Genomic DNA, 144,179 nt, shown 5'->3' with positions numbered 1-144,179 from the left:
GGGGCTAGTGAAGATATTGCGGGGCCGTTGCTGATATTTTTGTGGGTGAGGTCCTGGAAGACTGGAGGGTAGTGAATGTCCTTATTCAAGAAAGACTACAAAGATAAACCTGGGAACCATAGACTAGTAAGCCTAACATCTGTGGTGGTAAGTTACTTGAGAAGATTCTGAAGGATAAGATATACATGCATTTGGAAAGACAGGGTTTGACTAGGAGTAGTCAGCATGGCTTTGTGCATGTGAGATCATGCCTCACAATTTGTTAGCGTTCTTTGATGAAGTGATCAGGAAGGTTGATGAGGGCAGGATGGTAGACGTTGTCAATATGGATTTCAGTAAGGCCTTTGATAAGGTTCCACATGGTAGGCTGCTCTGGAAGGTTAGTTCATATGGAATCCAAGAAGAGCTGGCAAACTGGATACACAGTTGGCTTGATGGTAGGAAGCAGAGGGTAATAGTGGAAGGATCTTGCTGCACAGGAGGCCTGTGACGAGTGGAGCATGTAAAAGTGAGGACTGCAGATGCTGGAGATCGGGGTCGAGAGTATGGCATTGGAAAAGCACGGCAGGTCAGGCAGCATCCGAGGAGCAGGAGACTCGGCGTGTCAAGCATAAGCCCTTTGTCAGGGATCAATGAAGAGATCAATCAGCTGTGCTTTTCCAGCACCACACTCTTCGACTAGTGGAGTGCCTCAGAGTTGTTGCTGGGCCCATTGCTGTTTGTTATCTATATCAATGATTTGGATGAGAATGTACAAGGCATGATTAGTAATTTTGCTCGTTACACTAAAATAGGAGGTATCGTGGATAGTGAGGAAGGTTATCAGAAATTGCAGCAGGACCTTGATCAGCTGGGGAAGTGGGCCAAGAAATGGCAAATGGAGTTTAATATAGACAAGTGTGAGGTCTTGCATTTTGGAAAGTCAAATCAAGGTCAGAGTTTCTTGGTAAATGGTAGGGCCTTAAGGAGTGTAGTGGAACAGAGGGACCCTGGGGTTCAGGTGCACAGTTCTCTGAAAGTAGAGTCACAGGTAGACAGGGCAGTGAAGGAGGCTTTTGGCACACTGGCCTTCATCAGATAGGGCATTGAGTATAGAAGTTGGGAAGTTATGTTGCAGTTGTACAGGACGTTGGTGAGGCTGCACTTGGGACTATTGTGTTCAGTTTTGGTCACCTTGTTTTAGGAAAGATTGTATTAAGCTGGAAAGAGTGCAGAAGAAATTTACAAGGATATTGCCAGGACTCAAAGGTCTAACTTATAGGGAGAGGTTGGACAAACTACGACTTTTTTCTTTAGAGTCTAGGAGACCGAGAGGAGATCTTATATAGGTGTATAAGATCATGAGAGGTGTGGATAGGGTGAATGCGCTCAGTCTTTATCTCAGGATTAGGGAATTAAGGATGCGAGGGCATCAGTTTAATGTAAGAGGGAAGGAATGAATGGGAACAGAAGGTGGTATGGATATTGAACGAGCTGCCAGCAGAAGTGGTTGAGGCGAATACATTAACAACATTTTAAAGGCATTTGGACAAATACAAGGATAGGAAAGGATTAGAAGGACATGGGTCAAGTGCAGGGAAATGGGGTTAGCATGGATGGATATTTTGTTCGATACGGACCAGTTTGGGTGGAAGGGCCTTTCTCCTTGCTGTAGGACTCCATGATTCTACAAACCTATCATTCAGACCCAGACCCTCACTCAAACACAAATCCCTCACTCAGAGCTGAGCCCTTCATTCAGACCCAAGACCCCCACTCCACCAGGAAACGTCACTCGATCGGAGACAGTGGATCCGACCTGACAAACCTCACTCCAATCCAACATCCTTTACTCAGACCCAAGACCCTTAGTCAGACCCGAGACGTGTGCTCAGTTAGTGTAGGGGGAGCAGAAGAAGACAAGAGGTGAGGTAATTCGATGCTGAGGGCATGGTATCTGTGGTAAAACAGGTTGCTAGGCAGCCAGGCTCTTGTTAAAGTCCAGTGATGCTGTAACAAGAACAGAGCAATGTCAAAGAGCAATCACTTAAAGTTCCAGCACAACAACAGGCCTTTTGGCAAAACCATCATGTCACTGTTTTTCTGTCTTAATTTACTCTAATCCCACTCTGGCCTTCACACTTCAACATACTCTTTTCCCAACAATTACCCTTCTTCACTTCCCCATTAAACTCACTCAACCATTCCCATCTCACTCATACTCCTGCTGCCCGACCAACCACCCCTGTTCCTGCTCCCCACTCCCTTGTTTCTACCCACTCTACCCTATCCCACTAACCACTGCCCACACCCACTCTCCCGACTCACCAACCCCACTTACCCCACGCCTCGCACCCACACCCAGTTTTCCTGCTCCCCATCCACTGTCCTCTCTCTCTCTCAGTGTCTGTTCCCCTTCCCATTCTCTACTGTTTCCTACCCTCCCTTTCCACTCTCTCACCCATTCTCATATGCTTCCTGCTCTCACACCCACTGTTTCACGTACTCTCTCTGATAAATTATCCATTCTCCACTGCTCTCTATACACCCTCCCCACACCCTTCCCACACCTACTCCGTCCACTCCACCTCCCCACTCCTCCACTCCACTCTCTTCTATCGCCCTGTCAATCCATTCTATCGCCCGCACTCTCTGCTCTATTGCCTGATCTCTTCTTGCTCCATCACCCACTGTCTACTTTGTCACCCTGTTCTATCACCATTTCTGTCTGCTCCATCACCCTCTCTCTCTTCACACCATCACCCTCTCTCTCTCTATTCCATCATTCTCTCTCTCTCTCTCTCTTTCTGCTCTATCACCCACTCCTCTCCCTGTCCACTCCATCACCCTCTCTCTGCTCCATCAATTACTGGCTATGCCCACTTCAGTCGTGCAACACAATATACCAGGTCAGCATCTTGTACGATTCAGTTTCTACGATCAATTGCGCCCAATTTCGCTCCTTAGGTTTGAAATAATACATTAAAGTGGATTACAAGTACAGAAGGGCCTGATGACACGTTAAAGAAGTGAAGGCAACTTGGAGTCTGAGAGGATAAAGACTGCTGCAAATTGAAGAATTGAGCTGCCTGAGAGGACGGGAGCAAGGAAACATAAACAACATTGCCACAAATGCTTTATAGGCAGAAGCAGAGAGAGGGAAGTGTAGAGATAGGAATACAATTGACCATTGTAGAGGGCAGTGTGCAGATAGGTATATAACAGACCATTGGAGAGGCCATTGTACACACTGTCATTTAACTGACCATTGGAGAGGGCAGGGTACAGAAAGGTATATAAATGACCATTGGAGAGGGCAGTGTAAGACAGGAATATAACTGACCATTAGGGAGGACAGTGTATAGACAAAAATATAACTGACCATCGAATAGGGCAGTGTACATACAGGTATATAACTGACCATTGGAGAGGGAAGTGTACTAACACAGATTTATAAATGACCATTGAGAGGACAGTGTACAGAAAGGAATATAACTGACCATTGGGGAGGACAGTGTACAGGCAGGTATATAACTGACCATTAGAAAGGACAGTGTACAGACAGGAATATAAATGACCATTGAGAGGACAGTGTACAGGCAGGTATATAAATGACCATTGGAGAGGGCAGTGTACAGAAAGAAATATAACTGACCATTGGAGAGGACAGTGTACAGACAGGTATATAACTGACCAGTGAAGAGGGCAGTGTACAGAAAGGAATATAAATGACATTTGGGGAGGGCAGTGTAGAGACAGGAATGAAACTGACCATTGGGTAGAACAGTGTACAGACAGGTATATAAATGACCATTGTGAGGACAGTGTACAGAGAGGTACATAACTGACCAATTGGAGAGGGCAGTGTATAGACAGGTATATACTGACCATTGGAGAGGGCAGTGAACAGATAGGCATATAACTGACATTTGGGGAGGGCAGTGTACAGACAGGAATATAATTGACCATTGGGGAGGACAGTGTGCACACAGGTATATAAATGACCAATAAGAGGGCATTGTACAGACAGGTATATAACTGACCGTTGGGGAGGTCAGTGTACAGACAGATATATAACTGACTATTGGGGAGGACAGTGTACAGACAGGTATATAACTGACCATTGGAGAGGGCAGTGTATAGATAGGTATATAACTGACCATTGGAGAGGACAGTGTACAGACAGGTATATAACTGACCATAGGAGACAGCAGTGTATAGATAGGTATATAACTGATCATTGGAGAGGACAGTGTACAGACAGGTATATAACTGACCATTGGAGAGGGCAGTGGACAGACAGGAGTGTAACTGACCATTGGGGAAGACAGTGGGGACACAAGTATATAACTGACCATTGGTGAGGGCAGTATACAGACAGGAATATAACTGACCATTGGAGAGGGCAGTGTACAGACAGGTATATAACCCACCATTGGAGATAGCAGTGTACAGAAAATTATGGACCTGACCATTGGGGAGAACAGTATACAGACATGTCTATAACTGACCATTGGCAAGAACAGTGTACAGACAGATATATGACTGACCACTGGAGAGGACAGTGTATCAACAGGTATATAACTGACCACTAGAGAGGACAGTGTACAGAAAGGAATATAACTGACATTTGGGGAGGGGAGTGTACAGACAGGAGTGTAACTGACCATTGGGAAAGACAGTGGAGACACAAGTATATGACTGACCATTGGTGAGGGCAGTGTACAGACAGGAATATAACTGACCATTGGAGAGGACAGTGCACAGACAGGTATCTAAGTGAGCATTGGGGAGGACAGTGTACAGACAGGTATATAACTGACCATTGGGGAGAACAGTGTGCATACAGGAATATAACTGACCATTGGAGAGGGCAGTGTATAGACAGTTGGAAAACTCACCACTGGGGTGGGCAGCGTATGGACAGGAATATAACTGACCATTGGACAGGGCAGCGTACAAACAGCTATATAACTGGCCACTAGAGACGGCAGTGTACAGACAGGAATATAACTGACCATTGGAGAGGGCAGTGGACAGACAGGCATATAACGGACCATTCGGCAGGACAGTGTACAGATAGGTATATAACTGACCATTGGGGAGGACAGTGTGTAGACAGGAATATAACTGACCATTGGAGAGCGCTGCGTACAGACAGGTATATAACTGACCATTGGAGAGGACAGTGTGTAGACAGGAATATAACTGACCATTGGAGAGCGCTGCGTACAGACAGGTATATAAATGATCATTGAGAGGACAGTGTACAGACAGTACATAACTGACCACTGGGATGGTGAGTGAACAGACAGGAATATAACTGACCATTGGAGAGGGCAGTGTACAGACAGGAATAAAACTGACCATTGGGGAGGACAGTGTACAGACAGGTATATAACTGACCACTAGAGACGGCGTGGACAGACAGGAATATAACTGACCATTGGAGAGGACAGTGTATAGACAGGTATATAACTGACCATTGGAGTGGGCATTGTACAGAAAGGAATATAGCAGACCATTGGAGACGGCAGTGTATAGACAGTTGTAAAACTCACCACTGGGGAGGGCAGGGTATGGACAGGAATATAACTGACCATTGGACAGGGCAGCGTACAAACAGCTATATAACTGACCACTAGAGACAGCAGTGGACAGACAGGAATATAACTGACCATTGAGTGGGCATTGTATCGACAGGTATATAACTGACCATTGGACAGGACAGTGGACAGACAGGTATATAAATGATCATTGAGAGGACAGTGTACAGATAGGTATAAAACTGACCATTGGAGAGGACATTGTAAAGACAGGTACATAACTGACCACTGGGATGGGGAGTGTACAGACAGGAATGTAACTGACTATTAGGGAGGACAGTGTACAGACATGAATATAACTGACCATTGGAGAGGACAGTGTATAAACGGGAATATAACTGACTAATGGGAAGGACAGTGTACAGACTGGTATATAACTGACCATTGGAGATAGCAGTGTACAGACACATATAAAACTGACCATTGGAGAGGGCAGTGTACAGGCAGGAATATAGCTGACCATTGGAGAGGGCAGTGTACAGACAGGTATATAACTGACCATTGGAGAGGGCAGTGTATAGACAGGAATATAACTGACCATTGGAGAGGGCAGTGTACAGGCAGGCATATAACTGACCATTTGGCAGGACAGTGTACAGATAGGTATATAACTGACCATTGGGGAGGACAGTGTATAGACAGGAATATAACTGCCATTGGAGAGGGCAGTGTACAGACAGGAATATAACTGACCATTGGAGAGCGCTGCGTACAGACAGGTATATAAATGATCATTGAGAGGACAGTGTACAGACAGTACATAACTGACCACTGGGATGGTGAGTGAACAGACAGGAATATAACTGACCATTGGAGAGGGCAGTGTACAGACAGGAATAAAACTGACCATTGGGGAGGACAGTGTACAGACAGGTATATAACTGACCATTGGGGAAGGCAGTGTACAGATAGGTATACAACTGACCAGTGGGCAGGACAGTGTACAGACAGGAATATAACTTACCACTGCGGAGGGCAGTGTACACACAGGAATATAAGACCATTGGAGAGGGCAGTGTACAGACAGGTATATAACTGACCATTGGAGAGGGCAGTGTATAGACAGGTATATAACTGACCATTGGAGAGGGCAGTGTATAGACAGGTATATAACTGACCATTGGAGAGGGCAGTGTACAGACAGGTATATAACTGACCATTGGAGAGGGCAGTGTATAGACAGGTATATAACTGACCATTGGAGAGGGCAGTGTACAGACAGCTATATAACTGACCATTGGAGAGGGCAGTGTACAGACAGGTATATAACTGACCATTGGAGAGGGCAGTGTACAGACAGGTATATAACTGACCATTGGAGAGGGCAGTGTGCAGACATGAATATAACTGACCAGTGGGGAGGACAGTGTACAGACTGGTATATAACTGACCATTCGGGAGGACAGTGTACAGACAGGCCTATAACTGACCATTGGAGAGGGCAGTGTATCAACAGGTATATAACTGACCACTAGAGAGGGCAGTGTACAGAAAGGAATATAACTGACCATTGGAGAGGGCTGTGTATCAACAGGTATATAACTGACCACTAGAGAGGGCAGTGTACAGAAAGGAATATAACTGACATTTGGGGAGGGCAGTGTACAGACAGGAGTGTAACTGACCATTGGGGAAGACAGTGGAGACACAAGTATATGACTGACCTTTGGTGAGGGCAGTGTACAGACAGGAATATAACTGACCATTAGAAAGTGCAGTGAACAGACAGGAATATAACTGACCATTGGAGAGGACAGTGCACAGACAGGTATCTAAGTGAGCATTGGGGAGGACAGTGTACAGACAGGTATATAACTGACCACTAGAGACGGCAGTGGACAGACAGGAATATAACTGACCATTGAAGTAGGCAGTGTATCGACAGGTATATAACTGACCATTGGACAGGGCAGTGGACAGACAGGAATATAACTGACCATTGGAGAGGACTGTGTATCAACAGGTATATAACTGACCACTAGAGAGGGCAGTGTACAGAAAGGAATATAATGACATTTGGGGAGGGCAGTGGACAGACAGGAATATAACTGACCATTGGACAGGGCAGCGTACAAACAGCTATATAACTGACCACTAGAGACGGCAGTGGACAGACAGGAATATAACTGACCATTGGAGTGGGCAGTGTATCGACAGGTATATAACTGACCATTGGACAGGGCAGTGGACAGACAGGAATATAACTGACCATTGGAGACGACAGTGTACAGACAGGTATATAACTGACCATTGGAGACGGCAGTGTATAGACAGTTGTAAAACTCACCACTGGGGAGGGCAGCGTATGGACAGGAATATAACTGACCATTGGACAGGGCAGCGTACAAACAGCTATATAACTGACCACTAGAGACGGCAGTGGACAGACAGGAATATAACTGACCATTGGAGTGGGCAGTGTATCAACAGGTATATAACTGACCATTGGACAGGACAGTGGACAGACAGGTAGATAAATGATTATTGAGAGGACAGTGTACAGATAGGTATAAAACTGACCATTGGAGAGGACATTGTAAAGACAGGTACATAACTGACCACTGGGATGGGGAGTGTACAGACAGGAATGTTACTGACTATTAGGGAGGACAGTGTACAGACAGGAATATAACTGACCATTGGAGAGGACAGTGTATAAACGGGAATATAACTGACTAATGGGGAGACAGTGTACAGACTGGTATATAACTGACCATTGGAGATAGCAGTGTACAGACACATATAAAACTGACCATTGGAGAGGGCAGTGTACAGGCAGGAATATAGCTGCCTGTTATATAGCAGTGTACGGGAATATAACTGACTAATGGGGAGACAGTGTACAGACTGGTATATAACTGACCATTGGAGATAGCAGTGTACAGACAGGTATATAACTGACCATTGGAGAGGGCAGTGTATAGATAGGTATATAACTGACCATTGGACAGGACAGTGGACAGACAGGTACATAACTGACCACTGGGATGGGGAGTGTACAGACAGGAATGTAACTGACTATTAGGGAGGACAGTGTACAGACAGGAATACAACTGACCATTGGAGAGGGCAGTGTACAGACGGGAATATAACTGACCATTGGAGATAGCAGTGTACAGACACATATAAAACTGACCATTGGAGAGGGCAGTGTACAGGCAGGAATATAGCTGACCATTGGAGATAGCAGTGTACAGACAGGTCTATAACTGACCATTGGCAAGAACAGTGTACAGACAGCTATATAACTGACCATCGCAGAGGGCAGTGTACAGACAGGTATATAACTGACCATTGGAGAGGGCAGTGTGCAGACATGAATATAACTGACCAGTGGGGAGGACAGTGTACAGACAGGAATATAACTGACCATTCGGGAGGACAGTGTACAGACAGGCATATAACTGACCATTGGAGAGGGCAGTGTACGGACAGGAATATAATTGACCATTGGAGAGGGCAGTGTACAGACAGGTATCTAACTGACCATTGGAGAGGGCAGTGTACAGACAGGTATATAACTGACCATTGGAGAGGGCTGTGTATCAACAGGTATATAACTGACCACTAGAGAGGGCAGTGTACAGAAAGGAATATAACTGACACTTGGGGAGGGCAGTGTGCAGACATGAATATAACTGACACTTGGGGAGGGCAGTGTGCAGACATGAATATAACTGACCATTCGGGAGGACAGTGTACAGACAGGCATATAACTGACCATTGGAGAGGGCAGTGTACGGACAGGAATATAATTGACCATTGGAGAGGGCAGTGTACAGACAGGTATCTAACTGACCATTGGAGAGGGCAGTGTACAGACAGGAAGATAACTGACCATTGGAGAGGGCTGTGTATCAACAGGTATATAACTGACCACTAGAGAGGGCAGTGTACAGAAAGGAATATAACTGACATTTGGGGAGGGCAGTGTACAGACAGGAGTGTAACTGACCATTGGGGAAGACAGTGGAGACACAAGTATATGACTGACCTTTGGTGAGGGCAGTGTACAGACAGGAATATAACTGACCATTAGAAAGTGCAGTGAACAGACAGGAATATAACTGACCATTGGAGAGGACAGTGCACAGACAGGTATCTAAGTGAGCATTGGGGAGGACAGTGTACAGACAGGTATATAACTGACCATTGGACAGGGCAGTGGACAGACAGGAATATAACTGACCATTGGACAGGGCAGCGTACAAACAGCTATATAACTGGCCACTAGAGACGGCAGTGGACAGACAGGAATATAACTTACCACTGCGGAGGGCAGTGTACAGACAGGCATATAACAGACCATTGGAGAGTGCAGTGTACAGACAGGTATACAACTGACCATTGGGGAGAACAGTGTACAGACAGGTGTACAACTGACCTTTGGAGAGGGCAGTGTACAGACAGGTATACAACTGACCATTGGGGAGAACAGTGTACAGACAGGTATACAACTGACCATTGGAGGGGTCAGTGTATAGATAGGATTATAACTGACCTTTGGGGAGGACAGTGTACAGACAGGAATATAATTGACCATTGGAGAGGATAGTGTACAGACACGTATATAACTGACCATTGGAGAGGGCAGCGTATAAACAGGTATATTGCTGATCACTGGGGAGGACAATGTACAGACAGGTAATTAACTGACTACCACAGATAGCAGTGTACAGACAGGTATATAACTGACCATTGGGAAGGGCAGTGTACAGACAGGCATATAACTGATCATTGGAGTGGACAGTGTACAGACAAGAATATAACTGACCATTGGAGAGGGCAGTGTACAGACAGATATATAGCTGATCATTGGAGATAGCAGTGTACAGACAGGTATATAACAGACCACTGGGGAGGACAATGTACAGACAGGTATATAACTGACCATTGGAGAGGGCAGTGTACAGGCAGGTATATAATTGACCATTGGAGAGGGCAGTGTATAGATAGTCATATAACTGAACTTTGGGTAGGACAGTGTACAGACAGGTGTATAACTGACTATTGGAGATAGCTGTGTGCAGACAGGTATATAACTGACCACTGGGGAGGGCTGTGTTCAGACAGGTATATAACTGACCACTAGAGGGGGCAGTGTACGGACAGGAATATAACTGACCATTGGAGAGGGCAAGGTATAGACAGGTATACAACTGATCATTGGGGCGGACAGCGTACAAACAGGTATATAACTGACCATTGGAGACGGCAGTGTACAGACAGGTATATAACTGACCATTGTAGAGGGCTCTGTATAGACACGTGTAAAACTGACCATTGGGGTGGCAGCGTACGTACACAAATATAACTGACCGTTGGACAGGGCAGTGGACAGACAGGTACATAACTGAACATTCGGAAGGACAGTGTACAGAAAGGTATATAACTGACCATTTGAGTGGACAGTGTACAGACAAGAATATAACTGACCATTGGAGAGGGCAGTGTACAGACAGGTATATAACTGACCATTGGAGAGGGCAGTGCACAGACAGCTATATAACTGACCACTGGAGAGGTCAGTGTACGGATAGGTATATAACTGACCATTGAGAGGATAGTGTATAGACACGTGTAAAACTAACCATTGGGGAGGGCAGTGTACGTACACAAATATAACTGACCATTGGACAGGGCAGTGTAAAAACAGGAATATAAATGAACATTCAGGAGGACAGTGTACAGACAGGTATATAACTGACCATTGGAGAGGGCAGTGTACAGGCAGGTATATAAATGACCATTGGAGAGGGCACTGTATAGACAGGTGTAAAACCGACCATTGGGGAGGGCATCGTACAGACACAAATCGTACAGACTGTTGGACAGGGCAGTGTAACAGACAGGTATATAACTGAACATTGGGGAGGACAGTGTACAGCCAGGTATATAACTGACCTTTGGGGAGGACAGGGTACAGACAGATATATAACTGATCATTGGAGAGGGCAGTATACAGACAAGAATATAACTGACCATTGGAGAGGCCAGTGTACAAACAGGTATATTACTGACCATTGGAGATAGCAGTGCGCAGACAGGTATATAACTGACCGTTGGAGAGGCCAGTGTACAAACAGGTATATTACTGACCATTGGAGATAGCAGTGCGCAGACAGGTATATAACTGATCATTGGGGAGGACAATGTACAGACAGGTATATAACTGACCATTGGATAGGGCAGTGTACAGACAGGTATATAACTGACCATTGGAGAGGGCAGTGTACAGACAGGTATATAACAGACCATTGGGGAGGGCAGTGTACACACAGGTATATAACAGACCATTGGGGAGGGCAGTGTATAGACAGGTGTAAAACTGACCATTGGGGACGGCAGCATACGGACACGAATATAACTGACCATTGGATGGGTAGTGTACAGACAGGTATCTAACTGACCAATGGGGAGGATAGTGTACAGACAGGTATATAATTGACCATTGGAGAGGGCAGTGTACAGACAGGTATATAACTGACCATTGGAGAGGGCACTGTATAGACACGTGTAAAACTGACCATTGGGGAGGGCACTGTATAGACACGTGTAAAACTGACCATTGGGGAGGGCAGCGTACGTACACAAATATAACTGACCGTTGGACAGGGCAGTGTACAGACAGGTACATAACTGAACATTCAGGAGGACAGTGTACAGACAGGTATATAACTGACCATTGGAGTGGACAGTGTACAGACAAGAATACAACTGACCATTGGAGAGGCCAGTGTACAGACAGGTATATAACTGACCATTGGAGAGGCCAGTGTGCAGACAGGTGTATAACTGACCACTGGGGAGGACAGTGCACAGACAGCTATATAAGTGACCATTGAAGAGGGCGGTGTATAGATAGGGATATAACTGACCATTGGAAAGGGCAGTGTACAGACAAGTATATAACTGACCACTGGGGAGGGCAGCATACAGACAGGTTTATAACTGACCATTGGAGAGGCAGTGTATAGACACATGTAAAACTGACAATTGGGGATGGCACTGTATAGACACGTGTAAAACTGACCATTGGGAAGGGCAGCGTACAGACACAAATATAACTGACCGTTGGACAGGGCAGTGTACAGACAGGGAAATAACTGAACATTGGGAAGAACAGTGTACTGACAGGTATATAACTGACCACTGGGGAGGACAGTGTACAGATAGGTATATAACTGACCATTGAGAGGATAGTGTATAGAAACATGTAAAACTAACAATTGGGGAGGGCAGTGTACGTACACAAATATAACTGACCATTGGACAGGGCAGTGTAAAAACAGGAATATAACTGAACATTGGGGAGGACAGTGTACAGACAGGTATATAACTGACCATTGGAGAGGGCAGTGTATACATCGGTATATGATTGACAATTGGGGAGAACAGTGTACAGACAGGTATATAACTGACCATTGGGGAGGACAGTGTTTAGATAGGCATATAACTGACTATTGGAGAGGACAGTGCACAGACAGGAATATAACTGACCATTGGAGATAGCAGTGTGCAGACAGGTATATAACTGACCATTGAGAGGATAGTGTATAGAAACGTGTAAAACTAACAATTGGGGAGGGCAGTGTACGTACACAAATATAACTGACCATTGGACAGGGCAGTGTAAAAACAGGAATATAACTGAACATTGGGGAGGACAGTGTACAGACAGGTATATAACTGACCATTGGAGATAGCAGTGTGCAGACAGGTATATAACTGACCAGTGGAGAGGACAGTGTATAGATAGGCATATAACTGACCTTTGGGGAGGGCAGTGTACAGACAGGTATATAACTGACCATTGGAGATAGCAGTGTGCAGACAGGAATATAACTGACCATTGGAAAGGACAGTGTATAGATTGGTATATAACAGACCTTTGGGGAGGACAGTGTACAGACAAGAATATAACTGACCATTGGAGAGGGCAGCGTGCAGACAGGTACATAACTAACCATTGGGAAAGGCAGTGTACAGACAGCTATATAACTGACCACTGGGGAGTACAGTGTACAGACAGGTATATAACTGACCATTGGAGAGGGCACTGTATAGACACGTGTAAAACTGACCATTGGGGAGGGCAGCGTACGGACACAAATATAACTGACCATTGGACAGGGCAGTGTACAGACAGCTATATAACTGATCATTGTGGAGGACAGTGTACAGACAGGATTATTATTGACCATTGGAGAGGGCAATGTACAGATAGGTATATGACTGACACTTGGGGAGGACAGTGTGCAGACAGGTATATAACTGACCATTGGAAAAGACAGTGTACAGACAGGTATATAACTGACCATTGAGAGGATAGTGTACAGACAGTGATATAACTGACCAATGGGGAGAACAGTGTACAGACAGGTATATAACTGACCATTGGGCAGGACAGTGTACAGACAGGTATATAACTGACCATTGGGGAGGGCAGTGTACAGTCAGGAATATAACTGACCATTGGAGAGGACAGTGTACAGACAGGTATTTAACTGACCATTGGAGAGGGCAGTGTACTGACAGGTATATAACTGACCATTGGAGAGGGCACTGTATAGACACATGTAAAACTGACCATTGGGGAGGGCACTGTATAGACACATGTAAAACTGACCATTGGGGACGGCAGCGTACGTACACAAATATAACTGACCGTTGGACAGGGCAGTGTACAGACAGGTATATAACTGAACATTGGGGAGGACAGTGTATGGACAGGTATATAACTGACCATTGGAGAGGGCAGTTTACAGATAGGTATATGAGTGACACTTGGGGAGGACAGTGTACAGACAGGTATACAGGTATATAACTGACCATTGGAGAGGACAGTGTACAGACAAGAATATAACTGACAATTGGAGAGGGCAGAGTGCAGACAGGTATATAACTGACCATTGGGGAGGACAGTGTACATACAGGTATACAACTGACCATTGGACAGGGCAGTGTACATACAGGTATATAACTGACTACTAGAGAGGGCAGTGTATAGATAGGTATATAACTGACTATTGGGGAGGACAGTGTACAGACAGGTCTATAACTGACCATTGGAGAGGGCAGTGTACAGATTGGTATATAACTGACCTTTGGGGAGGACAGTGTACAGACAGGTATATAACTGACCATTGGAGAGACCAATGTACAGACAGGTATATAATTGACCATTGGAGTTAGCAGTGTCCAGACAGGTATATAACTGACCATTGGGGAGGGCAGTGTTCAGACAGGAATATAACTGACCATTGGGGAGCACAGTGTATAGACAGGAATATAACTGACTATTTAGAGGACAGTGTACAAACAGGTATATAACTGACTACTGGGGAGGGCAGTGTACAGACAGGTATATTACTGACCACTGGGGTGGGCAGTGTACAGACAGGAATATAACTGACCGTTGGGGAGTATAGTGTACTGACAGGTATATGACTATTGGAGAGGGCAGTGTTCAGACAGGTATATAACTGACCAGTGGGGAGGGCAGCGTACAGACAGGAATATAACTGACCATTGGGGAGGGCAGTGTACAGACAGGAATATAACTGACTTGTGGAGGACAGTGGACAGACAGGTATATAACTGACCATTGGGTAGGACAGTGTACAGATAGGTATATAACTGACCACTGTGGAGGTCAGTGTACAGACAGGAATATAACTGACCATTGGGGAGGACAGTGCACAGATAGGTTTATGACTGACCATTGGAGAGGGCAGTGTACAGACAGGAATATAACTGACCATTGGGGAGGACAATGTACAGATAGGTATATAACTGACCATTGGAGAGGGCAGTGTACAGGTAAATAACTGACCATTGGAAAGTGCAGTGTACAAATACGTTTTTTTGAGCAATTGGGGATGGGCAATAAATCTGAGTCTAGCTCGCAATGTCTTCACCTCGTTAATGAATAAAGAAAACTGACCATTGGAGAAGGCAGTGTACAAACAGGAATATGAAAAACTTAATCTAAGTTTAATATATTTTAACAGCATCACACTGTAACCTTTTGCTATAAATTCTGTGTCTTATGGTCCTGCTCTACAGCTACCTAATGAAAGAACACCATTTTGAAAGCTAGTGCTTCCAAATAAACCTGTTGGACTATAACCTGGTGTTGTGATTTTTAACTTTGTCCATTCCAGTCCAGCACCAGCTCCTCCAAATCAAAGGAGAACAGAATATAGAAATAGCTTAATCATTAACTTAATGATTATCCCAACTTAATGATGCTGTTCCAAATTCCTGCATCAATCTCCATAAACATCTCTTGGCACAAAAGGTAAAATCAAACACAGGGTCTTACAGGAGAGTGATGGGGGTTGAGGGGAGGGGAGGAGAGAGAGAGAGGGAGAGAGAGAGAGAGGGAGAGAGAGAGAGAGAGGGAGAGAGAGAGAGGGAGGGAGGGAGAGAGAGAGAGAGAGATGGCAGAGGGATTCAGTATGGAACACCTTCCATGTAGCTGTTTCTTTGACCAGCAGCCTCAAAACTGACTGACTGCTTTCTCTGAACAGTCAGACTGCTAAACCCAAACCAAACCAAACCAAACCAAGACATGCTGGGCTGGGAGAACTGGCCACTCCCCTTTCATTGTACAAGGGTTTCACCTTCAAATCCCAAAGCTTTTTCAAGTAGGTCAAGCCAGACATTTCGGAACCTGTTTCGTAAACCTCTTTTGAAGAAACCAAGGACAACACAAACATGTTAAATGAGCAGCATCATTGCACTTGTTACTACAACTCCAAGGTTGTTAATGGATGAATTAAAAGGTGCTCATACCTGATGTCTCCTGATTGCTCAGCTCCTCCTCAAGGACCTGCTGTCTCAGAATTTCAAAATTCATTGAAGCATCATCTTATCATCATCTAGCATCCCATGTACCAAGTGCCCATCTCCTGGCCAATACAGCTTAAACCTCACCCAGCGGCAACTGCAAATTTTCAACAGTTTTAAAGTTCAATTTATTGTCCATATGGAAATTCATTTCAGGTAAATTGTTTTTTCAGTAAAAAAAGAATAATAACAATAAAAGAAAGAAGATTACCCTATCACAGAGGTCTAATGTTAATTAAAATGTATTAAAAACAATTCCAGTGCATTAAGATGGCAGCAGTTCTATCATGAGTGCAAATTTTCATCCATTCATAAAATTCTTGTTAAACATTCTTCAGGAGTGGGCACAAATGGGTTCAGCAGCTAATTAGTCCTGTATCTTTCCCTCAATGCCTCCTACAGTGATATTGACTCAAGGGTGATTCTCTATTCATTATACTTGTAACTTCCATCAATATTCTTCAAGAGCAGATTTTATCAAAAAAGATCAGCTTAGCAAATACTGTTTGTGCCTGATTTAGTCATCTCTGTTCTCTCCCTTCCAAAGACAGCCATTTCAAGGAGTGAAACATCCAAAATAGATAGAACTCTGAAGGATAGTTGTAAACAAGAGTTTCCTGATTATACAATCTATGCAAAAGGGCTTTAAATTTCTGAGATAGTATAGTGAGTATGTCTCCTAGCCACCACATCTGTACACTGTTCTCTCCAATTCAACTTTTCACAACATTGACACTGAGATACTTGTAGTTAGTAACCATCTGTTATTAATCTTCATGTGTGTTATGGACCAGGCCAGACCACCTCAAAATACATCAAGGAAATAGCCCAGACCCTAACTAAGAATCGTTAACTAGAAAGTTGTTTCAAGCAGCTCCAAAGAGAATACATTGGCTCAGTGGTTAGCACTGCTGCCTCATAGTAGCAGGGACCACAGTTCAATCCCTGCATTGGGCGACTGTCTGTGTGGAGCTTGCCTTTCTCCCTGTGCTTGTGTGGGTTTCCTCCCATAATCCAAAAGATATGTAGGTTAGTTAAGTTGACCATGCAAAATTTCCCATGGTGCTAGGGGCATTAATCAGGGGTAAATATGGGGAATGGGTCTGGGAGGGTTTTTCTTCAGAGGATTGGTGTGGACTTGTTGGGGCAAACTGCCCTTTTCCATACTGTAGGTAATCTAATCTAAAAGATATTCCAGTAGTGATGCAGCTGGCCCAACCACTTAGCTTTAAACAAAACCGAATGTATTTACAAGATTACTGAATTAAACAATGTCATTCACTGATTATTTTCCTACATGCTATAACTAGTTCTTCCATCCAGTGTCTGTTCAATTTAAGATAATTGTTATAACACTGTTTTATAAATGTGTCCACCTATTTCCTATCTTTACTGATGACACCTGCAAGTACAATATCATCAGGATCATAATGTCACCATGTGTTGATTGACACAGAGGATGAAGAGCGAAGGTGAGACATACAGCCCTGATGAAACCCAGTCTTCATTAATGTTAGTTCTGAATAAATCCTGAAGACTAACCCCTGTTGAATCCTGTTGAGATGAAAATTACTGATCCTCATTAGAAGAATAGCATTGGCATCAAGGTTTTTCAATTGTCAATCAGCTGGAACGGTCACATAATATTAAAAGCTGATGAGAAATCAATGAAAGTCAAATGCTCACAGTTGACCAATCTAACTGTGTGCTATTAGATCAGACAGACAAAGGTCAAAGCAGTATTGTGCAATTATTTGTGCAATTAGTGGGCGGCACGGTGGCACAGTGGTTAGCACTGCTGCCTCACAGCACCTGAGACCCGGGTTCAATTCCCGCCTCAGGTGACTGACTGTGTGGAGTTTGCACGTTCTCCCCGTGTCTGCGTGGGTTTCCTCCCACAGTCCAAAGGTGTGCAGGTCAGGTGAATTGGCCATGCTAAATTGCCCATAGTGTTAGGTAAGGGGTAGATGTAGATGTAGGGGTACGGGTGGGTTACGCTTCGGCGGGGCGGTGTGGACTTGTTGGGCTGAAGGGCCTGTTTCCACACTGTAAGTAATCTAATCTAATCTATTTATTATAGGTTGATAGGCAAGCTATAATGACTTCTACATGGAGTGAAGATCTGAAAAAAAAAATCTCAGGTACTTACAACAAGCTTATACACAAGAATGTATAGTCTACAGTACCCTGTACAGTTCCAGACTAGGGACACAGTCTTCGAGTCTCTCAGTACTGTAGTATACTGTACAGCAGATCCCTTGGTAAATATAATCAATTATGTCTCAATAAAATTTTGCAAATTCTAGGCAGGATAGGTGCTTCCATCTCAGTGTTCTCTCTCCAGTCAATCAGCTGCATTGGCAGGGTCACACAGTCCATAGGCCTGACACAACACTTCCAAAACAAGCTCTCTGTCAGTCACTAACCAACAGTTAGTGCTGCTAGTTGGTAAGTGTGGGCTAAGGTAAATACTGGGCTTCAAGTGAGTAAGGTGAGCAAGATAAAAGGAAGGGAAGATTATTTTATCTTTCTTGGTGTAAAGGGTCAGAGGTGGCCGTTAGGGCAGTGGTGTACTCCTCCTGTCAGGTGTGGGAGAGCAGGGAACAGCCTAGTTTCCCCGACGACTGTGTCTGTAGGAGCTGTGTCCAGCTGCAGTTCCTCATAGATCATGTTATTCTGTTGGACACACTAAGGAGCATACAGGGGGCAGAGAGTGTGACAGACACTAGTTACAGAGAGATGGTCACATCACAGGTCCAGTCAGATAGATGAGTGACCACCAGGAGAGGCAGGCAGGTAGTGCATGAGTCACCCATGGCTATTCCCCTCTCTAACAGGCATACTGTTTTGGATACTGTAGGGAGGGATAATCTCTCAGGGGAGTATAACAGCAGCAGCCAGGCCTGTACTACCACAACTGGCTCTGCTGTAGAGCAGAGTTGGGTAAGATCCAAGTGAGCAATAATGGTAGGATACTTGCTCATTAGGGGCGTGAACAAACATTTCTGTGGCCACGTTCAAAACTCCAAAATGGTGTGTTGCCTCCCTGGTGCCAGGGTCAAGGATGTCTCTGAACAGTTGCACAAAATTCTTAAGGGGGAGGGGTGAGCAGTCAGAGGTTATTGTGCACATTGGTACCATTGACATAGGCAGAAAGAGGGATGAGGCCCTGCAGAGTGAGTACAGGGCGTTAGGAAAGAGGTTGAAAGGCAGGACCTTGAGGGTAGTAATCTTAGGGTCGGGCAAGGAATAGAAAGATAGGACAGATGAATATGTGGCTAAGGAGCTGGTGCCGGGGACAGGGTTTCGGGTTCTTGGATCATTGGGACCTCTCCTGGGGCAGGGTTGACCTGTTCAAGATGGATAAGTTGCACTCAAACTGAAGGGGTACCAATATCCTCACAGGGAGGTTCGCGAGTGCTACTCAAGAGTCTATAAACTAGAGTGGCAGGGGACTGGGAACCAGACTAGCAGGTCAGCAAGTGGAGGGATTGAGGGGAAGGTACATGTTAGGACCAGTAAATCAGAAAGGAAGGACAGGCAGAGACAGGTAAATTAATATGATGGTACTAATGGGCTGAAGTGTGTTTATTTCAACAAAAGAAGTATTACAGGTAAGGCTGATGAACTTAGAGTCTGGATAAGTACATGGCACTATGATGTTGTGGCTATTACAGAGACCTGGTCGAGACAGGGACAGTACTGGCTGCTCAATGTTCCAGTGTTTCATTGTTTTAGATGAAACAGAGAGGAAAACAAATGAGATGGAAAAGGACAGGTATATACCACAGGGCAAGAGTTATAGCTGGGGGAAAGGCAATTAAGATGAGATTAGGCAAGATTTAGGATGCATAGGATGGGGAAGGAAACTGCAGGGAATGGGTACAAGTGAAAAGTGAAGCTTATTCAAGGAACAGCCACTGCGGGTCCTTAATAAGTATGTATCTGTCAGGCAGGGAGGCAGTTGTTGAGTGCAGGAGCCATGGTTTAAGGAAATTGAATTTCTTGTCAAGAGGAAGAAGAAGGCTTATGTTAGGATGTGAAGGCTCAGTTAGGGGACTTGACAGTAACAGGTTAGCTAGGAAAGACCTAAAGAGCCAGAAGGGGACATGAGAAGTCATGGTGGATAGGATCAAGGAAAACCCTAAGGCTTTCTATAGGTATATCAGGAATAAATCAGAATGGTGTGCTGCTTCCCTGGTGCCAGTTTCGAGGATGTCTCAGAGAGGGTGCAGAATGTTGTCAAAGGGGAGAGGGGCCAGCAGGAGGTCATTGGAACAGGAAAAGGTTGAGATTCTGAAGGGAGATTACAGAGAATTAGGCAGGAATTTAAAAAGGAGGTCCTCAAGAGTAGTAGACTAGATTACCTACAGTGTGGAAACAGGCCCTTGAGCCCAACAAGTCCACACCGACCCTGCGAAGAGAAACCCACCCCCGCTATATTTACCCCTGACTAATCCACCTAACACTATTGGCAAGTTAGCATGGCCAGTCCACCTAATCTGCACATCTTTGGACTGTGGGAGGAAACCAGAGCACCCAGAGGAAACCCACGCAGACACAGGGAGAATGTGCAAACTCCACACAGACAGTTGCCCGAGGTGGGAATTGAACGTGGGTCTCTGGCACTGTGAGGCAGCAGTGCTAACCACTGAGCCACCATGCTGCCCCAGATAGTAAAACCTGGATTACTCCCCGTGCTACGAGTTAGTGAGGGCAGGAATAGAAAGATAGAGCAGATGAATGCATGGCTGAGGGGCTGGTGTACAGGAGAAGGATTCACATTTTTGGATCATTGGAAGCTGTTTTGGTATAGAATTGACCTGTACAAAAGGACGGATTGCACCTAAATTGGAAGGGGACTAAGACACTTGGCAGGGAGATTTGCTAGAGCAGCTTGGAAGGATTTAAACTAGTACGGTTGTGGGGTGGGACCCAGGGAGATAGTGAGGAAAGATTTCAATCTGAGACTGGTACAGTTGAGGACAAAGACGAGTCAAACAGTCAGGGCAGGCAGGAATAACGCAGAGAACAAGGTAGGACTGATCAATTAAACTGCTTTTCTTTCAATGCAAGAGGCCTAACAGGGAAGGCAGATGAACTCAGGGCATGGTTACGAACATGTGACTGGGATATCATAGCAATTACAGAAACATGGCTCAGGGATGGACAGGATTGGCAGCTTAATGTTCCAGGATACAAATGCTACAGGAAGGATAGAAAGGGAGGCAAGAGAGGAGGGGGAGTGGCATTTTTGATAACGGATAGCATTACAGCTGTACCGAGGGTGGGTATTCCTGGAAATATAGCCAGGGAAGCTTTTTGGGTGGAACTGAGAAGTAAGAAAGGGATGATCACCTTATTGGGATTGTATTATAGACCCCATAATAGTCAGAGAGAAATTGAGAAACAAATTTGTAAGGAGATCTCAGCTATGGTAGGGGATTTTAACTTTTCAAACAGAGACTGGGACTGTCACAGTGTTAAGGGTTTAGATGAAGAGGAATTTGTTAAGTGTGTACAAGAAAATTTTCTGATTCAGTATAACGATGTACCTACTAGAGAAGATGCAAAACTTGACCTACTCTTGGGAAATAAGGCAGGGCAGGTGACTTGGGGCCAGCAATCATAATTCTATTTGTTTTAAAATAGTGATGGAAAAGGATAGACCAGATCTAAAAGTTGAAATTCAAAATTGGAGGAAGGCTAGTTTTAACAATATTAGTCAAGAACTTTCAAAAGCTGATTGGGGGCAGATGTTCACAGGTAAAGGGATGGCTAGAAAATGGGAAGCCTTCAGAAATGAGATAATGAGAGTCCAGAGAAAGTATATTCCTGTCAGGGTGAAAGGGAAGGCTGGTAGGTATAGGGAATGCTGGATGACTAAAGAAATTGAGGGCTTGGTTAAGAAAAAGATGGAAGCATATGTAAGGTATAGACAGGATAGATCGAGTGAATCCTTAGAAGGAAGTAGGAATATACTTAAGAGGGAAATCAGGAGGGCAAAAAGGGGACATGAGATAACTTTGGAAAATAGAATTAAGGAGAATCCAAAGGGTTTTTACAAAATACATTAAAGACAGAAGGGTACCTAGGGAGAAAATAGGGCCCCTCAAAGATCAGCAAGACAGCCTTTGTGTGGAGCCGCAGAAAATGGGGGAGATACTAAATGATATTTTGCATCAGTATTTACCGTGGAAAAGGATATGTAAGATATAGACTGTAGGGAAATAGATGGTGAAACCTTGCAAAATGTCCATATTGCAGAGGAGGAAGTGTTGTATGTCTTGAAATGCATAAAGGTGGATAAATCCCTAGGACCTGATCAGGTGTACCCTAGAACACTGGGAAGCTAGAGAAGTGATTGCTGGGCCTCTTGCTGAGATATTTGTATCATCAATAGTCACAGGTGAGGTGCCAGAAGACTGGAGGTTGGCTAATGTGGTGCCACTGTTTAAGTGAGCCTGACATCGGTGGAGGGCAAGTTGTTGGAGGGAATCCTGAGGGACAGGATGTACATGTATTTGGAAAGGCAAGGACTGATTCGGGATAGTCAACATGGCTTTGTGCATGGGAAATCATATCTCACAAACTTGATTGAGTTTTTTGAAGAAGTAACAAAGAGGATTGATGAGGGCAGAGCAGTAGATATGATCTATATGGACTTCAGTAAGGTGTTTGACAAGGTTCCTCATGGGAGACTTGTGAGCAACGTTAGATCTCACGGAATGCAGGGAGAACTAGCCATTTGGATACAGAACTGGCTCAAAGGTAGACGACAGAGGGTGGTGGTGGAGGCCTGTTACCAGTGGAGTGCCACAAGGATCAGTGTTGGGTCCACTACTTTTCATCATAGAACAATACAGCACAGAACAGGCCCTTCGGCCCACGATGTTGTGCCGAACATTTGTCCTAGCTTAAGCACCCATCCATGTACCTATCCAATTGCCGCTTAAAGGTCACCAATGATTCTGACTCTGCCACTCCCACAGGCAGCGCATTCCATGCCCCCACCACTCTCTGGGTAAAGAACCCACCCCTGACATCCCCCAAATACCTTCCACCCTTCATCTTAAATTTATGTCCCCTTGTAACACTCTATTGTACCCGGGGAAAAAGTCTCTGACTGTCTACTCTATCTATTCCCCTGATCGTCTTATAAACCTCTATCAAGTCACCCCTCACCCTTCGCCGTTCCAATGAGAAAAGGCCGAGAACTCTCAACCTATCCTCGTACGACCTATTCTCCATTCCAGGCAACATCCTGGTAAATCTCCTCTGCACCATCTCCAAAGCTTCCACATCTTTCCTAAAGTGAGGCGACCAGAACTGCACACAGTACTCCAAATGTGGCCTAACCAAAGTCCTGTACAGCTGCAACATCACTTCACGACTCTTGAATTCAATCCCTCTGCTAATGAACGCTAATACACCATAGGCCTTCTTACAAGCTCTATCCACCTGAGTGGCAACTTTCAAAGATCTATGAACATAGACCCCAAGATCCCTCTGCTCCTCCACCTTACTAAGAACCCTACCGTTAACCCTGTATTCCGCATTCTTATTTGTCCTTCCAAAATGGACAACCTCACACTTGACAGGGTTGAACTCCATCTGCTACTCTTCAGCCCAGCTCTGCATCATATCTAAGTCCCTTTGCAGCCGACAACAGCCCTCCTCACTATCCACAACTCCACCAATCTTCGTATCGTCTGCAAATTTACTGACCCACCCTTCGACTCCCTCTTCCAAATCATTAATAAAAATTACAAACAGTGGAGGACCCAGAACTGATCCCTGCGGAACTCCACTTGTAACTGGGCTCCAGGCTGAATATTTACCATTTGCCACCACTCTCTGACTTCGACCGGTTAGCCAGTTCTCTATCCGACTGGTTAGCCAGTTCTCTATCCAACTGGCTAAATTTCCCTCTATCCCATGCCTCCTGACTTTCCACATAAGCCTACCAGGGGAACCTTATCAAATGCCTTACTAAAATCCATGTACCCTACATCCACTGCTCTACCCTTATCCACATGCTTGGTCACCTCCTCAAAGAATTCAATAAGACTTGCAAGGCACAAATCCGTGCTGGCTGTCCCTAATCAAGCAGTGTCTTTCCAGATACTCATAAATCCTATCCCTCAGTACCCTTTCCATTACTTTGCCTAACACCGAAGTAAGACTAACTGGCCTGTAATTCCCGGTGTTATCCCTATTCCCTTTTTTGAACAGGGGCACAACATTCGCCACTCTCCAGTCCCCTGGTACCACCCCCATTGACAGTGAAGACGAAAAGATCATTGCTAACGGCTCTGCAATTTCCTCTCTTGCTTCCCACATAATCCTAGGATATATCCCATCAAGCCCGGGGGACTTGTCTATCCTCAAGTTTTTCAAAATGCCCAACATATCTTCCTTCCTAACAAGTATCTCCTCTAGCTTACCAGTCCGTTTCATACCCTCCTCTTCAACAATACAGTTCCTCTCATTTGTAAATACTGAAGAAAAGTACTCATTCAAGACCTCTCCCATCTCTTCTGACTCAATACACAGTCTCCTTGATCGGACCTACCCTCGTTCTTGTCATTCTCATGTTTCTCACATACGCATAAAAGGCCTTGGGGTTATCCTTGATCCTACCCGCCAAAGATTTTTCATAGATAATACATTTATATAAATTATTTGGATGTGAGCATAAGAAGTAGTTAGTAAGTTTGCAGATGACACCAAAATTGGAGGTGTAGTGGACAGAGAAGGTTACCTCAGATTACAACAGGATCTTGATCAGATGGGCCAATGGGCTGAGAAGTGGCAGATGGAGTTTAATTCAGATAAATGCGAGGTGCTGCATTTTGGGAAAGTAAATCTTAGCAGGGCTTATACAATTAATGGTAAGGTCCTAGGGAGTGTTGCTGAACAAAGAGACCTTGGAGTGCAGGTTCATAGCTCCTTGAAAGTGGAGTCACAGGTAGATAGGATAGTGAAGAAGGTGTTTTGTATGCTTTCCTTTATCGGTCAGAGTATTGAGTACAGGAGTTGGGAGGTCATGTTGCAGCTTAATGTTCCAGGATACAAATGCTATAGGAAGGATAGAAAGGGAGGCAAGAGAGTAGGGGGAGTGGCATTTTTGATAAGGGACAGCATCACAGCTGTGCTGAGGGAGGATAATACCGGAAATACATCCAGGGAAGTTATTTGGGTGGAACTGAGGAATAAGAAAGGGATGATCACCTTATTGGGATTGTATTATAGACCCCCCAATAGTCAGAGGGAAATTGCAAAACAAACTTGTAAGGAGATCTCAGCTATGTGTAAGAATAATAGGGTGGTTATGGTCAGGGATTTTAACTTTCCAAACATAGACTGGGACTGCCATAGTGTTAAAGGTTTAGATGGAGAGGAATTTCTTAAGTGTGTATAAGACAATTTTCTGATTCAGTACGTGGATGTACCTACTAGAGAAGGTGCAAATCTTGACCTACTCTTGGGAAATAAGGTAGGGCAGGTGACTGAGGTGTCAGTGGGGGAGCATTTTGGGGCCAGTGACCATAATTCTATTAGATTTAGAATAGTGATGGAAAAGGATAGACCAGATCTAAAAGTTGAAGTTCTAAATTGGAGAAAGGCCAATTTTGACGGTAGAAGACAAGAACTTTCAAAAGCTGGTTGGGGGCAGATGTTCACAGGTAAAGGGATGGCTGGAAAATGGGAAGCCTTCAGAAATGGGATAACAAGAATCCAGAGAAAGTATATTCCTGTCAGGGTGAAAGGAAGGCTGGTAGCTAGAGGGAATGCTGGATGACTAAAGAAATTGAGGGTTTGGTTAAGAAAAAGAAGGAAACATATGTCAGGTATAGACAGGATAAATCGAGTGAATCCTTAGAAGAGTATAAAGGCAGTAGGAGTATACTTAAAAAGGAAATCAGGAGGGAAAAACAGGGACATGAGATAGCTTTGGCAAATAGAATTAAGGAGAATCCAAAGGGGTTTTACAAATATATTAAGGACAAAAGGGTAACTAGGGAGAGAATAGGGCCCCTCAAAGATCAGCAAGGCGGCCTTTGTGTGGAGCCACAGAAAATGGGGGAGATACTAAATGAATATTTGGCATCAGTATTTACCGTGGAAAAGGATTTGGAAGATATAGACTGCAGGGAAATAGATGGTGACATCTTGCAAAATGTCCAGATTACAGAGGATTACTGTCTTGAAACAGTTAAAGGTGGATAAATCCCCAGGACCTATCAGGTGTACCCGAGAACTCTGTGGGAAGCTAGAGAAGTGATTGCTGGGCCTCTTGCTGAGATATTTGTATCATCGATAGTCACAGGTGAGGTGCTGGAATACTGGAGGTTCGTAAACGTGGTGCCACTGTTTAAGAAGGACAAGCCAGGGAACTATAGACCAGTGAGCCTGACCTCGGTGGTGGGCAAGTTGTTGGAGGGAATCCTGAGGGACAGGATGTACATGTATTTGGAAAGGCAAGGACTGATTCGGGATAGTCAACACGGCTTTGTGTGCGGGAAATCATGTCTCACAAACTTGATTGAGTTTTTTGATGAAGTAACAAAGAAGAGTGGTAGATGTGATCTATATGGACTTCAGTAAGGTGTTCGACAAGGTTCCCCTTGGGAGACTGATTAGCAAGGCTAGATCTCATGGAATACAAGGAACTAGCTGTTTGGATACAGAACTGGCTCAAAGGTAGAAGACAGAGGGTGGTGGTGGAGGGTTGTTTTTCAGACTGGAGGCCTGTGACCAGTGGAGTGCCACAAGGATCAGTGCTGGGCCCTCTATTTTTTGTCATTTACATAAATGATTTGGATGCAAGCATAAGAGGTATAGTTAGTACGTTTGCAGATGACATCAAAAGTGGAGGTGTAGTGGACAGCAAAGCGGGTTACCTCAGATTACAACAGGACCTTGACCAGATGGGCCAATGGGCTGAGAAGTGGCAGATGGAGTTTAATTTAAATAAATGCAAGGTGCTGCATTTTGGGAAAACAAATCTTAGCAGGACTTATACACTTAATGGTAAGGTCCTAGGGACATTCCCCTGGAATGTGAGAGGCTGAGGGGGCGACCTTATAGAGGTTTACAAAATTATGAGGGGCATGGATAGGATAAATAGGCAAAGTCTTTTCCCTGGGGTCGGGGAGTTCAGAACTCGAGGGCATAGGTTTAGGGTGAGAGGGGAAAGATATAAAAGAGACCTCAGGGGCAACTTTTTCACACAGAGGGTGGTACGTGTATGGAATGAGCTGCCAGAGGAAGTGGTGGAGGCTGGTACAATTGCAACATTGAAAAGGCATTTGGATGGGTATATGGATAGGAAGGGTTTGTAGGGAAATGGGCCGGGTGCTGGCAGGTGGGACTAGATTGGGTTGGGATATCTGGTCGGCATGGACGGGTTGGACCGAAGGGTCTGTTTCCATGCTGTACATCTCTATGACTCTCTGACTCCATGCTGCATTTTGGGAAATATCTTAGCTGGACATATACACTTAATGGTAAGTCCGAGGGAGTGTTGCTGATCAAAGAGACCTTGGAGTGCAGGTTCATAGCTCCTTGAAAGTGGAGTCGCAGGTAGATAGGATAAAGAAGAATGTGTTTGGTATGCTTTCCTTTGTTGATCAGAGTATTGAGTGCAGGAGTTGGGAGGTCATGTTGCGGTTGTACAGGACATCGGTTAGGCTATTGTTGGAATATTGCATGCAATTCTGGTCTTCTTATTATTGGAAAGGTGTTGTGAAATTTGAAAGGGTTCAGAAAAGATTTACAAGGATGTTGCCAGGGTTGGAGGATTTGAGCTACAGGGAGAGGTTGACTAGGCTGGGGTGTTTTCCCTGGAGCGTTGGAGGCTGAGGGGTGACCTTTTAGAGGTTTATAAAATCATGAGGGGCAGGGATAGGATAAATAGATAAAGTCTTTTCCCTGGGGTGAGGGATTCCAGAAATAGAGGGCATGGTTTTGGGTGAGAGGAGAAAGATATAAAAGGGACCTAAGGGGTGGTACATGTATGGAAGGAGCTGCCAGAGGAAGTGGTGGAGGCTAGTACAATTGCAACTTTTAAAAGGCATCTGTATAGGTATGTGAATAGAAAGGGTTTGGAGGGATATGGACTAGGTGCTGGCAGTGGGACTAGACTGGGTTGAGATATCTGGTCTGCATGGACAAGTTGGACTAAAGCGTCTGTTTCTGTGCTATACATCTCTATGATTCTATGACTCTATAAAAGATTGACTTGAGCCAATCAAGGATAGGAGTGGGAAGTTGTGCGTGGAGTCAGAGGAGCGCTAAATGAATATTTTTTTGTCAGCATTCACACAAGAAAAACACAATGTGGTAGAGGAGAATACTGAGATACAGGCTACGAGGCTAGATGAGATTGAGGTGCATACTAGGAGGTGTTAGCAATTCCGGAAAATGTAAAAATAGGTAAGTCCCCTGGGCCAGATGGGATGTTTCCTAGGATTCTCTGGGAAGCCAGGGAGGAGATTGCCGAGCCTTTGGCTTTGATCTTCATGTCGTCATTGTCTACAGGAATAGTGTCAGAAGCCTGGAGGATAGCAAATGTTGTTCCCTTGTTCAAGACAACCCTGGTAATTAAGATCCGAGAACCTTACTTCAGTTGTGGTTAAAGTCATAGAGTTATAGGAATGTACAGCATGGAAACAGACCCTTCGGTCCAGCCCGTCCATGCCGACCAGATATCCCAACCCAATCTAGTCCCACCTGCCAGCACCCGGCCCATATCCCTCTAAACCCTTCCTATTCATATACCCATCCAAATGCCTTTTAAATGTTGCAATTGTACCAGCCTCCACCACATCCTCTGGCAGCTCATTCCATACACGTACCACCCACTGTGTGAAAAAGTTGCCCCTGAGGTCTCTTTTATATCTTTCCCCTCTCACCCTAAACCTATGCTGGAAAAGAACAAAGAACAAAGAAAATTTACATCCCAGGAACAAGCCCTTCGGCCCTCCAAGCCTGAGCCAATCCAAATCTACTGTCTAAACCTGTCTCCCAATTCCTAAGCATCTGTATCCGTCTGCTCCCACCTACTCATGCATCTGTCCAGACGCACCTTAAATGAATCTACCGTGCCTGACTCTCCTACCTCTGCTGGCAATGCATTCCAGGTACCTACCACCCTCTGTGTAAAGTACTTGCCGCGTACATCCCCCTTAAACTTTTCACCTCTCACCTTGAAAGCATGACCTCTCGTTATTGAAACCTTCACTTTGGGAAAAAGCTTATCTCTCTCTACCCTGTCTATACCCTCCATGATTTTGGAGACCTCAATCAGGTTCCCCCTCAATCTCCTTTTTTCTAATGAAAATAATCCTACACAACCTCTCTTCATAGCTAGCATCTTCCATACCAGGCAACATCCTCGTAAACCTTCTCTGCACCCTCTCCAAAGCATCTACATCTTTTGGTAATGTGGTGACCAGAGCTGTACACAGTATTCTAAATGTGCCGATGTCTTGTACAATTTTAACATGACCTGCCAGCCCTTATATTCAATACCCTGTCTGATGAAGGCAAGCATACCATATGCCTTCTTGACTACTCTGTCCACCTGTGCAGCCACCTTCAGGATACAATGGACCTGAACTCCCAGACATCTCTGCTCATCAACTTTTCCCAAGGCTCTTCCATTACTGTGTCATTCGCTCTAGAGTTAGACTTCCCAAAATGCATCACCTCACATTTGCCTGGGTTAAAATCCATCTGCCACTTCTCCGCCCAACTCTCCAGTCCATCTATATCTTCCTGTATTCTCTGACAATTCCCTGAGCTTTCTGCTACTCCACCAATTTTCATGTCATCTGCAAACTTGCTGATCATACCAACAGTGCCCTCTTCCAGATCATTTATGTATATTACAAACAACAGTGGCCCCAGTTCTGATCCCCAGGGAACACCACTGGTCACCTTTCTCCATTTTGAGAAACTCCCTTCAACTACTACTCTCTGTCTCCTGTTGCTCAACCAGTTCTTTATCCACCCAGCTAGAACACCCTGCACACCATGTGACTTCACTTTCTCCATTAGTTTACCATGGGGAACCTTATCAAACGCCTTACTATAGTCCATGTATATGACATCTACAGCCCTTCCTTCATCTATCAACTTGGCCACTTCCTCAAAGAATCCTATTAAGTTGGTAAGGCAAGATCTCTCCCGCATAAAACCATGTTGTCTATCACTGGTAAGTCCATTCTTTTCCAAATATAAATAGATTTTATCCCTCAGTACCCTCTCCAGCAACTTTCCCACCACTGATGTCAGGTCACTGGTCTATAGTTACCTGGAATATCCCTACTACCTTTCTTGTACAGGGGAACAACATGAGCAACCCTCCAGTCCTCTGGCACCTCACCTGTGTTTAAGGATGCTACAAAGCCATCTGTCAGGGCCCCAGCTATTTCCTCTCTTGCCTCCTTTAGCAATGTGAGATAGATCCCATCCGGTCCTGGGGATTTGTCCACCTTAATAACCTCTCGCCTACCCAACACATCTTCACTACTTATGTCAACATGATCCAGACTAATCAAACGTCTATCTCTAATCTCAACATTCATCATGTCCCTCTCCTCAGTGAACACTGATGCAAAGTAATCATTCAGAATCTCACCCATTTTCTCAGGTCCAACACGCAACCTTCCTTCATTATCCTTTAGTGGTCCAATTCTTTCTCTAGTTACCTGCTTGTTTCTTATATAAGAATAAAAAGCTTTGGGATTCTCCTTAATTCTGCTCGCTAAAGCTATTTCATGACCCCTTTTAGCCCGCTTGATTCCTCATTTAAGAGAGGTCCTACTCTCCTGATATTTCTCCAGAGCCAATTCTGTTCTTAGCTGCCTGGACCTTATGTATGCTTCCCTTTTCCTCTTGGCTAGTCGTACGATTTCTCCAGAGTCTAGATTAGAGTGGTGCTGGAAAAGCACAGCAGGTCAGGCAGCATCCGAGGAGCAGGAAAATCGACGTTTTGGACAAAACCCCTTCATCAGGAATAGAGGCAGGGAGCCTGCAGAGTGGAGAGATAAATGAGAGGGGGGTGGGGAGAAAGTAGCATTTAATACAATAGATGAATGGGGGGTGGGGGGGGATGGAGGTGATCGGTCAGAGAGGAGGTTGGGGGGAAAGTCGCAAAGAGTATAATAGGTGAATGGGGGTGGGGATGAAGGCGATAGGTCAGAGAGGAGGGTGGAGTGGATAGGTGGAAAGGAAGATCGGCAGGTAGGACAGGTCATGGGGACAGTGATGAGCTGGAAGGTTGGAGCTGGGGTGAGGTGGGGAAAGGGGAAATGAGGAACCTGGTGAAATCCACATTGATACCATGTGGTTGAAGTGTTCCGAGGGGGAAGATGAGGCGTTCTTCCTCCGGGCATCACGTGGTGAGAGAGTGGCAGTGGAGGAGGCCCAGGACCTGCATGTTCTCGGCAGAGTGGGAGGGGGAGTTGAAATGTTGGGCCACAGAGCGATAGGGTTAATTGGTGCGGGTGTCCTGGAGATATTCCCAGAAGCGCTCTGCTAGGAGGCATCCAGTCTCCCCAATGTGCAGGAGACTTATCGGGAGCAATGAATACAATAAATGACATTGGTGGATGTGCAGGTGAAATTTTGATGGATGTGGAAGGCTCTTTGGAGCCTTGGATGGAGGTGAGGGAGGAGGTGTGGGCACAGGTTTTGCAATTCCTGCGGTTGCAGGGGAGGGTGCCAGGAAGGGAGGGTGGGTTGTTGGGTGACGTGGACCTGACCAGGTAGTCATGGAGGGAATGGTCTTTGCTGAAAGCAGAAAGGGGTGGGGAGGGAAATATATCTCTAGTAGTGGGGTCCGTTTGGAGGTGGTGGAAATGTCGTCAGATAATGTGGTTTATGCGAAGATTGGTAGGGTGGAAGCACCAGGAGGGTTCTGTCCTTGTTATGGTTGGAGGGGTGGAGTTTGAGGGAGGAGGGGTGGGATGTGGATGAGATGCATTGGAGGGCATCTTTAACCACATGGGAATGGAAATTGCGGTCCCTAAAGAAGGAGGCCATCTGGTTGTTCTATGGTGGAACTGGTCCTCCTGGGAGCAGATATGGCGGAGGCAGAGGAATTGGGAATACGGGATGGCATTTTTGGAGGAGGTAGAGTGGGAAGAGATGTAATCCAGGTAGCTGTGGGAGTCGGTGGATTTGTAAAAAATGTCAGTGTCAAGTCGGTCATCATTAATGGAGATGGAGAGGTCCATGAAGGGGAGGGAGGTGTCAGAGATGGTCCATGTAAATTTAAGGTCGGGGTGGAATGTGTTGGTGAAGTTGATGAATTGCTCAACCTCCTTGTGGGAGCACAAGGTGGCGCCGATGCAGTCATCAATGTAGCGGAGGAAGAGGTAGGGAGTGGTGCCGGTGTAACTATGGAAGATGGACTGTTCTACATAGCCAACAAAGAGACAAGCATAGCTGAGGCCCATATGGGTGCCCATGGCTACCCCTTTGGTCTGGAGGAAGTGGGAGGATTCGAAGGAGAAATTGTTAAGGGTGAGGACCAGTTCAGCCAAACGAATGAGAGTGTCGGTGGAAGGCTACTGCTGGGGACGTAGGGAGAGGAAGAAACAGAGGGCTTGGAGGCCCTGGTCATGGCGGATGGATATCCATGGTGAAGATGAGGCACTGGGGGCCGGGGAAATGGAAGTCTTGGAGGAGGTGGAGGGCATGGGTGGTGTCTCAAACATATGTGGGGAGATCCTGGACTAGGGGGGATAGGACAGTATCGAGGTAGGTATAGATGAGTTCGGTGGAGCAGGAGCATGCTGAGACAATGGGCCGGCCAGGGTGGTCAGGCTTGTGGATCTTGGGAAGGAGGTAGAATCGGGTTCCCGAACTACGAGGTTAGAAGCTGTGGGTGGGAGATCTCCTGAGGTGATGAGGTTCTGTATGTTCTGGGAGATGACGGTTTGGTGATGGGGGGGTGGGATCATGGTTGAGGGGGCGGTAGGAGGAGGTGTCTTCAAGTTGGCGTCTAGCTTCAGCGGTGTAGAGGTCAGTGCGCCAGACTACCACTGCGCCCCCTTTATCTGCTGGCTTGATGGTGAGGTTGGGATTGGAGCAGAGGGAGTGGAGGGCTGTGCGTTGTGAGGGTGAGAGGTTGGAGTGGGGGAGGGAGGTAGACAGGTTGAGGTGGTTAATGTCTCGGTGGCAGTTGGAAATGAAGAGATCGACGGTCGGTAATAGGCCAGCACGGGGTGTCCAGGTGGATGCAGTGTGTTGGAGGTGAGTGAAGGAGTCCTCGGAAGGTGGGCGGGAGTCCTGATTGTAAAAGTAAGCTCAGAAGCGGAGGCGGCAGAAGAAGTGTTCGACATCACAACGCATATTAAATTAATTAATGCGTGGGTGGAGGGTGATAAAGGTGAGGCTTTTGCTAAAGACTGATCATTCGTCCCCAGTGAGGGGGATGTCGGGGGAAATGGTGAAAACTCGGCAAGGCTTCCAGCATCTGCAGTCCTTGTTTTTACCTGTATGATTTCTCCTGTCATCTACGGTTCAAGAATCTTGCCAGTCCTATCCTTTGCTTTCAACAGGACATGCCTTTCCTGCACTATCTTTAGGATGGCATGGTGGCTCAGTGGTTAGCCCTGCTGCCTCACAGTCCCAGGTTCAATTTCAGCCTCGGGCAACTAGCTGTGTGTAGTTTGATTTTTCTCCCCGTGTCTGCGTTGGTTTCCTCCCACAGTCCAAAGATGGGCAGGTCAGGTGAATTGGCCATGCAAGATTGCATGTTAGGTGCATTAGTCAGAGGGAAAATGGGTCTGGGTGGGTTACTCTTTGGAGGGTCGGTATGGACTGGTTGGGCCGAAGGGCCTGTTTCCACACTGTAGGGAATCTAAATCTATCTTTGAAAGCCTCCCATGTATCAAATGTGGACTTCCCTTCAAATAGCTGTGTCCAATCCACATTTCCCTGCTCCTGCCTAATTTTGATACAATTGGCCTTGGCTCAGTTTAGTACTCGCCCCTTAGGACCACTCTCATCTTTGTCTACGAGTATTTTAAAACGTACAGAATTGTGGGTCATTGTTCCCAAAGAAATCCCCCGCCACAAATTCTACCACCTGGCCTGGCTCATTCCCAGCACCAGGTCAAATATGGCCCCTTCCCTCATCAGACTATTGACATACTGCTCTAGAAAACTCTCCTGGAGGCTTCTTACAAATTCTGCCCCATTCAGACCTCTGACACTAAGTGTATCCCAGTCATTATTGGGAAAATTAAAATCTCCCATCACCACCACCCTCTTGCCTCTGCATCTTTCCATAATCTGTTTACCTACTTGCTCTTTACCTCACACTCACTGTTGGGAGGCCTGTAATACAGCCCCAACAATGTAACTGCACCCTTATTTCTCAGCTCCACCCATAATGCCTTATTACTCAAGCCCTCCATAGTGTCCTCCTTTAGCACAGCCGTGATATCATCCCTGACCAGCAATGCAACTTCACCTTCCCCCTCCTTTTTCTTCCCTCCCTGTCCTGTCCGAAGCGTCTATATCCTGGACCATTTAGTTGCCAATCATGCCCTTCATTCAACCAAGTCTCTTGATTGCAAGAATGTCATACTCCTAGGCACCAATCCAAGCCCTAAGTTCATCTGTCTTATCCACTATACTCCTTGCATTAAAGTATAAGCATTTCAGGCCACCAGTTCTTTTGCGTTCATCTGCTCTCTGCCTACTCTTCCCCTTATTAATACTAACTTCATGGTTCTTACTGTCTCCAGTCTCCACCTCACTGCCTACTTATCTTCTCTTCTGGTTCCCAGCCCCCTGCCACATTAGTTTAAAACCTCGCCAACTGCAGTAACAAAAACTCCCCAAGGACATTAGTTCCAGTCTGGTTCAGGTGCAACCGTCCAATTTGTAATAGTCCCACCTTCCCCAGAATTGGTGCCAATGTCCCACAAATCTGAACCCCTTCCTCCTCCATCATCCCTCCAGCCATGTGTTCATCCTATCTATTCTTTCATTTCTATCCTAGCTAGCATGTGCCACTGGTAGCAATCCTGAAATCACTATCTTTAAGGTCCTCCTTTTTAACTTCTCTCCTAGCTCCCTGAATTCTGCTTTCAGAACCTCATCTCATTTTTTATTTAGATCATTAGTGCCTATATGCACCAAGACAATCCCTTTTCAGAATGCTCCATAGCCAATCAGTGACATTCCTCACCCGAGCAACTGGGAGGCAACATACCATCCGGAAGTCTCTGTTTCTACCGTTTAAGATTAGATTCTCTACAGTGTGGAATCAGGTCCTTCGGCCCAACCAGTCCACACCAACTCTCTGAAGAGTAACCCACCCAGACCCATTTCCCTCTGACTAACGTACCTAACACTATGGGTAATTTAGCATGGCCAATTCGCCTGCCCTGCACATCTTTGGAGTGTGAGAGGAAACCGTAGCACCCGGAGGAAACCCACGCAGACGCAGGGAGAATGCGCAAACTCCAAATAGATAGTCACCCGAGGCTGGAATTGAACCTGGGACCCTGGTGCTGTGAGACAGCAGTGCTAACCACTGAGCCACTGTGCCACCCACCTATCTACTCCCCTTACAATAGAATCCCTTATGACTATGGCCCTACGAGACTTTATCCCACCCTTCTGAACAGCAGTGCCCACCACTGTGCCATGATCCTGGCAACTGATGCCCTCCCCTGGTGAGCCATCTCCCCTAACAGTACCAAAACAATATACCTGTTATAAGAGATAGATAGGATTTATAATCATCTAGAAAGGAATAAGTTGATTAGGGTTAGTCAACAAGATTTTGTGAAGGGGAGGTCGTTATTGAGTTCTTTAAAAAGGTGACCAAGTAGGTGGATGAGGATAAAGCAGTTGATGTGGTGTATATGGATTTCAGTAAGGCATTTGATAAGGTTCCCCACAGTAGGCTATTGCACAAAATACAGAGGCATGATTGAGGGTGATTTAGCAGTTTGGATCAGAAACTGGCCAACTGAAAGAAGACAGAGGGTGGTGGTTGATGGGAAATGTTCATTCTGGAGCTCAGTTACTAGTGGTGTATCGCAATGATCTGTTTTGGGGCCACTGCTGCTTATCATTTTTATAAACGACCTGGATGAGGGCATAGAAGAATGGGTTAGTAAATTTGCAGATGACAGTAAGGTTGGTAGAGTTGTGGATAGTTCCAAAGAATGTTGTAGGTTACAGAGGGGCATAGATAATCTGCAGAGCTGCGTTGAAATTTGGCAAATGGAGCTTAACGCAGAAAAGTGTGAGGTGATTCACTTTGAAAGGAACAACGGGAATGCAGACTACTGGGCTAATGGTAAGATTCTTGGTGGTATAAATGAGCAGAGGGATCTTTGTGTCCATGTACACAGATCCCTGAAAGTTGCCACCTTGGTTGATAAGGTTGTTAAGAAGGCATACGGTGTGTTAGCTTTTATTAGTGGAGGGATTGAGGTTTGGAACAACGAGGTCATGCTGCAGCTGTACAAAGCTCTGGTGCGGTCGCACTTGGAGTATTGTGTACAGTTCTGGTTTACATAGGAAGGATGATTAGGAAGGAGACCACATTATAGGAAGGATGTGGAAGCTTTGGAAAAGATTCAAAGTAAATTTAGTAGGATGTTGCCTGCTATGGAGGGAAGGTCTTGCAAGGAAAGGCTGAGGGACTTGAGGCTGTTTTCATTAGAGAGAAGAAGATTGAGAGACGACTTAATTGAGACATAAGATAATCAGAGGGTTAGATCGGGTGGACAGTGAGAGCCTTTTTCCTCGGATGGTGATGGCTAGCACAAGGGGACATAGCTTTAAATTGAGGGGTGATAGATATAGGACAGATGTCAGAGGTAGTGTCTTTACTCAGAGAGTAGTAGGGACATAGAATGCACTGCCTGCAACTATAGTAGACTCGCCAACTTAGGGCAATTAAATGGTCATTGGATAGACATATGGACGAAAATGAAATAGTGTAGGTTAGATGGGCTTTACATTGGTTTCTTGAGAAATCTAGCAGAGCATGAAACAGGCAGCCTGTCAAGTGCGAACTAAAAGCTAGTCACTTTCGTGGAAACTCACAGATCCAGTTATGGTGATACCCAAGACCAACTAGCTGATTTCCAAAACACCATATTTTGACTAGGCTCCTAGATTATAATGGTTAATCAGCTGACTGGAGTCTTTATGTGGGAAGTCTGGGGTAGTAAGATTGACCTAGCTTTGAGAAAGATGATAGATGATGAACGTTATATTTTGTATTGAACCATTCCGACAAGAGTAAAGTCATGGTTGGGTTGGGAGGGCGGGGTTGCTCATTCTGCTAAATGTGTGGATCAGGTGAATGCCATCAGCACAAGGTTCAAGTTCTATTCTGGCTGAGCTAGATTAGGGCTGCTGCTCTGTTGCCATACTGCAGGAAAAAACATCTCAGCACTTTTTTGTGGTTTGACAAATAATCACCAAAGAACTCAAGGCATGATTGGGTGAAATGTAACCAGGGGTTTGTCTGTGTAAAGAGATTGTAAGAAATGATTCCCCAAGGTCAGCACCTGCATAAGTATCACATTGCCACATTAATTGATGAGATAATGCCCAGGGTACAACCATATGCTCAGATGTAATGCTAATCTTCTGCATTTGATATTACAGTTCAGACTTGACTCAGTTCAACAAAACAACATGTAAATATTTCTGTTGTCCTCTGGCCTTTATCCTGAAGTTATCTTCAGGGTCTTCCTTGTTTATAGTTTATTGACATTACTAGGAATGTCAACATCCTGTATTTTTGCCTTCTATTAGGTCTGTCTCTTCCTCCATGTACACAATCACTCAAAGGTAGGAGCAGCAATAGGACACATAGCCCATCAAGTCTACTCTGCTGTTTCAGGTCATGACTGGTCATCTACATGAGATACTGCACTATCCCCCATTCCTTGATCCCATCAGTATCAAGTAAAAGCAAAACATTTTGGATGCTGGCGATCTGAAGTAAAAACAGGCAGTGCTAGAGAAACTTAGCAAGTCTGAAAGTGTCTGCACAGACAGAAACAAAGTTGACATTTCAAGTCCAGAACCTTGAACATTCATAGTGGACTCAAAACATTAACTCTGTTTTGTCTTTATTTGAGAAATCTACTGATTTCTGAATATATTCAACCCTGAGCATCGACTGCAATTTGGGTCAGACATTTCCAAAGATTCACTGTCCTCAGGGTGAAGAAATTCTTCCTCGTTTCAGGCCTAAATAGGTCACTTCTTATTCTGAGACTGTGTCCCTTGGTTCCAGAGTCACTAGTCAGGGGAACATCCTATCCTGAAGTGGCAGCCATTCCTGTGGGGACTCTGAGGTTTTTTTGATTATTTTTATTAAAAACCTTTTCCAAATCTTTTACAAAAACAACTACATTTATTAAAAAAAACAAATACAAAAGGATAGAGGTAGTATAACCGAGTCATATCACAATACTATTAATAATAGAACACCAGGACAAACATATCTACTTAAACTAAATTACAATCAAATTAAATAAAGGTTAAATTAAGTTTAGTTCAAGTTAAAGTAAATTGAATTACATCACATTACCTTATTCTATTTCACTCACCACACCTCCACTGAAGCTCCCATCCCTGGGAACACCAGTCATTGTACCTGTATTTTCACAGCTTCCCCCTCCCAGGGCCCCACAGGCCGCCCAATCCAACTTCCACGGCTATACCACGGCCCTGGTTAATATTGCCAAAAGTCTGTGTCTATATAATTTAGAAAGGGCTGTCACGTCTTCTGAAACCGCTCCGTTTTGTGGAGCACCATATTTGTAAGGTAGTCTTGGATGAGATGCTCCATCACCAGCCTGTACCATCCCAGAAGACCTAGGAGATTTTCCAACATCCAATTCATTAGAATGTTCTTCCTCACACAGTGCGTAAGAATGTTACTCAACCTCTTCCTGTGTTTCCCCTAGAGAGAGCAAGTTTGGCAACCCCGGGAGAAGAAATACCGGATTCACCTCAACTTCAATTCCCGGGATTTCCTTCAGCTCCCTTACTATGGCACTCCAGTATCTCTGGATCTTGTAACATGACCAAAAGCGGTGTATAAGAGTGTCTTACTTTTGGTTTTACTTTTGGGGCATCTGGGAAATACTCCTCTCTTGAATTAGCTAGCCTCTCTATCACCATATGAGCCCTGTGTAAAATCTTCAATTGCATGGTCTGCACTTCCATAAGACATAGGAGTGGAAGTAAGGCCATTCGGCCCATCGAGTCCACTCCGCCATTCAATCATGGCTGATGCGCATTTCAGCTCCACTTGCCAGCGTTCTCCCCGTAGCCCTTAATTCCTCTAGACAACAAGAACCTATCAATCTCGGCCTTGAAGACATTTAGCGTCCCGGCTTCCACTGCACTCCGTGGCAATGAATTCCACAGGCCCACCACTCTCTGGCTGAAGAAATGTCTCCGCATTTCCGTTCTGAAATGACCCCCTCTAATTCTAAGGCTGTGTCCACGGGTCCTAGTCTCCTCGCCTAACAGAAACAATTTTCTAGCATCCACCTTTTCAAAGCCATGTATTATTTTGTACGTCTCTATTAGATCTCCCCTTAATCTTCTAAACTCCAACGAATACAATCCCAGTATCCTCAGCCGTTCCTCATATGCTAGACCTGTCATTCCAGGGATCATCCGTGTGAATCTCCGCTGGACACGTTCCAGTGCCAGTATGTCCTTCCTGAGGTGTGGGGACCAAAACTGGACACAGTACTCCAAATGGGGCCTAACCAGAGCTTTATAAAGTCTTAGTAGTACATCTCTGCTTTTATATTCCAACCCTCTTGAGATAAGAGACAACATTGCATTCGCTTTCTTAATCACAGACTCAACCTGCATGTTTCCCTTTAGAGAATCCTCGACTAGCACTCCCAGATCCCTTTGTGCTTTGGCTTTATTAAGTTTCTCACCATTTAGAAAGTAGTCCATTCCTATATTCTTTTTGCCAAAGTGCAAGACCTCGCACTTGCTCACGTTAAATTCCATCAGCCATTTCCTGGACCACTCTCCCAACCTGTCTAGATCCTTCTGTAGCCTCCCCACTTCCTCAGTACTACCTGCCTGTCTACCTAACTTTGTATCATCGGCAAACTTCGCTAGAATGCCCCCGGTTCCCTCATAATGCGAACAGCTGTGGCCCCAGCACCGAACCCTGCGGGACACCGCTCGTCACCGGCTGCCATTCTGAAAAAGAACCTTTTATCCCAACTCTCTGCCTTCTGTTAGATAGCCAATCCTCAATCCATCCCAGCAGCTCACCTCGAACACCATGGGCCCTCACCTTGCTCAGCAGTCTCCCGTGTGGCACCTTATCAAAGGCCTTTTGAAAGTCCAGATAGACCACATCCACTGGGTTCCCCTGGTCTAACCTACTTGTTACCTCTTCAAAAAATTCCAACAGGTTTGTCAGGCATGACCTCCCTTTACTAAATCCATGTTGACTTGTTCTAATCAGACTCTGCTCTTCCAAGAATTTAGAAACCTCATCCTTAATGATGGATTCTAGAATTTTACCAACAACCGAGGTTAAGCTGATTGGCCTATAATTTTCCATCTTTTGCCTTGATCCTTTCTTGAACAAGGGGGTTACTACAGCCATCTTCCAATCATCCGGGACCTTTCCTGACTCCAGTGACTCTTGAAAGATCTCAACCAATGCCTCTGCTATTTCCTCAGCAACCTCTCTCAGAACTTCGTTACATATCAAGATTTTCTTTACATTTTCCAATATATCTTCCAATGTTTCTAATGAAATATCCTCTCCTAGTTCCCGATTCCAAGTCCCACAGAGTCTCTCCATATCTCCTAAGGTACCCCTTTCTATAAATGATGCAAAGTACTAACCGGAAGAGTCCCTGTGCACCGGAGCACTCTTTTCTCCATGTCTGACTTGTAAGGCTGAGCCAGGAGCATGGTCTTCCTCTGTATATAATCCCTTATTTGAAAGTACCGGAAAAGGTCCCTATTAGACAATCCATATTTCTGACTCAGTTGACTAAATGACATCAAGACCTCCCCCCGAATAAGTTTCCCAGACAGGAGATTCCCTTATTCTCCCATGCCTTAAAGCCGGAGTCCATTGCCCCAAGTTTAAATCCTGGGGCTTCTGCCAATGGGGTAAATGGCAAGGTCTTAAGGCAATTGCCCTCATTATCCTCCAGGCTTTCGTCACATTCAAAATGATTGGACCACTGCTCGGTCACGGATTTCACCTTATCCATGAATAATAGATTACCTAGGGGACATCTCGACTGTGAGGCTTCAATGTCAAGCCAAATCAACTCCGTATTCCCTCCCCCCACCACCGTACCCAGTCACCGACATATGCTAACAGGGCACTTATTTGATATCTCCAAGTCCAGAAGTTCCACCCACCCCACCCACCCTGCAGGAGTTACAATTGAGTAAATTTAATTAGAGGCACTTGCGAGACTAAATGAAAGACCCAAGCCAACCACTGAGCCTCCGCAACACTCATCTGAGTAGCAACAATGGGAGCATTCTCATGGGGTACAACAGGCGAGGAAGGATATTCATTTTGATCAGGGTATTCGGCCTAACCATGATAGCAGTAATCCCTCCCACCGCTGCAAATCCTGTTTTATCCTCTCTAGTAATTCCATATAGGTAGCTTTATGCAGCAGTGGAAAGCAGAGGTAATAAAAATTCCCAAATATAAAAAAACCTTTTGATGACCATCTAAATGGGAACTCCATTAATCCCCCCACTGGCATGGCTTCCAACTTTTGTGAAGTTGATTCTGTATCCCGAAGAACTGCCAAATAAATTTAATTATTTGTTATCAACTGGGGTACTGATTTCTCCAGATTGTCCAAAAACAAAAGGACATTGTCAGTGTATAGGGTGATCTTATGCTCCCCTAAACCCACCCTTGGCGTCACTGTTTCAGGATCCCTCCTGATTGCAATTGAGCCATTAGCCGAGGCTAAGGTAAATAACAGTGGTGACAGAGGACATCCCTGTCAACTACCTCTCCCAATATTAAAGTTATCCGACTTAGTGCCATTTGTGATGACTGCCGCCTTAGGATCGTTGTACAATAATGCCACCCACGTAGCAAAGGCTCCCCTGGATCACAGTGATCTAGAACCACTAACAGGTACGGCCATTCTATCTGGTCAAACGTCTTTTCTGTGTAGGGAGACCACCAAACCCGGGATTAATCTTTGCTGGAATATTTGCACCATGTTCAGTACCTTCCTGATATTGTTGGAGGAGCGACAGCCCTTGACAAAACCTGTCTGATCTTCTTTTATAATATTGGGCAATACCTTTTCCAACCTCAGGGCCAGCATCTTGGATAGAATTTTAAAGTCCACATTTAACAACGAAACTGGTCTATATGAAGCACATTCTTCGGGTTCTTTCCCTTTCTTTAAAATGAGGGAGATAGTAGCTTCCCTAAGAGAGGGCAGGAGACGATCCTGAGTATATGAATGACTGAACAGCTTCGAAAGTGGCTCCACCAACACATTTATGAATCCCTTATAAAACTCACTTGGGTGGCACGGTGGCTCAGTGGTTAGCACTGCTGCCTCACAGCACCAGAGACCTGGGTTCAATTCCCGCCTTGGGCGACTCTCTGGAGTTTGCACATTCTCCCCGTGTATGTGTGGGTTTGCTCCGGTTTCCTCCCACAGTCCAAAAATGTGCAAGTTAGGAGAATTAGCCAAGTTAAATCCCCTGTAGGGGAACGGGTCTGGGTGGGTTGCGGGTTGGTATGGACTTGTTGGGCTGAAGGGCCTGTTTCCACACTGTAAGTAATCTAATCTCTCGGGCCCCAGTGCTTTGTCACCCTGGAGATGCTTTATTGATTCCTGCACCTCTTGTATAATCAGAAGCGCATTTAACAGTGAGGCCTGTCCCACATTTATACCAGGGAGGTCCAGCTTCTCAAAAGAGAACTGCATTCTTGCTGCACCATCTTCGCCACCCTCCGACCGCTATAACTCTGCACAAGTATTCTTGCAATCTAGCATTGATCTTTCTCAACTCATGGGTAACTGTGCCAGCCCTCTCTCTGATAGATATAATGGATTGCAAAGCACTTTTCTTTCTAGCCAGATATCTACCTGGCTTATCTCCAAATTCAAATAATCTTAGTTTCGCAAAGGAGACCTTTTTTTTGTCACCTGTGTGTGCACTGAGTCAAGAGCAGTCCATGTTTGTCCTTAATTTGCTCAGTTACCAGGAATGGGAGGTCCCCTCTTACCAGTATAGCCACTCTTCTACTTTTAGAGCTAAAGGAGGAGAAGAATATCTTGTCATAATCCTCCTGCTGCAGTTTCAGATGTTCCTTATCAGTTAATTGTGTCTCCTGAACCAGAACGATGTCAACACTTTCCTTCTTAAGGCTTGAAAGCAGCTTCTTCCTTTAAAGGGGGAATGGCTCCCTTTTACATTCCAGGTGCACCACCTGAACAAATCACTAGCCATGGTCATCCAGGGCAGCCCTTGGTTTCCTAAGACGAGGAAGCTTATCTGAGCTGCAGTGAGCAAAAAAAAAATTAATACTCCTATGAAAACTACCAGAGCTAAAAAACTAACAACTACATTTAACTTAAACAAACACACAAATAAACCCCAATCCACTAGAGATCTCCCCCCTTGCCCATAGGGGGCAATCCTCCCAATCCTTGCAACCATCTTGGCTCCTTCCAACTGAGGGAGCTGAGGCCGCGCCCCAGTCTCAGGCAATTCACAGACAAAGAGAACATGTTATTTACATTCCTGAGAGTTAACAATGGACACCCACCCTCCACCCTCTCCACACCTTTTCTCCATACATCCTAACCACAGGTAAAGACACCCCCAATCCAGAAAAGAACAGCAAACAAAACCCAGATAATAACCAACCCACCGAAATGTTAAATAAATCAGCTTTTACACCAAGGTAGTACAGAATCTATAAAGCCAATAACCACAAAGAGAGTGGCAGAAAGGAAAAGGGGCAGAGTAAGTAAAGAAAAACTATACCATTGTCCATAATGGTGCCCCTGCTCCCCGCTCCCTCACTGACCCGAGTCCTTTATTTCAAGGAGGTCACAAAGTCCTTTGCTTTTTCTGCCGAATCAAAATTACAAACCATCCCTCCATAACACTGCCAGGTGCCTCAAGGAATATTGATTGTTTATTCCCTTAAACTCCTCTTGACTTCATCAAATGCCTTTCTTTTCTTAATTACGGCTCCAGAGAAGTCTTCAAAGAACATTATTCTTGAGTCTTTGTATGTCAAAGTCTGTGGATCCCATCCCAATTCTCTTGCTGTTTCGATCACAACTGTTTTTCTTTACAGAGCTGGAGTCACATTTGGACCAAGCCGGGCCATGAATCCAACCCAGACCTGTGCATTGCGAACCTGTGGGCCTGCTCCACCAATCCAGCCCAACTCTACCTCCAGCCCCAGGAACTTCGGGAGCCACTTCTGCAGGAATCCAATGAGATCCTCGCTTTCCTTGCACTCCGGGAAACCCACGAGCCATACGATTTTCCTCCTTTTTTATTTTCCGGGTTGTCCACTTGTTCTTGAAGGACCCGAACCTGGCCTTCCAGCATTCGGATCCATCCTCCCAGGTCCTCCGCCACGGTCTCTGATGCTGCGGTCCTTTGCTCGACCACTTCCACTCATCAGTCCAGTGTTTGGTCCCCCTGCTCATGCTTCTTTAGCATGGCAGAGATCAGCTCCAGCACTACCTCAATTTGTTTTTCTTTTTCTCTGAGTTTAACAAACTCTGAGAGTAAATGCTGCTGTCCGGTTGAATCCAAAGGGGCCACCATGGGAGTTTGAGCAATGGCTGCAGGCACCCCCGACCATAGAAGCAGAGTGCCCTGCCTGCTGTACTCGTTTCACCCCTTTTCCTTTATTCGCCTTCATCCTGATCTTAGAGCTGGTTTTAGAAGCTCGAGATATTCATCAACTGTATATCGTGAATTTTTTCCAGGGGTGGTTAGCGAGCAGGGAGTAAAGGTCCACCTTGTCTTGGCTATGACACAGAGCTCAGCACAGCAGATCTCCCAGACCACCGCCATCTTGGATCTCCCGACTCTAAGATATAATTGGAATGGATTCTGCAGTGTAGCTAGGATGATCACATTATTGAACTGCCTGTACAAGAGTTTGCAAAAAATAACAAAGAAAAGGAAACTTAAAGTTGAAATAGTCACTGAGGTAGATTGCCAAAGAAGATTTAGTTGAGGGGAGATCATTATTCTAAAGAAGATCCCATTGCAACTGTTGCTGAACTTTGAAATACGGAGAAAGTGAGGACTGCAGATGCTGGAGATCAGAGTCGACAAGTGTAGTGCTGAAAAAGCACAGCAGGTCAGGCAGCATCGAAGGAACAGGTGAATTGACATTTCAATCATAATCTCTTCATCAGGAATGAAGACTTTCCAGATAAAGGGCCTAATGAATGTTTTGACTGATTTCTGATGAAGGGCTTATGCTTGAAACGTCAATTCTCCTGCTCATTGGATGCTGCCTGAGCAGCTGTGCTTTTCCAGCACCACACTCCTGGACTGACACCACACTCAGATATGAGCTTTCTCCTACTTATGTTGAATAAAACAAAACCACAGTTACAAAAAGGATTATCATTTTGACCAATTTTTAAACTCAAGAATAAAGGTTAAAACAGTGCTATCTTAAATTCCAACACCAATAAGGAAAATGGAACTCCAGGTTGGCAATGAGGCATGATTCACATGAAGAGTTAGGCTCATCCTACATAATCCCAGCTTTGAAAGAACGCTAGCCTCCTTGTCATTTCAAAGGAACTGTTGTCATTCCCTCAGTCACAAATACTCAATCCTGGACCAACAGTTTTTTTATTCACTTGGTGGATATGGGCATTGGTAGCTGGACCAATTTATTGCACGTCCCTAGTTGCCTTTGAGAAGGTGGTGGTGAGCTATCTTCTTGAATCGCTGCATCCTTGAATTGTAAGTAGACCCACAGTGCCATTAGGGAGGGCATTCCAGGATTTTGACCCAGCCACAGTGAAGAAGCAACGATATATTTCCAAGTCAAGATGGTGAGTAGCATGAAAGGGAAGTTGAAGGTGATAGTGTTCCAATGGTAAGGTTCCAGGGAGTATTGCTGGACAAAGAGACCTTGGAGTGCAGGTTCATAGTTCCTTGAAAGTAGAATTGCAGGTAGATAGGATAGTGAAGAAGGCATTTGGTATGCTTTCCTTTATTGGTTAGAGTTTTAAAATGTGTTGCTGGAAAAGCGCAGCAGGTCATGCAGCATCCAGGAAGCAGGAGAATCGACGTTTTGGGCATAAGCCCTTCTTCAGGAATGAGGAGGGTGTGCCAAGCAGGCTACGATAAAAGGTAAGGAGGAGGGACTTGGTGGGGGGGGCGTCGGGAATGCAATAGGTGGAAGGAGGTTAAGGTGAGGGTGATAGGCCGGAGAGGGGGTGGGGGCGGAGAGGTCGGGAAGAAGATTGCAGGTCAAGAAGGCAGTGATGAATCTGAGGGTTGGGACTGAGAAAAGGTGGGGGCGAGGGGAAATGAGGAAGCTGGAGAAATCTGCATTCATCCCTTGTGGTTGGAGGGTTCCTAAGCGGAAGGTGAGGTGCTCTTCCTCCAGGCGTCGTGTTGTTATGGTCTGGCGATGGAGGAAGCCAGGGACCTGCATGTCCTTGGTGGAGTGGGAGGGGGAGTTAAAGTGTTCAGCCACGGGGTGGTTGGGTTGGTTGGTGCGGGTGCCCCAGAGGAGTTCTCTGAAATGTTCCCCAAGTCGGCGGCCTGTCTCCCCAATGTATAGGAAGCCACATCGGGTGCAGCGGATGCAGTAAATGGTGTGTGTGGAGATGCAGGTGAATTTTTGACGGATATAGAAGGATCCCTTGGGGTCTTGGAGGGACGTGAGGGGGGAGGTGTGGGCGCAAGTTTTGCATTTCTTACAGTTGCAGGGGAAGGTGCCGGAAGTGGAGGTTGGGTTGGTGGGGGGTGTGGATCTGACGAGGGAGTTGCAGAGGGAGTGGTCTTTCCGGAATGCTGATAGGGGTGGGAAGGAAATTTATCCTTGGTGGTGGGGTCCATTTGGAGGTGGCGGAAATGACGATGGATGATACGATGTATCTGGAGGTTGGTGGGGTGGTAGGTGAGGACCAGTGGGGTTCTGTCCTGGTGGCGATTGGAGGGGCAGGGTTCAAGGGCGGAGGAGCAGGAAGTGGAGGAGATGCGGTGGAGAGCATCGTTTACCACGTCTGAGGGGAAACTGTGGTCTTTGAAGGAGGCCATCTGGGTTGTTCGGTATTGGAATTGGTCCTCCTGGGAGCAGATGCGGCGAAGGCGATGGAATTGGAAATATGGGATGGCGTTTTTACAGGGGGCAGGGTGGGAGGAGGTGTAATCTAGGTAGCTGTGGGAGTCAGTCGGTTTATAGTAAACATCCGTGTTGTGACAGTCATCCAAGATAGAAATGGAGAGGTCTAGGAAGGGGGAGGGAGGAGTCTGAGACAGTCCAGGTAAATTTGAGGTCGGGGTGGAAGGTGTTAGTAAAGTGGATGAACTGTTCAACCTCCTCGTGGGAGCACAAGGTAGCGCCAATACAGTCATCGATGTAGCGGAGGAAAAGGTGGGGGGTGGTGCCAGTGTAGCTGCGGAAGATGGACTGTTCCACATATCCTACAAAGAGGCAGGCACAGCTGGGGCCCTTGCGGGTGCCCATGGCTACTCCTTTGGTTTGGAGGAAGTGGGAGGATTGGAAAGAGAAGTTGTTTAGAGTGAGGACCAGTTCAGTCAGCTGAAGGAGGGTGTCAGTGGAAGGGTACTGGTTGTTTCGGCGGGAAAGGAAGAAGCAGAAGGCTTGGAGGCCTTCGTGATGGGGGATGGAGGTGTACAGGGATTGGATGTCCATGGTGAAGATAAGGCATTGGGGGCCGGGGAAGCGAAAATCATGGAGGAGGTGGAGGGCGTGGGTGGTGTCCCGAACGTAGGTGGGGAGTTCTTGGACTAAGGGGGACAGGACCGTGTTAAGGTATGCAGAAATGAGTTCGGTGGGGCAGCAGCAGGCTGAGACAATGGGTCGGCCGGGGCAGTCAGGTTTGTGGATTTTGGGCAGGAGGTAGAAATGGGCGGTGCAGGGTTGTGGGACTATGAGGTCAGAGGCGGTGGATGGGAGATCCCCTGAGGTGATGAGGTTCTGGATGGTCTGGGAGATGATGGTTTGGTGGTGGGAGGTGGTGTCATGGTCAAGGGGGCAGTAGGAGGAGGTGTCCACGAGCTGGCGTTTAGCCTCAGCGGTGTAAAGGTTGGTGTGCCAAACTATCACCCATATTCCCAATTCCTTCGCCTTCGACGCATCTGCTCCCAGGAGGACCAATTCCAATATCGAACAACCCAGATGGCCTCCTTCTTCAAAGACTGCAATTTCCCCTCAGACGTGGTTGACTATGCTCTCCACTGCATCTCTTGCACTTCCCGCTCCTCCGCCCTTGAACCCCACCCCTCCAATCGCCACCAGGACAGAACCCCACTGGTCCTCACCTACCACCCCACCAACCTCCAGATACATCGTATCATCCTTCGTCATTTCCGCCACCTCCAAACAGACCCCACCACCAAGGATATATTTCCCTCCCCACCCCTATCAGCGTTCCGGAAAGACCACTCCCTCCGCAACTCCCTCGTCAGGTCCACACCCCCCACCAACCCAACCTCCACTCCCGGCACCTTTCCCTGCAACCACAAAAAATGCAAAACTTGTGCCCACACCTCCCCCCTCACTTCCCTCCAAGACCCCAAGGGATCCTTCTATATCCGTCAAAAATTCACCTGCACCTCCACACACATCATTTACTGTATCCGCTGCACCCGATGTGGCCTCCTATACATTGGGGAGACAGGCCGCCTACTTGCGGAACATTTCAGAGAACACCTCTGGGACACCCGCACCAACCAACCCAACCGCCCCATGGCTGAACACTTTAACTCCCCCTCCCACTCCGCCAAGGACATGCAGGTCCTTGGCCTCCACCATCGCCAGACCATAGCAACACGACGCCTGGAGGAAGAGCGCCTCATCTTCCGCCTAGGAACCCTCCAACCACAAGGGATGAATGCAGATTTCTCCAGCTTCCTCATTTTCCCTCCCCACACCTTCTCTCAGTCTCAACCCTCAGACTCAGCACCGCCTTCTTGACCTGCAATCTTCTTCCCGACCTCTCCGCCCCCACCCCCTCTCCGGCCTATCACCCTCACCTTAACCTCTTTCCACCTATCGCATTCCCAACGCCCCTCCCCCAAGTCCCTCCTTCCTACCTTTTATCTTAGCCTGCTTGGCACACCCTCCTCATTCCTGAAGAAGGGCTTATGCCCAAAACGTCAATTCTCCTGCTCCTTTGATGCTGCCCTGATCTGCTGCGCTTTTCCAGCAACGCATGTTTAAGCTCTGATCTCCAGCATCTGCAGTCCTCACTTTCTCCTCCTTTATTGGTTAGAGTATTGAGTACTCTAGAGTATAGAGTATGGAGTTGGAAGGTCATGTTGCAGCTGTACAGAACATTGGTTAGGCCACTTTTGGAATATTGCATACAATTCAGGTCTCCTTCCTATCAGAAGGATGTTGTGAAACTTGAACGGGTTCAGAAAGGATTTACAAGCATGTTGCCAGGGTTGGAGGATTTGAGCTATAGGGAGAGGCTGAACAGGCTGGGCTGTTTTCCCTGGAGCTTTGGAGACTGAGGGGTGACCTTATATGAGGGGCATGGATAGGTTAAATAAATAACTCTTTTCCCTGGGGTGGGGAATTCCAGAACTAGCAGGCATAGAGTGAGGGGAAAGAAATAAAAGGGACCTGAGGGACAACTTTTTCACACAGAGGGTGGGGCTTGTATGAAATGAGTTGCCGGAGGAAGTGGTGGAAGTTGGTATAATTGCAGTATTTAAAAGACATGCGGATGGGTATATGAATAGGAAGGGTTTAGAGGGACATGGGCCAAGTGCTGGCAAATGGGACAAGATTAGGTTAGCATATCTGGTCAGCATGGACAAGTTGGACTGAAGGGCCTGTTTCTGTGCTGTACATCTCTATAACTCTATAACTCTATATGTCTGCTGTCCTTTTCCTTCTAGGTTGAAGTGATCGTGGACTTGGAAGATGCTGTCTGAAGATCTTTAGTGAATTTCTGCAGTGCATCTTGTCGAAACAACACACTGCTGCATTGGTTGTTGGTGGTCCTTTGGCCCTCAATGCTGTGCCAACCTTTCATCCTACTCTGAGGTCAAACTAACCTATATACCCTTCATTTTACTATCATTCATCTGCCTTTCCAAGAATGCCTTCAACGTCCCTAATGTATCTGACTCTAATATCACCCTGGCAGTGCATTCCACACACCCACCACTCTGTGTAAAAAACCTACCTCTGACATCTCCTCTAAACCGTCTTCCAGTCACCTTAAAATTATGCCCTTTCATTACAGCCATTTGCGCCCTGGGGAAAAGTCTCTGGATATCTACTCATCACCTTGAGCACCTCTATCAAGTCACTTCTCATTCTTCTTTGCTCCAATGAGAAAAGCCCTAGTACACTCATCCTTTCTTCATAAGACACACCCTCCAGTCCAGGCAGCATCCTGGTAAATCTCCTCTGCACCCTCTCTAAAGCTTCCACATCCTTCCTATAATGAGGCAACCAGAACTGACACAATATTCCAACTGTGGTCTAACCAGGGCTTTATGGAGCTGCAGCATAACCTTGCAGCTCTTAAACTCAACTCCCCTGCTAATGAAAGCCAATGCACCATATGCCTTCTTAACAAGCCTATCAACTTGGGTGGCAACTTTGAGGGATCTATGGACGTGGACTCTAAGATCCCTCTGTTCCCCCACATTGCTAAGAATCCTGCCTTTAACTCTGTAAATCTGCATTCAAATTTGACCTTCCAAAATGAATCACTTCACTCTTTTCCAGGTTGAATTCCATCTGACACTTCTCAGCCCAGCTCTGCATCCTGTCAATGTCCCATTGCAACCTACAACAGCCCTCCACAGTATCCACAACCTTTGTATCATCAGCAAACTTACTAACCCACCCTTCCACTTCCTCAGCCAAGTCATTTATTAAAATTGTAAAGAGCAGAGGTCCCAGAACAGATCTTTGTGGAACACCACTGGAAGTGACTGAAATTTCTGGATGGTGGTGTCCATCAAGCAAACTGCTTTGTCCTGGATAGTAGAACCCCTTTAGGGTTGAAACAGCCCTTCAGCCCAACAAGTCCACACCGACCCCCCCCCCACCGCCCCCCAAACCCCTGTCCTATATTTACCCCTGACTAATGTACCTAAGCTACACATCCCTGAACACTATGGGCAATTTAGCACAACCAATTCACCTGACCTGCACATCTTTGGACTGTGGGAGGAAACCAGAACACCTCTGCGTGAGGAAACCCACGCAGACACAGGGAGAACATGCAAACTCCTGGGTTGGAATCGAACCCAGGTCCCTGGCACTGTGAGGCAGCAGTGCTAACCACTGTGCCACCCTGTGAAGCTCTTGAATGTTTCATCATTATGTGGAGGAATTGGGGTTGGACTGGGGTGGGCAAAGTTAAAAATCACACAATACCAGGTACCTGATGAAGGAGCAGTGCTCTGAAAGCTCGTGCTTCCAAATAAACCAGTTGGACTATAACCTGGTGTTCCTTCAACATTGGCAGCCATACCTTCAGCTGCTGAGGACCAATGATCTGGAATGCCCTCACTCACACTCTCTCTCTATCTGATCCCTCTTTAATTCACACTGCAAACTGATCTCAATGAGCAAGCATTTCACCTGTCCTAATATCTCCTTCTTTGTCACAATGTCAGTGAGTGACTGATAAATCTCCTGGGAAACATCTTGGAAAGATTACTATGTTAAATGCGCTGCACAAATGAGAGATTTTGTTGGTTTTGGAACCTTACTAGATATATTTTCTGGCACAAGGGCCGCTCTGAATCAAGTTCTGAACGGTGGGGTGGGAAAAACCAAAGAAATCAGCCCCAGGTGCCACCATTTTGCTGAATAGCTTTCCTCTGAGTGGACACAAAAGCAGAAACACATTTAGAGATAGGCATTTGCGTTAAACACAAAACGAGTTGAGTGACAGGAAGCAAGTCTGTTACTGAAAGGTTTCTGTCAGAGAGCTCGCTCTGTTTCTCAATGATTTTTTCAGTTCAGTCACCCAATGTCCCTATAGACTGATCACAGCATCAGTGCATCTGTCTCTGACCATGCGAAACTGCATTTTGGAGCTGCACAATTTTCAACTGCACCATCCAGACCCCAGGTAGAGTAATCCACTGTCACCAAGCGTGGCAATCGTTTTCAACAAGCAGGCATGTTCAGCTGAAGCAGAATTGGCGACGAGTGCATTCTGAGGGTCAACTTCAGGAGCAATTGCAAACCTTCCAACACAAACATTACATCCATCTCTTTCCTCCTACCTGCACCAAACATTCTTACTGTGTCTCCCATATACACAAGACTAGTTACAGCTCTCTGTTTTTCCAAGAGGAAAATGTAGAGTATGACACACCAAGTGTACATGAGATGCAATACATGTAGATGCTTGTGACAAAATGTGTCCAATACTGGAGCTGATCTCATAACATTGGACAAGCGATGAAAGTAACTCTTTCACATTCAATTATTGTTCCTTGACTGGGGTAATCAATAGATATCAATAATCTCTTGAACAATAAAAACAAGGTGAAAGAACGGTTCTACCCCAGCAGGCCTCTCCCATATCCCCTTAACCCCAGCAGCTCTGAGCTCCCCAGTAGGACACTGCCAGAAGCCTCTTGATGCCCAGCAGGACACTGACAGATGCCAAAATTCTTTCTCAACTGTGTGGCTGTGAGCATGGTCCTTGGAGGCCTGCACAGCCAGAAAGAAAATTAGAAGGAATACTACCATCAACCCAATGTTATCCAAAAGAATAATCCCAGCAGCCCATGTTCCTTAGCAGGACACTTCTAGCCACCCCGTGTTCTCCATCAGGATGATCCCATCAGCCCCTCGAGTTCCCAACGTGACATTCCCATCAGCCATGTTCCCAGTGATACATTCCTAGCAGCCCCATTTTCCTAGCAGGATATTCCCAGCAGGTCTATGTTCCCAGCAGAACATTCCCAGCATCCCCTTGTTCCCAGCAGGGCATTCCCAGCAGGTCTGTGTTCACAGTGGGATATGCCAACCAGGCCTGTGTTTGCAGTGGGATATTCCTAGCAGTCTTGTGTTCCTCTCCAGTTGACAGCTCCATTCCAATATATTCCAGATAGCACTGTCTCAGTGAGATCTCCATGAAACTGAACTTCCTCTTCTACAGGGGTTACAAAATTACTGGGCATCCAATTGTATTTTGTACCCGATTATTATGATGACCAATGACATGGATCCCTGACTCTTCCACTGTTTATAGCTTTTCACTATCTAAATAACTTTCAGATCTAATATCTTCAATTCAGAATCTATTACTGCAAACTTAAATCCATCTGTCAGTTTCACTAACTCAATTACGAACTTAAGAACAAGCCGAGGCCACTCAGCCTTTTCCAGCCTGCTCTACCATTCAATAACATCATGGTTGATTTGATTTTAACCTCAACTCTACATTCCTGCACATCTCCGGCAACCTTTCATCCCCTGGGGGTGGTCAAGAATCTATCTACCCCCGTCTTCAAAATATTTAAAGATTCTGCACCCATGGCCTTTTGAGAGAGAGAATTCCAAAAATTCACAGACCTCTGAGAAAAACTGTTTTTCCTCATCTTTGCATTAAATGAGCGACCTTTCTATTTTTAAACTAATGACCCTGGTTCTAGATTCTCCTACAAGAGGAAACGTCCTTTTCACATCCCCTCAAGTCCCCTCAAAATGTTAGGTTTCAAATAAGTCACCCCTAACTCTTCTAAACTCCAGAGGACAGAGGCTTAGCCTTTCCAACATTTCCTTATATAAAGTCTAATTTCAGATATAAACTGGCAAGTCCTTCTGAACTGCTTCCAATGCCTTCAATAAGTATGGTGACCTGTACTGTACACAGTCCCCTAGATGTGGTCTCACCAATACCCCTTCTTTTTTAAACTAAAGCATAACCTCCTATTCTAACATTCAATTCCTTTTGCAATAAACTATAGCACTGTATTAGCTTCAAAAATAGAAATTGCTAGCAAGCCTCAGCAGATCTGGCACCATCTGTGAAGAGACAGGAGAGTTAAGGTTTTGGGTCCTTCTTTAGATCTAGACATCTCTCTTCATGAAGGGGCAGCATTCCAAAAGCTTGTGATTGCAAATAAACCTGTTGGACTATAACCTAACGTCGTGTGACTTCTGACCTTGACCACCCCAGTCCAATACCAGCACCTCCACATTATAAACTATAACCCTAATCAGTGACACAACACTTGTGGTATCTTGCCAACCCGAAAACAATCAATTTATTCTTACTCTCTGCTTCCTGTTAGTAAACCAATCTTCGACCCATGCTAATATCTTATCGCAACACCATGAGTTTTCACTTTCTGCAATAACTTGTGAAAAGGCACCTATTTACAGCACCACCACCACATTACAGAACGCCCACGTTGTGACAGACACATGCATTACAGGACATGCGCATAATCAGAGGACACCCTGTGTTCTCACACGGTACCCACAGTATTAAAGGACAGCCTGCAATAAAATGCAGATTCAAACTTTACAAAGCATTTTAGTAAAATAGAATCCTCATCATCTTACACCAACAATAAATTTAAAGGTTGGACTTTAGATAGTTTGAATACCTGTGGTCCAGTCCCACAGTGTTTGGCTTGATAGGTGTACAGGCATTTGTGGTCAGGGCTCGTCGTGCTGGCGTAGACTCAGATGCTGCAAAACTCCACAGGATAGATTGCAGTCTCAACACAAAAGCCCAAGCGATCCGTGAGGTCTAATATCCAAAGGAATGGAGTTGAGTGTGCAGATTTCAGAATGGCAGCTCAAGTGAGTTGGTGCACAGCATGAGGCAATGTACTCTGACTGGCAGCTGACAGTAGTGTGCTAGCAGTTTACCCAGATAAGGAGGACTATTCAGCTGCATTGCAAATATTCATCACTCAAGCAGTCAGCTCCACACTGAGTATGCCTCCCACTCCGTAACTCTGTGTGGTGTATGAGCTAACTCAAAGTGTTCGATAGCTGGCATGATTTGAAACATACAGACACCACACAGACAGACAGACACAGTCACTCGAACTTTGGCAGGTCTGCAGGCAGAAACTGTCAGTTCTCAGGAACCCTTTGGATGTGAGCCAGGAAAATGTCAGAACATGAAAGGTGGTGAAAGCAGCTGTGTCTCAGTGGGTATCACTCCTGCTCTGAGGCACAGCCTTCTGGGTTCAAATCCCACTCCAGAAATTTGAGCACTAAATTCAGGTGGGCGGCACGGTGGCACAGTGGTTAGCACTGCTGCCTCATAGCGCCAGAGACCCGGGTTCAATTCTGTGTGGAGTTTGCACGTTCTCCCCGTGTCTGCGTGGGTTTCCTCCGGGTGCTCCGGTTTCCTCCCACACTCCAAAGATGTGCAGGTCAGGTGAATTGGCCATGCTAAATTGCCCGTAGTGTTAGGTAAGGGGTAGATATAGATGCAGGGGTATGGGTGGGTTACGCTTCGGCGGGGCGGTGTGGACTTGTTGGGCCGAAGGGCCTGTTTCCACATTGTAAGTAATCTAATCTAATCAGGTGGAATTGCAGTAGTGAGGGAGTGCAGCACAGTCAGAGGTGCTATCTTTAGGTTACAATGTTAAATTGAGACCACATCTACCTTGTCAGGCTGGTATTACAAAGGGTGAGATGAAGAGGAACAGAGGTATTTACTCAGTGTTCTGACCAATATTTATCCCTGAATGAGAAACTATACATCAGATGATCCAGTCATTATCACATAGTCATTTTGTGGGATTTTGCAGTGTACACATTGCTGCCACTGCATGTATATTACAACAGTGATGACACTGAAAAAGTATTTCACTGGCTGTGCAGCAACATGGGATGTCCTGAAATCCTGAAAGGTGCTTTATAAATCCAAGCCTTTTCTTTTTCCCTTTGTTATGCATATCATAAGCAAAAGCAATCCCCTGAACGGACGTCCTTACATTAGAAACTGTAAGTGAGGGAAAATTGCTGGACTGCACTCAGAACTGGCTAATCCAACATTGATTTCAACTCCCAAGAGTTCACTGATTTACATGTCACAGTGCCACACTGCTCAGCTAGCAGGGATCCCCCAAACCTTATCGTCTCAGGCATGATACCACCCCCATCTTCTTTCTGGGCCTTCATGTGTTATCTAAATTCCTCATTCAAATCAGGCTGACCTGTACCATCCTCTGTGCAAAAGCTGCTGAATTACTGCTTAGAAAGTGTGGCAGAGTGGCAGGGAACTTGGCTCCATCTCCCTGAAGTTAAACCCTGACTCTGAGTCAGTTTCATCTCATGCCAGCTGGTTTGTTTTATACAAACTGGGGATGTGGGCACCCCTGGCTGGGCCTACAGTTATAGCCCATCCCTAGTTACCCTTGGAACTGTGCTGGTGAGCTAGTCTACATCTACAATCTATTTGAGGTGGCAGGGAGTTCCAGGACTCAGCAATACTGAACTGTTATCAAACCCAGATGAAGTGCTTATGCCCAAAACGTCAATTCTCCTGCTCCTCAGATGCTGCCTGACCTGCTGTGCTTTACCGGTACCACGATTTTAGACTTGGAGGGTCTTGGAGGAGAACTTGCCGGTGCTGATGTTCCCATGTATCTGTTGTGCTTGTCCTTCTAAATGACAGTTGTTAGTTTGGAAGGTGCTGTCTAAGGAGACTTGGTGAATTTCTGCAGCACATTTTTCCAATGATGGACAGTGCTATTACTGAGTGTCAGTGGTGGAGGGAGCAGATGTTTATAGATGTTAGGTGTGCAAATCAAGTAAGGGGCTTTGTCCTGCATGGCGTTAAGCTTCTTCAGTGTTGCTGGAGTTGCTCTTATCCAGGCAAGTGTTCCATCATATATCTGACTTGCGCCTTGTAGATGGGGAATCAGGAGCTGAGCTACTTGCTGCAGGATTCCTAGCCTCTGACGTGCTCTTGGGAGTCACAATATTTATATCGCTAACCCAGTCTCAGTTCTGATCAATGGTAAACTCCAGGATGTTGATAGTGGGAGAAGTCAGTGACAGTAATACCACTGAATGGAAAGGGACAATGGTTAGCTTCCCCCTGATGGAAATAGTCATTGCATGGCATTAATGTGGTTCAAATGTTTCTTACATAGAAACATGCAAAATAGGTGCAGGGTAGGCCATTCAGCCCTTCGAGCCTGTTCCAACATTTAATACGGTCATGGCTGATCATGCCATCTCAGTATCCTAATCCTGCTCTCTCTCCAAACTCTTTGATCCCTTTAGCCACAAGGACCATGTCCAGCTCCCCCTTGAATATTTCTAATGAACTGGCCCCAACAGCTTCCTGTGGGAGAGAATTTCACAGGTGCACAACTCTCTGAGTGAAGAATTTCTTCCTCATCTCAGTCCTAAATGGCTTATTCTTAGACAGTGACCCCGAGTTCTGGACTTCCCCAACAGTGGGAACAGTCTTTCTACATCTAGCTCATCTAGTCCCATCAGGAGTTTATATATTTCTATGACTCCCATCATTCTTAACAATTCCAGCAAGTACAAGTCCAGTCATTCTAGACTTCCCTCACGTGGATCACATTGACATAAGTAGGGAGGATGTGTTGGGTAGGCTAGAGGTTATTATGGACAAATCCCAGGACAGGATGGAGTCTATCCCAGGTTGCTGAGGGAAGCGAGAGAGGAAATAGCTGGGCCCCTGACAGATATCTTTGTGGCATCCTTAAATACAGGTGAGGTGCCAGAGGATTCGAGGGTTGCTCATGTTGTTTCCCCCTGTACAAGAAAGGTAGTAGGGATATTTCGGGTAACTGCAGACCAGTGAGCCTTACGTCAGTGATGGGAAAGTTGCTGGAGAAGGTATTGAGGGTTAGGATCTATTTATATTTAGAAAAGAATGGGCTTATCAGTGATAGGCAACATGGTTTTATGCGGGGGGAGTTCATGCCTTGCCAACTTAATAGAGTTCTTCGAGTAAGTGACCGAGTTGATAGATGAAGGAAAGGCTGTTGATGTCATATACATGGGCATTAGTAAGGCATTTGATAAGGTTCCCCATTGTAGACTAATGGAGAAAGTGAAGTCACATGGTGTGCAGGGTGTTCTAGCTGGGTGGATAAAGAACTGGTTGAGCAAGAGGAGACAGAGAGTAGTAGTTCAAGGGAGTTTCTCAAAATGGAGAAAAGTGACCAGTGGTGTTCCACAGGGGTCAGTGTTGGGGCCACTGTTGTTTGTAATATACATAAATGATCTGGAAGAGGGCACTGTTGGTATGATCAGCAAGTTTACAGAAGACACGAAGATTGGTGGAGTAGCAGAAACCATAAGGAACTGTCAGAGAATACAGGAGGATATAGATAGACTGGAAAGTTGGGCGGAAAAATGGCAGATGGTTTTCAATCCAGACAAATATGAGGTGATGCACTTAGGCAAGACTAATTCTAGAGCAAATTATACAATGAACGGAAGAGCCTTGGGAAAAGTTGATGGGCAGAGAAATCTGGGAGTGCAGGTCCATTGTACCCTGAAGATTGCTGCACAGGTGAATAGAGTGGTCAAGAAGGGATATAGTATGCTTGCCTTCACTGGACGGGATATTGAGTATAAGAACTGGCAAGTCATGTTAAAATTGTACAAGGCATTGGTTCGGCCGCATTTTGAATACCGTGTGCATTTCTGGTTGCCACATTACCAAAAGGATGTGGACACTTTGGAGAGGGTGAAGAGAAGGTTTACGAGGATGTTGCCTGGAATGGAAGGTGCTAGCTATGAAGAGAGGTTGAGTAGGTTAGGTTTATTTTCATTAGAGGAAAGGAGATTGAGGGGGGACCTGATTGAGGTTTACAAAATCATGAAGGGTATAGACAGGGTGGATAGAGACAAGCTTTTTCCCAGGGTGAAGGATTCAATAACAAGAGGTCACACTTTCAAGGTGAGAGGTGGAAAGTTTAAGGGGGAATACACGCGGCAAGTACTTCACACAGAGGGTGCTGGGCGTTTGAAACGCGTTGCCAGCAGAGGTGGTAGAGGCAGGCACGGTAGATTCATTTAAGATGCGTCTGGACAATGCATGAGTAGGTGGGGAGCAGAGGGATACAGATGCTTAGGGATTGGGCGACAGATTTAGACAGTACATTTGGATCAGCTCAGGCTTGGAGGGCCAAAGGGCCTGCTCCTGGGCTGTAAATTTTCTTTGTTCTTTATTCTTACATGCCATCTTGCCATCCTGCTATACTTGCCACATGACAGTCCATTCCTGGTTGTTGTCCAGATCTTGCTGCATCTGGACACACACTCCTTCAGTATCTGAGGAGCCACGAATGCAATCATCAGCAAACATCCCCACTTCTGATCTTATGATGGTGGGAAGTTCATTAATGAAACAACTGAGAATAGCAGGGCAGGCGCCACCACCCTGAAAAAACATAGAACATAGAACGTTACAGCGCAGTACAGGCCCTTCGGCCCACGATGGTGCGCTGACCAGTGAAATTAATCTGATGCCCATCTAACCTACACCATTGCATTATTATTCACAGATATGTCCAATGCCCGTTTAAATACCCTTAACATTGGCGAGTCTACCACTGTTGCAAGCAGGCCATTCCACACCCCTACTACTTTCTGAGTAAAGAAACTACCCTTGATATCTACCCTAAATCTATCACCCCTCAATTTAAAGCTATGTCCCCTCGTGTTAACCTTCACCATCCAAGGAAAAAGGCTCTCACTGTCCACCCTATCTAACCCTCTGATTATCTTATACCTCTCGATTAAGTCACCTCTCAACCTTCTTCTCTCCAACAAAAACAGCCTGGGTTCCCTCAGCCTTTCTTCATAAGACCCTCCTTCCATACCAGGCAACATCCTAGTAAACCTCCTCTGAACCCTTTCCGAAACTTCCAAATGTTTCCTTTAATGCGGTGACCAGAACTGCACATAATACTCCAGGTGCAGCCTTACCAGTGTCTTGTACAGCTGAAGTATGGCCTCGTGGCGCCGAAACTCAATCCCTCTACAAATGAACACCAACACATCATATGCCTTTTTAACAATCCTATCAACCTGGGTGGCAACTTTCAGGGATTTATGCACCTGGACACTGAGATCTCTCTGTTCATCTACACTTCCAAGAATTTTGCTATTAGCCCAGTCCTGTTACTTCTTCCAAAGTGAACTACCTCACATTTTTTCGCATTAAACTCCATTTGGCACTCCTCAGCCCAGCTCTGCATTTTCTCTATGTCCCTCTGTAACCCCAACATCCTTTGGCACTATCCACAACTCTGCCTACCTTACAGTCATCAGCAAATTTACTAATGCATCCTACTACGCCCACCTCCAAAACATTTATAAAAATGACAAACAGCAGTGGACCCAAAACAGATCCTTGCATCACACCACTCGTAAATGAGTTCCAGGATGAACATATCCCATCAACCGCCACGCTCTGTCTTCTTTCAGCTAGCCAATTTATGATCCAAACCACTAAATCACTTTCAATCCCAAAACTCCTTATTTTGTGCAATAGCCTACCGTATGGAACCTTATCAAATGCCTTACTGAAGTCCATATACACCACATCAACCGCCTTACCTTCATCCACCTGTTTTGTCACCTTCTCGAAGGAAAAGGAGAGCGAGTTTCCCCTGCAATTTCACTAAATTCAAACTTCACTAGGTTTCCTTGGTGCTACACTCAGTCAACTGCAACTTTGATGTCAAGGGCTGTCACTATCCTCTCCGCTCTGGAGTTCAGTTCTTTCGTTCATGTTTGAACCAGGGCTGTAATGAAGCCAGGAAATAGTGGCCCTGGAGGAACCCAAACTAAGTTAGATGAGCAGTTTATTCAGAGCACTGTTGATGGCCCTTCCATCATTGTACTGGTGATCAAGAGTGGACTACTCAATCTCTTTCAAATTGAAAACCCCTACAACACTGTTCCATTGAATAGTCCTCGGATAAATATAGCATGGAGTTAGATAGAGAGTAAGGCTCCCTCTTCACTGTCCCCATCAAACACTCCCAGTACAGGTACAGCATGGAGTTCGACACAGTGTAAAACTTTCTCCACTAAACGCTCTCCGGGTAGGTACTACAGGATCAGACAGAGAGTAAAACGTACTCTACACTTTTAAATTGAAAGTAAAGCTTCCTTCCCCCCCAAACACTATACCCATCAAACATTTACAGAACAGGTACAGCATGGGACTGGATACAGGGTAAAACTCTCCCTTCAGTCCCCATCAAACACTCCCAGGACAGGCACCTTGTACAATTCCCAAAGCAGCAAAGTGACATCTCAGAATGAGATGGCTCTCTTCTTGTCGAATACTTAAGTCTGACATGCTGAGATGGAAAGATGCAAGACTGATTTTTTTTTCTCTCATGGAGTCAAGAATAAGGATGTAAACTATAAATAGCCAGTCCTCTAAGCACTATGGGAAAGATTGACCTGCTGCATGAGTCCGGAGTATTGGCTAAATCAGTTTCCGGGTGCTCCTGTCCGCACTTCACTTCATCCTTGACACCTTTTTTCAGACCTAGAATCATCGAGTCATCTGGACTCAAAACATTAGCTTGCTCTCTCTCCATGGATGCTGACTCGCTGTGATCTTCAGCATTTGTTGTTTTCAGTATAGATTCCAGCATCTGCAGTAATCCTACATTGCATGGGGTAGCTGTTTGTACAAAGTTTGAGGAGACTAGTTGCACTGAAGAAAGCCTCTGCTGGGTTCTAGCTGGATTTGATGCTGAGGGAGTAGAGAACGTGCAGCTTCCAGAAAAGGACTCAACTGCCTAGTCCTCCTGCTCAGAACTCTACATTCCAAGTGGCATAATCCCCACAGTGAAATCAACCTTGCATGTTGGGGGGGTAAAGACAAACTGCACCAGTGAACATATTTTGAAATGGCCTTGAAAGTCATTCAGTTCAACAGTGATTAGAAATGGGCAACAAATCAACCTATTAGTGATGTTCAGATTCCCACTGAAGAATAAAGGGAACAAAACACAAAGGTTGGGAAGGTAACTAGAAACGCTGGTTACACTGCATTTGGAATATTTTGCCAGGGAGATCTCTCTCCAATGGTCTGACTCAAAAAAGCCCCAGAAATCAAAACGTCCCTAGGTCAGAGAAACCAGCATCTGGGCTTATTAAGGGTAAGTCAGGTCGAAGAAAACCAGTTTACATTTTTTGAGGAAATCATCATGGTAGATGAAGATGTTATTTACACAAACTTTAAAAAGGTATTCAATAAGATTTTACATTAGACGCAGTTTGCAAAAAATGAAAGTGTATTAAAAAGGATGCAACAGAGAGAATTGTTAAGAGATAGGGGGCAGCAAGTACGGTATTTCAAATGGAGGGTGTGACCAGTGATAAGCCCCATAGGCACTTCACGATATTTGTCAATGACTTTGATCAAGTTATTTAACGAAGCTTATTGATGATTCTAAGTTGGGTGGCTAAGTAAATAGTGTAGATAAGAGCAGAAATTCAGAAAAGGAATATTGACAGATTCATTGATTGGGTTTAACTGTGACCGACGAAATGCAATGTGGGAAAATAAGAGGACATCTCCTCTGACTCCTTCTGGAACTGAGGAAGTGCAGAGATGTTTTTGGATCCGCATACAAGAATCATTTGAAATGGCCTAGAAAACCATTCATTAGAGATGGGCAACAAATCAACCTGCTAGTGACGTTCAGGTCCACATGGAACAATAAAGAGAAAAAAATAGAAAAGGGCGGAAAAGTCTGTTATAGCATTTGGAATCCTGTACTCAGTTCTGGACACTTCATCCAAGGTGGCATGTACTGTCTCTGAGGGAGTGCAACAAAAATTGATTTGAATTATACTATGTGGAAAGGGTTAAATTACAAGGCATAGACAAACTTGTATACCTGGAATAAAGACAATGCACAAATGATATACAGGTTGTTCTCCTATAATGCGTGTTTCATTAATGCGAATTCACTATAATGCAATTGACAAATTAAAGACACTGTTTCTAAAGTGTGAACTTTTAAAGCATGTGTTGGCTGTAACATGGTTACATCGCCAACATTTTAAGCACTGTTTCTCAAGTGCGATTTTTCTATAACACGGAGTTGCACAAGAACACAATCGTCACATTACAGAAGAATCATCTGTAACTGGTGTGATTAATTAAAGGACTTCAAGAAATCAGTAGAGAAAACCATTCCTTCTGCTGAGAGAATCCAGAACAAAGAATTCTACACCGACTTCAATCTGAAGTGTGAAGTAACGCATTGGGGAAGGGCAAACAAAGCTAGGAATACACAATAAATAGGAGGCTGTCAAGAGAGGTAAAGGAAATGAGACAGCTTGGAATGCATGTCTTGAAGTTGGCATCAGGTAGATAGGGTGGCAAAGAAACATATGAAATGTTTTGTGTTTTTTTGGAAAAGTTATGGAATATAAAAGCAGGGATGTAATACCAAAACTATATAAGACACTGCTTAAGCTGAAGTTGGGATTTTATCTACAGTTCTCGTCACATTACAGGAGGGACATAATTGCTTTAGAGAGAGTACACAGGACATTTACAAGAATGTTGTCAGAGCTGGAATATTGCAGCTGTGAGGAAAGATTGAATAGGTTAGAGTTGTTTTCTTAGAATAAAGGACTCTGACAGCAGACTTAATTAAAGTTTGCAGAATAATCAGACACCTAGATACACAGGAAAGACCCTAGCAAAGAAATCAATTACTAGGGGTCGAGATAGAAGGTAACTAGTAGTAGAATTACAGGGAACATAAGGAAAACATTTTCACTCAGAGGGAGCTGGGTAACTCAGTTTGCTGTGCAGTTTGGTGGGTGAGGTGGAACCCCTGCATTCATTTAGAAGGAATCTGGATCAGTAACCAAAGCACGATAACCTGCAAGGCTACAGAACAGATGCTGGAACATGTGTTTAGAATGGAAGGATATTTCATCCAACCAGCACAAACACAGAGGGCTGAATGAGCTCTTTCTGTGTTGTAATATTTATGTTGTTTCTATGGTTTTCTCATGTCTCTCCAAAGCATGTCCACCATCTACGAGGCACAAGGAGTGCAATGGAATATCCACTTGCCTTAGATGTTTGACATCGTCCACGACAAAGCAGCCCGCTTGACGAGCACTACGTACACGACCTTTAACATTCACTCCCTTCACCTCTGTTGCAGTAGTATGTCATGTTTACAGGATGCACACAGTAAACTCTCCAAAACTTCTTCAACAGAATGTTCCCAAGCTGCAAGATCTCTCACATAAAAGGACAAGTGCTGGAGATGCATGCCAATACCAACTCCTGCAGGTTCCCCTTTAAGTCACACAGATGGAGTTCAACCCTGCCAAGTGTGAGGTTGTCCATTTTGGACGAACAAATAAGAATGCGGAATACAGGGTTAATGGTAGGGTTCTTGGTCAGGTGGAGGAACAGAGGGATCTTGGGGTCTATGTACATAGATCTTTGAAGGTTGCCATCAGGTGGATAGAGTTTGTAAGAAGGCCTATGGAGTATTATCGTTCATTAGCAGAGGGATTGAATTCAAGAGTCGTGAAGTGATGTTGCAGCTGTACAGGACTTTGGTTAGGCCACATTTGGAGTACTGTGTGCAGTTCTGGTCGCCTCACTTTAGGAAAGATGTGGAAGCTTTGGAGAGGGTGCAGAGAAGATTTACCAGGATGTTGCCTGGAATGGAGAGTAGGTCGTACGAGGATAGGTTGAGAGTTCTCGGCCTTTTCTCGTTGGAACGGCGAAGGATGAGGGGTGACTTGATAGAGGTTTATAAGATGATCAGAGGAATAGATAGAGTAGACAGTCAGAAACTTTTTCCCCGGGTACAACAGAGTGTTACAAGGGGACATAAATTTAAGGTGAAGGGTGGAAGGTATAGGGGAGATGTCAGGGGTGGGTTCTTTACCCAGAGAGTGGTGGGGGCATGGAATGCGCTGCCCGAGGGAGTGGTAGAGTCAGATTCATTGGCGACCTTTAAGCGGCATTTGGATAGGTACATGGATGGGTGCTTAATCTAGGATAGAAGTTCGGCACAACATCGTGGGCCGAAGGGCCTGTTCTGTGCTGTATTGTTCTATGTTCTATGTTCTATCCTAATCTGTAAATATATCCCCTTTCCTTCACTATCACTGGAGTAAAATCCTGGAACTATCTCCCTAACAGCTCTGAACATTACATGTGCTGTAATAGTTCAATGAGGCAGCTAACCAACACCAGGGTATTAAGGATAGGTAAATGATGACCATTCGGGGATGATTTTTTGAGGCTGTTAGCCACATGGGGAATAGAATTCTGAACTCTTCTTCAAAAAGCTATTGAGGCTGGTGCTGTCAATAAAAAATTTCAAATCTTCAAAAAGACTTTACACTGAGGAGAAAGGAATACAAATTGTTAGAAAATATTAACCGCACAGAAACAGGTTGCTCAGTCAGTGCTCCATTAGTGTCCTCACATTCCTCCTCATTTTACCCTATTCTTGTTCTCCCTCACGTGTTTCTTTAGCCTTCCTTTAGATACTTCTGCCCTTGTCACCTCAACCTCATCCTGCACTAACAACTCAGTAATTTCTCCTGAATTGTCAACTGGATGTGTTTGTGATGATATAAATGACCATTTGTTTGGGTTTTCCCCTATTGTGGTAAAGTCTTCCCTACATCTATCCTACTGAGTTTTATAATGATCTTGAACAGGTAACCTCTCAGGTTTCAATAGAGAACAGCCCCAGCCTACTCAGTATTTCCTGAGTAACTTACAATCTTTCAGACTAATAATCATTCCAGCATATATTTTTGTTCACGTTTTCCATTTAAGTATTTTCCATTTTGTACACGTTATCCTTTTGCTTTGGAGACAGAGTTGTATTCACAGAGTCCATTGTGATGTGGAATGCAGTACTAGAAGATAGCTCTAACCACAATGTCCCAAAGGAACAGGTCTGGTGATGTTGGATGTCTTGGTGCAAGATTGAGAATCTACCTATTTTGAATGTATGCTGGAGAAATGCCACATCCCAACAAGGATCCCCAGACTCCTTGGTGTTATGCTATTCAGTTGGTAGTGTCACTGTTATGTCCCTGGTCACCAGTGGACTACCAGGAAAGAGTGTATACATTTAGAATACATTTAAAATATACATTATACATTTGGATTTAAGACACCATAACTCTCTTGAGTGAGGGTAGCCACGAGTAGGGGTGGACAGACAAAATCAGAATCTCCATGATGAGCAAGGAATTGGAAGTGCCTGCACCATTTTTGTGGTTTCATGCCTTCCACAGCAAGCCTTGTGATCTCAGAACAGTTATGTGAGAACCAGAAAATATATGTTAGTCCAGTCATTTTAGCTTTCAAGAGCTTTGATTAGCTGCATCAATGAGTTACAGCTCAGGTCAGCCTCAACCGTATCACCACACTGGCTCAGATTGTTTGATAAACTTTGGGAATGTGCCCAGATTAGCATAAATCCTTTCTTTAGCTAAGGGATCCATCCTGTATCTATAGATGCCTTTGCATGTTCTCCAAGAATATCATCACACCAGTCCTGGGTTTTGGCTTTAAATGCCAATTGAATTTATTATACAATTGGTGAATGCATGAATAAATAACAGCAATATAAAATGTATATAATGAGAACAAATGTCAAACCATACTAATTCCTCAAAAATGAAATAATAAATGTTATACAATATACATAATAAACTGTAATTTTTTAATTAAACCTTTGTTTACAGTTATTTCTTCCTTTGATATTTGCCATATACAGAAAATTCCCATCAAAACCTGAGCTTTGTGAAAGTTTAAGACCAAATTTGAATCCCACAGACCTCGCTACATTCTCACCACCTAAAGCACTTGTAGAAATTTGAATAACTCTCAGCTGAATTCAAAAGGAGCTGCCACTAACACAAGACCAAATAAGTTGCAAGTTTCAAGCACTGACAGTAATGTGACTGTCAGCAGTTACAAACATATACTCCAGTGACTCAGTGCAGCCTCAGATATCCATGCAGGACAATGCTGGCTAACCCGTGAAAGGACACCCCTGAGTTAGAAGATGCTTAATAAACCATGTGTTTAAAACACAATCCATTTAGACAGGGCTGAATAATAAATATTCCTGAACAATTTTTTCTTTTTTTTCTCTCTGGAGTCCTGTGCTCATTAAGCACTTTGCCATGTCAGGCATGAGGAATCACCATCAAACACAATGGAGATACAGCACAAGTTAGAAACAGAGTACACACCTCATTAAACACTGCCAGGGCAGGTACAGCACAGGGTTAGGTAGTATGAAGCTCCCTGTACTCTGCTCCCGTCAAACACTACTGAGGCAGCTCAAGCATGGGATAAATGTAGAGTAAAGCTCTTTTTACAATATCCTATCAACCACTCCAGAGCAATACAGTACAGGGTTAGGTACAGAGTAGAGCTCCTTCTAAACTGTCTCTCAAACACTTTGAGGGCAAGTACAGCAGAAGTTTAGAAGGGGTCACTATCCCCTTCAAACACTCCCAAGGTAAGTAGTATTCCATATTTCAGCTATCTGTTCAGAGACCAAAACTAATAGGAGTTCTAGCAACATTATAACAAGTTATGTCAGAATCTAGATTTGAATGTCTTGTATATTGTGTCTAAATTAAGGAAAAAGTATCAAGCTAAAACATGGCAAAAAATCTTAATGTTTGTTCACACTTAGTTGACAGTACAGGAATATAGCAAGGAAAGGGGGTCATTTTGCCCCTCAAGTCCGTTTTGCAATTCAGTGAGAGAATAGCACATTCTTAACCTAATTCTGCATACACCCCTCCCTACCTCTATACTTCTTCACAAATTCAGTTAACAAAGTTAATCTCAGATTTAAAATTAACAGTTGATCTTCCATTAATACAAGATAATCAGAGGGATTGATAGGGTGGACAGGGAGAGCCTTTTTCCAAGCATGGGGACAGCAAACACGAGGGGACTTTAAAGTGAGGGGCGATAGGTATAAGACAGATGTCAGAGGTAGTTTCTTTACTCAGAGAGTAGTAAGGGTATGGAATGCTTTGCCTGCAATCGGTAGTAGATTCGCCAAGTTTAAGTGCATTTAAGTTGGCATTGGACAGGCATATGGACGTACATGGAATAGTGTAGGTTGGATGGGCTTCAGATTAGTATGACAGGGTGGCACAACATCGAGGGCTGAAGGGCCTGTACTGCACTGTAATGTTCTATGTTCTATAGTCTCTATTCAGAGCAGAGTTGCAAATCTCTCCTATCCTGTGTGTGAAAATAATTCCCAATTTTCTCTCCTAAACTTTTTCCTCTAACCTGCACCTCCCCAAAATGAAGAGCACTGAAGGAAGGGGAGGAGATAGGGAATAGGTTCACTTTGCAACATAAGGCAAATAGGGCAGCTCTGTTCCAACTCTACCAATAATATTATCTGCAAATACCTTCTGACAACAAGCAAATAACAGAATTCAATGTGATTCATGTCCCCAGTCTCATCTCTCTTTCTGGTACACTGATTAGATTAGATTAGATTCCCTACAGTGTGGAAGCAGGCCCTTCGGCCCAACAAGTCCACACCGACCCTCTGAAAAGCAACCCACCCAGACTCACTCTCCTACATTTACCCCTGACTAATGCACCTAACACTATGAGCAATCTAGCATGACCAATTCACCTAACCTGCACATCTTTGGACCGCTGGAGGAAACCAGAGCACCCAGAGGAAACCCACGCAGACATGGGGAGAATGTGCAAACTCCACACAGACAGTTGCCCGAGACAGGAATTGAACCGGGTCCCTGGCGCTGTGAGGCAGCAGAGTTAACCACTGAGCCACTGTGCTGCCCTGATCATTTTCTTGGTGTCACTTTCTCATTCGCAGTCAAACTTCCTCCTCCCCCTAGTCTTCACATGGTTAGATTTTCAGTAATGGTTCCTCCATGATCTTCTCCTTCCTGTCTGTGCAATCTCCACCAGACTGTCAACCCTTGGGGAGCTACGTGATTCTCAAATTCTGACCTCTTGTGTATTCCCAATGATTGGTGACTGTGCCCTCAGTTGCCAGGGCCTTAAGGACTGCAATTTCCTCACGACACTTCTCCACCTCACTTTTCTCCTTTAAGACAATTCTTAAAATCTTCATCTTTGATCAAGCTTTTGGTCACCTGACTTAATATCTCCTTATGTGACTCAGTGGCAAACTTTATTTTATAACATTCGTCTGAGGCATCCTGGAACTACAATAAATGCAATACACTTTGTTCACTTTCCCCTCCTCATCTTCCATTTTAGAGAACACTGTCAATCAATTGCTAGTAGAAACACTTCATTATACTTTCCAAATTTTACCTCCTATAAGGACTCATTTCTATTTTTGCAATTCCTCCTCCATTGTCACCATCCTTCATTGTGACGATGTAATCTTCTACACAAGTGCTTCCAAGGTACTTTCCTTTTTACCCTTGACCAATGACAGCTTCCACTTATGTTAGTCAGGCCCCTTGACCATTTCCATCCCATTTCACAGAATTCTCATCTCAACCTCCATCCCACTCGTCTCACAGCCAGGACAGGGTTCCCTGTCCTTACCTACCATCACACACAACCTTGCAATCAATTTCATGAGCTTGATTATTTCTTTCCTCTCCAGCATGATCCCACCAGCAAACACAGCTCCCTACAACTTTCAACATTTCAAACAGACTGTTCCCTCTACAGTGGCCTCATCTAGTCCTTCTCCTACTCATTCAGATTTTATATAAAACACAGAAGATGCAGCATCTTCCCTTTCATCTCCTCCCCTCCAACTGTTAAAGAATCAGATAAAACGATTCTTTGATTTCAGCGCTCACTAGGTGGTTTCCACTACTGCGGCGAGACTGAATACAGGATTTCAGTTCAGTCTGCAAGCGCAGATTGAGCTTCTGGTCATCTGCCACTTTAATTCTCTGCTCCATACCAACTTCTGTCCTTCACTTCCTTACACAGTCCTTTTTTCAAAATTCTTTCATGGAACGTAGTGGCAAGGCCAGCAATCATTGTTCATTCCTAATTGCCTTTGAATTGAGTGACTTGTTAGGGACAATTCAAAGGGTAGTTAACAGTCAATCTCATTGCTCTGGGTCTGGATGTGGTGCATAATGATCATATTAGTTCTGCTTATAGGCATTTCTATTTGTCCCATCACTATTTCTTTATGTCCTACACCATCCGTTTTGTTATTTAATCTCTCCTCCCTTTCATCCCAAAACAAACTTTCCCTTTTATCCTTTCCACACCTTTGACCTTTCCCTGCCTCTGTACTTGCTTAAAATCAGTTTCATTTCGGGTTGTTTCGGATTCTGAGGACAGGCACGGAACTGAAGCGCTGACTCAGTTTCCTCCTCCACAGATGCTGCCAGAACTGCTGCATATTTCCAACATTTCCTATTTTCATAATGGAATACTGAGGGTAAGCTGAAACTTGATGGCAGCAAGATCCTCAAAAAGCTTTTAGACTCCTAAAACCTAGAGACCTCAGGAATCCCACCTATGTCCACCAACAGCCAAATTTTTTTTTACCAGGAATAAACAGCAGTACTGAATGTCCTAATGTCATCAAATCAGCACTCCAGATCTCCAGGCCATCCCCAAAACATTTTGACTGGATGGCTGACAGCTGCTTGCCTCCTGCTGTAATTCTCCCATATGTTAAAGAGGCAGGTATCTCCCCTGGTGCTTTCAAGAAAGATATGGTCACATTTCAAACAGGTAGGGACCAATAACCGAGTTCAGTTGTAAATGTTTAATACTGGCCAAGATATGTTCCTGGGATTGGAGACTGGCACCCTGAGCGAGTACAAACTGACCAAATGGTTTTACACATTGCAGAAATATCAGTAGCCATCATAATCCCATGTGCTAGATCACTCCAATAACATTCATTTGAAAATATTGATACTCTCCCTGCTTGCATTTCATCAAAGAGCCTTTCCTGTAGCAACACCGCATCCTCCATCAGTCGGGGGAGGAAATAAGAATGTTCCAATCAGCCCTCCTCTTCGCCCTCATAATAGCGGTCCTGGCAGCGAGACGAGCTCAAGCACTGATATCCATGGAGTAAAGGCTGCGAATCTGAACACAAAGTGTCACTGTACACTGGTGTCATCTTCATTCCCCAACCCCACTCTCCATTTAACGTTCCAGACCATGCAGTTTGACCACAATTGCACTCTGGACACCCTTACAGACAGTCGCAAGTGATGCTGTGTTTGGATGACCTCTGTCTCATGCTAAATATTTGGAACAATGACTTTTCCAAATGATCTAATCTCCACAAACGAATCACCCCTCCATGTTCCCCAACTTCACTATACTGAATGACTTGGGCAGATGTAACAATGTGCCTATTGAGATGGAACCGATATGGAATAATATGTCACTGGCATATCAGAAGAGGTTTTACATTGCCACTGATAGTAATTTCATTAGCTCACCACATCATATCTCAGGGCTAGTCAATCCTCTCTGATCGATGAGTGTTGCATTAATATTTTGATAGACTTCTCTGCGTTGACAATGCTTTGTGATAAATGGCAAATCAACAGAACAATCCCTGGAGACTGACAGTGACAGGACAGAACCCCAGTCGCTGAACAAATTACTGCATAGACCCATGGACAAGGACTGGGAGAAGGCACAGACATTGATGGAGTCAACACAGACCCTTGGAGACTTACGGGGTTTGGGGCGGGGGGCGGGGGGGACACAAACAACGGGAGACTGACAACACAGATTGAGAGTCTGCCAGTGTGACAGAATGGCACCTAGGATTTGTTATGAAGACAGAAATGACTGCAGTAGCAAGATTGGGCTTTGTACCTATAGTCTGCAGGATAGACTGTGGTCACTGAAAAGTTAAGGCTTAAATGCTTGTATTGAATGTTCATTGGGAGATAATTGAGGTCAAGTGGAAGATGATTTGTGTGTTATGAGATAAAAGATTGATGCAAAATAGCTGCAGCTGTTTCATGGGAGGTGATTTACTCTGAAATACACTGATTTGGATATGTATAGAGATGAGCAGGATGCATAGTTTGCTGTATATTCACAAGCTCTACTCTCAGATTGTTCCATATGCTTGCCATGTACAGCTTTTACTGTGTACGCAGTTTGTCAAGCTGTGAGCGGAGGGCAAAGTCTAGGTGATTTCTCATTATCATTGAGGCTCCTCTGTGGGATGACAGTGAGGGGCACTGAACTGGAGCATGAGATAAAATAATAACGTGTGAAAGTTCCTCAGGGTGGAACAACTGGCTTTGCCAGGGATGGTCCATGTTACAATTTCTCATATTTTCCTTTCATTTTAGAATATAGAGGCATTAACGAAAGTACAAATGGGATTTGCAAGGATGATACTAGAACTGACGAGATACTAATAAGGTAAGCCTGAACATTTCTTGTCGAAAGAAACAGAACTGAAGATGGCCAGGTACAGATTATTAACGGTATGAAGCAGTCAGACAGGGTTAGCATAAGACAAATGCGTCCATTTGACAAGTGCAAATTATGGATCAAAATTACAAGACAGTCACTAATAAATCCAATAGGGAATATGGGAGAAAATTCTTTACCCAATGAATGGTGAATATTTGCTGGCCCAAACAGAGTGGTTTAAGCTAATATGTATCAACATTTAAAGGGAAGCTGCAACAGCACATGAGGAAGAAAGCAACAGAATTTGTTGAAAGGGGTCAACTGGGAGTGACAGGAGGCTTGTGCAGGCCTTCACCACAGCATAGATTAATGGAGCAAGTTGCCCATTTCTGTACTATACTTTCCATTAAGGATGAGACCTGGAATATTCAGGTCAATAATCTAGAATGAGCCACAGCTGAAGTTGCATTGCCCGCTGTTTAATTGGGAACCACTTTCCAAGATTGAAGGTGATCTGCCATTTAGTTGCCTAGTGTCATAGGAGCTCCATGAATGTGGTAAGAGAAGGGCACCCAGGGATGGGAAATTCCTTCCCTAAATCCAAAATGCCAATTCAAACAAAGTCAGATTCCCACCCCCAACCACTTCCCTCAAAGGTGTGGTCTTCCTTGACTCAACTGTAAGTTTGCTTCTGGAAAGAAAGGAGTTTGTGGAACACTTGTTTTCATGATGACTCAAAATGACTTGCACCAGGGAGTTTCTCTTATTAATTAAAATGAGATTGTTGAAGCTTGCCCAGTGACTTTAGTGTGGAAATATGCTGGGTGCTTAAATACTGAGCCATTCACACTGAGGCAGTCCTTAATCATGCAATATGTCAGCACAACATCCAGGATGCAACTGGTTTGTGTATGGGTACGTTCACTGAGCTGGGAAGTTGGTTTGCAGACATTTCGTCCTCTGTCTAGGTGACATTTTCAGTGCTTTGGAACCTCCTGTGAAATGCTGCTGTGCTGTGTCTGCTGGAATTTATTTGGTTCTGTTTCTGCAGGTTCCAGTTGTTCGTTATAGTGACCAGTATATTGGGTCTAAGTCAATGTGCTTGTTGATGGAGTCCATGACTGAGTGCCATGCTTCTAGAAATTCTCTGACTGTTCTATGTTTAGCTAGTCTTATGATCGCTGTATTGTCCCAGCCGAATTTGTGGTCCTTGTCGTCTACATGTATGGCTAGTAGGGACGGCTGGTCGTGGCATGTAGTGGCTAGTTGGTGTTCATGGATGCGGATTACAAGATCTCTGCCTGTTTGCCCTATATAGTGTTTCATGCAGTCTTTGTAACCTGCATCCACAAATACCAATTAGCCATTAAACACAACAACCAGCTCTCCCTAGTAGCCAAACACACAGATGGCAAGGACCACAAATTCAACTGGGATAACACAATGATAATAGGACTAGCTAAACACGGGACAGCCAGAGAACCACTAGAAGCATGGCACTCAGCCACAGACTCCATCGATAAGCATATTGACCTCGACTCAATATACCTGCCACTACAACAAATAACCAGAACCGGCAACCAGAAACAGCAGAAACGGAACCAAATAAATTCCAGAAGACACAGCACAGCAGTATTTCACAGGAGGCTCCAAAGCACTAAACCATCACCGAGACAGGGGACGAAACATCTGCAAATCAGCTTCCCAGCTCAGCAAAAATACTCACAACCACAACAACAAGTAGTCTCATCATCCATGGACAAAGAATGATCTTTCAGAATTCATTTTTCTGATTACAATCTAGTGATTCTTTTTGGAAAGTATGCATGTTTATCATGATGAGTTCTGATCCCCCTTGGCACACCCCACCTTTTGAATCAGTCAAATGACACTGCTTTCCAAAGTGTTTCAAAGAAGACCTCTATTATCCACATTAACAGGATCTATCCTCTAGCATAGAACAAAGATTGGGAAAAAGGTGAGGCTCCACAGAAGCTCAGTACCAACTTATTCTGCAGCTGATTTAAAGCTGCCTGCCATTACGTTTAGTTCCTCTCCACCAAAATCTTTGCCTCTGAATTCCTTTTACATCCACAGTGCATCTCCCACTTCTAGTATCAACCTGCATCAAGCTGGGAACTCCCTCTGTTAGCAGGATCCACCTCTGACATTAGCAGGATGTGTAGATCAGTGAAAAGGTTTTGTTAAAGGACTGCTAAAGAATCTGCAGTCCGTGCACAACAAGGTTAAATGATCTGTGCTGCCTGCGGGTGCTCTGCTGGAAGTGAACCACTGCAGTCAGCAATTACATTACACACAGGTTCTGCTTTCTGATACTGACTCATGATTGCACCACTCTGCATCGAACAATTACTGGTCACTACTGGAGGACTCACAGGGTGACCAAAGTCTTACCATCATCTTTGCCATTATCTTTTCCTTTGTCTTTTTTGTCTTTCTTTGACTTTTTCCCCACCGCCTCCTCTCCAACTGATGTACTGGCAATGGGTGTTGTAGGAAGGTTTGAGACTCCTGGAACTTGATTGGATCCTCCAGGGACATTGTACATAGGAGGAGTAAGCACAGTGCTGATAGTTCCTGCAAGGTCAGTCCCATCAGTTATGTTCTGATGCTGCAATAGCCTTTTTAATAAGAACCTAAGGGCATTTAGAGAGAGGAACAACATCATGGCTAGAAACATCCATTTTATGCACAGAGGAACCTCAATTATCTGAATATCAATTATCCGAAAATCGGATTACCCGAAGGTTTATCAAGATCCCGACAGAAAGATTACATCAAAGAGGTGTGCCCAACACTGATAGCATCCTTTGTTTACAGTGATTAAAAGTGCTGCCGAGAGCAGTCCTGAACTGATGGGAGTGCAGGCACCATCTTTAAATGACTGACCTCCCACCTCCTCTCTCTCTCTTAACACACTTTTCCTGAAGTTCTAAATGCGTGTTCCCTAAGCCCCCCTTCCTCAGATAACATTGTCCTGTACAGGGCAAAGGGGGAACCTATCAAAAAGTTGCAGGTGTGTGTGTGTGTGTGTGTGTGTTTGTGTCGCGTGCACACTATTTGTAGACTCACCCCCGCTTCTCCCCCCCCCCCCCCCCCCCGCCCCCTCAAAGGCAGTAGCAAAGTCTTGTTGTTGGTGTCCAGTCCAGCTGCCTGGGAGAGGGGGTGGGGGCCGATGGGGCAGCTGTTGGGGCAGACGAGGGGGGGTGGTGTTGGGGGCAGACAGGAGGGCGTATTGGAGGGTGGGGTGGGGGAGCGATGGGTGGTGCTAGGGCTCGCGTGTGCTCTGTTGCTGCTAGCCTCCTGAACGGGGAGCAGACAATAGAAAACTCCAAGCCCCAGAGGAAAGGCATTGCATCAATTAACCGAATAATCAATTATCCAAACGAAATAGTGCTTGCCCATCTTGTTCAGATAATCGAGGTTCCTCTGTACTAGCAAATAAAATAGATTAATAACATCAAGAGAAAAGGAAAATTACAAACCCTGTTAATTTCAAAAGTGTATTTTTGAGAAAAATCCACAGACAGACTTTCAGCTATTTTCAGCAAAACTTTGTTTGGTTAATTTGGGGCGGCACAGTGGCTCATTGGTTAGCACTGCTGTTTTATAGTACCAGGGACCGGGGTTCAAATCCAGCCTCGGGCGACTGTGTGGAGTTTGCACATTCTCTGCGTGTCTGTGTGGGTTTCTGGGTGCTCTGGTTTCCACCCACAGTCCAAAGATGTGCAGGTTAGGTGAACTGGCCATGCTAAATTACCCATAGTGTTATTTCGGGTGCCACGTTTGAGTGAGGGGAGAACAAGAGGATACAGCAGATGAATGTGTGGCTAAACAATTCATTCAGGGGGCAAGAATTCAAATTTTAAGATCATTGGGATCTTTTCTGGAGAAGAGGTGACCTGTTCAAGAGGGACAGATTGCATCTAAACTGGAAAGGGACCAATATCTTGGCAGCTAGGTTTACTAATGTTACAAGGGAGAGTTTAAAGTAGATTGGGGGGGCGGGTGGAGGAATGGGATCCTTAACAGCAGGGAGGCAACTGCAAGGCTGGAAGGTGATACAGTAATCAGAAATAGTGAAGAGACAGCTCAGGCTGGAACATGAAAGGGATCAAGGAATGCCTGTTGGATTAAATTGCATCTATTTTAATGCAAAAGTGAAATCAGGAGGGCGAAAAGGGGGCACTAGATAAGTCTTGGCTGATGAACTCAGGGCATGGATAAACAGGTGGAATTGAGATATTATAGTCATTACAGAAACGTGGCTAAGGGACGGACAGGACTGGCAGCTTCATGCAGTGTACAGGTGCTTCAGCAGGACAGAGGTGGCGGAAAGAGGCGAGCAGGAGTTGCTTTGTTGATTAAGGCGGGTATCACAGCAGTAATCAAAGATGAAATAACTGAAGAATCATCCAGCTTTGTGGGTGGAGCTAAGAAATAAGAAGGGGATGGTAACATTATTGAGGCTGTATTATAGGCACCCAGTCAACGGGAATTAGAGGAACAAATATGCAGGGAGATCAGGGAGACTTGCAGGAGCAATAGGGTTGTCACAGTAGGGGATTTAAATTTTCCTAATATAAACTGGGACTGCCAGAGCGTTAAGGGCTTAGATTGGGTGAAATTTGTTAAGCATATTCAGGAAGGTTTCCTCAAGCTGTATGTAGAAGGTCCTATTCGGGAAAGGACAAACTCAAATTACTCTTGGGAAATAAGGCAAGGCACGTGCCTGAGGTGACCTTGAGGGAAGCACTTTGGGACCAGTGACCATAGTTCTATTAATTTTCAAATAGTTATGGAGAGGAACAAAACTGGTCCACAGATTCAGGTTCCAAATTGGAGCAAGGCAAATTTTGATGGAATTAGACAGGAGCTTGCAGGGTTTGATTGGAGTAGTTTGTTTACAGGTAAAGGGACCTTCACCAAGTGGGAGGCCTTTAAAAGTGAGACAACTACAGTTCAAGGTCTATATGTTCCTGTGAGGGTGAAGGACAAGGTTGGCAGGAATAGGGAAACCTGGACAACAAAAGATATTGAGCTTTGACCAGAAAAAAGTAGGAGGCATCACTCAGGTACAGGCAGGTGGGATCAAGGGAATTCCTGGAGGTATACAGGAGGTTACTGAAGAAGGAAATCATGAGGGAGAAAAGGTAGTTTTGGCTGAGAAGATTAGAGTGAATCCAAAGAGTTTCTTTTGAGTACATTAAAGGAAAAAGAATAACTAGAGAGAGAATAAGGCTCCTCCAGGGACAAAGTGGACATGTATGTGCAGAACCGCAGGAGATGGCCAAGGTCCTCAATGAATATTTCTCCTCTGTGTTTACCACAGGAAAGACATGAGACTTGAGAAATTGGGGATGTTAGTGGTCATATCTTGGGGACAGTCCATATCACGGTGAAGGAAGTGTTGGACAGATTAGAATGTATGAATGTGGATAAATCTCCTGGTCCTGACCAGATATATACATGAACCCTGAAAGAGGAAGGGAAGAAATTGCAGGAGCCTCGGCTGATGTTTTTGCATCATCATTAGCTATGAGTGAGGTCCTGGAAGACTGGAGGGTAGTCAATGTTGTGCCCTTATTCAAGAAAGGCTACAAAGAAGAACCCTGGGAACTATAAACTCGTGAGCCTACCTCTGTGGTGGTTAAGTTACTTGAGAAGATTCTGAGAGATAAGCTATACATGCGTTTGCAAATAGAGGGTTTGATTAGGAGCAGTCAGCATGGCTTTGTACAAGGGAAACCTCACAAATTTGTTAAGAATTCTTTGATGAAGTGACCAGAAAGGTTGATGAGGGCAGGACGATAGACGTCATCTATATGAATTTCGGTAAGGTCTTTGATAAGGTTCCACATGGTAGGCTACTCTGGAAGATTATATCACATGAAATTGAAGAGGACCTGGCAAACTGGATACACAATTGCTTAATGGTAAGAAGCAGATTGTAATAGTGGAAAGATGCTTGTCAGATTGGAGGCCTGTGACTAGTTGTCTACGTCAGGATAGGTGCATGGTCCCATTACTGTTTGTTATCTATATCAATGAACTGGATGACAACGTACAAGGCATGATTCATACATTTGCTCGTGAGACCAAAAAAGGCGATATCGTGGACAGTGAGGAAAGTTATCAGAAATTGCAGCAGCACCTTGATCAGTTGGGGAAGTGGGCTGAGAAACAGCAAATGGAGTTTAATACAGATAAGTGTGAGGTCTTGCATTTTGTAAAGTCAAATCAAGGCAGGAGTTTCATGGTGAATGGTAGGGCCTTAAGGAGTGTAGTGGAACAGAGGAACCTTGGAGTTCAGGTACACGGTTCTCTGAAAGTGGAGTCACAGGAGGACAGGGCAGTGAAGGAGGCTTTTGGCACAATGGCCTTCATCAGTCAGGGCACTGGGTATAGAAGTTGGGAAGTTATGTTGCAGCCGTACAGGATGCTGGTGAGGCTGCAGATAGAGTATTGTGTTCAGTTTTGGGCACCTTGTTTTCGGAAGGATGTCATTAAACTGGAAAAAATGCAGAAGAAATTTACAAGGATGTTGCCAGGACTCAACGGTCTGAGTTATAGGGAGAGGTTGCACAAGCTAGGAGTTTTTTCTTTTGAGAGTAGGAGACTAGGGGAGGATCTTATAGAAGTGTATAAGATGATGAGAGGCATGAATAGGGCGAATGCACTCAAGTCTTTTTCCCAGGGCATCAGTTTATAGTTACAGGAGAAAGAACACAAAGGAACCCAAGGGGCAATGTTTTTAATCAGAGAGTGGTACGCATACGGAATAAGCTGCCAGCCGAAGTTGTTGAGCTGGGTTTATTAACAACATTTAAAAGGCATTTGGATAAATGCATGGATAGGAAAGGATTAGAAGGATATGGCCAAGTGCAGGGAATTGGAGTTAGCGTGGACCAGTTTGGGCCAAAGGGCTTGTCTCCATGCTGTAGGACTCCATGATTCTATAAGCAACAACAGTTAGAAGTGTTCCTTACCGTCGTTCTTCCTTAGTCCGGATGAATTTCTGCTCTACATAAGCAATTTCATCGCAGAGAGCTGCATTCTCCTGTAATATAGATTAATTATACCCATAAATAAGCTCAAAAAGAAAGGTTATCTTGTTGCTTACTTAACTCAAAAAGGTTCATTCCATACTTTGTGCTGTATCCCCTCACAGAATGCTTACTATGTTCAGCAATACAGTTTACAACACCTCAGCAGCTAAAATGCTTGATAGAACTTCAATAACTGTCACATTTTTTGTCATTTTTACAGTTCATTATTTCTCAGGTTCAGCATTTCTTGCCCATCCCGAAAGAAGCCATGATAGTCTGAGTCAAACTGCATCACTTCTGTCCAATGTCTTGGTAAATAATATTTCGCTTAGATTCCCTACAGTATGCAAACAGGCCCTTCGACCCAACAAGTCCACACCAACCCTCCAAAGCGTAACCCACCCAGACCCATTCCCCATATTTACCCCTGACTCATTACAGCTGTACTGAGGGAGGATATTCCCGGAAATACACCCAGGGGAGCTATTTCGGTGGAACTGAGAAATAAGAAAGGGATGATCACCTTATTGGGATTGTATTATAGACCCCCTAATAGTCAGAGGGAAATTGAGAAACAAATTTGTAAGAAGATCTCAGTTATCTGTAAGAATAATAATATGAGGAATTTAGCTTTCCAAACAAAGACTGGGACTGCCATTGGAGAGGAATTTGTTCAGTGTACAAGAAAATGTTCTGATTCAGTATGTGGATGTACCTACTTGAGAAGGTGCAAAACTTGACCTACTCTTGGGAAATAAGGCAGGGCAGGTGACTGTGGTGTCAGTGGGGGAGCACTTTGGGGCCAGTAACCATAATTCATTTAGTTTTAAAAGAGTGATGGAAAAGGATAGACCAGATCTAAAAGTTGAAGTTCTAAATTGGAGGAAGGCCAATTTTGACAATATTAGGCAAGAACTTTCAAAAGCTGACTGGGTGCAGATGTTCGCAGGTAAAGGAACAGCTGGAAAATGAGAAGCCTTCAGATATGAAGTAACGAAAGTCCAGGGAAAGTATATTCCTGTCAGGGTGAAAGGAAAGGCTGGTAGGTATAGGGAATGCTGGATAAAATTGAGGGTTTGTTAAGAAAACGAAGGAAGCATATGTAAGGTAGAGACAGGATAGATCAAGTGAATCCTGAGAAGAGTATAAAGGCAGTGGAGTATACTTAAGAGAGAAATCAAGAGGGGGAAAAAGGGACATGAGATAACTTTGGCAAATAGAGTTAAGGAGAATCCAAAGGGTTTTCATAAATACATTAAGGACAAAAGGGTAACTAGGGAGAGAATAGGGCCCCTCAAAGATCAGCAAGGCGGCCTTTGTGTGGAGCCACAGAAAATGGAGCAGATACTAAACGAGTATTTTGCATCAGTATTTACTGTGGAAAAGGATATGGAAAATATAGAATGTAGGGAAATAGACGGAGACACCTTGCAAAATTTCCATATTACAGAGGAGGAAGTGTTGGATGTCTTTGAAATGCATAAAGGTGGATAAATCCCCAGGACCTGATCAGGTGTACCCTAGAACTCTGTGGGAAGCTAGAGAAGTGATTGCGGGGCCTCTTACTGAGATATTTGTATCATCAATAGTCACAGGTGAGGTGCCGGAAGACTGGAGGTTGGTAAACGTGGTGCCACTGTTTAAGAAAGGTGGTAAGAACAAGCCAGGGAACTATAGACCAGTGAGCCTGACCTCAGTGGTGGGCAAGTTGTTGGAGGGAATCCTGAGGGACAGGATGCACATGTATTTAGAAAGGCATGGACTGATATGGGATAGTCAACATGGCTTTATGCATGGGAAATCATGTCTCACAAATATGATTGAGTTTTTTGAAAAAAATAACAAGAGGATTGATGAGGGCAGAGCAGTAGATGTGATCTATATGGACTTCAGTAAACATTTGACAAGGATCCCCATGGGGGTTCTAGCAAGGTTAGATGTCATGGAATACCAGGAGAACTCGCCATTTGGATACAGAACTGGCTCAAAGGTAGAAGTCAGAGTGTGGTGGTGGAGGGTTGTTTTTCAGATTGGAGGCCTGTGACCAGTGGAGTGCCACAAGGATCGGTACTAGGTCCACCACTTTTTATCATTTATATAAATGATTTGAATGGGAACATAAGAGATATAGTTAATAAGTTTGCAGATGACACCAAAATTAGAGGTGTAGTGGTCAGCGAAGAGGGTTACCTCAGATTACATCGGGATCTTGATCAGATGGGCCAATGGGCTGAGAAGTGGCAGATGGAGTTTAATTCAAATCAATGTGAGGTGCTGCATTTTGGGAAAGCAAATCTTAGCAGGACTTATGCACTTAATGGTAAGGTCCTAGGGAGTGTTGCTGAACAAAGAAACCTTGGATTGCAGGTTCATAGCTCCTTGAAGGTAGATAGGATAGTGAAAAAGGCGTTTGGTATGCTTTCCTTCATTGGTCAGGGTACTGAGTACAGGAGTTGGGAGGTCATGTTGCAGCTTTACAGGACATTGGTTAGGCCACTGTTGGAATATTGTGTGCAATTCTGGTCTCCTTCCTATCGGAAAGATGTTGTGAAACTTGAAAGGGTTCAGAAAAGATTTACAAGGATTTTGCCAGGGTTGGAGGATTTGAGCTATAGGGAGAGATTGAATGGGCTAGGCCTGTTTTCCCTGGAGCGACAGAGGTTGAGGGGTGACCTTATAGAGGTTTATAAAATCATGATGGGCATGGATAGGATAAATAGACAAAGTCTTTGTCCTGGGGTGAGGGAGTACAGAACTAGAGGTTTAGGGTAAGAGGGGAAAGATATAAAAGAGACCCAAGAGGCAACTTTTTCACTCAGAGGGATCTGGATGGGTATATGAATAGGAAGGGTTTGGAGAGATATGGGCTATGTGCTGGCAGGTGGGACTAGATTGGGTTGGGATACCTGGTCGGCACGGATGAGTTGGACCAAAGGGTCTGTTTCCATGCTATACATCTTTGTGACTCTAGTGCAACTAACATTATGGGCAATTTAGCATGGTCAATTCACCTAACCTGCACATCTTTGTATTGTGGGAGGAAACTGAAGCACTCGGAGGAAACTGCAGCACCAGGAGGAAACCCACACAGACACGGGGAGAAAGCATGAACTCCACACAGACAGCCGCCCGAGGCTGGAATCGAACCCAGGTCCCTCACGCTGTGAGGCAGAGTGCTAACCCCTGAGCCACCGTGCCATGCTGAAGGTACAGTACAAGAAATGTAGTTTCTGAAAGGTCACTAACATTTAAACAAATCTTCTTTCCACAATGCACTTGATACATGTAGTTACCAGTCCAGAACTCAAAGCCAGATTCAATTTATTAATTAGCTCAGGAATGACGAGTGAGTAGGTACAACACAATAAAACACATTATAATTACTGGAGTTTAGAAGGAAGAGAGAGGATGTAATTGAAATGTATAAAATTCTAACAGGATTGGACAGATTAGATGCAGGGAGGACGGAACCAGGCTGGGGAGTATGGAACCAGGAGATAAGTCTCAGGCACTGAGGATGGCCATTTAGGACTAAGATGAGGTAAAATTACTTCACTCAAAGGGTAGTGTATCTGTGGAATTCTCTTCCACAAAAGGCTGTGGAAGCCAAATAACTGAATACATACAAGAAAGAGATACTCTTTTGGATGTTAAAGGCATCATAGGACATGGGGAGAAAGCAGGAAAATAGCATTGCGATACAGCATCAGCCAACCTCATGCTCAACAGTAGTGTAGGCTTGAAGGGTCGAATGGCCTATTCAAGCCCCTAGTTTCTATGTTACATGAAATAATAAGTATGAATAAGAACTGCATATTCCTGTTGCCAACAGACAGCAGTACAAGAACGCTACTCAAATTAAAGTCAATACTCACAAAGATCAGAGTCTTTACAGTCTTCCGCAGTCGAAGGTACTTAATTCTATACTTCTCATTCAGAGTCTTCTTCAAAACCTTTTTCAATTTGGGTTTTGATTCCTGGAAGATGGAGGGGGAGGGGAAGTTGGAGAGATGGTCCATTAACTGAGGGTTAGGATACTCAGGCGGATGAGTCACTGGTACAAGAAAAGGCTGTGCAGGGTACGTCTGGAGTAGCTGCTGTCGTTCTTTCTCCGTCTGGAAAGCAAACAAATGGACCATTTCAGAAGAAATAGGCTTTCCTGTCCCCTCAGTGCCCCTTCTCTGGCACAGTGTGAAGACATGCCCCCTCTGATTGTGCTCCTCTGAAGTATCTTAAAATGCTTTATTACATTAAAGATGCCACATAAACACAAATTGTTGTTGTAAAGGTCTACTGATTATCGGGTCAAAATTTTGACAGGGCTAAAAGAAACTATCCTCAAAAGTTGCATCTGACCAGTTTTTCGCCCCCTTTTCAAAATCAGTGACTAAAAATCACACAGACACCACCCCACTGGTATCAAAACCAAGTACGTATTGCATGTTTCTTAGTTGAATATTTAACAATGGTTTGTTGCCCCCATCTTGTTTTTAAGTTCACTCGTGGTTTTTTAAATTCATTAGTGGAATGTGGGCATCGTTGGCTGACCAGCATTTATTGCCTGTCCCTACTTGCCCTTAAAAAGGTGGTGGTGAGCAGTCTTCTTGAATCGCTCCAGATAACATGCTGTGGATTGTCCCAAAATGCCTTTAGAAAGAGAATTCCAGGATTTTGACCCAGTGACACTGAAGGAACAGCGATGTATTTCCAAGTTAGGATGATGAGTGGTTTTGGGTCAACTTGCAGGTGGTCAAGTTCCCATGTACCTGCCGCCATTGTCCTTCTAGATGGAAGTGGTCGTGGGTTTAGAACATGCTGACTGAAGATCTTTGGGGAATTTCTCCAGTGCACATTGTAGATACTACACGCAGTACACACGAGTCGAAAACATCATCTATTGCCGATGTAGGTGTCCAGATGATTACCGTTCAAGGGAGGGGGTCATGGTTAATACTTTCTCCTCAGGTAGAACACCTGTAGCCACAATTTCTACAGCCAAGAACTAACCCAGCACTAGACACTGACCAGGTCTATATCTAGAAACCTGATGAGGTTTGCTGAGTTATTTAAACCATTACTGACAATGTGCAGAGGCATCCACAGTTTACTCATATTACAACTTCATACACCATACAGAACTCAATTCATCACTAGTGGCACTGGCCCCCCACACACAAAGCAATTTATTCCAGCAATTCTCTCTCTGCTTCTTTCCCAATCTCATTTTTTTGTGTCCCACTCATTCAAATCACCTGGTGTATCACATTATTCTGAAACATTCTTAGTCTTTTCAGGAAGGTAATGGGGTAATGGCTGAGAGGAAACAAGAGCAAGGTAATGGAAGGAGTGTGATATAGAACTGCCAGGATTTCAGAGAACTTGATGGAATTCCTCTGTGTGTGGACCAATTTATTTTGGGGGACAGGCAGTTTAGGTTATAATCGATCCTGGAGTGGCCAAGACATAGAGGAATTTATGGGTGACACAAGTAGTCTGGGAATATTGTTGGATGCTGCAGGATGATGCTGGGGGATGCCAACAACAGCCAAGAAGGAAACTAGTAAAACTTAGGAGGGTAGGGATATGGAAAATCTGGAGAGATCCTGGAAGATTCAATAAACTTGGATATGGCAGAAACAAAATGGACTAAACTTTGGAGGTACTAGAAATTTAACACCAGCGACACTGGTTAGACAAGACTCCTGAAGAGTTAATGGGGTCTTGTCCTCATCGGCAGGCACTTTTAATTCTGCTGGAACATGGAATGCAATACTCTGTATTCGTAATACGAGCCTGCTTGCACTGATTTATGGCCATCCTTGACAATAAATATTGATGAAAATTAATTGATTCGGCACTTCTCTTTTTTTTTAAAACACAATGCCAGGAGAAACTCTCATCCGCTTACATACTTCTTGTCTCTAAAATAATCTCTCTTGTTCCTGTTTCATGTCTACAGATCCTCACTTACTTCCTAAAATAAAACACGTCTTTAAGCAGAATCTTTTGTGGTCTCAGGACATCACAAGATGTTTTACAGGAACAAAATACTTCTGAAGTGTACTCACTGCCATAATGTAAGAAATGCAGTCTTTCCCATAAATGGCAAAGAGCACCAGCAATTGTCCAGATAATCTGTTCCGCTGATATAAATTGAGTGATAAATACCTTACAGAACTTTTGAGAACGCCTGCAACCTTTTAAGAAAAATTGCTATAGGATCTTTTGTGTCTGCGAGATGGGTGCTGAATTTAGTCACTCATCCAAAAGATAGTGCAGCTCTACAACCTTCCCTCAATACTGTACAGTGTGTCAGCCTGGATTTTATTCTAAAGACTCTGGCATGGAACCTGAATCCACAACTTTCTGAGTAACAGGCAAGAGTGAGTCGGAGCTGACGCATCCTGATTCACCATCATCCCTCATTCATTCCCGAACACAGAACAGTACAGCACAGGAATAGGCCCTTCGGCTCATTATGTTATGCCAAACTTGACTTTAAATTAAACTAATTTGTCCATATTCCTCCATTCCTTGAATTTTCATGTGCTTATGTAAAAGTCTCTTAAACACCCCTATTTTATCAACATCTACCACCACCTCTGGCAGCACATTCCAGACTCCTACCACTCACTGTGTAAAAACCTTGCCCCTTACATCTCCTTTAAACATTCCTCCTCTAACTTTAAATCCATGGCCCCTAGTTTTAGATATTTCAACTCTGGGAAAAAGATTCTGACCATCAACCCCATTTATGAATCTTAGAATTTTATGGATTTCTATCAAGTCTCCCCTCAGCCTCCACTGCTCCAAAGATAACAACCCAAGTTTTTCTAGCAGGGAGAGGACTGGCTGCTCAATGATCTAGGGTTTGGTGTTTTAGACAAGATAGAGAGGAAGGTAAAAGAGTTGAAGGAGTTGCATTACTAATTGGAGAGAATGTCATATCTGCGCTCAGAAAGGACACACTGGATGGCTCATCCACAGAGGCAATATGGGGAGAGCTCAAAAATAAAGTAAGTGCAATCACTCCAATCACCTTAGCTCCCCAAAAGCCACCAAGACATTGAGGAACAAAAATGGAGGCAGATTATGGAACGATGCAATAAAAACAGAGTTGTCATAGTCAGTGACTTTAACTTCCTCAATAATGGACTCCCTGAGAGCAAAAGCTTAAACATGCAGAATTTGTGAAGTGCATCCAAGAGGGTTTCTTGAAATAGTATGTGAATAGTCCAGTTAAGGAAGGACCAGTACATGGATCATGGCCAGTGGGAGGACATTTTGGAAACACTAATCACAAATCTTTAACTTTTTTTAAGGACTCTCTTGCCCCCCTCGATCTATTCTAATTTTCTCCTGTTTCCTTTCCTTTGCACAAGTTCTTCAAATTGCAATATTTTTCAAGTGCCTCAATTCCTGTCTTGATCTTGTCTTGTGTCTCTCGTCTGACTTGGAAGCACTAAGAAAGAGTTGGTCAAGAATATCATGAGCAAAATAAGCACAAAGCAAATAGGTAAGCAAGATATTCTGAGGAAAACACGAGTAGTGAACTGTGTTGAGTTGCATAAAGAACAACAACTTCAGAGTCATACAGCATGTCCCTTCGATTCATAATGCCTAGCCAACCAACAAACATTCACAGTACACTAATCCCATTTACCTCACAGCCTACTCTGCCCTGGCATTTTAAGTGCTCATCTAGATGCTTCTTAAATGTTGCGACGGTGCCTGCCTCCATCACCTTTTCAGGCAGTATGTTCCATATCTCTATCATCCTCTGAGAAAAAAAAGCATTTGTCAGATGTCCTCAAAACTCCTCACGTTAAACATATATCCTGTGGTCTTAGAAACGGGGGGAAAACATTTCATGATCTGTCTATGCTTCTCATAATTTTGTAACACTTAATCAGATTTCCCCTCAGCCTCTTCTGCTCCAAGGAAACCAAACCCACCCTATGTAGTCTCTCCTCATAACTGAGACTTTTCATCTCAGTAAACATCCTGGTGAATTGTCTCTATACCCTCTCCAATGCATGATGTCTTTCTGATAGTGTGGAGACCAGAACTGCACACTGTATTCCATCTGTGGCCTCACCAATGTTTTATAAAGTTGTAACAAGACTTCCTTCCTCTTATATTCTACATCAATGCGAATGGAGGCAAGCAACCCATATGCCTTCTTCACCACCAAGACTACCTGTGCTATGCTGTGTTGTCCAAGGACATTTCCACCAAGGTCCCTTTGTTCCTCAGTACTCCACGGGAACCTACCATTCATTATTCATAAGTTTCCCTTATTAGAACTCTCAAAATGCATCAGCACGTACTTATCAGGATTAAATTCCATCCGCCATTGTTCTGCCCAATTTCCTAGCTGATCAACATCAGACTGTACCCGAGACAATCTTCCACACGATCAACACCACCAATTTTCATGTCATCTGGAAACTTATTAATTACACCTTCTACATTCACATCTGAGTTGTTAATGTACATAACAAATGGCAAAACCAGCACCAATCCCTGTGGTACACTGCTGGCCATAGGCTTCCAATCACAAGTACATCCCTTTGCCTCCTGTTTATCAGCCAATTTCGAATCCAGTTTGCCAACGTCTTGGATTGCATGGACTCTTATGTTTTGAACCAACCTTCTATATGGACCTTGTCAAAGGCCTTAGAAAACTAAATCCACTGCATTATCAACATCAATATATTTAGTCACCTTTTGAAAAATCTCAATTTTGTCAGACAGGATCGTGCTGACTATCCATAATCAATCCCTGCCTTTCCAAGTATTAATTAACCATGCCCCTCAGAATTTTTTCCAATAATTTTTCCACCACCGACCCATCAGACTAACTGGTTCCATAATTAGCTGACCTGTCCTTACTGTCCTTCTTCAAAAAAGGAACCACACCAGCTACCCTCCAGTTATCTAGCACTTCACCTGCATCTAGAGAAGTATTAAATATCCCAGTCAGGGCCTCAGCAATACACAATAGATGGTGGAAGTAGACACAATAGCAATATTCAGGGCAGAACAGGATAAATACTTGAAGGTATAAAAACAATTTAAGGGCAACACAGCAGGGAGTAGAATTCAGTGATTAACTCTACAAGGGATCAACACAGTCACCACGGGCAAAACACGCTCTTTTGTGCCATATCATTCTTTAACTCTATCAGCAAAGTGAAACCACATAACTGTGGACCTTTTTCTCAGTCTAATATCAGTTAAGTGGAAGTTATATATCTATTAAGGTCAGAATGACAGAACAGGCGCTGATCACAATCATGTAGAGTTGTAATGGGGAAAATATAGCTTACCAACTTAATTTAATCTTTTGAGGATGCCATGGACATGATAGTATGGGAGTGTGTAGATGTAAACTATACAGACTTCCAGAAGGGTGGTATTTGATAATATTTCAAATCAGAGGTTAGGAGCAAAAATTAAATTGTAAATGGGTTTTGATTGGTAGGATCTCATGGCTTTCCACAGGGATCTGTACCATCTGTTCAGCTTATCACTATGTTTTGCAGGAAACCTTAAATTAGGAGGCACAGTTAAGTCCTGCAGATCAAAGGAGCAAGTTAGAAAGCCAAATTAAATGATTGTGCAAAACTATGGCAAACAGGGGTCAATGTGAATTAAAAACTATCTGCATTTATATCGTGCTTTTCACAACTACCCAACTACACAAAGTGCCTTAAAGCAAATTACATGTTTTGATGTGTCATCACTGCTGTAATGGACAGTCAAACTGCACAGAGTCAAAATGCCAAAAACAGCAATAGCAGATAATGACTAGATTTGTTTTATTTTTGTGATGTTGATTAAGAAATAAATATTGGCTAGGATATCAGGGATCAGCAATTTTCTCTTCTTTGAAATAGTGTAATGGGTTCCTTTACATCCAGCCAACCAGAAAAATTGGCCTTAGTTTAATGCTTCATCCGAAAACAGAACCTTAAACAGTACTGCACTTCATCAGCACTGCAGGGGAATGTAAGCCATAGCCTTTGTGCTCAGACTCTCAAGGGGGACTTGAATCCTTTTGACTCTGAGGATAACTCAGTTTCCCACTCATTGACTAATCTGCTAAATGTTCACGCATCTGCAGTTTCTGTTTTGCTTTAACTTTGTAAAAACAAATCACAAAAAATTAACTGAGTTCTCGGAGAGGAAGGGAAAAAAGGAAAAAAAAAAGCAAAAACAAATCATAACAATTAAACAACCCAGGTTCAGACTTACCAACAAACCAAAGACCCCATTCCTGTTCTCAAGTCTCTTGAAACGCCTGCTTCCTTTTTGAGTCTGCAATACATATTATAATGACACTAAGCTACATCACATTTAACCCATTGACCCAAACAGATCAATACTTCACATGAAAAATATTACATTTAGACCTGCTGTAAATTAACAAGCATCAAAAAATGTCATCAGATTACTGAGACAAATCTAATCACATAACACTTGAAGAAATATTATCCAATCTGACATCTGGTGCTGTGAATTAAGCTCAAGTTGTTTTCTCTAATTCAGAAAACTCAATATTCGCAAAAGCCATTAATGATATTAACACAACAAGACTTGTTTCACCTGTGCTGCAAGAGTTAAGGTTTCAAAAATAACCATCTCACATTTAAAAACTGCTTGCCTATGGGACTGGTTTGTGTGAATTTAGCTGGTATACAATGAGCAAGTGGATACACAGGATTCTGGGAGTTTAAATACAAAAGTCAGTAAAAATAACAACACAGATTAACAAGGTTATAAAGAAATCACACCAAACACTGGGATTTATTTCTACAGGAATATAACAGATAAGTAAAGAAACAAAGGCAGAAATTGCTGGTGAAACTCAGCAGATCTGACAGCATCTGTGGGAAGAAAACAGAGTTACCATTTTGAGTAACTCTTCATCAGAACCTGGACTCAAATTGTTTCAGATCTCCAGCACATGCAGTTCTTTGTTTTATTTATATAAAAAGTAAAGCTAAAAGTTTTTTATTTATTTATTTAAAATTTTAAACATATATCAAAACTCTGAGTTGGAAGTATGCAGACAACAGAATGTTCCTGTTGGGTGAAACAAGGACAGAACCCCCACCCCCACCCCGCCCCCCACCGCCAGCGCTCACCTTTCACCCTACCGCCTTCACGTCAACCACATCATCCAACGACATTTCCACCACCTCCAAACGGACCCCACTACCAGTGATATATTTCCCTCCCCACCCATTTCAAATTTCCACTGAGACTGTTCCCTCAGTGACTATCTGGTCAGGTCCACGTCACCCAACAACCCACCCTCCCTTCCTGGCAACCGCAGGAATTGAAAAACCTGTGCCCACACCTCCTCTCTCACCTCCATCCAAGGCCCCAAAGGAGCCTTCCACATCCATCAAAGTTTCACCTGCACATCCACCAATATCATTTATTGTATCTGTTGCACCCGATGCAGTCTCCTCTACATTGGGGAGACTGGACGCCTCCTAGCAGAGCCCTATAGGGAATATCTCCAGGACACCTGCGCCAATCAACCACACCGCCCTGTGGCCCAACATTTCAACTCCCCCTCCCACTCTGCCAAGGACATGAAGGTCCTGGGCCTCCTCCACCGCCGCTCCCTCACCACCCGACACCTGGAGGAAAAACTCCTCATCTTTCGCCTCGGAACACTTCAACCCCATGGCACCAATGTGGATTTCAACAGTTTCCTCATTTCCCTCCCCCCACCTTACCTCAGTTCCAACCTTCCAGCTCAGCACTGCCTTCCTGACCTGTCCTGCCTGCCTATCTTCCTTTCCACCTAAACACTCCACCTTCCTCTCTGGGCTATCACCTTCGTCCCCACCACCATTCACCCAGTGTACTCTTTGCTACCTTCCCCCACCCTCCTCTCTGACCTATCACCTCCATCTCCACCCCCATTCACCTATTATACTCTATGCTACTTTCTCCCCACCCCCACTCCCCTTCTCATTTATCTCTCCACTCTGCAGGCACCCTGCCTCTATTCTTGATGAAGGGCTTTTGCCCGAAACATCGATCTTCCTGCTCGTCGGATGATGCCTGACCTGCTGTGCTTTTCCAGCACCACTCTAATCTAGGCTCTGGTTTCCAGCATCGGCAGTCCTTGTTTTTACCTAGGGTGAAAGGAAAGACTGGTCACTGTAGGGAGTGCTGGATGACTAGTGAAATTCAGGTTTTGGTCAAGAAAAAGAAAGAAGCATATGTCAGGTACAGGAAGCAGAGATGGAGTGAACCCTTACAAGAGTATAAAGGCAGTAGGAGTATACTTAAGAGGGAAATGAGGAGGCAAAAAAGGGACATGAGATAGCTTTGGCAAATAAGGTTAAGGAAAATCCAAAGGGATTTTATAAATACATTAAGCACAAAAAGTTAACTGTGGAGAGAATAGCACCTCTCAAAGATCAGTAAAGCAGCACACGAGGAGAGCTGCAGGAGATGGGGGAGATACTAAATGAGTATTTTGCATCAGTGTTTACTGTGGAGGAAGATATCGAAGATATAGAATGTGGGAAATAGATGATGGTATCTTCAAAAATGTCCATATTATAGAAGTGGTGGTGCTGGATGTCTTAAAACACATAAAGGTGGATAAACCCCCAGGACCTGATCAGGTATACCGTTGAAGCTAGGGAAGTGTTTGGTGGGTCCCTTGCTGAGATATTTGTATCATTGATAGTCCCATGTGAGGTGTCGGAAGACTGGAAGTTGGCTAACGTGGTGCCACTATTTAAGAAAGGTGGCGAGGAAAAGCCAGGGAACGATAGATGGATGAGCTTGACATCAGTGGTGGGCAAGTTGTTGGAGGGAATCCTGAGGGGCAGGATTTACATGTATTTGGTAAGGCAAGGACTGATTCGGGATAGTCAACACGGCTTTGTATTTGGGAAATCATGTCTCACTAACTCAATTTAGTTTTTTTTTAAAAGTAATGAAGAGGATCAATGAGGGCAGAGGATGATCAATATGGAATTCAGTAAGGCATTCAATATGGTTCCTCATGGTAGATTGATTAGTAAGGTTAGATCACATGGAATACAGGGAGAACTAGCTTGAACGTAGTGGACAGCGGGTGGTGGTGGACGGTTGCTTTTCAGACTTGAGACCTGTGACCAGTGGTGTGCCACAAGGATTGGTGCTGAGTCCACTGCTTTTTGTTCTTTATATAAATGATTTGGATGTGAGCACAGTAGTAAGTTTGTAGATGACACCAAAATTGGAGGGGTAGTTGACAGCAAAGAAGGTTACCTCAGAGGATAACAGGATCTTGATCAGATGGCCCAGTGGGAGGAGGAATGGCAGATGGAGTTTAATTTAGATAAATGTGAGGTGCTGCATTTTGGAAAGGCAAAACATGGCAAGACTTATACACTTAATGGTAAGGTCCTGGGGATTGTTGCTGAACAAAGAGACCTTGGAGTGCAGGTTCATTATTCCTTGAAAGTGGAGTTGCAGGTAGATAGGATAGTGAAGGAGGTGTTTGATATGTTTTCCTTTATTGGTCAGTGCATTGAATATAGGAGTTGAGAGGTCATGTTGCTGTCGTAAAGGACATTGGTTAGGCCACTGTTGGAATATTGTGTACAATTCTGGTCTACCTCCAATAGGAAGGATGTTGTAAAACTTGAAAGGGTTCAGAAAAGATATACAAGAATGTTGCCAGTTTGGAGGATTTGAGAGACTGAATAGGCTTGAGCTGTTTTCTCTGGAGCATCAGAGGTTGAGGTTTTATAAATCTTACAGAGGTTTATAAAATTATGAGGAACATGGATACTTGGATAGCCAAGTTCATTTCCCTCGGGTGAGGGAGTCCAAAACCAGAGGGCATAGGTTTAAGGTGAGAGGGGAAAAATTTAAAACAGACCTGAGGGGCAACTTTTTCATGCACAGGTGATGCGTCTATGGAATGAACTGTAAAGGAAGTGGTGGAAACTGGTACAATTACAACATGCAAAAGGCATCTGGACAGGTATATGAATAGGAAGGGATGTGGGCCAAATGGTGGTAAATGGGACTAGACTTATTTAGGCTATATGGTCGGCATGGAGGAGTTGGATCAAAAGGTCTGTTTCTTGCTGTAATCTAAACGACTTGAATCTAAGGACTGAAGTTTTAGGTGCCAGGTAAAACATAACTCAAGAAGAGGACATAATGAGGCTGCAAAAAGAATATAATTAGGTTGTGCATGCAGGCAAAGATCTGGCAAAAGAAGTACAATGTGGGAAAATGTGAAACAGGCAGAATAAAAACATCCTCTCTAAATGGTGAGGTAAATTGCAGACCTCTGAGAAGCAGAGGGATCTAGATGCCCTTGTGCTTTATTTCAAAAGATTAATACACAAATATAACAAGCTATTAGAAAAGCTAATACAATACTATTGTTTATTGCAAGAAGAATTGAATAAGTAAGTACAGTGTACCAGTGATACAACATCTGGGGTATTCTGTAATGAGATTCCCTACAGTATGGAAACAGGCCCTTCAGCCCAACTAGTCAACACCGACCCTCCGAAGAGTAACTCGCCCAGGCCCCTTCCCCTACCCTATATTTACCACTGACTAATGCACTAACACTATGGGCAATTTAGTATGGCCAATTCACCTGACCTGCACAGGAAACCGGAGCATCCGGAGGAAACCCACACAGACACGGGGAGAATGTGCAAGCTCCACACAGACAGTCACCTGGAGCGGGAATCAAACCTGGGTCCCTGGCGTTGTGAGGGAGCAGTGACAATAGACAATAGGTGCAGGAGTAGGCCATTCTGCCCTTTGAGCCTGCACCACCATTCAATATGATCATGGCTGATCATCCTTAATCAGTATCCTGTTCCTGCCTTATCTCCATAACCCTTGATTCCACTATCTTTGAGAGCTCTATCCAACTCTTTCTTAAATGAATCCAGAGACTGGGCCTCCACTGCCCTCTGGGGCAGAGCATTCCATACAGCCACCACTCTCTGGGTGAAGACGTTTCTCCTCATCTCTGTCCTAAATGGTCTACCACGTATTTTTAAGCTGCGTCCTCTGGTTCGGCACGCACCCATCAGCCAAAACTTGTTTCCTGCCTCCAGAGTGTCCAATCCTTTCATAATCTTATATGTCTCAATCAGATCCCCTCTCAGTCTTCTAAACTCAAGGGTATACAAGCCCAGTTGCTCCAGTCTTTCAGCGTAAGGTAGTCCCGCCATTCCAGGAATTGACCTCGTGAACCTACGCTGCGCTCCCTCAATAGCCAGAATGTCTTTCCTCAAGTTTGGAGACCAGAACTGTACACAATACTCCAGGTGTGGTCTCACCAGGGCTCTGTACAGCTGCAGAAGAACCTCTTTGCTTCTATAGTCAATCCCTTATTATGAAGGCCAGCATGCTATTAGCCTTCTTCACTACCTGCTGTACCTGCATGCTTACCTTCATCGACTGGTGTACAAGAACACCCAGATCTCTTTGTACTGCCCCTTTACCTAAATTGATTCCATTTAGGTAGTAATCTGCCTTCCTGTTCTTGCCACCAAAGTGGATAACCATACATTTATCCACATTAAACTGCATCTGCCATGCATCTGACCACTCACCTAACCTGTCCAGGTCACCCTGTAATCTCCTAATATCCTCCACACATTTCACCCTGCCACCCCAGCTTAGTATCATCAGCAAATTTGCTAATGTTATTACTAATACCATCTTCTATATCATTAATATATATTGTAAAAAGCTGCGGTCCCAGCACTGATCCCTGCGGTACCCCACTGGTCACTGCCTGCCATTCCGAAATGGAGCCGTTTATCACTACTCTTTGTTTCCTGTCAGCCAACCAACTTTCAATCCAAGTTAGTACTTCGCCCCCAATACCATGCACCCTAATTTTGCTCACTAACCTCCTATGTGGGACTTTATCAAAAGCTTTCTTTAAGTCCAGGTACACTACATCTACTGGATCTCCCTCATCCATCTTCAGAGTTACATCCTCAAGAAATTCCAGAAGATTAGTCAAGCATGATTTGCCCTTCATGGGTGGGTTGCGCTTCAGGGGGTCGATGTGGACTTGTTGGGCCGAAGGGCCTGTTTCCACACTGTAATGTAATCTAATCTAATCTAAAAAATTGTCCTGGTGGGAGAGCATTTCAGTGATAGTGATCACAACTCATTGACCTTCATTAAGGTCATGGTGAAGGATACGAGCAGACAGCATAGGAAAGTATTTAATTGGGGAAGGGGGAATTATAATGCTATTAGGCAGGAACTGTGGAGCATAAATTGAGAGCAGATATTCTTAGGGAAATGCACAACAGAAATGTGGAGGCTGTTTAGGGAGCACTTGCTGTGAGTGCTGGATAGGTTTGTCCCACTGAGGCAAGGAAGCAATGGTAGGGTGATGGAACCTTGGATGACAAGAGATGTGGAACATCTAGTCAAGAGGAAAAAGGAAGGACGCATACTTAAGGTCGAGGAGGCAAGGATCAGACAGGGCTCTAGAGGGTTACAAGGTAGTCAGAAAGGAACTGAAGAATGAACTTAGGAGGGCTAGAAGGGGGCATGAAAAAACCTTAGCAGGTAGGATTAAGGAAAACCCCAAGGCATTCTACACTTATGTGAGGAACAAGAGAGTGGCCAGAGTGAGGATAGTGCCAATCAGGGATAGTGGAGGGAACCTGCACTTGGAGGTAATACAGGAGATCCTTAATGAATACTTTGCTTCAGTATTCACGAGTGAGGGGGACCTTGTCGTTTGTGAGGACAGCGTGAAACAAACTGAGATGTTCGAACGAGTTAATGTTAAAGAGGGGGATGTGCTGGAAGTTTTGAAAAAGGTGAGGAAAGATAAGTCCCTTGGACCAGACAGGATGTACCCAAGCGAGGGAAGAGATTGCTGCACCATTGACAATGATCTTTGCGTCCCCACTGTCCACTGAAGTAGCACCAGATGACTGGAGGGTGGCAAATGTTATTCCCTTGTTCAAGAAACAGAATAGGGATAATGCTGGGAATTACAGACTAGTCAGTCTTAGGTCAGTGGTGGGGAATTTATGAAAAAGAATTCTGAGAGGCAGGATTTATGATTATTTGGAAAAGCACAGCTTGATTACAGATAGTCAGGATGGCTTTGTGATGAGCTGGTCATGCCTCACAAGCCTTTATTGAATTCTTTGAGGATGTAACAAAACACATTGATGAAGGTAGAGTAGTGGATGTGGTGTATATGGATTTTAGCAAGGTGTGTGATAAGGTTCCCCAAGGCAGGCTCATTCAGAAAGTAAGGAGGCATACAATACAGGGGCATTTGGCTGTCTGGATACAGAATTAGCTAACCCATAGAAGACAGAGGATGGTAGTGGATGGAAAGTATTCAGCCTGGAGGTCAGTGACTATTGATGTTCTGCAGGGATCTATTCTGGAACCTCTGCTTTTGTCATTTTCATAAATGACTTGGATGATGAAGTGGAAGGGTGGGTTTGCTGATGATACGAAGTTTGGTTGAGTTGTGAATAGAGTGGAAGGCTGTTGTAGGTTGCAATAGGACATTGCCAGGATGCAGAACTGGGATGAGAAGTGGCAGTTGGAGTTCAACTTGGAAAAGTTTGAAATGATTCATTTGGAAAGTCAAATTTGAATGCAAATACAGGGTTAAAGATAGGATTCCTGGCAGTGTGAGGAACAGAGGGATGTCCATAGATCCCTCAAAGTTGCCACCCAAGTTGACAGGATTGTTAACAAGATGTATGGTGTGTTGGCTTTTATCAGCAGGAGAATTGAGTTTAAGAGCTGCAAGGTTATGCTGCAGCTCTATAAAGCCCTGCTTAGACCACACTTGGAATATTGTGTTCAGTTCTGGTTGCCTCATTATAGGAAGGATGTGGAAGCTTTAGACAGGGTGCAAAGGAGCCTGGACTGGAGGGCATGTCTTATGAAGAAAGGTTGCGGGAGCTAGGGCTTTTCTCATTGGAGTGAAGAAGGATAAGCGGTAACTTGATAGAGGTATACAAGGTAATGAGAGGCATAGATAAGAATGGATAGCCAAAAACGTTTTCCCAGGGCGGCAACTGCTATCACGAGGTGGCGTAATTTTAAGGTGATTGGAGGAAAGTTTAGGGGAGATGTCAGAGGTAGGTTCTTAACACAAAGAGTGGTGGTGGTGTGGAATGCACTGCCAGCCGTGATAGTAGGGTCAGATACATTAGGGACATTTAATAACTCTTAGATAGGCTCATGAATGATAGTAAAATGAAGGATATGTAAGTTAGCTTGATCTGAGAATGGGATAAAAGGTCAGCACAACATTGACAACCGAAGAGCCTGCACTGCGCTGTACTGTTCTATATCCTATGTTCTGTGAGCTGCAGACTGCCTGAGTCCAACCACGTCACTCTGGTACTGCAGAAGGAAGAAGACTCCATTATCAGCCACAAAAAGACCCTCAACAGCTTACATAACTTGCTCCCCAAGAACCATAATGAGGACATAAAATAGCAATATATTTACAAGGTAATCAAAAAACACAGATTTTAAATTTATATACTGATCTAATATTCAAACTTCGAATACTTCAATCCATAATGTTGAAACTTTAAAAATTAATTTATTCAGGAAAATTTGATATCTTTACCGTTACATGTTGTTGCAAGTGGATCATACCATCAGATGTAACAATAATGAGAACAGCAGAGTAACAACTCACACACGTGCAAGAACACTTACCTCTCGATACAGAACTGCTTCCAAGCTAGATTTGGAGCTATAGGAAGAAGAGCAAGATCATTAGTGACCAATATATGGCAGCTTGACACTGGTACAGGTTGGTTCTATTTGGATCTTGGGATGTCATAAAAACAGAAATAATGACCCTATAATACTTTCTAGTAACACTACTTGATGGATTCATACTGAACAAGACAACAGGGAGAAATTCTCTGCTCTTTGAAACGAAACTACGGTACCAACTGTCTCAGATGGTGCCTCAGCTTAATGTCTTATCTGAAGGATGGAACCTGCAACAGCACAACATTGAACATGTACGGGAGACAGAAATGCCAGCCTGGATGATCTGTCCAAGACTAGAGTTGGGTTTGTATCCATGGTCCCTGAGCGACATCTGGATAAAATCCTTATGGTTGGAGTATAATGTGATGCTATAGGATAAATGTCTTAATGTTAAAAGCACTGATAATGGGAGGTACACATACAGGCCCTACCTCTTGGTCCATTCCCACTTATCCCATACATTCGTCTATGTTGTGCAATGTTCATTATCCATTTGCCAGTAACATATTAGTCCCTGCTGAAGTAGTATGGCTAACTCTGGGACTCCTATTACCAAATATCAATTGTGATGGTGATACAGTAAAGTTTCAGGGCGGTAGGAATTGATTAGATGGTTTTGTGAGACTTTCCATGCACAATATGTTCCAGTTCTACTGTAAAGAATGATTTTGCTCAACTTGATGGTGGGGAATGAGGTGGACCTAGTGTCTGTAGGGGAAGGGATTCAGTAAGGATGATCATTTAGATCAGTAAGCTGAAGTGCAAGAAATAATTTAAAGTTAAATATTTACATTGGATGAGAGTTAATTTCAATAGGATGGGAAGGATCTAACCCAGAGAAAACAGAACCAAAGACTGACTTGAAAAGCTTTAATGGATCAAGAAGCAAGCTTTAAGGAGCAGACAACTTGAGTACAGGTTAGATACAGCCTAACAAGGGTGAAAGGCAGTGCAACCAAAGCCAGGGACTTATGGATGACAAAGGAGCTATGATAACAAGAGGTTATGATGAAACAAGGAGAAGAGGATGTTTGGTGCACATCAAGTGAATTCTTCAAGTAAGAATCAGAATCAGGTCAAATATATCATAGTTTAAGGGGGGAACTGAATGAAAATAAAGCTTGAGAAAGAATGTAACAATAGAATATTAATTAACATAAAAGGGAAACTATAGATCTTCTAAGTCGTACGCAATTGAAAAAAAAGGAAGAAAGAGTTGGAGGGGAATCTATTAGGTACAAATATGGATGATATATGATTAGAGGCATATGACAAAGCCACAATATTTAATACTTTGTGTTGGCTTTTACTAAAGTATAGGATGCCGATAAAATATGGGTAAAATTGAAGGGCAGTCCGAACACTGACAGGCAAGAGGCACTAGAAAAACTGGCCATTGTTTAAAGAAAACAAAATTGCATAGTCTGGATCCCAATTTGCTAAAGTAAATGGGAGAAGGGACCAGGGAAGGGCATAATCATCCAATAGAATATAGAACAGTACAGCACAGAACAGGTCCTTCAGCCCACGATGTTGTGCCGACCATTGATCCTCATGTAAGGAAAACCTAATGTACGAACCCGCAAATTTCTGTGACCATATGCATGTCCAGCAGTCTCTTAATTATCCCCAATGACCTCGCTTCCACAACTGCTGCTGGCAACGCATTCCATGCTCTCACAACTCTCTGTGTAAAGAACCCGCCTCTGACATCCCCTCTGTACTTTCCGCCAAACAGCTTAAAACTATGACCCCTCGTGTTAACAATTTCTGCCCTGGGAAATAGTCTCTGGCTATCAACTCTATCTATGCCTCTCATTATCTTGTACACCTCAATTATATCCCCTCTCTTCCTTCTTTTTTCCAATGAAAAAAGTCAGAGCTCAGTCAACCTCTCTTCGCAAGATAAGCCCTCCATTCCAGGCAGCATCCTGGTAAACCTCCTCTGAACCCTCTCCAAAGCATCCACATGTTTCCTATAATAGGGCGACCAGAACTGGACATAGTATTCCAAGTGCAGTCTAACCAAAGTTTTATAGAGCTGCAACAAGATCTCACGGCTCTTAAACTCAATCCCTCTGTTAATGAAAGCCAAAACACCATATGCTTTCTTAACAATCCTGTCCACTTGGGTGGCCATTTTAAGGGATCTATGTACCTGCACACCAAGATCCCACTGTTCCTCCTCACTGCCAAGAATCCTGTCTTTAATCCTGTACTCAACTTTCAAGTTCGATCTTGCAAAATGCATCACTTCGCATTTATCCAGGTTGAACTCCATCTGCCACCTCTCAGCCCATCTCTGCATCCTGTCAATGTCATGCTGCAGCCTACAACAGCCCTCTATACTGTCAATGACACCTCCAACCTTTGTGTCGTTTGCAAACTTGCTAACCCATCCTTCAATCTCCTTATCTAAGTCATTAATAAAAATTACAAAGAGTACAGGCCCAAGAATAGAGCCCTGTGGAACACCACTCACCACTGACTTCCAGGCAGAATACTTTCCTTCCACTACCACTTGCTGTCTTCTGTCAACCAGCCAATTCTTTATCCAGACAGCTAAATTTCCTTGTATCCCATTCCTTCTGACCTTGCGAATGGGCCTACCATGGGGAACCTTATCAAATGCCTTGCTGAAGTCCATATACACCACATCCACCACTCCACCCTCATCAACATTTCTCGTCACATCCTCAAAGAACTAATCTTTCCGTAATACTGCGGAGGTGCCAGAGAATTGGAGAATGTCATACGTAATATTCTTAATTCAAGAAAGAATGTGAGGACAGACCTAGTAACTACAGAACAGTGAGTTTAGAAAACATTTGACAAAAAACCAATTGCTGTGAGCCTGGATTCACATGTTGTCCAGAATGGGTATGGATTGCAGATTTCCTTCCCTAAAGGACATTAATGAACCAGATTATTTTAATGACAACAAACAATAGTCACCTCGACTAACTTTTAATTCCAGATTTTATTGAATTCACATATTACCATCTGCCATGAAGGGATTCAAGGCCATGTCCCCACAACTTTAGCCTGGGCCTCTGAGCAGAAATGTCAGTTATTGGTACCATTACACCACTGTCTCCTCTCAACATAAAGGACTCGGACATTGAAATACACAGTAACAGGTTGATACAAATCAATTGGAAGAGGACTCAATAGGCTTACAGAAGGGTGGGTGGAGCTTTATGCTTTGACCAGTGAGGTGATGTGATTTGCCAGAAGGGATAAGTTAGACAACTTGACCAAATAACAGAGCATTAAGAAGAGTGCACAGATAAAGAGACCTCCGAGGTTGTATGTGCATAGAGCTTTAAAAGTAACAAAGCATATTCACAATGTCGGTAGGAAAGCATGTGCACTTCAGAAACAGAACCACTGAATATAAAAACTGGGAAATTAACTTATCAAAGAAAACCCTAAGGCTTTATATAGGTATATTAGGAATAAAAGAATGACTAGAATAAGATTAGGGCCAATCGAGCATAGTAGTGGGAAGTTGTGCTTGGAGTCAGAGGAGATAGGGGAAATGCTAGATAAATTCACTCTAGAAAAAGACAATGTGGTTGAGGGGAATACTGAGATACAGGCTATTAGACTCGATGGGATTGAGGGAGGAAGTGTTAGCAATTCTGTAAACTGTGAAAATAGATAAATCCCCTGCACTGATGAAGGGCTTTTGCCCGAAACATCAATTCTCCTGCTCCTCGGATGCTGCCTGATCTGCTGGGCTTTTCCAGCAACACACTCTCGACTCATCTCCAGCATCTGCAGTCCTCACTTTCACCTGGATGGAATTTATCCTAGGATTCTCTGGGAAGCCAGGAAGGAGATTGCTGAGCTTTTGGCTCTGATCTTTAGGTCGTCACTGTCTACAGGAATAGTGCCAGAAGACTGGAGGATAGCAAATGTTGTTCCCTTGTTCAAGAATGGGAGTAGAAACAACCCTGGTAATCATAGACCAGTAAGCCTTACTTTGATTGTGGATAAAGTGTTGGAAAGGGTTGTAAAAGATAGGATTCATAATCATCTAGAAAGAAAGAAGTTGATTAGGGATAGGGTTATGAAGGGTAGGTCATGCCTCACAAACCTTATTGAGTTATTTGAGGTGACCAAACAGGTGGATGAGGGTAAAGCTGTTGATGTGGTGTATATGGATTTCAGTAAGGCGACTGATAAAGTTCCCCACGATATATGGAGGCATGGGGCTTTTTAAAAATAATATACTTTTAATTAAGAAAAAATAGAAGGAGGCATGGGATTAAGGGTGATTTAGCTGTTTGGATCAGAAATTGGCTAGCTGAAAGAAGACAGAGGGTGGTGGTTGATGTGAAATATTCATCCTGGAGTTCAGTTACTAATGGGGTACCACAAGGATCCGTTTTGGGTCCACTGCTGTTTGCCATTTTTATAAATGACCTGGATAAGGGCATCGAAGGATGGGTTAGTAAATTTGCAGATGATACTAAGGTTGATAGAGTTGTGTGGATGGTTACGAAGGATGTTGTAGATTACAGAGAGACAGAGATAAGCTGCAGAGCTGGGCTAAGAGGTGGCAAATGGAGTTTAATGCAGAGAAGTGTGAGGTGATTCACTTTTGGAAGGAAAAAACAGGAATTCAGAGTACTGGGCTAATGGTAAGATTCTTGTAATGTAGATGAGCAGAGAGATCTCTGTGTCCAAGTACATAGATCCTTGAAAGTTGCCACCCAGGTTGATAGGGTTGTTAAGGCGGCATATGGTGTGTTAGCTTTTATTACTAGAGGGATTGAGTTTCGGAACCATGAGATTATGCTGCAGCTGTACAAAATTCTGGTGCAGCCACATTTGGAGTACTGCGTGGAGTTCTGGTCACCGCTTTATAGGAAAGATGTGGAGACTTTGGAAAGGGTTCAGAGGAGATTTACTAGGATGTTGCCTGGAATGGAGGGAAGGTCTTACGAGGAAAGGCTGAGGGATTTGAAGCTGTTTTCGTTAGAGAGGAGGAGGCTGACAGGTGACTTAATTGAGACATACAAGATAATCAATCAAAGGGTTAGATAGGTTGGACAGTGAGAGCCTATTTCCTCGGATGGCGATGGCTAGCACAAAGGGATATAACTTTAAATTGAGGGGTGATAGATCTAGGACAAATGTCAGAGGTAGTTTATTTGCTCAGAGAGTAGTAGGGTGGCAGAACGCACTACCTGCAACAGTAGTGGACTCACCTACTTTAACGGCATTTAAATGGTCATCGGACAGGCATATGGACAAGAGTGGAATAGTGTTGGTTAACGGGCTTCAGATTGGTTCCACAGGTCGGCGCAACATTGAGGGCCGAAGGGCGTGTATTTCACTGTAATGTTCTATGTTCTACAAAGTTACCTGCAAAAAGTTCTGGTTAAACCAAGTTAGAGAACTATATCTCAGTCTGGTCACCACACTTTAGGAAGGATGTGAACTCACCGAGCATGCAGGAGATTTATTATAAGTTCCAGAGATGAAAGATTTTTGCTGCAAGATCAGATTGAAGGAGCTACGGTTGTCCCCCTTAGAGCAAAGGAAGGGGTGTCTGCTAAGACAGACAATGAAATTGTGTTCCCACGAGCTGTTCGTACGAGGAACGAGGGACATTGATTTTAGGGTTTGCACTAGAGAAGCAGCAAGTATTGAGAGAAGAACCATTTATGGAGCAAATGGCAATGATCTAGAGACTCATGATGGTGGTGCAATCAGAGGCAAACAATTATGTCAAAAGAAAATTGGACAGGTACTTAAAGGAAATTGCCTTGAAGGGCTATAGAGATACTCAGGTAAGGGTAAAGAGAAAAGAGATTGACCTGACTGCCATATAAAAAGATGACACAGATTCAAAAGAACTCCTTCTGTGCTGTAACTGATTCTAGATCCTCTAGTCTGCAAGGTGGTGAATGCACCTGCAGGTCTATGAGGAATAAGCAGGACAATAATGTTAATTGAACAACTTATCTGAAGAGTTCTACCATTCTATTAAGGGGAAATTGGATTAATCCAAAAAAATGTTCTTTTGTGCACACAGGAACAACAAGAAATGAGATGGCTAACCAGCAACCAGCCTTCTGAACAAGCACTCTGCATTCCACTGCACCCAGTTCAGGTTTGTCTGCTCTGTTAAGGCTTTATACTGAATGCTAGCTTACTTTGACTGCACCAGTCCTCGGTCCAGTATCCTCTGCTTGATCTCTTTAATGTGCAGTGGCCTCCCAGCCTCTTCCAGAACAATCTGTAACAAAACACAGGAGATCTTTTCAACAGCTGAGTCACATGATTCCTAATTCAGATGGTAGTACTGAAAAGGACACGTAAAATTTAGAGTTGAAGTTTGCAATACAATCCGAGAAGGCTTTTGGGGAATGCTGAGTTACTGATAGGCTGCCAATGCTTGCAATGGAATATTCCTGTTTCAGGCACACTGAATAAGCAGGAAACTCTGAGCTTGAGCCCCAGCAACTGATGTTGCTGGAAAACACTCTCTTTATTTTGTCCCAATTTCCAAGCCTCACATGATTCAGCTTTGCTTGCGCAACTTAGTGCCATATTTAATAAAACGTCGTCTTGAAGTCAAGGAAAGCTGTTATCATTGCCTCTGAAATTCAATTTTTTGTGCTGATATCATAATCAGGGTTCTAAAGCAGTCTGGAGCAACATGATTAATTTTCTGAACAGAGGGAGAAAATTGTAAGAACAATGACTGGTAGTGTAGGTTCTATACAGCTATGAGATACATGGAAAATCTTCATTCGCAAAGTCTGAAGTTAAACAGCGTGGATACTGAAGAGGCTGGTTCCACTTCAGTACTAGCAACTGTGGAGTGGTAAGGTTGCTGGGCTAGTAATCCAGAGATCCAAACATCATGCTCTGGAGAAGAGTTCAAATTCTAGCACAACATCTGGTGGGCTGTAAATTCAACTAATTAATAATTTTGGAAATAAAAACTAATCTCAGTAATGATGGTTAGATTTTCCAAAAATCATCTGGTTCACTTAGGGAAGGAAATTTGCCATCCTTCCATAGTCTGGCCTACCATATGACTCCATACCAATAACAATGTTGTTGGTTCTTAACTTCCTTCTGAAAGGGTCCAGTAAGTCTTTCTCAAGGTCAATTAGGGATGGATAACAAACGTTGGATCTGTCAATTGATGCGAGCAATCTTTGCATCCCATGAATACATTTTAATAGTAATCTGTGCATGGGAGCTTGCCATTCCCCTAGTCAAATTCTCTCTGTAATGGTTTGTTCAGTTTTTATTTCTGAATTGTATGTATTGATCATTCTGGCTGTTGAAGTTGTTTTTCTTGCCCTTTCTATAGATCTGCCGTGGCCAAGTCTCTATGTCTCCTTTTGTCTCAGGTTCTTTTTCTGTTTACACATCTCACACGCGCTCTCTGCTCTCATGTGCATCCTGCAACAGAACTCTGAAACACTTTCGATGGGCTGAATGGCCTACTTCCGGACTGTAGGGATTCTATGATTCTAAGGATGGTGTGTGTACTCAGATCAACAGAGGAACAATTCCGAGAGTACACACACAAACTGAAAGTAGGGTCTGTGTGCAGATACTCTAATCAACAGAGAGATGAATTTGGTAGTACAAAGAGTGCGGAATAACTGGTGGAATGAGTCTGAAAGTACTTGCGGGAGGCTGAGTGTTGGGGCTGGTATGCAAATTCTCTGATTAATACAGGAATGAATCCACAGACACACAGGAGTGCTGAACGTGGAAGCCTCTAACAAACCACCCCTTGGGTCAATGTGACCTGTAACAACCATCAATGGTTCCCAAAACAGACTCATTACTTTTTGATTGTGTATCTGATAACTCCATCTATCACTTTATTTTTCAAGAGGCTGAAAGCGAGATAACTGACCTTTGTGGATCAGACCATTTCAGTAATCTTCCACATGATATGGTAAATATCAGTGATAAATATTGGTGATCCAATCATTCTCAACATAAAAGGTCACTTTTACCACAGGCTAGTATACTGAGTGAATAACAGTGCATACCTGTGCAGCATCCAACCACGTCATGTTTGGTTTGTCACTTACATCAGCTGTTGGTTCACTATTGGGGACAAATAGAAAAATATACCATTTTTTCAGTACATTGTCATTCAGTAAAATGAGCCATGCGCTGAAAACGATGATAACCTATCATCAAGTATAAAAATGAATGGCAAGGAGCAAATAGCAGACAATTGTTCAGCGCTTCCCAAACTATTTCCCAATTCAACCACATTTTATCACTTGAAAATTAATGTGACCTAGGTGCCAACAAAAACAACAGCAATAAAACAATATTCATTACATTATTCCAGAGTATGTGCTGCCATTCAAGATAGCTGTCGAGTCATCTGCACACGCTCGGTTTCATGCAAAATCGTCGACAACCACCATAACATTGACAAGAATCTTGATTCAACCAGAATGCCACTGTGCCACAGTGTGCCACTGTGCATGCACATCAATGCAGCACGGCATCAGCAATTTTAAAATTCCCAACATCATTTGGGAGTTCCTAAACTAGCACAAAAATGCAACCCAAAAGTTTCAGGCCTTCATTCCATCACTGGTAATGTCTGCTTTCAGATGCTGGGGAGCAGTTTACTCATTCCAGCCCTCCCAGTGACTCCGTGAACATATGGGCAGCTCCTTCTTGGTGACAGAATCTGCAGCTCAGTCACTTGGCTTAGTGCTTCAATGGTCTTTTACTGTTAGGGTGTATATTGCTCCACCTAGCGGCACATTCTCTCAAATACACAAACACAACCAGAAAATTATGAAAATTATCAAATACTAACATAAAGATCTATGTTTTCAAAATACTTTGTAAAATATTATTGTTTTATTAAGTTGTTTGTGAAGCCTACTCAGTGAAGGTCCTCACATTCCACCCCTCCACCCCACACACAAAGGGTGGAACAGACAAACATGGGGAAGATGAAACTTAATGCAGAGATGTAGAATGTGATTCATGAAGAACAAGGAGAGAAAATGAGAGATAGAAAATTAAAGTAGGTGAAACTGCAGAGTGGATAAATGACCACAAATCATTAAAGGCACAGGGCAGGCTGAGAAAGGAGTTAATAAACTTAATATGGGATCCTTGATTTGTAAGTAGGCAATACGGTAAATTGTAATGAGGGAATAAGAACCTTACAAATTAATACAGACAGGTTAGGAGAGTAGGTCAACATGTGCCAGATAGAGCTTAATGTGGATAAGTGTAAGGTCATGTATTTTGGTCAAAAAAATGGGAAGGCAACCTATTATCTTATTGGGGAGAGGCTTCAGGGTGCTCTGCTGCAGAGGGATCTGATGTCCTCATTCATGAGTCACAGAAAACAAGCATGCTGGCACAGCAGATAATAAAGAAATCAAATGGAATGTTGGTTTTTATAGCTAAAGGAATAAAATATAAAGGTAAAGAAGTATTGTTGCAACTATACAAGGTATTGGTGCAACCCGTACCGAGAGTATTGTGCACAGTTTTGGTCCTGTCATTTGAGGAAAGATGCAGTGGCATTGGAGGCTCACTAGTTCAAAGAGTTTGTCGTATGAAGAGAGGATTGAACAGTTTAGGCCTATACTCTTTGGAATTTGGAAGAATGAGGGAGATCAAATTGAGGTATTCAAAATGATAAAAGGTATCCATGAAATTGATGTTTTCTAGGATAAGGGGTAGCAAAGTTAAAACACAGATGAGGAGAAATTATTCCTCCCAAAGGTTGTGAATCTGTGGAATTCATTACCCCAAGTGCAGTGGATGCTGGGACAGAGGGTAAATTTAAGGTGTTAGACAGATTTTTAACAGGTAATGGGTTGAACACTTATGGGGAGAAGGCAGGAAAATGGGGGCGAGGAGCATATCAACCATGATCAAATGGCAGAGCAGACTTGATGGGCCAAATGGCCTAATTCTGCTCCTATACCTTATGAATTTATGAACTTATAAGTAAGAGTATTGAATGCCTAAAGTAGCAATCACAGGATTTAAAGAGAACTTTCACAGCCCCACAGGACAAGCAAGAATTTTACACAGCTAATGTTGTTGCATGGTCATGGTAAAAGGTACAGGGAGAAGAAGGGAGTACTAAATGAGTCACTTTTACACAGTGTATTGGCAGAAACAGGACAGGCCGAATGGCCTCTTTCTATGCTGTAACCATTCTATAATTCTACCGAGCATTCAACAAATAGAAGTTCTAAAGTTAACCTAGTCAGCTAATTATGAATCAACTAAGGACTAAATGGGTAGAATTTTCTGCCTGAAAGGATTTAATATCCTAAAAGGAAATGTCACAAGTTTTAATGCAATATGAAGAAACAAAAAAACCATGTCTATTGCATGTTAGGTCAGTTGTTCAAACAGCAATGAAGCCAAATGCAGTAAGCTGAGAGAGGAATGTAGAGGAAAATATGTCAGTCAAAGGAAAAATGGGAATACAACGGCAATCAATATATTTTATATATATAAACTAATACATAGGAAATAGTATGTAAATAGGAAGCAATTTGAAACCGACCAAGTTGGGTGAGCCCCTAAACGAATATTTCGGGTCAGTACTTACTGTGGGGAAGGACACAAAAGCTCGGGAACTCAGGAAAATAAATAGTGATATCTTGAGAACAGTTCACATTACAGAAGAGGACATGTTGGAGGTCTTAAAACACAAAGATAGACAAATCTCCATGACCTAATCAAGTGCATCCCAGGACAATATGGAAAGCTAGGGAAGAAATTGTGGACCCTAGCAGAGATATCTGCATCACTGATAGCCATGGGTGAGGTATCGGAAGACTGGAGAGTCACTGATGTTTAAGAAAGGGTGGCTAATGTTTATTATTTAATAATGAGTGCAAGGAAAAGCCAGGGACCTACAGACTGGTGAGCCTGACATCCATGGAGGGTAAGTTGTTGGAGGTGATTCTGAGAGACAGGATCTCCATGCATTTGGAAAGGCAAGGACTGATTAGGGATAGTCAGCATAGCCTTGTGGGTAGGAAATTGTGTGTCACAACTGATTTGAGTTTTTGAAGAGATGGCCAAGAAAGTAGATAAAAGCAGTGCAGTACATGTTGTCAACATGGACTTTAGCAAGGCCATCGACAAGGTTCCTCATGGGACACTGATTAGTAAGGTTCAATCAAATGGGATCAAGGCAGAGCTAGCCAATTGGATACAAAATTGGCTTGATGGTCAGACACAGAGGGTGGTAGTACAGGGTTGTTGTTCAAACTGGAGGTCTGTGACAGGGACCATGCCGCAAGGATTGGTGCTGGGTCCACTGTTGTTTGTCATTTATATAAACGATTTGGATGAAAATATAGCAGGCATGGTTAGTAAGTTTGCCTATGATACCAAAGTTAATGGTGTAGTGGACAATGAAGAAGGTAATCTTAGAGTATAACAGGATATTGATTAACTGGGCCAGTGAGCCAAGGAATGGCAGATAGTGTTTAATTTAGATAAATGCGAGGTGTTGCATTTTGGTAAGACAAACCAGGGTAGGACTTACACTGTTAAACATGGGGTCTGAGGAGTATTATCAAACAGAGAGACCTATGAATACAGGTACATAGTTTCTTGAAAGTGGCATCACAGGTAGACAGAGCTGAGAAGACATTTGGCACGCTTGCCTTCTTCAGTCAGCACATTTGAGTACTGGAGTTGGGACATCAAATAAGGCCACATTTGGAGTACTGCATACATTTCTAGCGCCCTGCTATAGAATATATGTTGTTATACTGGAAAGGATGCAAAAAAGATTGACAAGGATGTTACTCAGTAACAAGGGTTTGAATTATAAAGAGGGGCTGGACAGGCTGGGACTTTTTTCCCTAGAGTGTAAGAAACTGAGCAGTGACCTTATAGAGGTTTATAAAATCATGACAGGCACAGATAAGCCAAAGTCTTTTCTCCAGGATAGGGGAGTCCAAAGCTAGAGGCATAGGTTTAAGGTGAGAGGGGTAAGACTTAAAAGGGACGACTCTTTTTTTACAAAAGGTGGTGTGTGTATGGAACAAGCTGCCAGAAGAAGTGGTAAAGGCAAGTACAATTACAACATTTAAAAGACATTTAGACAGGTACCTGGATAGGAAAGGTTTAGAGAGAAATGGGCCAAATACAAGCAAGTGGGGCTAGTTCAGTTTAGGAAACCTGATTAGCATGGAAAAGTTGGGCTGAAGGGTCTGTTTCCATGCTGTGTGAATCTATGACCAAAAGGCAGTTAATCTGCTGGAAATTACATTAAATCTTGATGAACAAGAAATCAACGATTTCAGGCCCCCAGACTCTCTAGATAGCAATTTTCTGTCCTCAATATTTGCCTTCAGGTTTTCAAATCCCTGTTTTCATCTTTTATTCTTCAATTCTAGAGGGGAGCTAATGTCTAAAAGATCCTGTGACCTAAGGAGCACTTGGGAACATTGTAAATGAATAAATTTGCAGGATATCCCAAAATGCTTTATAGTGAAGGAGGAATTTTGGAGTTGTGACATTGTTGTAATGTAGGTGTATGTGGCACTCAATTTGCATACAACAAGCTTTCACAAACATCAACATGAAGAACCAACAGATCATCTGGGTCACCAATACAGATTCAAGGGTAAATATTGATCAAGACCCAAAAATAAAAGGAGAGAACAGAAGGTGACTGAGAAGCACAAGAAATTCCACCACAACATTATCCTCATCCAAATTATTTAAACTAATTAGCATTTTATCACCCAAGTGCACCTTAAACCTATGCCTCTAGCTTTGGACTCCCCTATCCTGGAGAAAAGACTTTGGCTTATCTGTGCCTGTCATGATTTTATAAACCTCTATAAGGTCACTGCTCCCTACATTGCAGGATTGAACTCACAGCAAAATTTACCTTTCCAGTGCTTCGCTGGTTCCAGATAAAATCGTCACATTATCCAGTGCCGGGAAAAGAGAATAAGTCCCCTGTCCATCATGGTCCATTTCAGCTTCAAAATTGGACAGAGAATTCAAGGTGTCAATAGGAGATAGTGATGTCTCCGGAGAGTGATTGCTTGTGGACTAATTAGAGTAAAAACACACATAGCAACAATTAATTCAAAAATCATTCACATTCCAAGGCTTCACTAAAAGCTAATGTTCTGATCAACGTCTGATCATGACAGTGTCACTAACCATAAGGTGAAATACTTCCTATCAATAACCAGCAAAAGATTCAGCTGCCTACAATCCCAAACTGTTTTATTTTAAGCTTTTCTGTGAAAATGAATGAAAGGCAAGAGTTTAACTTCAGGATTTCAGAGTAGTGTAATGACAGCCATACATGATTTCCACTCAACAAATTTTACATAGAGTTTGATTGAGTCTACAGGCCACAAACAAAGCAGTCAGTCCAATCGGTCTACGTTGACATTCATGCACCATGAGATTCCTCCCACTGTACTTCACTCTCAACTTTATCAATATGTCCTTCCACTCCTGATTTTGTCATATGGCATTCTCCTGCTTTCTTCAATGCTAATCCCAAGTGTTTGAAGGTAACTATGGGCTCGGATACATGATTCAGTTTTACCAGGTATTACCGTGGTTTGAAGCTGCCTTCTGCACGATGGCTGTTCAGGACTCATTCTTCTTTTACCACGTGCCAGTAGGCATATTGGAAATATTTACAAATTGATAATCAACCTGTTTGGCCATTGGAGGGTGGCACTGCTGCCTCACAGTGCCAGGGACCCAGGTTTGATTCCTGCCTCCGGGTGACTGTCTGTGTGGAGTTTGCACATTCTCCCCATGTCTGCGTGGGTTTCCTCCGGGTGCTCCGTTTTCCTCCCACAGTCCAAAGGTTAGGTGAATTGGCCATACTAAATTGCCCATAGTGTAGATTAATAATCAGGGGTAAACGTAGGGGAATGGAATGGGTCTGGGTGGATTACTCTTCAGAGGGCCAGTGTGGATTTGTTGGGCCAAAAGGCCTATTTCCACACTGTAGGGAATCTAGTTCTAATCTTATAAATACACCTTCCATGGCCATGAAGTCGATCTGGAGCGGGACTTAAACCAAGAGTTGAGAGTCAGGGCACTGCACCTAATTTTGCTTCACCAATATTGAAGAAGTAATATGAAAGCTAAATCTATTAAAGACTGAAATTGAGATTGGAGCTTATGGCATTTCAAGAGATCCAGATAGAGGACAAATATGAATCCCAGTGTTAAGTGGTGATTTTTTTTTTGGAATCTGGAATGTTACTCACTGATATGTTTTGAAAGTTCAGCCTGGGAATAGGTGCCATTGAGCAAAATGATCATGTTGAAAGGTTTAGAACACCCTCAACTTGTGCATCTATGCAGCCACTCACCAAGTGCACAACACTGGGTGAGGAATGTTTAACAGGAAACATTCTCAGATATTCAGTAATCGTGAGAAAAGGTCAGAGTCACAGAGATGTACAGCATGGAAACAGACCCTTCGGTCCAACCCGTCTATGCCGACCAGATATCCCAATCCAATCTAGCCCCACCTGCCAACCCAGCCCATATCTCTCCAAACCCTTCCTATTCATATACCCATCCAAATGCCTCTTAAATGTTTAAGTTGTACCAGTCTCCACCACTTCCTCTGGCAGCTCATTCCATACACGTACCACCCTCTGCGTGAAAAAGTTGCCCCATAGGTCTCTTTTATATCTTTCCCCTCTCACTCTAAACCTATGCCCTCTAGTTCTGGTCTCCCACTCCAGGGAAAAGATCTTGCCTATTGATGGAAAATTTCCAATCATGCTCAACAGGATAACAACCCCAGTCCAATATGTCCTTATTTTGTGCCAGTGACCTTAATGATTCAGCTGCAGGAAATCCTGGATGGTCAGACAGGACCTCATTGTTCTTGTAACAGCACTAACCCTTTGGGTCAGTTCAATGGTCATTGTAGCAAAGAAGAAAAAGTCAATTATGCACCTCCAGAGATCCTAAAGACTCAACCAAAACTGTGAAGTGGAGCATTCTGTTCTGCCGACTATTTCAGCTACAGACCCACACAGTGCTAACATTTTCATGGTTCTCCATGTCTACAATGGGATACTGGCAAGTTCATCTCTGACAACCACCTCATATCTACTCACATTCCACACCTCTTGGGAGAGGTACTGTCAGAAATTTGCCTCATTTGTGATCAGCTCAACATCAGAGTTTTCGACTGAAATATATATGAACCATGGAAGAGCTATAGGGGTTAAAAGTCATGAAGAGATGGGTTTAAAACAGATAGGTTTGGAAAGACATTTGAAGGAGCAACTCAAGACCTTAACACCTAGAAACTCCTCATTACCGATGCAACAAATGCAGTGTGATGCTGCACATGGACTACGGTAAGAGGTAAGAACATAGGAACAAGAGGCAGCCATTTAGTGCCGACAGCCTGTTCCAGCTTTCAATGAGATTATTGTTGATCTATGACTTACCTCTAGAGGCTCACTTTTGCTTTTTATTATATAACACCTCAGGATACCAAAAAAACCTAACAATCTCAGATTTAAATTTAGCAATTTATCTGCCAATCACAATTTGTGGAAGAGAGTTCCAATGTTCCATTTTGTGAAGTCAATCTATAATACAATGCATCTTAATCTAGACTTGATGCAGAATGAGCTAATCACCTTCGCATTAAGAGCACAATGTTAGCAGAAATGCAATATCACAGAGTTTTTACTGATGTGATCCCTTCAATACACTTAAAGCCCAAAGTGACAGCTGGGATGTTGTTGATACTAAAATGGATCTTTACCAAACAAAGTGAGTGAGTGTAATTGAGAGCTGAGAGTGAGAGTGCCAGAGAGACTTGAGAGTGTGAAAGAGGATGGGTATGTGGGTGAGGGAGTGTTCAGAGTCTGTGACAGCCTCTACTGACTCAGGACATCAATCACACTTAAATAGTAGTTTGCAAAGTGTTGGTCCAGTCCTCTAAGTCAGGAACCATTACTGCAGTCTGGAATTGTGACTCACACTGAGGTAAGGGCTTGAGCTGACCTTTGAGAGATGTGTAGCCATGGCCTGCTCATCATGTGTGCTTTCAACAGTAATTTCACTGCAGCTACTGTTACAGTATTCTGGGAAAGCTGAAAAAAAATGTGGACTATTGGACATCTGAGTGTCAATCAATAGTTCACAATTAACTTCTGAACAATTTGCAATTGTAATTGCCCCAGCAACCAAGACACTAGAAATTAAACATCACCTCACAAGTCCATTATACCTATCTGATAATGCAGTCAAATCATCAAACAATTCCTCCCAAAATACAAGGAGCCTTATCAATCAATTGCAAGGTTGATTAGTTTGATGCAACGCATTAAGCGAGGTTGTATATACAAGCCCTGCATAGAGAAATGACTTGTAAGGCTTGTGAGACATAATACATTTGTAGCAAGTATTGGCTCTCCAGGAACTCGAACTTTGGAGTCTGAGGTTTGAATACTGCAACATACTAGGGAGGGGAAGAGTTACTTGAATGGTCTGTTTCAGGAGGTTATGTACTTCAAAATTTGGCTAGTTGTCAGGGACACGAGGGTGTGACTACAAGTGAGACAGGGAGCAGGATCATGAATTTAGCATTGGAGGAGCCACCGCTTTTAACCTTGTTCTGAGCGCTCAGGAGAGATTATTAAAGTTTCCAGAACAGGTAATATAACAGAGAGTGTAGAAAGGTCAGGAATCTACTTCAGACACAGCAGATAATGGGGACAACTCTGAGAAGTGTGTTCTAATGGCATCAGGAATGGCAATGCTGCACAAAAGGCTCCTCCAAGCAAGAAAGGCAGGTTACTTCAGGGGTCGAAGTTTGGTGTCAAAACCATGGGAATGACCCTCCATAGATAAAAGGCATGAAGTCAGGTGCCATGACATTAAAAAGTTCAAATAGGAGAGGCAGTCCCGAAGAAGCATGTGGACCACGTGAAAGTTACAACCTTGCAAAGTGGGCTAAAGCAAAACATACCCAGCCCCTCAGAACATTCAGCAAGTCTGTCAGAACGCATGGGTTCTTCCCCTCCATTCAGAGTTGAAGAAATCTCTGAGAAGATGGATGTGACAGACGTCGCATCCTCGATGCCATTACCCCCCGAAGAAGAGTTTCGGCCGAGACACACTGTTTGCAAGAGGTGGGCCAAAGTCCGACACACATCACCCATATCCAAGACACAGTCAGAGGAACCAGGCCTGGTACAAAATTGGTAAGAAGCTACAGGAAAATGAATAAGCCCACATTGTAGAACTTAGGGGTAGGGTTTTAGTGATTGAAACGTGGTCAGCCAGATGGATCTCATAGAATATGAGTTCCCTGATTGGGGCTGTTAACCTGATCCAATCAGGGAGTCTTGGCTGATAGATATAAACAGTAGAGCACTGTTTGATCACACAGCATTGCCCTTTAATGTGAAGGGCACTGCTTGTCACTGACCACTCGAGTGTTTTCCTATCTTCTTGGTGGTGGAAATTGAATAAAGATTCGTGCACCTTGTGTTTCTCACTTAAAAAAACAAATAAACAGCAGTGTTTCACTGTGTCTCACACCTGCACACACACAACATGGGTGCTGGGGGAAAAAATAAACACTACCGCAGTTGGGCGGTAGAATGGGGGTAAAAGAAAAAAAAGAGAAAAGAAAGAAAAAAAATAAAACGAGTGTCAGGGATTCTGTTCACTCTAAAAAAAAGATAAAAAAATAAACAGTAGAGTACTGTTTGATCACACAGCATTGCCTTTTGATGTGAAGGGCTGTGCTTGTCACTGGCCACTCGGGTGTTTTTCCTATCTTCCTGGTGGTGGAAATTGAATAAAGATTTGTGCACCTTGTGTCTCTCACTGTGTCTCACACCTGCACACACACACACCATGGGTGCTGGGGAAAAATAAGCACTGCCGCAGTTAGGTGGTAGTGTGGGGGGGTTTAAAAAAAATAAACAGTAGAGTACTGTTTGATCACACAGCATTGCCCTTTGATGTGAAGGGCATCCCTTGTTACTGGCCACTCGGGTGTTTCCTTTCTTCCTGGTGGTAGAAACTGAATAAAGGTTCGTGCACCTTGTGTCTTTCACTGTGTCTCACACCTACACACACAACATGGGTGCAGGGGAAAAAAATAAGCACTACCGCAATTAGGCAGTAGTGTGGGGGTTAAAAAAAAACAGGAGTGTAAAAAAAAACAAAAAAAGAAAAAGAAATAAACAGTAGAGTCAGGGGTTCTGCTCATTCTAGGAACTGGTTCTGTGATAGTTGGGTCAGTATCATGTACTAGGCATGTGTAAATAAAGGGTGTCTAGATGACAGGAAGGGTGTCTAGATGATGTGAAGCAGATGCCTTTGTGAAGTATTGCACAAGGCGTGGAATCTGTATGGGTAAGTCGAGGATCACAAAAGTAAAAATGGACCTGATGGGACTGAATGTAGGTTTGCTTGCTGAGCTGGAAGGTTCACGTTCAGACATTTCATCACCATACTAGGTAATATCTTCAGTGAGCCTCTGGATGAAGCATTGCTGATGATTCCTGCATTCGATTTATATGATGTCATTGCCTGTGGTGATGACATTTCCTGTTCTTTTTCGCAGAGGGTGGTAAATCGAGTCCAAGTCAATATGCTTGGTGTTAGAGTTCTGGTTAGAATGCCATGCTTCTAGGAGTTCTGTTGTCTCTGTTTGACTTATCCTAGGATGGATGTATTGTCCCAGTAGAAGAGGTGTCCTTCCTCATCTGTATGTAAGGATACAAATGAGAGAGGGTCATGTCGTTTTGTGGCTAGTTGATGTTCATGTATCCTGGCGGCTAGTGTTCTGCCTGTTGGTCCAATATAATGTTTGTAACAGTCCTTGCACAGTATTTTGTAAATGACATTAGATTTGCTTGCTGTCTGTATAGGATCTTTCAAGTTCATTAGCTGCTGTTTTGGTATGTTGGTGGGTTTGTGAACAACCATGATGCCAAGAAGTCTGAGTAGTCTGGCAGTCATTTCTGGCACAAATCTTCTCAATACTCGCGAGGACCTGATGGGAGTTATGTAAAAGCTCCCTTGCAGTAGTCAGGATGTGAAGCAGAAAATAAATCAGGAAATAAAAAGCACTGGAAAAGTGTTCCTCTGGGAACAGGCAATTCTGGATTTGGTGATGTGTAATGTGGCAGACTTGATTACGGAACTGTAGATGAAGGAACCCCTAGGAGGCAATGACACAATATATATGAAGTTAAAAATCACACAACACCAGGTTATAGTCCAACAGGTTTAACTGGAAGCACACTAGCTTTCGGAGCGACGCTCCTTCATCAGGTGATTGTGAATCATAATATATATGAATTTACCCTGCAGTTTGAGGGGGAGAAGCTGGAACCATATGCAACAATATTACAATTGAGTAAAGGTAGCTACAAAAACATGAGGGAGGAATTGGCCAGAGTTGGTTCGAAGGGGAACAGCAATGGCAGAAATTTCTAGGGTAATTCCGGAGGCACGACAGAAACTCATCCCAAGGAAGAAGAAACATACTAAGGGGAAGATAAGACAACCATTGCTGACAAGGGAAATCAGAGACAGCATAAAACCAAAAGAAAAAGCTACTAATGTGTGAAGACTGGTCGGAAGCCAGAGCGTTAAAAACCAGCATAGGATAACTAAAAAGCAATAATGCAGGGGAAGAGATTAAGTACACGGACCAGCTCATTAGAAACATCAGATGCTAGGAATGTATAAAATATAAGAAAGAAACAGAGGACATTGGACCACTGGAAAATGAGATTGGAGAAGTAGTTAATAGGGAACAAAGAAACGACAGAGGAACTGAATAGGTACTTTACCTCAGTCTTCACGGTGGAAAACACTATTTGCACACCACAATTCCAAGCGAGTAGGGGCAGTGGGGAGTGATGTGACCATCACACAGGAGGTGCTGGGGAAGCTGAAAGGTCTGCAGTTGGATAAATCACCCAGTCCGGATGGACCACAGCCCAGGGTTCTGAAGAAGCTAGCCAAGGAGATGGCGACAGGAGCAAGTGAGGACTGCAGATGCTGGAGATCAGAGCTGAAAATGTGTTGCTGGAACAGTGCAGCAGGTCAGGCAGCATCCTAGGAACAGGAGAATCGATGTTTTGGGCATGAGCCCTTCTTCAGGAATGGGCCTGAAGAAGGGCATGAAGAAGGGCTCATGCCCGAAACGTCGATTCTCCTGCTCCTTGGATGCTGCCTGACCTGCTGCACTGTTCCAGCAACACATTTTCAGAAGGAGATGGCGACAGTCTTTCAGGAATCGCTGGGGTACGGAGGGTCCCAGAGGACTAGAAAATAGCTAATGTAACAGCCCTGTTTAAGAAAGAAGGAGGGCAAAAGATACTTACAGTCCATTTGGCCTGACCTCAGTTGTTGGTAAGATCTTAAGAGTCCATTATTAAGGATGAAAATACTTGAAAGTGAATGGTAAAACAGAGCTGACTCAACACAACTTCATCAAGGGGAGGCCATGACCGGTAAATCTGTTAGAATTCTTTGAGGTGGTAATGAATACCATATATACTCAAGTAAATGTCGACTCCTGTTTTTGGCCAATATATCTGGAACTTTCCATATATCGCGTATCAAAGTCGACCCCAGTCCTTCACAGATAACCGATCAACATTTATGAGTTAAGATATTATCCTGTACAATGATGGGTAAGACTGTCTGAGAGTCAAATATCTGGTAACTTTTTGAATGAGAAACTAAAACAACAGCAGATGAGAGAAAATGGAGGGAAATGGAAGAAATTGGCGGGAACGTTTAAGACACATCAGGTCAGAGTCAGGTGTGTGCAGCTCAGTTCCCCTGTAACACTCATGGAATACAGTCATATACCTAGTTGAGATCAATTGGGCTTCTGCTAATGATACAGTATTTTGGACGAAGAGCCAACTACATAAATTTAACCTTAAAAATAGTCTAAAAAATTTGACTTTTAAAAGAGTATGTACAGTAATTTAGACAAAGCAGTGTCAATGGACATTATCAATTTGGATGTTCAAAAGGCCCATGATAAAGTGCCTCACAGGAGGCTGCTAAACAAGAGCCCATAATGTTAGGGGGAAGATACTGGCATGGATAGAGGATTGGCTGACTGGCAGAAGGCAGAAAGTGGGGATAATGGGGTATTTTTCAAGTTGGCAGCCAGTGACCAGTGGAGTTCCACAGGAGTCAGTGTTGGGACCACAACAATTCAAGTTATACATGAACAATATGGAAGAAGGAACTAAGGGCATTGTTCCAAAATTTGCAGGTAACACAAAGATAGGTGGTGGGACAGATGGCGGGGAGGCTGCAGACAGACTTGGACAGACTAGGAGAATGGGAAAATAAGTGGCAAATGGAATACCATGTGGGACAGCGTGAGGTTATGCACTATGATGAAAAGAATACAGGCATAGACTATTTTCTAAATGTGGAAAGACTTCAGAAATCTGAAGCATAAAGGGACTTAGCAGTCCTAGTTCAGGATTCTCTTAAGGTTAACGTGCAGCTTCAGTTGGCACTTAGGAAGGCAAATGCAATGTTAGCATTCATTTCAAGAAGGCTAGAATACAAGAGCAAGGATGAATTGCTGAGGGTGTACAAGGCTCTGCTCAGATCACATTTGTCATATTGGGAGCAGGCTTGGCCTGTAACTAAGGAAAGCTGTGATTTTGGAGGGGGTCCAAAGGAAGTTCACAAGAATGAAGAGCTCGACATATTAGGAGTAGTTGAGGACCCTGGGTCTGTACTCGATGGGAGTTTAGAAAGGTAATGTGGGATGTTGGAGAATACAAAGAGGCTTGAATAGAGTGGAGATGGAGAAGATGTTTCCACTAGTAGGAGAGACCAGGACCCAAGGGCAGACCCTCAGAGTGAAGGTACGATATTTTAGTACTGAGACGAGAAGGAATTTCTTCAGCCAGAGGGTGGTGAATCTGTGGAACTCATAAGTACATAAAGACTGTAGAAGTCAAGTCAGTGAGTGTCTTTAAGACAAAGTTAGACATGTTGTGATTACTAAGTGGATCAAGGGTTGCGGGGAGAAGTCAGGAGAATGGGGCTGAAAAATATATCAGTCATATCGAATGGCAGTGCAGACAGAATGGGACAAACAGCCTGATTCTGTACCTATGTCTTATGTATTTATGGTCTACAGACTTGGGAATAGTGAGAACTGCAAATGCTGGAAAGTCAGAGTCGATAAAGTGTGGAGCTGAAAAAAGTACAGCAGGTCAGGCAGCATCAGATGAGCAAGGGAATCGACATTCCATCAGGACTAGAGAGGGGGAAGGGATTGGGGCTGGGGTAAAGGTAGGTGGGATGGCAATAGGTGGACGCAGGTAGAAGGTGATTGTGATTGGTCAGCAGAGAGATGGCAAGGAAGATGGATTGATAAGGTTGGGTCAAGGGGGCGTGGTGAACAGGGAGGACTGGACTTGGGATAAGGTGGGAGGTGGGGAGATTTGAAAGTTGGTGAATTCTACTTTAAGGTCATTTGGTGTAGGCTCCCGAGGCAGAAAATGAGGTGTTCTTCCTCCAATTCACATGTGGCCTTACTTTGACAGTGGAGGCGGCACAGGATAGACATGTCGTCAGGGGAGTGGAAGGGGGAGTTGAAATGGGTGGCAACCGGAAGATGGTGTTGATCAGACCTTACAGACCATAGATGTTCCCTGAACCGGTTCCCAAGTTTGCACTCGGTCTCTCTGATGTAGACGAGACCACATCGGGAGCAACGGAAGCAATAAATCAGGTTAGAGGAAATGCACTTGAATCTGTGCTGGACTTGGAATGATTCTTTGGAGCCTTGGTCAGAGATAAGGGGGGAGATGTGGGCACAGGTTTTGTACCTCATGCGGCTGCAGGCAAAGGTGCCAGGAGTGGAGGAGAGGTTGATGGGGAGTGTGGACCTAACAGGCAGTCGCAGACAGAACACTTCCTGCAGAGGGTGCACAGGATGGGAAAGGAAATATCATTTTGGTGGTGGGGTCAGACTGTCGGGGTGGAACAGCAGAGCATGATGGTTTAGAGATTAGTGAGGTGGAATGTGAATACCAGGGGGATTGGAGTTTTGTTGTGATCGGGGAGGGGGTTTTTGAGGGCAAACGTGTGGGAAATGGAGGAGATGCAGTTGAGGGCATTGTTGATCATGGAGAGGGGAAATTAATGGCTTTGAAGTAGGAGGACATCTGAGATGTCCCAGAGTAGAAACACTATCCTGGGAGGATGGGATTGCATTTTTGCAAGAGGGGATGTGGCAGGAGGTGTAGTCGAGGTAGTTTTGTGGGAGTCGGTGGATTTGAAATCGATGCTGGTGTTGAGTCAGTTGCTGGAGATAGAGATGAAGAGGTCCAGAAGGGGGAGGAGGTATCAGGGATGGTCTTGGTGAATTTGAGGTCAGGGTAGAATGTGTGAGTCATGTAGATGTACTATTTGAGCTTTCAGTGGGAGCACACAGCAGCGTACCTCCCTCCCCTTTCTGGATCTCTCCGTCTCCGGCAACCAACTCAGCACTGACATCTATTTCAAACCCACCCGACTCTCATAGTTACCTTGACTACATCTCCTCCCACACTACCTCTTGCAAAATTTCATAGATTTTAGAGAATCCCCACAGTGTGGAAGCAGGCTCTTCAGCCCTGCAAATCCACACCAACCCTCCGAAGAGTATCCCATCCAAACCCACTCCCCATTACTCCACATTTTACCTCTAACCTACACATCCCTGAACACTATGGTCAATTAAGCATAGCCAATTCACCTAACCTGCACATCTTTGGACTGTGGGAGGAAACGGGAACACCTGAGGAAACCATGGGAGAATGTGCAAACTCCACACAGACAGTTGCCCGAGGCTGGAATCGAATCCGGGTCCCTGGCGCTGTGAGGCTGCAGTGCTAACCACTGAGCCACCAAAATGCGATCCCATACTCCCAATTCCTCCTCCTCCACCTTATCTGCTCCCAAGAGGAGCGTTTCCACTCCAGGTCATCCCAGATGTCCTCCTATTTCAAGGCTTGCAATTTCCTCTTCCCGTGATGAAGAATGCCCTCAACCGCATCTCCTCCACTTCCCACACCTCTGCCCTCAAACCCCTACTCTCCCAATTACAAGGATACAGTCCCCCGGTCATCACATTTCATCCCATTAATCTCCTAATCCAGCGTATCATCCTCTGACACTTCCGCCACCTGCAGTCTGACCCCATCACCAAAATGATATTTCCCTCCCCACCTTTATCTGCTTTCTGCAGGAACCATTCTCTCTGGGACTCCCTCCTTAGGTCCACATTCCCCACCAACCTCTCCTCCACATCTGGCATCTTTCCCTGTAGCCGCATGAGGTACAAAACCTGTGCCCACACCTCCCCCCTTATCTCTGACCAAGGCTCCAAAGAATCATTCCAAGTCCAGCACAGATTCACGTGCATTTCCTCTAACCTGATTTATTGCATCTGTTGCTCGCGATGTGGTCTCGTCTACATTGGAGTGACCCAGCACAAACTCGGAGACCGGTTCAGGGAACATCTATAGTCTATACGCTCAAATCAATCCCATCTCCCGGTTGCCAGCCATTTCAACTTCCCCTCCTACCCCCCTTGATGTGGTCCATCCTGGGCCTTCTCCACCGCCAAAACAAGGCCACACACAAACTGGAGGAAGAAGACCTCATCTTCAGTCTCGGGAGTTTCCAACCATATGACCTCAACATAGAATTCACCAACTTTCCAATCTCCCCACCTCCCATCTCATTCCAAGGCCAGCCTTCCCTCTCTACCCTGCCCCCTTGACCAGAATAACCTGTCCATCTTCCTTCCCATCCTTCCCACTGACCAATCACAATCACCTCCTACCTGCAACCACCTATCGCTATCCCACCTACCTTTACCCCAGCCCCACTGCCCTCATTTATTTCTCAGACCCATTCCCCTTTACAGTTCTGATGAAAGGTCCCGACCTAAAACGTCGACTCCTGTGCTCCTCTGATGCTCTTTGACCTGCTGCATTTTTTCCAGCTCCACACTTTACCGACTCTGGTCTATAGTCTTCCAACACCCAGAATAGTCCTCTACCCTCTATATTCCATCGATAAATAACTGGTAAACTAGACTGCATGAAATATCCACAGTATTACTACAACCAGTTCATTAATAAACCATGGTGCTACAGAGCAGGTGAACCTTCTATGCCAGACGAACAACGTGGAATGCTGAAACATGTGGAGATATAATGGGTCAGGAAACATCAGGATTGTGTTCATGAGCCCACATCTGAGATTGTGAACTTTACTGAAATGCAGTTCCCAACTCCCACATTCTTAAAATTAAGCAACAACAGCTAAGACAGCAGGAAGCCTCTGTCTCAAAGGATGGAGAATTTCTTCCTGCACTCGTTGCTTGCGATTATGTGCTGAGACAGCACTCAGTCCTGGCCCCTGCAGCTGCTGTTTAACTGGGATTGTTATGAACCACAGCTATTCAACAACATAAAACAACAAACTGCAAATACTGGAAAAATGATACTAAAATTGCTGGCAAAACTCAGCAAGTCCGACAACTGAGTTTTTTCTCCACAGAACCTCACGTTTCAAAACACTGGACTCGAAACGTTAACTCTGTTTACTGTCCATTGATAAGGCCAGACCTGCAAAGTTTCGCCAACAATTTCTGTTTTTGTTACAGGTATTCAACATTCACGCACTATATAAAACAGGCAGTGACTTTGTCATTGTTGCTGGAATAGTGAGAAACGTTGCAGTTCCCAGAGAGTTAACATTACTAGTTAGCTCCCTGTGCTAATTATCACTTGGGATGTATAATGGGACGGTCAAAACTGACTGACTATTTAAAAGTATCTGAGCTACAGGGGTACAAGCATAGCTGACTCAGGCAGGTAAAGCGGCTGGGGTCAGAACTGAGCTTGCACAAGCCATGATGATTCTTAAGTTAAACGTCCAATACTGAAGAGTACTTGGGTGCAGTGCTGACACCATACAAAAGAGTGCTTCTCTATACCTGGTGCCTTTGGTTGGAGGAAGGAGTAGTTGCATCTCTGTATTCTGTGCACAGGGACACTATGTCGGTCCATCCTCAATGCCCACTGGGGGAGAGGGGTGCAGTTGTGCCTTCAGTGCCCAGGAAAGGGAGTAGCTTTGCCCTCATTTGTCCAGGATTGGGAGTGTTGCAGCTCTCTTCTCAGTGCCCAGGGAGGGGTGCAGGTCTGCCCTCAGTGCCCAGGATGAGGGTGTGAAGAGGTGTGCATTTCTCCCTCGGTGCCTAGGGAGAGAGGTGCAGCTCTGTCCTCAATGCCCAGCGAGGACAAGGTTCAACTCTGCCCTCATGTGTGAGGAAGGGGGTGCAGTTCTACTCTCAGTGCTCAGCAAAGAAGAGGGTGTAACTGTGTTCAGTGTGCAGTGAGTAGGATAGGTGCAGCTCAGCCTTCACTGCTGGGAAGGGGATGGGGACAAAGTGCGCACAAAGTGGGGAAGGGTACAGCTCTGCCCTCAGTACTCAGGTAGAGGAGTGCAGCTCTGCCCGCAGTGCCTGGGGGAAGGGAGGGCAGCTTTGCCCGCAGTGCCTGGGAGAGGGGAGGGCAGCTCTACCCGCAGTGCTCAGGGGAGGGGAATGCAGCTCTGCCTTCACTGCCTAGGGGTGGGGAGTGCAGCTCTGCGCTCACTGCCCGGGGGAGGAGAGTGCAGCTCTTCCCGCAGTGCCCAGGGGAGGGGAATGCAGCTCTGCCTTCACTCCCCGGGGGAGGGGATTGCAGCTCTGCCCGCAGTGCCCAGGGAATGGAATGCAGCTCTACCTTCACTCCCCAGGAGAGGGGAGTGCAGCTCTGCCTGCAGTGCCCAGGGGGAGGGCAGCTTTGCCCGCAGTGCCTGGGAGAGGGGAGGGCAGCTTTGCCCGCAGTGCCTGGGAGAGGGGAGGGCAGCTCTGCCGCAGTGCTCAGGGGAGGGGAATGCAGCTCTGCCTTCACTGTCTGGGGGAGGGGAGTGCAGCTCTGCCCGCAGTGCCCAGGGGAGAGGAATGCATCTCTGCCCTCAGTGCCTGGGGGAGAGGAGTGCAGCTCTGCCCGCAGTGCTCAGGGAGGGGAGTGCATCTCTGCCCTCAGTGCCTGGGGGAGAGGAGTGCAGCTCTGCCCGCAGTGCTCAGGGAGGGGAGTGCAGCTCTGCCCTCAGTGCCTGGGGGAGAGGAGTGCAGCTCTGCCCTCAGTGCCTGGGGGAGGGGAGTGCAGCTCATCCCGCAGTGCTCAGGGAGGGGAGTGCAGCTCATCCCGCAGTGCTCAGGGAGGGGAGTGCAGCTCTGCCCTCAGTGCTCAGGGAGGGGAGTGCAGCTCTGCCCGCAGTGCCCGGGGGGAGGGGAGTGCAGCTCTGCCCGCAGTGCCCGGGGGGAGGGGAGTGCAGCTCTGCCCTCAGTGCCCAATGTGAGGGGATGAGGTACTGCTCTGCCCTCAGGAAGAGGGGATCAGTGCCCAAACGTCGGCTCGATCGGTTCTCAAACCCTCGAGTCCCCGGCGGGAAAGGGAGGCCTGAGGCCTCGGCGGGAAACTTACCACCGGCAGCAGGATCGGGGGTTTGTGCCCGTGCCGGAGCTGCTCCTTCCCGTGGATCATCGGCGACTTGTGGAGGATCTCCCCTTCCGTCTCCAGAGTGTGGGACTCCATAATGGAGCGGAGCTGTCCGGCCCGGGGGCAACTGCTCGGACCTTCTCGGGGCCGCTCGGGGGATGGGGGCGGGACTCGGGGAGACTCGGGGCCGCTCGGGGGATGGGGGCGGGACTCGGGGCCGCTCGGGGGATGGGGGCGGGACTCGGGGCCGCTCGGGGGATGGGGGCGGGACTCGGGGAGACTCGGGGCCGCTCGGGGGATGGGGGCGGGACTCGGGGCCGCTCGGGGGATGGGGGCGGGACTCGGGGAGACTCGGGGCCGCTCGGGGGATGGGGGCGGGACTCGGGGCCGCTCGGGGGATGGGGGCGGGACTCGGGGCCGCTCGGGGGATGGGGGCGGGACTCGGGGAGACTCGGGGCCGCTCGGGGGATGGGGGCGGGACTCGGGGAGACTCGGGGCCGCTCGGAGAGATTCGTAACCACCCGGTGAGGCTCGGGAGGAATCGGCACCGCACGGGGTCGCCCGGGGGAGATTCGGGGGGTGTGTCGGTCCCACTCAGGGGGACATGGAGCGATTGAGCGTCGCTCGGGGAGACTCGAGTAATTCCGGGGTCCCTCAGGTTCACTTCCCGCCATTGGAATCCTGAATGAAAATCCTGGAACCCCAAGCTCAATGAATGTCACTTACATCGCGTTTTTAATGTAGTACAGCATTTCACAGGAATGTTATAAAACAGTGTTAGGTACTGAGCCACCAAAGGAGATATGAGGTCAGGTGATCCAAGTCTTGGGTCAAAGAGGTTATCAAGGGGGGGGACAGTGAGGTTGAGAAGTTTCATGAGGGAATTCCAGAACTTGGGCTGTGGGCAACTGGTCACAAAGTATCAACACATTAAAATGGGAGACGTTTAGGAGTCTGGAGCTGAAGGGAGTTCACTGAAGCTGGAGGGTGGTGGGATTAGAGGAGGTGGGAAGTGAATAACAAGGACAAGAATTCTAAGATTGATGCATGGCTAATACAGGAGTAATGACTTCAGTCTTCCCAATGTTGGAAGACATTTATGCTTCTCTAATATTGAATGTCATATATTCGATTTCATAACTTAGTGACAATGTCGGAGTCAAAAGGGATGGTGGCCAGGTAGAGCAAGGTGTCATTGGTGTATGGAGATGTTGCATCTTCTGTCCATGCCAACGTGTGGGCAAGAAATAGGTGGGGTCAGTGATACGTCCTCTGCGGAAATCGAAGTTAACAGTAAAATGGTGGAAGAGATGATAAAATGGTCACTCCTGGGAGCTTTTTCCTTTTCGAAGGACTCAAGGGCCTTGGTCAGCTTATCCAGAGTTAGTGGGTGGTCCAGCCTCTCCACAGCACAGGTTTGTTTTTTTTATATTTCAAAAATGTACTTTATTCATAAAATAATTTGGTGGTCTGTACAGTTGGTCATGCTATACATATGTAAACATTTACATACAGAGATGAGAATTTATCATTTATAAATACAGGTCTGTACGTTTATCAATCATGTGTCCATATATTTAGCTGAGGCATCAGCAGAGCCCAAATGACTACATGGGCCTGCTGTTGTTCTTAGGCAGGCAGATGTTACAGGGTGGTCTTTCCCCACCGCACCTTGGCGGCAGCTGCCAAAGGCTTCAGCGCGTCCCTCAACACATAGTCCTGGACCTTGGAATGTGCCAGTCTGCAACACTCAGTCGGGGTCAACTCCTTCAGCTGGAAGATCAACAGGTTTCAGACTGCCCAGAGAGCGTCCTTCACCAAGTTGATAATCCTCCAGGCGCAGTTGATGTTCATCTTGGTGTGCGTCCCAGGGAAAAGACCATAGAGCACGGAGTCCCGCGTCACGGCGCAGCTCAGGATGAACCTCGACAAACACCACTGTATTCCTCTCCAGATGTCTTCTGCATAGGCACATTACAGAAGGAGGTTTGTGATAGTCTCATTCCCCCCACAGCCGCTTCGAGGGCAGCATGCGGTGCGGCTGAGAGTCCGGGCGTGCATAAAGGATCTCACAGGCAGAGTCCTTCTCACCACCAGCCAAGCCACGTCTTGGTGCTTGTTGGAAAGTTCTGGCGATGAGGCATTCTACCAAATTCTCAGGGAACCGGTCGATAGGATCTGGCCTCTCCTTTTCCCAAAGGGTCTCAAGGACACTACATGCTGACCACTTCCTGATGGACTTGTGGTCAAAGGTGTTTTTCTTCATAAACTTCTCCACGAAAGACAGCTGATACGGAACGGTCCAACTACTCGGAGCGTTCCGTGGCAGTGATGCCAGGCCCATCCTTCGCAACACCAGGGACAGGTAGAACCTCAGTACGTTGGTGTTTGCGTACCGGGGATCCACGCACAGCTTGATGCAGCCACACACAAAGGTGGCCATCAGGGTGAGGTTGGCATTGTGTGTATTTTTTCCGCTAGTGCCCAGATCTTTGTACAGCGAGTCCCTTCGGACCCGGACCATCTTTGACTTCCATATAAACTGGAACATGGCCCGGGTGACTGCAGCAGCAGAGGTTCTGGGAATAGGCCAGACCTGTGCCACGTACAACAGCAATGACAGTGCCTCACACCTGATGACCATGTTTTTTCCCGTGATGGAGAGCGACCGTAGCTTCCATCTGCCCAGTTTCTGCCTCACTTTGCTGATACGCTCCTCCCAAGACTTGTCGCACACCCCAGCCCCACCCCCCCGAACCAAATACCCAGCACCTTCAGGTTGTCGGTCCTGATGGTGAAGGTGATCGCGGTTTGGTTGGCTCAGTTCCCGAAGAGCATGGCCTCACTCTTGCCTCGGTTTACCTTGGCCCCCGAGGCCCGTTCGAACTGGTCACATATGCACATGAGTCTGCGCACGGACAGCGGATCCGAGCAGAAAACGGCGATGTCATCCATGTACAGGGAGGCCTTAACCTGCAGGGCCCCGCTGCCAGGAATAGTCACCTCAGGCTCGCATCCTTCCTAATGGACTTGGCAAATGGTTCTATGCAGCACACAAACAAGGCAAGAGAGAGAGGGCAGCCCTGCCTGACTCCAGATCTGAGTGGGAAGCTATCTGATTCCCACCCATTGATTGAGACTGCACTGACAATGTAAGAGTGAACGGTTGGCCATCCTGCAGCAGCTCCAACTGTTGCTGGCTACGTCCAGGCCAGTCATTCTGGCTGGAGACTTCAACTGTATCACTGATGCAGATGGACGATCCGGCGGGGGGGACAGTAAACCGGACGCTACGTCCAGAGCCCTGATGGACATGATAAAAAATGCCAAGCTGCAAGATGTCTTCAGCACCCCTGCAGACGGAGCGCAGTGTAGATACACCTGGTCACGGGCAGACGGGTCTATCCGCTCAAGGATAGATGACCTGTTTGTGTCCCGAACGCTCTCGGTCAGATCCACCGACGTCAAGCCGGTGTTCTTCTCTGACCACTGCCTCCTGTTGGCCGACTGTCACCTACAGGACAAGCAGCGGGCTGGTAAGGGAACGTGGAAGCTGAACACAGAGCTGTTGACCCCGGGAAACATTGAGGAGCTCAAGAGGGACTACGCAGGTTGGAGATCCGTGAAGCCCCTCTTTGAGTCCCCAGTAGACTGGTGGGAAACAGTAAAAGGGAACATCAAGAGGTTCTTCATCCTCAAAGGTGTTCATGAGGCGAGAGAGAGGTGGGGAAAACTGTCCCAGCTCCAGGAAAGTATGCAGAACCTGCTTCTGCTGCAGACAATGGGGGTCGATGTCACGGAGGACCTCAAGGAGGTGAAGGGCCAGCAAGCCTCGCTCTTTGCCTCGGAGGCCTCCAAGATAATCTTCCGGTCCAGGGTCCGCTCGGTGGAGCAGGACGAGACGTGCTCGCGTTTCTTCTTCCAGAAGGTGCACAAAGAGAGCTCCGTGCTCAGCAGCCTGAAGGAAGAAGATGGCTCGATAACGTCATGAGGATCAGTACGTCCTTCTATGCCAGTCTGTATGACGTGAAGCCAACCGACAGCGTGGCCTCCCAGTCGTTCCTGTTCTCTATCATGGAGGTCTTAGACGACAGAACATGGGAGAGGCTGGACCAGCCGCTATCTCTGGACGAGCTGACCTAGGCCCTCGAGTCCTTCGAAAAGAATAAAACTCCCGGAATTGACGGCTTACCGGTTGAGCTCTATTCCGCTCTGTGAGACTTGATTGGCCAGGACCTGCTGGAGGTTTTTGTCAGTATGCTTCGGGCAGGTACCATGCGTGAATCCATGAGGAAAGGCATCATCACCCTCAACTACAAGTGGAAGGGGGAGAGGGAGGAAATTAGAAACTGGAGACCAATCTCACTGTTGAATGCAGATTACAAACTTCTGTCAAAGGTAATCGCCAACCAGGTCAGGTCACGGAGGACCTCAAGGAGGTGAAGGGCCAGCAAGCCTCGCTCTTTGCCTCGGAGGCCTCCAGGATAATCTTCCGGTCCAGGGTCCGCTCGGTGGAGCAGGACGAGACATGCTCACGTTTCTTCTTCCAGAAGGTGCACAAAGAGAGCTCCGTGCTCAGCAGCCTGAAGAAAGAAGATGGCTCGGTAACGTCATCTCAGGCTGACGTCATGAGGATCAGCAAATCCTTCTATGCCAGCCTGTATGACTCGAAGCCAACCGACAGCGCAGCCTCCCAGTCGTTCCTGTCCTCTATCACGGAGGTCCTAGATGACGGAACACGAGAGAGGCTGGACCAGCCGCTATCTCTGGATGAGCTGACCAAGGCCCTCAAGTCCTTCGAAAAGAATAAAACTCCCGGAAGCGACGGCTTACCAGTCGAGATTTATTCCGCTCTTTGGGACTTGATCGGCCAGGACCTGCTGGAGGTGTATGTCAGTATGCTTCGGGCAGGTACCATGAGTGAATCCATGAGGAAAGGCATCATCACCCTCATCTACAAGCGGAAGGGGGAGAGGGAGGAAATTAGAAATTGGAGACCGATCTCACTGTTAAATGCAGACTACAAAATCTTGTCAAAGGTCATCACCAACCGGGTCAGGTCTGCTCTGGGATTGGTGATCCACCCGGACCAATCCTGTGCTGTACCGGGCAGGAAGATCTCTGAGAGTCTTGCACTTCTCAGGGATACGATCGCCTACGTGCAGGACAGGGGTGTGGACACCTGCCTCATTAGCCTGGACCAGGAGAAAGCCTTTGACAGGATATCGCATACATATATGAGGGATGTCCTCTCCAAAATGGGCTTTGGGGAGGGAATCGGAAATTGGATCAGACTGCTCTACACCAACATCGTCAGTGCAGTCTCAATCAATGGGTGGGAATCAGATAGCTTCCCTGTAAGATCTGGTGTCAGGCAGGGATGCCCCCTCTCACCCGCCTTGTTTGTGTGTTGCATAGAGCCATTTGCCGAATCCATCAGGAAGGATGCGAGCCTGAGAGGGGTGACTATTCCTGGCAGCGGGGGCCTACAGGTTAAGGCCTCCCTGTACTTGGATGACGTCGCCGTTTTCTGCTCGGATCCGCTGTCCGTGCGCAGACTCATGTGCATATGTGACCAGTTCGAACGGGCCTCGGGGGCCAAGGTAAACCGACGCAAGAGCGAGGCCATGCTCTTCGGGAACTGGGCCGACCAATCTTCTATCCCCTTCACCGTCAGGACTGACCACCTGAAGGTGCTGGGTATTTGGTTCGGGGGGGCTGGGGCGTGCGCCAAGACCTGGGCGGAGCGGATCAGGAAGATGAGACAGAAACTAGGCAGATGGGGACAACGGTCGCTCTCCATCGTGGGAAAAAACCTGGTCATCAGGTGTGAGGTACTTTCGATATTGCTATATGTGGCACAGGTCTGGCCTATCCCCAGGACCTGTGCCGCCGCAGTCACACGGGCCATCTTCCAATTCACTTGGAGATCAAAGATGGACCGGGTCCGAAGAGACACAATGTACAAAGACCGGTGCAATGGGGGAAAAAACATGCCCAATGCCACCCTCACCCTGATGGCCACCTTTGTGTGTGGCTACATCAAGCTGTGCGTGGATCCCCGGTACGCAAACACCAAGTGTCACTACGTACTGAGGTTCTACCTGTCCCTGGTGTTGCGAAGGATGGGCCTGGCATCACTGCCACGGAACGCTCCGAGTAGTTGGACCGTTCCGTATCACCTGTCCTTCGTGGAGAAATTTATGAGGAAAAACACCTTTGACCACAAGTCCATCAGGAAGTGGTCAGCACGTAGTGTCCTTGAGACCCTTCGGGAAAAGGAGAGGGCGGATCCTGTCGAGCGGTTCCCTGAGCAGACTGTCAAAGCCATTTGGCAGAATGCCTCATCGCCAGAACTTTCCAACAAGCACCAAGACGTGGCTTGGCTGGTGGTGAGAAGGGCTCTGCCTGTGAGATCCTTCATGCACGCCCGGACTCTCTGCCGCACCGCACGCTGCCCTCGAAGTGGCTGCAGTGGGGACGAGACTGTCACACACCTCCTTCTGGAATGTGCCTCTTCAGAGGAATTCTGGAGAGGAATGCAGTGGTGTTTGTCGAGGTTCGTCCCGAGCAGCGCTGTGACGCGGGACTCCGTGCTCTACGGCCTGTTCCCCGGGACTCACACCGAGACGAACATTAACTGCGCCTGGAGGATCATCAACTCAGTGAAGGACGCTCTCTGGGCGGTCCGAAACCTGTTGATCTTCCAGCTGAAGGAGTTGACCCCGACCGAGTGTTGCAGACTGTTACATTCCAAGGTCCAAGAATACGTGTTGAGGGACGCGCTGAAGCTTGGGGCAGCTGCCGCCAAGGCGCGGTGGGGAAAGACCACCGTGTAAGATCGGCCTGCCTAAAGAAGAACAGGGGGCCCATGCGGACGTTTTTTGGGCTCTGCTGATGCCTCAGCCAAATATATGCATAAGATTGAGAAATGCACAGACCTGTATATGACAATGATAAATTTGAATCTGTGTTTGTAAATGTGGACATATGTATGGCATGACCAAATGTACAGACCATCAAATCATTTTATGAATAAAGTATATTTTTGAAATAAAAAAAAAGGATGTATACTGCCTGCAGGATTTCCCTGGGGCAGGCTACTTCGATGTGACCTTCAGAAGCGTGAAGCAGTGCGAACAGCTCCTGAAGGTCTTCAAGGAGAAGGAAGGGGAGCCACTGTTTTCCATCTTGTCAGCGACCCCATTGTGTGTGCTTCCTGCACAGAGGAATCGGGTTGTTACAATCCATATGTACAACCCTTACGTTCCAGCAGCTGATGTCCTGACCTTCCTGGGAAGGTACGTCCAAGTTGAGGGAGAAGCCACTGATGTGATCGACCCCTTTGGGATCTGGACCAGTAAGCGGCAGGTCAAGGTAACTCTGAGGGCCGATGATAGTGGGAACATCCTCCACCCACCCTCGAGCTTCACAATTGGAGGGAGCAGAGGCTTCCTGACATATGCAGGGCAGCCGAAAGTGTGCCGAACCTGCAGGAAGTCGGGACACGTGGCGGCAGATTGCAAAGTGACCATCTGCAGGAACTGCAAACAGGAAGGTCACTTGACTAAGGACTGTCAGGAAGAAAAGAGCTGCAACCTGTGTGGAGAGGCGGGCCATATGTATAAGACCTGCCCAAGACGGGGGGGCCCCACTTACGCACAGATGGCTGGAGGTGGCAATGTGACCCGTGGACCCCCAAAGACCAGTAAGGACCACCCGGACAGCAGGGAAACGGAGTCTGGTGGCACCCAGAAAGAAGAACAGGCTGGAGTGGAGGAGGCGGCAGCCAGCGGAGAGACACAGCAGCTGATCCTAGCTCTAGCCGGGCAGATGGAAGAAATGGAGGAGGAGGAGGTAATCAAGCAGGCAGAGGAGTGGATACCTGTTAAAAACAGGAAGAGGAAATCTTGCCAGGCCCCCAAAGCCTCCCAGCAAAAGGGGAAAAGACAGCTGCACAAGGGAGGGACGGCCAGCTCTTCGGAGGGGGAAGATGGACGCAAAGAAGGCCATCACCACCAGAAGAAGAGACAGAGCGCCGTCGGTAAAGAGGAGGGCATTTCCTCCCAACCAGGAAACAACGGACCCCCCGAAGTCCACCCTCCACCCAGTGAGAACCAGGAGATAGCCACTGCCCCACAACTACAGGCAACCGAGAGCTGTGATCCTCTGACAGTCCCATTGTCAGACACAGAACTGGACAGTGAGGACCCTTGCCTTGGCTCAATGACAAGGTAAATGACGGGTAAATGACCCCAGTGAGGAGCTGGATAGCTACCTCAGCCCAGCGAAGGTCCAGCAGTTCGTGCTTACGATGGGGATGTAGACAAGCTACCCCAGAGACAGGACAGTCAAATGGACAATGGTAACCCCATAAACTGGGGATTAAAGAAGTTTCATTTGCTCTCATAACAGGGCACCCACTCAGTAGGTGGGTTCCGCTGAAGCCACAGCCAAATACCAAGAGACTGGATAGTTAATAAAGGTAACTGTTAATAGGATAACTGTGAATTCGATTAATTCAATTTGTTCTTTGTAATGTTAAGACATGCAATGTATATAACTATGAACAACATGGAAAATTGTACAAGTATCAGAGATTTATTTACATGAATAAAGTATATTTTGAAATAAAAAAAGAAGCCAGCATAAAGATCCACCAAGAGCAGGTCAGCACAACCAAACGATCCTCCAATGTCCTTTCACGATCCAGTGATGATCTCCAGCAGCTCCAAGGACTCACACACGACCCCTGTGGTATCTCCCCTGCCAGCACACGTCTCCTGCATCAAACCTGCAGCACTCCAGCAGAATCTCTTCTTCTGGTCCTCAGGAACGGCACGGTGGCACAGTGGTTAGCACTGTTGCCTCACAGCGCCAGAGATCCGGGTTCAATTCCCGCCTCAGGCGACTAACTGTGTGGAGTTTGCACGTTCTCCCCGTGTCTGCGTGGGTTTTCTCCGGGTGCTCCGGTTTCCTCCCACAGTCCAAAAATGTGCAGGTCAGGTGAATTGGCCATGCTAAATTGCCCGTAGTGTTAGATAAGGGGTAAATGTAGGGGTATGGGTGGGTTGCGCTTCGGCGGGGCGGTGTGGACTTGTTGGGCCGAAGGGCCTGTTTCCACACTGTAAGTAATCTAATCTAATCTAATCTAATCTAATATTCTGAGCAATGCTAACATTTCCATCCTGGGCCTATTACAGTGTCCCAGCAAAGCTCAATGCCAGGTGGAAGAGCACCTCATGTCTGCATTCTCACTTTACAGTCTTCAGGACTCAACATTGAGATTAAAAAACTTCAAAGCATGAACACCGTCCTTTGTCCTCCATTTTATTTGTCCCTTCATGCATTTCATTTCTGGTTTGCATAAGCTTGCTGTCAGCAAATTCAACCTATTTTTGACCATTCACATAGTATTAGCATCTATTTTACAGCTTTATCCCTTCTCTACCATCATGAGTATTCCTTTTGTCTTCTGCTCTCTGCCACTTCCTCCCTGTCAATACCATTTAAAAATATAATTTTCAAGACCCTTTAGTTCTGAAGAACAGTCATGTAGGACTCAGAGTATTAATTTTGTCTCTCTCTTCAAACATGCTGCCAGATCTATCAGTTTTTCTAACAGTTTCTTTTTTTTATTTTAGATTTCCAGCATCCACAGTATTTGGTTTTATTTATAGTTCTTGTCAGGAACATCTGTGTATTCTCAATGCAGTAACAACATAGAAAAAGTTGGACTCAGTTCTAAAGACTAATTTCCTGCTTCAAGATTAAACTTGTGATAATCGCTCCTTTACCCCCCGATTGGCTAACCTCAACGAGCACAAGGGTGATGCCAGAACAGTCTTTTAGAGACCTATGTTTGCAATGTTCCGGAACCTATCAAAGAGTATTAATTCCTCAAACAGGAGAGGGAGCCCTTCTTCTGCCTTTATATTATTGGCAATGTTTCTCTATCACTCTCTGTATTTTCTCCTACTCCCCATTCTTCCCCACTTGTTACACACAGAACTGTGTGTCACTCGTGCTTAAAATATACTTAATATACTTAATCAATTAGTGAATACGAGTACAAAACAGTTCCTTGCAGACTTAGCAAAACATATAGTGGAATTTTAACATTTCTCATGAGATCTTCAATTCAGTTGCAACAAAAAGGCATTTCCTAATAGAATCACAGAGCACAGACCAACTCATCCATGCCGACCAAGTTTCCCAAACTAAACTTTGCCTGCATTTGACACATATTCCTCTAAACCTTTCCTGTTCAGGTACCTATTCAAATGTCTTCTAGATATTGTAACTGTACCTGCATCTACCACTTCCTCTGACAGTTCATTCCACATACAAACCACCCTCTGTGTGAAAAGCTTAGGTCTCTTTTAAATCTTCTCTCAGCTTTAAAATATGCCCACTAGTTTTGCAATTCACCTTATCTATGCCCCTCGTGATTTTATAAACCTCTCTAACCCTGAACCTCCTACGCTCCAGTGAAAAACGTCTCTGCCTTATCTTAACTCAAATCATCCAGTCCTGGCAACATCCTGGTAAATCTATCTGAATCCTCTCCAATCTAAGGCGACCAGAAATGTACACAGTACTCCAAAAGTAGCCTCGCCAACATCCTGTATAGCTTCAACATGATGCCCAACTCTTATACTAAATGGTCTGAGCAATGAAGGCAAGTATGCTAAATGCCTTCTTAACCACCTGTGATGCAACTTTCAAAGAACAATGTATCTGAACCCCTCAGTCTTTCCTGTTTGACTGTACTACCTAGGGGAAAGTGAGTACTGTAGATGCTGGAGATTAGAGCCAAGAGTGTAGTGCTGGAAAAGTACAGCCAGTCAGGCAGCATACGAGGAGCAGGAAAATCGATGTTTTGGGCAAAAGCCCATACTACCTAGGACCTAACCATTAACTGTATAAGCCCTGGCCTTTTTTGTTTTACCAAAATGCAATATCTCACATTCAAATTAAACTCCATCTGCCACTATTTAGGGCATTGGCCCAATTGATCAAGACCCTTTGTAATCTTAGATAACCTTCTTTACTGTTGACAGTTTGTGGATGTTACCTATTTTGGTAATATCCAAAAACTTACTATCCATGTTGCCTAAATACTCATTCAATCATTTACATAAATGACAAACAAAGTTGACCCAGCATCAGTCCCCATTGGAACTCTGGTCACAGGCCTCCAGTCTGAAAAGCAACCCTCCACCTCCACCACCACCAGCACCACCCTCTGTTTTCCACCATCAAGCCAATTTTGTCATGGAGTCATACAGCATGGAAACAGACCCTTCAGCCAAACCAGTCAGTGCTGACAACCATCCCAAACTGAACTAGGCCTAGGGGTGTTAGTCTGTTAAGCCAGAGATCCTGAGAATGTTCTGGAGACCCAGGTTCGAATCCCACTATGCTAGATAGTGGCACTCGAATCCAATAAATATCTGGGATTAAGAAGTGACCAAGGACGACGAATCCATCATTGATTTTTTTTAAAAAAGGGGATGGCACGGTGGCACAGTGGTTAGCACTGCTGCCTCACAGCGCCAGAGACCTGGGTTCAATTCCCGCCTCAGGCGACTGAATGTGTGGAGTTTGCACATTCTCCCTGTGTCCGCATGGGTTTCCTCCGGGTGCTCCAGTTTCCTCCCACAGTCCGAAAATGTGCAGGTCAGGTGAATTGGCCATGCTAAATTGCCCATAGTGTTAGGTGAAGGGGTAAATGTAGGGGAATGGGTCTGGGTGGTTTGCACTTCGGCGGGTCGGTGTGGACTTGTTGGGCCGAAGAGCCTGTTTCCACACTGTAACTGTAACTAAAACTGGTTCCATCTGCCTGTGCTTGGCCCATATTCCTCCAAATATTTCTTATTCATTTACTTACCCATTGAATAAGATTGTGTTCAATTGACAAGCTGTCCCTGAATTTTGTGTGATCTACCTTTGCTAATTAATCTACCATGCTGAACCTTGTCAAAGGTATACTAAAGTCCATGTAGACAATATCTACCACTCTGCTGTCTTCAGTCTTTTGGTTTCATACTGAAAAACTCAATGTGAAGTGCTGCATTTTGGAAAGGCAAATCAGTCAGGACTCGTATACTTAATAGTAAGGTCCTCAGGAATGTTGCTGAACGAAGAGACCTTGGTGTGCAGGTTCATAGCTCCTTGAAAGTGGAATCACAAATAGATAGGATAGTGAAGAAGGCGTATAGTATGCTTTCCTTTATTGGTCAGTACATTCAGGAGTTAGGAGGTCATGTTGCAGCTGTACAGGACATTGGTTAGGCCACTTTTGGAATACTGTGTGCAATTCTGATCTCCCTCCGATAGGAGGATGTTGTGAAACTTGAAAGGGTTCAGAAAAGATTTACAAGAATGTTGCCAGAGTTGGAGGTTTTGAGCTATAGGGAGAGGCTGAATAGGCTGGGGCTGTTTTACCTGGAGTGTCAGAGACTGAGGGGTGACCTCATAGAGGTTTATAAAATCATGAGGGGCATTGATAGGATAAATAGACAATGTCATTTCCCTGTGATGGGAGAGTCCAGAACTAGAGGGCATAAGTTTAGGGCGAGAGGGGAAAGATGTAAAAGGGACCTAAGGGGCAACTTTTTCACACAGAGGGTGATGTGTGCATGGAATGAGCTGCCAGAGGAAGTGGTGGAGGCTGGTACAATTACAACATTTACAAGGCATCTGGATGGATATATGATTTGGAAGGGTTTAGAGAGATATGGGCCAGATGTTGACAAATGGGACTAGATTTATTTAGGATATCTGATCAGCATGAATGAGTTGGACTGAAGAGTTTGTTTCCATGTATATCTCTATAACTCTAAGTTTGTGAGATTTGCCATGTACAAAGCCATGCTGACTATCCATAATCAATCCTGACCTCTCCAAATACATGTAAATCCTATCTCTCAGAAACCCCTCCAGCAACTGACCCACCACCGATGTCAGAATCACAGACTTTCTTAAATAAAGGCACATAATTGGCCACCTTCCTGTACTCTGGCACCTCACCCATGGCTGCAGATGATACAAATATCTCTGCTAGGGGCCCCCACAATTTCTCCCCTAATATCCCATAACATCCTGGGTTGCACTTGAACTTGATCACAAGTGGGGATGTTCACCGTTGATTGCATAATACTCAGCACTATTTGCAATTCATCAGATTCTTAAGCAATCTGTGTCAACTTTCAGCCACAGCTGGACTTCAAAGTGCAAAGTAACATTTACACCACACAAATGTCAGACCAGGACTATCTCCAATATGAGAGAATTCAGTGGCATTACCAGTACTGGACACCAACCATCATCAACATCCTGACATTACCACTGACCAGAAACTGAACTAAGCCAGTCAAATAAATATGGCGGAAGAATAGATCAGAGGTCATGAACCTTGGGGACAGTAACTCATCTCCTATCTCCCCAGTGTCTGTCTGCCATCTGCAAGATGCCAATCAGCAGTCTGACAGAATACTCTGAATCCTACTTGGATGAGCGGACCCCTCAATGACAGTCAAGAAGCTCAACACCATCTAGCACAAAGCAGCCCACTTAATTTTCACCACCTTTAATATTCACTCCACCAGTGTACAATTTCCTTTCTTAAAAAGTGGTACAACATTAGCCACCCTCCAATCCGCAGGAACTGACCCTGAATCTATCTGACTCTGGAAAATAATCACCAACGCATCCACGATTTCTCGAGCCACCTCCTTCAGTACCCTGGGATGTAGACCATCAGGCCCTGAGGACTTATCAACCTTCAGACCTAACAGTCTCTCCAACACCAATTCCTGGCAAATATAAATTCGCTTAAGTGCAGGTCCTTCAGCCACTGTTACCTCAGGGAGATTGCTTGTGTCTTCCCCAATGAACACAGATCTGAAGTACCAATTCAATTCTTCTGCCATTTCTTTGTTCCCGTAATATATTCCTCTGTTTCTGTCTTCAAGGGCCCAATTTTAGTCTTAACCATTTTTTTGCCTTTCACATACCTAAAAAAGCTTTTACTATCCTCCTTTATATTTTTGGCCAGTTTACCTTCATACCTCATTTTTTCTCTGTTTCCTTCTTAGTAATCTTCTGTTGTTCTTTAAAAGCTTCCCAGTCCTCCGTTTTCCCATTTATCTTTTTGGAATGAACTGATCCTGCAACTTCTGCATTATACTCCGAAATATCCACCATTGTTCCTCCACTGTCATCCCTGCTAAGGTATTGCACCATTGAACTTTGGCCAGCTCCTCCCTCATAGCTCCATAGTTCCTTTTATTCAACAGAAATATTGTCACTTCCGATTGTACCCTCTCCCTCTCAAATTGCTGATTGAAGCTTATTGTATTATGGTCACTACTTCCCAATGGTTCCTTCACTTCGAGGTCCCTGACCAATTCTGGTTCGTTGCACAATACCAGATCCAGAATTGCCTTCTCCCTGGTCGGCTCCAGCACCAGCTGTTCTAAGAATCCATCTCTGAGGCACTCCACAAAGTCTCTTTCTTGAGGTCCAATACCATTCTGATTCTCCTAGTCTACCTGCATGTTGAAATCCCCCATAACAACTGCAGTAACATCTTTGCAATAGGCCAATTTCAGCTCCTGATTTAACTTACATCCGACATCCAGACTACTGTTTGGGGGCCTGTAGATAACTCCCAAGAGGGTCTTTTTACCCTTAGAATTTCTCAGCTCTGTCCATACTGACTCTACATCCCCTGATTTTAGTTCCCCCCGCGCAAGGGACTGAATATCATCCCTTATCAACATGGCCACCCCACCCCCTCTGCCCGTCAGTCTGTCCTTACGAAAGCACATGTAGCCTTGAATATTCATTTCCCAGGCCCTGTCCACTTGAAGCCACATCTCAGTTATCCCCACAATATCGTATCTGCCAATTTCCAAAAGAGCCTCAAGCTCATCCATCATGAGGTTATCTGTGTGTTTGTAGTAAAGTGAGGTTGCTGAGGTGCCCAGCCTTAATGGAGATACGTGTATCCAAGAATGAGACAGATACTAAAGAGTAGTCCATGGTAGTCTGATGGTGGGGACTCCTCTGGACCCATGGTGATGAGTCACTAAAACAACTGCACAGTGATAGCAGGAGAAAGTGAGGACAGCAGATGCTGGAGATCAGAGTTGTGAGTGTGGTACTGGAAAAGCACAGCAAGTCAGACAGCATCCAAGGAGCAGGAGAATCGATATTTTAGGCAAAAGCCCTTAATCTGGAATGAGACACAGTGATATCAACAAGTTTCATCCTACCATCAGACTTTCCAGGGACTACTCTTTAATATCTGTCTCATTCTCAGACACATGCATCTCTATCAAGGATGGGCACCTCAGCACCTCACTCTACTGCAAACCCATGGATAATCTCACGATGCTATACTTCTCCAGCTTCCAGCCAAAGCATCTTAAAACAGCCATCCCCTACATGGACAAGCCCAACACATACACAAGATCTGTTCAGATGAGAAGGAATGCAATGAACACCTATAGGTGCTGAAGGACACCCTCATAAGGACCAGGTACGGTACTCAACTCATTGATCACCAGTTCCGATGTGCCACAGCGAGAAACCATAATGATCTCCTCAGGAAACAGGCACGGGATGCAACCAATAGGGTACCCTTTGTTGTCCAGTACTTTCTGGTAATGAAGAAACTACGCCAGGTTCTTTGCAGCCTGCAGCACGTTATCAACGACAGTGAGCACCTCGCCAAGACCTTCTCTGCACCTCCACATCTCACCTTTGAACAAGCACCAAACCTTAAACTGATCATTGTTTGCAGCAAACTGCCCAGCCTTCAGGTCACATCAACCACAGCACCATACAACCCTGTCCTGGCAACCACTGCAAGACTCGCTTAAGTGCAGGTCCTTCAGCCACTGTTACCTCAGGGAGATTGCTTGTGTCTTCCCCAATGAACACAGATCTGAAGTACCAATTCAATTCTTCTGCCATTTCTTTGTTCCCGTAATATATTCCTCTGTTTCTGTCTTCAAGGGCCCAATTTTAGTCTTAACCATTTTTTTGCCTTTCACATACCTAAAAAAGCTTTTACTATCCTCCTTTATATTTTTGGCCAGTTTACCTTCATACCTCATTTTTTCTCTGTTTCCTTCTTAGTAATCTTCTGTTGTTCTTTAAAAGCTTCCCAGTCCTCCGTTTTCCCATTTATCTTTTTGGAATGAACTGATCCTGCAACTTCTGCATTATACTCCGAAATATCCACCATTGTTCCTCCACTGTCATCCCTGCTAAGGTATTGCACCATTGAACTTTGGCCAGCTCCTCCCTCATAGCTCCATAGTTCCTTTTATTCAACAGAAATATTGTCACTTCCGATTGTACCCTCTCCCTCTCAAATTGCTGATTGAAGCTTATTGTATTATGGTCACTACTTCCCAATGGTTCCTTCACTTCGAGGTCCCTGACCAATTCTGGTTCGTTGCACAATACCAGATCCAGAATTGCCTTCTCCCTGGTCGGCTCCAGCACCAGCTGTTCTAAGAATCCATCTCTGAGGCACTCCACAAAGTCTCTTTCTTGAGGTCCAATACCATTCTGATTCTCCTAGTCTACCTGCATGTTGAAATCCCCCATAACAACTGCAGTAACATCTTTGCAATAGGCCAATTTCAGCTCCTGATTTAACTTACATCCGACATCCAGACTACTGTTTGGGGGCCTGTAGATAACTCCCAAGAGGGTCTTTTTACCCTTAGAATTTCTCAGCTCTGTCCATACTGACTCTACATCCCCTGATTTTAGTTCCCCCCGCGCAAGGGACTGAATATCATCCCTTACCAACATGGCCACCCCACCCCCTCTGCCCTTCAGTCTGTCCTTACGAAAGCACATGTAGCCTTGAATATTCATTTCCCAGGCCCTGTCCACTTGAAGCCACATCTCAGTTATCCCCACAATATCGTATCTGCCAATTTCCAAAAGAGCCTCAAGCTCATCCATCATGAGGTTATCTGTGTGTTTGTAGTAAAGTGAGGTTGCTGAGGTGCCCAGCCTTAATGGAGATACGTGTATCCAAGAATGAGACAGATACTAAAGAGTAGTCCATGGTAGTCTGATGGTGGGGACTCCTCTGGACCCATGGTGATGAGTCACTAAAACAACTGCACAGTGATAGCAGGAGAAAGTGAGGACAGCAGATGCTGGAGATCAGAGTTGTGAGTGTGGTACTGGAAAAGCACAGCAAGTCAGACAGCATCCAAGGAGCAGGAGAATCGATATTTTAGGCAAAAGCCCTTAATCTGGAATGAGACACAGTGATATCAACAAGTTTCATCCTACCATCAGACTTTCCAGGGACTACTCTTTAATATCTGTCTCATTCTCAGACACATGCATCTCTATCAAGGATGGGCACCTCAGCACCTCACTCTACTGCAAACCCATGGATAATCTCACGATGCTATACTTCTCCAGCTTCCAGCCAAAGCATCTTAAAACAGCCATCCCCTACATGGACAAGCCCAACACATACACAAGATCTGTTCAGATGAGAAGGAATGCAATGAACACCTATAGGTGCTGAAGGACACC

The 144,179-nt window shown here is 44.9% G+C and overlaps 1 protein-coding gene across 4 annotated transcripts; it reads right to left on the bottom strand.

Moving 5' to 3' along the window:
- Nucleotides 1-67,404: 67,404 nt before the first annotated feature.
- LOC140484560 (uncharacterized) lies at nucleotides 67,405-126,750 on the bottom strand. Of its 4 annotated transcripts, none has more exons than XM_072582936.1 (11): nucleotides 126,579-126,682; nucleotides 117,432-118,210; nucleotides 111,905-112,071; nucleotides 107,034-107,091; nucleotides 105,165-105,247; nucleotides 98,932-98,968; nucleotides 90,451-90,513; nucleotides 84,066-84,305; nucleotides 80,131-80,201; nucleotides 75,536-75,777; nucleotides 67,405-71,818 (listed from the first exon to the last, which is right to left on the bottom strand). In XM_072582936.1, the coding sequence occupies exons 3-11, from the start codon at nucleotides 111,991-111,993 to the stop codon at nucleotides 71,733-71,735; spliced, it is 969 nt and encodes a 322-aa protein (XP_072439037.1). In that variant the 5' UTR covers nucleotides 111,994-112,071; nucleotides 117,432-118,210; nucleotides 126,579-126,682; the 3' UTR covers nucleotides 67,405-71,732. The 4 variants fall into 4 exon arrangements, with proteins under 4 accessions (XP_072439037.1, XP_072439038.1, XP_072439036.1 ...); XM_072582937.1 differs by having other exon boundaries at nucleotides 117,501-118,210; XM_072582935.1 differs by lacking the exon at nucleotides 117,432-118,210 and having other exon boundaries at nucleotides 126,579-126,750.
- Between the last annotated feature and the right edge of the window lie 17,429 nt (nucleotides 126,751-144,179).

Source organism: Chiloscyllium punctatum, chromosome 13, assembly GCF_047496795.1.
Source record: "Chiloscyllium punctatum isolate Juve2018m chromosome 13, sChiPun1.3, whole genome shotgun sequence".
NCBI lineage: Eukaryota > Metazoa > Chordata > Chondrichthyes > Orectolobiformes > Hemiscylliidae > Chiloscyllium > Chiloscyllium punctatum.
This window is presented reverse-complemented; position numbering and strand designations above follow the sequence as displayed.

What these genes read in the sequence shown, in the direction of transcription:
- LOC140484560 (XM_072582935.1), bottom strand. Translation starts at nt 126,689, where the DNA reads ATGGAGTCCCACACTCTGGAGACGGAAGGGGAGATCCTCCACAAGTCG. An exon ending in ACCAGCGAAGCACTGGAAAG is followed by an intron (nt 107,092 to 111,904) that starts GTAAATTTTGCT and finishes TGTCCCCAATAG; the next exon opens with TGAACCAACAGCTGATGTAA. An exon ending in AAGCAGTTCTGTATCGAGAG is followed by an intron (nt 90,514 to 98,931) that starts GTAAGTGTTCTT and finishes TATGTATTGCAG; the next exon opens with ACTCAAAAAGGAAGCAGGCG.